Here is a 144,179-nt window from a genome sequence, read left to right as displayed (position 1 = left end):
GGACAAAGCAGTCCACTTGATTGACACCACATCCACAAACATTCACTCCCTCCACCACCAACGCACAGTAGCAGCAGTGTGTACCACCTACAAGATGCACTGCAGGAATTCACCAAGGAGACTTAGACAGCACCTTCCAAACCCATGACCACTACCACCTAGAAGGACAAGGGCAGCAGACACATGGGGACACCACCACCTGGAAGTTCCCCTCCAAGTCACTCACCATCCTGACTTAGAAATATATCACCGTTCCTTCACTGTCGCTGGGTCAAAATCCTGGAACTCCCTCCCTAACAGCACTGTGGGTGTACCTATACCACACGGACTAAAGCGGTTCAAGAAAGTAGCTCACCACCACCTTCTCAAGGGCAACTAGGGATGGACAATAAATGCTGGCCCAACCAATGATGCCCACATCTCGTGAATGAATTAAAAAAAAATCGGAGGCTGGGTCATTGAATTTATTCAAGGCTGAGTTAGACAACTGATCAACAAGTGGCTGAAGGATTATGGACGGTGTGAAGGGGGCAGCATGAAAGTGAACTTGTGGCCACAATCAGATCAACAATGTTCTTATTAAATAGTGGAGCAGGCTTAAGGGGGCAAACGGCCTACTCCTGCTCCTACTTGTTATGTTCTTATGTGTTTAATCTTGCATTGGTCCCCACCAATATATTTCATCACACTCATCATCAAAGAACTCAGAAGGTTATTTATCACCCAGTATACCCAAGAATGGACAAGATGGGAAAGCAACTATTTGTGTGATGTAAGTAAAGGACAGAAACTCATCAAAATAATGTTTTCTCAGATACTAATGTGCATTCCGCTGTACAAATATAAAGCATTGCTGTTCCTTTTTCTGCTACTCATGTGTGATGCCAACCCCAGTGGTTTCAGAAGAGGTAGAGGCAGGCTATTCAGATCCCTGCTCTAATTGCTGAGATGGTCTTGCTATCCTCTGGGATATATGATGTCCTCTGGATTTTGGAGTCTGTGAGGATCCAGCCAAAGGGGCAGACCTATCATTGGGAGAGGAGGCAGCATGTGGGGTACTGGCTGAGAGGTGGAAATGCTTTGAGTGAAGTCACCTTTTCCATGTCCCCATCATCCGTCTCACGGCCCAGCCACATTTCACTGCTGCCATTCTGCTGGCGAGCACTTTGGTGTAGATCAGTATGGCACTGTAGGGCCAAAGCTATGGCATGTGTCATTTTGTGTCACTGTTTAACGTGGCTGACATGTTGACATCTAGAATTTGCACAATCATTGTTCACATGGCAAGGAAAAATTTGATTGGAGCTTATGATGGTCCATGAAGATGGCCACTCTGTCCATGGAAAAATACATCATCTCAGTAGCCTCGTGCTTCCCTCCTGCTTCAGGCCAACTCCTTCATCATGGTCAGTGTGCTCAGAAGCTCTGTTAGTACATTGCATATTCTCTGCTGCAGCTCAATGATGATCTTTTTCATTGACAACCCTTGAGATATAGCATCTGTGTCTAGCTGAACAGAGTTTGGAGAGAGAGGGCTTATTGGATTATTTTCAGATAATAATCCAATTCCCTCTGAACTAATGGTAGTTTCATGATCATTATGAATGATACTAGCATTTTATTCCAGATTTATTACTTTAATTGAACTTAAATCCCCATGTGGGGTTTGAACTCATGTTTGCAGAGCATTCGTCTGATGCAGTCTCTCCACTGCTGTCCCTGTTTCCACCATCTGCCCATGGTCATGAAGTGAGTGTCACCAGGTGAAAGCCTAACCATCTGTTTACCCAGTCCCACTGAAGTGTAAGTATCTGATCTGGCTTATTGCAAACATGAGTCCTATCACAGTTCCTCTCATTGTCCACCGACTGCTACTTCACCTGTGAAAAGCCTGTGGGAAATAAATGAATTAGTCTTGGCAAGTTATCATGATGAAGATGATCATATTTCACTCACTGTTGAAACAAAGTCAACTTGACTAAGTGCTATATGACATTTGGGTGGATTTTATTTTATTGATGTTTCCCCCATCTTCGACAGCCAGGGCACCATAATGCTACTGATCTCCAGTTCCTTCTCTTCTGCAGTTATCAGCTGTATAATCTTTGGAGGACTACCTCTAGTCCCCTGTCTCTCCCTGGTGCCTGTGCTCTCTTCACCTACAAGGAAGGAAGAGAAACGAGTGCCTGTAATGGCCTGTATTCATCTGAACGATGGAGTACATTTGTTGAGGATGACTATGAAGAAAAGGCATGAATTGCATAAGGATGAGGGGAAGTGGATGTGGTGGCTAGATAGTCGGAGATGTGAGGAAGTGCTTTGAAAGAGGAGGAGTGGTGGGAGGAATGTTGTGATGGAATAGGTTTAAGAAGGCAGAGTGCACTTACTAGAAACCAGGCAAAGGAAAGAACAGAAGGGATGGTCTGTGATAGGGTGGAGGACTGGAGTGATTGACAAAAGGGATGATGGTGCAAGGCAAAAGGATGGTGGCAATGGGACAAGTGAAGCAACAAAAGCTGGGTCCAAAGGAGGTGCCAATGGCAACAGCAGTACTGCCAGCATCTGTCACCTGATAAAATTGGTTATGATCTGAAGTTGTTGAACTTGATCAGTGATTGCACTGGAGGGGGTGCAGAGGAGATTCACCAGGATGTTGGGATGAAACATTTAAGTTATGAAGAGAGGTTGGATAGACTTGGGTATTTTTCGTTGGAGCAGAGAAGACTGAGGGGTGACCTGATCGAGGTGTACAAGATTATGAGGGGCATGGACAGGGTGGATAGGGAGCAGCTGTTCCCCTTAGTTGAAGGGTCAGTCACGAGGGGACATAAGTTCAAGGTGAGGGGCAGGAGGTTTAGGGGGGATGTGAGGAAAAACTTTTTTACCCAGAGGGTGGTGACGGTCTGGAATGCGCTGCCTGGGAGGGAGGTGGAGACGGGTTGCCTCACATCCTTTAAAAAGTACCTGGATGAGCACTTGGCACATCATAACATTCAAGGCTATGGGCCAAGTGCTGGTAAATGGGATTAGGTAGGTAGGTCAGGTGTTTCTCATGTGTCGGTGCAGACTCGATGGGCCGAAGGGCCTCTTCTGCACTGTGTGATTCTGTGGTTCTGTGTGATTCTGTGATTCAATATTGAAGCAGTAGGGCAGCAAAGTGTCCAATCAAAAGGTGAAGTGGATTCCTTGAGCTTGCATTGAGCTTCATTGAAACAGTGGAGGAGACCAGGACAGAGAGGTCAGAGTGAGAGTGGGCCAAAGTATTAAAATGACAAACAGGGAGAAGTTTGGTGTCTCGCTTGCGGTGTTTCACAAAGCAGCCATACAATCTGTACTTTGTCTCCCCAGGGTAGAGGAGACCACATCATTAGCAGTGAATATAATACTAAATCAAATGCTGTTTCATCTGGAAGGAGTGCTCAGGGTTTTCAATGGGGAGAAGGGCAAGATGAAAGGGCAGGTTTTGCACAGTCTGTGCTGCAGGGGGAAGATGCTGTGGGAAGGAGATGCCGAACGTCTGTCCACCATCTACAAGGCACAATTCGGGAGCGTGATGGAATACTCTCCACTTGCCTGGATGAGTGCAGCTCCCACAACACTCAAGAAGCTTGACATCATCCAGGACAAAGCAGCCCACTTGACTGGCACCCCATCCACAAACATTCACTCCCTCCACCACCGACACACAGTAGCAGCAGTGTGTACCATCTACAAGATGCACTGCAGGAACTCACCAAGGCTCCTTAGACAGCACCTTCCAAACCCACGACCACTACCATCTAGAAGGACAAGGGCAGCAGACACATGGGAACACCACCACCTGGAAGTTCCCCTCCAAGTCACTCACCATCCTGACTTGGAAATGTATCACCATTCCTTCACTGTCAATGGGTCAAAATCCTGGAACTCCCTCCCTAACAGCACTGTGGGTGTACCTACACCACATGGACTGCAGCGGTTCAAGAAGGCAACTCACCACCACCCTCTCAAGGGGCAATTAGGAATGGGCAATAAATACTGGCCTAGCCAGCGACACCCACATCCCATGAATGAATTAAAAAAACTCACCAGTTGCACATACTGGATTGGTAAATCGTTAGGTCTGATTTATTTGAAGACTCCAACTGGTATATATACACGTGACAGGATGGCTAACTAGGCAGATCTATTCTAGGGATTCAGCAACCATTACACACAGTCACAGTAACAGCTGCAACTCCTACACTATTTAGAACAAAGAACAAAGAAAAGTACAGCACAGGAACAGGCCCTTCGGCCCTCCAAGTCTGCGCCGATCATATTGCCCGTCAACTAAAACATTTTGCACTTCCGGGGTCCAGATCCCTCTATTCCCATCCTATTCATGTATTTGTCAAGCTGCCTCTTAAACACCACTATCGTACCTGCTTCCACCACCTCCTCTGGCAGTGAATTCCAGACACTCACTACCCTCTGCATTCTGAGTGTCTCCTGGTTCTAGACTCCCCCAGCCAGGGGAAACATCCTTCCTGCATTTACCCTGTGCAGCCCTTTAAGAATTTTGTAAATTTTAATGAGATCATCTGTCATTCTTTGAAACTCTAGAGAATATAGGCCCAGTCTCCTCAATCTCTTCTCATAGGACAGTTCCACCGTCCCAGGAATTAGTCTGGTGAGCCTCCGCTGCACTCTCTCTATGGCATGTCTATCCTTCCTTGCATAAGGAGACCAAAACTGTACACAATACTCCAGGTGTGGCCTCACCAAGACTCAATACAATTGCAGCAAAACAGCTTTGCTCCTGTACTCAAATCCTCTTGCGATGAAGACCAACATACAATTTGCCTTCCTCATTGCTTACTGTACCTGCATGTTAGCTTTTAGTGACTCATGAACAAGGATACCCAGGTCCCTTTGGAGATCAACACATCCCAATCTCTCACCATTTAAGAAATACTCTGCACCTCTGTTCCTCCTACCAAAGTGGATAACCTCTCACTTATCCGCATTATGTGCCATCTGCCATGTCCTTGCCCACTCACTCAGCCTGGCCAAATCCCCTTGAAGCCTCCTTGCATCCTCCTCACAACTCACATTCCCACCTAGTTTTGTGTCATCTGCCAACTTGGAAATATTACATTTGGTCCCCACGTCCAAATCATTGATATATATTGTGAACAGCTGGGGCCCAAGCACTAAACCTTGCGGTACCGCATTAGTCACAGACTGCCAACTTGAGAATGACCCATTTATTCTTACTCTCTGTTTTCTGCCTATTAACCAATCCTCAATCCTTGCCAGTTTATTTCCCCCTATTCCATGTGCTCCAATTTTGTTTACTGACCTCTTCTGTGGGACCTTATCAAAAGCTTTCTGAAAATCCAAATACAGCACATCCACTGGTTCCCCCTTATCTATTCTGCTAGTTACATCCTCAAAAAACTCCAGTAGGTTTGTCAAACATGATTTCCCTTTCATAAATCCATGTTGACTTTGTCTAATCAGATAATTATTTTCTAAGCGTCCTGTTATCTCATTCTTTATAATATTTGAAAAAATATTTTAGTATTTTCCCTACTACTGGTGTCAAGCTAACAGGTTTGTAGTTCCCCATTTTCTCTCCCCCTTCTTTCTCAAATAGTGAGGAGACTTTTGCTACCTTCCAATCTGCAGGAACCATTCTAGAATCTACAGAATTTTGGAAGATAATCACCAATGCATCCACTATCTCTACAGCCACCTCTTTCAACACTCTGGGATGTAGATCGTCAGGTCCAGAGGATTTAGCAACTTTCAGTCCCATTAATTTCTCCAGTGGTACTTTTTTACTAATACTAATTTCTTTCAGTTCCTCATTCCTGCTAATCTCTTGGTACTGGGAGGTTTTTGTATCTTCCTCCATGAAGACAAACACAAAGTAATCATTTAGCTTCTCTGCCATTTCCCTATTCCCTATTATAAATTCTCCTGTCTCTGCCAGTAATGGACCCACATTTGACTTTGCTGATCTTTTCCTTTTGTTATGATGTGGCAGATGATATGTACCAGGTGGATCAAATCCGCGAGGGGAACTTGATCATGCTATCATAACAGTTTTGCAATTTGTTTTTATTTTGAGATGCATGCACTGAATTCAGAAGTAATAAGTCCACCAAGACTTTTAGAGATTTTTAAAAACTAAATTGAAATATTTATTAACAAAAGAAAAGATTACAAGCACATACATAGGACTACCAATGGCTACTATAATAACTCCTAAAATTCTTAATTAAACTGACTTCCAGTTACACCCCTTTAAGGCAACGGTCCAAAAATATATTTTTAGATTTTAAACAGATCCAGAAAATTAACACAATATCCTGGACAATGGAATTCCAAATGACTCTTCTCCAGTTCCAGTTTCTGCAGACATCGTGCGATATTTCAGGCAGCAGACGTGTGCAGGAGTCAGAGCTGTGCCTGCCATTAACTAAAAGGCCAGTTAAGGCCATTAAAAAGGCAATTGTTGTCGATTTTACATTGCCCGTGAGATTTCGCGCTTGTAGCATGGGTCAAACAGGCAGGCGGACGCCTGACAATTTGCAAAACCTCATCCACAGGCAGGATAAAAAGGGTCAGCAGCATTGCCAGTGTGAGTAGTGAGGAGTTTGGTAGATAATTTGCTGCTGGTGACTTATTGGTACATGGCAGCTTCATCTCTGTTCGGGGCTTCATTGTTTGCATTTCCAGGCTTCATTTCAGGACTCCTTGGTGTCTCCATGGACCCCAGAGGATTCAGACCGTGTGGACCCTTCCAGGTATCAGACAGCCTTCTGTTACCCTGGGAATGGGGATTGTGGCCTCCGCTGGAGGCACCTCCTCTGAGGAGGAAGAGAGGGCCAGAAGGGGGAGGAGACCAGGTGTCCCAAAGCAGCTTCCTGGGGAGGGACCTGTGGGAGGAGCCGCGCAGGCACAAAGGGGGCAGGGCCAACAGGAAGTGCAAGGCAGAACGGGCTGCAGAAGATGCCACTATCCTACTACTGGTGTTCACAGGCAGCGATGCAGCTACCTCAATATGTCTGATGTGCAATGCTGAAGGAGGCTTCACATCTCCAGGGAGACAGTGACATCCATCTGTCAGGTGATCGGCCCTGAGATCAGGTCCGACTGTGTGGGTGGACACCCCATGCCAGTGACTCTGAAGGCCACAGAGACCCTCAACTTCTATGCCTCCAGTTCTTTCCAGGGCTCAGTGGGGGATCTGTGTGGAGTCTCCCAATCAGCTGTCCACAGTTGTGTCAAGCTGGTGACAGACGCTCTGTTCAGGCAGGTTCTGACCTTTATTCTTTACCATACAGACCAGGCCAGCCAGGCTGAGTGAGCCAGAGGCTTTGCAGCGATTGCTGGGTTTCCCTCCATATCCAGGGTGCTATAGACTGTACACGAGGCCATCAAGGCACCAGCGGGTGAGCCCGGTGCCTTCGTCAACAGGAAGGGCTTCCACTCCATAAACGTACAGATAGTGTGTGACCACAGGATGCAGATTCTGCAAGTCTGTGCAAGGTACCCAGGCAGCTCCCATGACGCCTACATCCTGAAACACTCCCAGGTGCCGGGGCTCTTCAGTGCTCCAGCCCGGCTGGATGGATGGCTGCTGGGTGACAAGGGCTATCCATTGAAGAGGTGGCTCATGATGCCTCTCCACCATCCAAGAACAGAGGCAGAGCAGCGTTATAACAGGAGTCATGGCTCCACAAGGGCTGTGCTAGAGAGGACTATTTGTCTTCTGAAGATGCGCTTCCGATGCCTGGGCTGTTCAGGGGGAGCACTACAAAACCCCCCAGAGCGGGTATCACTGATAGTGGTTGCATGCTGCGCTCTCCACAATCTGGCACTGGCAAGGGGGGACCCACTGGAGGAAGAGGATCTTGAGGCAGCTCCACAGGCCCCAGAGGATGAACCCAGTAGTGAGTCAGAAGAGGAGCCTGGTGAGGAGAACGCTGAGGGTGTGGAGGGAGACCTCTGTAATCTTCAGGGAGGCAGGGACACCAGGGATGCCTTGATCCAACACTCCTTCAGCTAGGCTGCCAAATAAGTGCTACGACCCCATGTCAGGGCTACCACCTCCATCCCAGATGTCTGAAATGGCCCTGTCATGTGAACCCAAAGAACACTCAGTGTCTGTGCAATTAAGTTTTGAGACACTCACGTCCAGCATTACACACTGGCGTACCCTGCACCAGAAATAAAAGGTGAAGCATACTCAGGCCATCACAACAAAAGAAAATTTATCTCATTTTGACAGTTCAAACAAATTAACAGAACCTTCTCTGGTCTTCAACCCCAGACCAGTTAAATTATACAAAACATTACAGAACAGAAGATCACCCCTGACCAGTCCCTCTTGTGCTCATTGTGCCTTAAACTTATGTTTCCCAGTGCTGGGTCCTGGTGCCCCCGCACCCCACCACCCCCACCCCTCGCTGGCATTGGAAACAGCTGCTGACTGTGTCCTGTTGGCCTTGATGACCTTGGTGGTTGTCCTCTGGCCCGTGGAGCCTGTGCTGGCCCACCTGGGAGGGAGCAGCCAGTGCCACGGCTGGTAGCTCCCCAGTCATCGCAGCCTCATCAGATGCCATGGTCACTGGCAGAGGAGCTGCTGCCCTCGTCCAGAGTGCCCTGAGAGGGGCCCACAGACAGGACAGGCAGCTCATGCGCCAACGTGAGGTCGCTGTGGACCTCCCTACTCACCATTGATGGACGGGCACCTAGCTGGGATACTGGGTGCCTCATCCATCTCCCACACTAACACTGACCAGCTGAGGTCAGTGCCTGTGTGAGGGCTGCAGGTCCGAGCACAACCCCAGGAACCCCTGATTCTGGTCCTGAAGCTGTCTCTCCATGAGAGTCGCCACTCTCTCAATGGAGGAGGCAGTGCGCTCGGCCATGAGGGTTATCGCTGTGCTCACACTCCACATGGACTCCTCCACAACAGAGACCATGGCACACAGACCCTCAGGGGTCTCCGCCAGATCCTCCTGCACATCCCACTGGACACCCAGCATCTGCTGCCTAATGGACGACCCCAGAGGCTCATCAGCTTTCGACTCAGCATCGTCCTGGTCTCCAGCAGTCCTCTGACTTCCGGTGCCCTGGGCGCACTCTGCCTCCACCTGCACCTCAAGTGAGGGTGAAGTGCCCTCACCGTTGTGCATGACATTCTAGCCAATGATCTAACACCCAGAGAGGTGCTGGTATCTGTGCTGGTCCTGGTTCAGAGAGCGGAGGTGACGCAGGTGCATCTGGAGACTGGCAGTCCTCTGGCATCAGGGGTGGGTCTTCGGGGTCCTGCTATTGGATGCGTGGTGGAAAATCTTAAGGGAGAACAGCGACATGTCATTAGTTAAAGTCATCACATTGTCACAGTGCATACCCAGCACCCTGGTGAGACCATGGAGATCTGCATCATGGTGTCATCGTCTTTCAATGATCAATGGGGACTCCAGGTTTGAGGCTCCCACCAATGATGAGACTACACAAGAATGTTTGCTGCATCTGAAACTCTCACCTCTGTGAGCTGCACCCTTACCTTTGTTAGACACCCCAGCGTCTACACAGCCGATTGACTGAGGTGCTGTCCATCTCCAGGGCATCCTGCTCGTACCTTGTGAGGATGAGGAGGTTTTGAGGGCCTCCACCTTTCCACGACCTTTCTATATTGTTGTGGGCAGTCTTCTCCTGAAAGGACAGAGGAGCGTTGATGAGTCCACTCTCTACCTGCAGCACCACTGCAGCCTGGCCGACCCCACCTGAGGAACACCTCGCAGGGCACATCCAAGTCATGGCCCTCGAGCCGCAAGACACTCGGTCCAAGCAGCCAGGGCTCCCTCCCTTGGCCAGCGCCGGTGTAAGTGACAGTTGGCAAGTAGACTCTAACATCCCTGAGCTCCATGGGGGGGTGGTGGGGGGTGAGGGGAAACAGCCAGCCCTTAACACTTCAACACACTGATCCATGTCAATAGGGTACTCACCCTTCCCGAGCACAGCAGGTCATTAAACCTCTTGTGGCACTGGGCCCAGATGTGCTGCACAACATCATGGCTGCTGACCAGCGCTGACACCTCCTCCCATGCTCTTTTTGTAATGTGCGGTGTCCTCCTCCTTCCAAGCCTGGAGACAAGGATGTCCCTCGTGGCAGCCACCTCCTCCAGGAGGACCGCGAGGGACTCATCCGAAAACTGGGGGGACGCCTGGTGTCTGCAGCCTCACTGGAAGCCATCATTTCCTGTTGACAACACCAAAGAGGTCTTCTTCGCTGGCAGCCTTCCAGGGGCTGCCTGGGCCGCTTTTAAACCAACTGGTGGGTCACCATTGGACCCGGTGACTGACAGGCTCCCCGCCCCCGCTCGGCCTTTCCCGACCAGTGAGGAGCCACGTTTCACGCCAGGCGAGCTCGCCGAACTCAGAATTCTGCCCATAGCCTCATTCTGCTTTATCACAGAATCACAGAATTTTAATGGCACAGAAGCGGGCCATTCGGCCCCTCATATCTGCATCGGCTCTCCAAATCAGCATTATGACCTCGTGCCATTGCCCTGCCTTTACCCTGTACCCCTGCACATTGTTTCTATTCAAATAATCATTTAATGCCCTCTTGAATGCCTCGATTGATCCTGCCTCCACCAAACTTCTAGGCAGTGAATTCCAAACCCTAACTGCTCGCTGTGTGAGAAAGTTTTTTCTTTATATATGTTTCTCTCTTTTTCACATATAAATTCCATATGTCTTTGAAACTTTACTTTTCTCATAATATAAAACTTTCATGTTTCCAATATTCTCATTGACCTCTGAAATTCGCACCTCCTTTCATCTATCTAAAAATGAAAATTCCCTTCATGCCTTACATGCTAAGGTAGCATCCATGTTTACTCATTAGCACACCAAGAACCTAGCTTCTTTTAATGAGTCAAAGCCTGCAGTCTACCTGACTTCAAATGTAACTAAATCACACACAGACAGATCTAACTATACTTACCCCCATAAACCTACTTTACAATAAACCAGAAAAACAATTTGAAAATTATTGTACTCTCATGACACATTTTACTTACCTATAGAAACTTTTATGCCCTGTTTTTATGTTTCTCGCTAGTTTACTCTCATATTCTATTTTCTCTTTCTTTATCAGTTTCTTGGTCCTCTCTGAATTCTAAAATGCTCCCAAACCTTAGGCTTACTACTTTTTGGGCAACTTTATAAGCCTCTTCCTTTGATCTAATACAATCTTTAACTTCTCCTGTTAGCCACAGTTGGATTACTTTTCCTGTTGGGTTTTTGTGCCTTAAAGGAATATTTATTTGTTGTAAACCATGTATTCATTCTTTAAATACTAGCTGTTGCCTGTCTAGCGTCATACCTTTTTATGTAGTTCCCCAATCCATCACAGCTAACTTGCCCCTCATACCTTCGTAGTTTCCTTTGTTTAGATTCAAGACTCTAGTTTCAGATTGAATTACGTCATTTCAGACTTAATGGAAAATTCTATCATATTATGGTCACTCTTCCCTAAAGGTTCTTTACAACAAAATTATTAATTAGCTCTTTCTCATTGCATAATACTAGATCTAAAATAGCTCATGCCCTAGTTGGCTCCTCAACACACTGTTCTAGAAAACCATGTTGTATACGTTCCAGCAAATCGTCCTCCACAGCATTAATGCTTATCAAATTTGCCCAGTCTATATGTAGATCGAAGTCATCCATAATTATTGTATTACCTCTGCTACATGCACCTCTAATTCCTTGATTTATACCATGCCCTGCATTCCCACTACTATTTGGTGACCTATAAACAACTCCAATGTTTGCTGCCCCTTGCTGTTTTGTAGCTCCACCCAAACTGATTCTACATTGTGTTCTTCCAATCTAACATCCTACCTCACTAAGATACTGATCTCATTCTTTATTGGCAGCGCTACCCCACCTCCTTTTCCTTTTTGCCTCTCCTTCCTAAATGTCGAATATCCTTGAATATTCAGTTCCAAGTTTCGTTCAGCCTTGGTCACCCTGCAGCCATGATGGCAATTAGATCATGTTCATTTACTTCTATTTGTGTTGCCAATCACCTACTTAGTTGCAAATGCTGTGTGACAGAGTACCTTTAATTCTGCCTTTTGAACATTATTCTGTATTTTGACTCTATTTGATGATCACATTTGTTTCTGCTGCCTTCCACTTTTGTTTACTTTTGTTTACTTCCCATTACCAGCTTTGTTTCTCTCCTATCTGAATTCCCTCTCAGCTTCCCACCCCCTGCCCACCAGCACTAGCAAATCTCTATGTGAGGATATTGGTTCTGGTCCTACTAAAGTGTACAAGTCCCACCTGCCCCAGAACCGGTCTCAATGCCCCAGAAATCTAAAGCCCCCCTCCTACTCCATTTCACCAGCAACATTTCCATTTGCTCAATCCTCTTATTTCTCTATGCACTAGCACATGGAACTGGAAGTAATCCTGAGATTACCGCCTTAGAGGCCCTGCTTTTCAATCTCTTTCCTAACTCCCTAAAATCTGCTTACAGGACCTCCTGCCTCTTTCTATCTATATTATTGGTCCCAATGTGGCCCATGACTCTGGTTGTCCATCCCAAAAGAATGTCATGCAGCTGCTCTGTGACATCCTTGACCCTGGCACCAGAAGGGCAACATACCATCCTGGAGTCATGCCTACAGCTGCAGAAACACCTGTCTGTTCCCTTAACTAACAAATCACCTATCGCTATTGGTCTTCCACTCCTCTTCTTCCCCTCCTGTGCAGCTGAGTCACCCATGGTGCCACAAACATGGCCCTGTCTACAGTCCGCTGAGGAACTATCACCCTCACCAGTATCGAAAATGGAAAAGCGGTCAGTGAGTGAAATAGACTCAGGGGACTCCTGGTACTCCTAGACTGTCTGGTGGTACCCATTCTCTCTCTGCCTGCATGCTCCTAAGCTGCAGTGTGACCACCTCTTTAAACATGCAGTGCACGTAGCTCTCAGCTTCACGGATGCACCACAGTGACTCCAGCCACCGCTCAAGTTCTGGAACCCAGAGCTCATGTTTCTGCAGCTGATAACACTTCCTGCACATTTGTTAGTCTAGGCTAAGTGAAGTGTCCACGACTCCCCAGGTGCCGAAGGATGCATATTCCATGCAGCTGAGCTGCCTTGCTATACCTTAAGCTTACTTTTGGATTATTTACGATAAACATATGAACATATGAACATATGAAATAGGAGCAGGAGTAGACCATTTGGCCTCTCGAGCCTGCTCCACTATTCAATAAGGTCATGGCTGATCTGTTTGTGTTTTGAATTTCACATTCCCATCTACCCCTAATTCCCTTGCCTAACAAAAATCTATCGACTTCCACCTTAAAAATATTCTGTAACCCCAACTCTACCATCTGCTGAGGCAGAGAGTTCCAAAGTTGCACAACTCTCTGAGAGAAAAAAATTCTCCTCATCTCTGTCCTAAAAGGGCGACCCCTAATTTTAAAACAGTGCCCCCTAGTTCTGGACTCTCCCACAAGGGGAAACATCCTTTCCATGTCCACCTTGTCAATACTGTTCAGGATCTTATATACGTAAATTAAGTCGCTCCTCACTCTTCTAAACTCCAGTGGAAACAAAATCAGTCTGATGTGATGGAATATCCCCACTTGCCTGGATGAGTGCAGCTCCCACAACACTCAAGAAGCTCGACACCATCCAGGACAAAGCAGCCCCGCTTGATTGGCACCACATCCACTTGCATTCACTCCCTCCGCCACCAACACACAGTAGCAGCAGTGTGTGTACCATCTACAAGATGCACTGCAGGAATTCACCAAGGCTCCTTTGACAGCACCTTCCAAACCCACAACCACTACCATCTAGAAGGACAAGGACAGCAGACACATGGGAACACCACCACCAAGCTTTATTAGAAGCTAAGTTTCTCCTGCGCATCAGACATACAAATATACGAACATAAGAATATCTGAAATAGGAGCAGGAGTAGGCCATTCGGCCCCTCGAGCCTGCTCCGCCATTCAATAAGACCATGGCTGATCTGCTTGTGTTTGGAGTTCCACATTCCCATCTAACCCCGATAACCTTGGCCTGAATTTTTCATTTGTTGGGCGCGTGGGATCGGAGGCCCGGAAGCATATGGGAAATCGGCCTCTGGCCACAATCGGCCTCTTACCGCGACCGTGAAACACATGCTGAGAAATGCTCAGCACTGCTGGGGTGAGGGCAGGAAGAGGGTGACCTAACTGAGAGTGAGGGTGAGTGCTTCTAGAGAGCTCCCTGAAGGTAGACAGCTGGCCCAGGGAGCTGGAGACCTCCACAGATTAAAGAACACGTCAAAAATACTGCAAAATGTGTCCATGCAGCTCAATCAAACACCTGAAAGCATATCACATTAAAAAAAGTCCCCAGATGTCCCTTTTTATTTTATTTCCCCACGGAGATTTCATCCCGCCATGGATTGAGGTTTGAGCAAAAATGTAAAGGCTGCCTGGGAGAACGGCCCATCTGCCAACCGTAAATGTGGACGGTCCATGTAAAATCACTGTTAATTACATCGTTAATGGGCTTAATTGCTGGCGGGCAGGTTTCCAGCTTCTCTGTGCGCCTGCTGAGTGCAATATTATGTGAGTGCATGATGACATCGGGGCGCGCAGGGCAGCTGGAAACGTGGCCGCCAACAATTAAGCTGGCAAATATGGGACCTTCCTCCATACGAATGTACATACGAACAAGGAGCAGGAGTAGGCTATTCAGCCCATCGAGCCTGCTCCGCCATTTAATAAGACCATGGCTGATCAGATAGTAACCTGAAACCTGCATCCCACCTACCCCAATTACCTATCACCCCCTTGCTTACCAAGAATATACCCACCTCTGCCTTAAAAATATTCAAAGAATCTGTTTCCACTGCCTTTTCAGGAAGAGACTTCCAAAGACTCACAACCCTCTTGAGTGAAAACATTTTGCCTCGTCTCTGTTTTAAATGGGTGACCCCTTATTTTTAAACAGTGACACCTAATTCTAGATTCTCCCACAAGAGGAAACATCCTCCCCATATCCACTCTGTCAAGACCCCTCAGGATCTTATATGTTTCAATCAAGTCGCCTCTTACTCTTCTAAACTCCAGTGGATACAAGCCTAGTCTATCCAACCTTTCTTCATAACACAATCCACCCATTCCAGGTACTGGTCTGGTAAACCTTCTCTGAACTGCTTCCAACATCCTTCCTTAAATAATGTGACCAATACTGTACACAGTACTCCAGATGTGGTCTCACCAGTGCTCTGTACACCTGAAGCATAAGCTCCCTACTGTGTCAATGAAGGTGAACAGGGCAAAAGAGACAAGCGGAAATCATGTCAGAGATTAGAGCAGTACTTCTTCAAGGTAGGCATTCCTGGAAGAGAAGTGGCAGTCAATTAAACACTAAGATAACAGCAAAATACTGCGGATGCTCCATTCTCTCTCCCCTTGTCCAGTCTGTTCCCACCTACATCCGTGATTCCTCTGACGGCCTACATCATATCAACAATTTCCAGTTCCCTGGCCCCAACCACCTCCTCTTCACCATGGACGTCCAATCCCTCTACACCTCCATCCCCCATTGGGATGGTCTGAGGGCTCTCCACTTCTTCCTCGAACAGAGGTCCGAACAATCCCCATCCACCACTACTCTCCTCCGTCTGGCTGAAGTTGTTCTCTCACTGAATAATTTCTCCTTAAACTCGTCTCACTTCCTCCAAATAAAAGGTGTGGCTATGGGTACCCGCATGGGCCCCAGCTATGCCTTTCTCTTTATGGGGTATGTGGAACAGTCCTTGTTCCAGTGCTACTCAGGCCCCCTCCCACAACTCTTTCTCCGGTACATTGATGATTACTTCGGTGCTGCTTCATGCTCTCGCCCGGACCTGGAAAAATGTATTAATTTTGCTTCCAGTTTCCACCCCTCCATCATTTTCACATGGTCCATCTCTGACACTTCCCTTATCTTTCTTGACCTCTGTCTCAATTTCTCATGATAGACTGTCCACCAATATCCATTACAAGCCTACCGACTCCCACAGCTACTCGACTACAGCTCCTCACACCCCGCTTCCTGTAAGGACTCCATCCCATTCTCTCAGTTCCTTTGCCTCCGTTGCATCTGTTCTGATGATGCTACCTTCAAAAACAGTTCCTCTGACATGTCCTCCTTCTTCCTTAACCGAGGTTTTCCACCCACTGTGGTTGACAGGGCCCTCAACCGTGTCCGGCCCATCTCCCGCGCATCCGCCCTCACACCTTCCTCTCCCTCTCAGAACCATGATAGGGTCCCCCTTGTCCTCACTTATCACCCCACCAGCCTCCGCATTCAAAGGATCATCCTTCGCCATTTCCACCAACTCCAGCATGATGCCATCACCAAACACATCTTCCCTTCACCCCCTCCCGACGGCATTCCATAGGGATCATTCCCTCCAGGACACCCTGGTCCACTCCTCCATCACCCCCTACACCTCAACCCCCTCCCATGGCACCTTCCCATGCAACCGCAGAAGGTGCAACACCTGCCCCTTTTCTTCCCCTCTCCTCACCGCCCAAGGGCCCAAATACTCCTTTCAAGTGAAGCAGCATTTCACTTGCACTTCCCTCAATTTAGTCTACTGCATTCGCTACTCCTAATGCGGTGTCCTCTACAATGGAGAGACCAAACGCAGACTGGGTGACAGCTTTGAGGAACACCTGTCCGCAAGCATGACCCAGACCTCCCTGTTGCTTGCCATTTCAACACTCCACCCTGCTCTCATGCCCACATGTCCATCCTTGACCTGCTGCAAAGTTCCAGTGAAGCTCAATGCAAACTGGAGGAACAGCACCTCATCTTCCGACTAGGCACTTTACAGCCTTCCGGACTGAATATTGAGTTCAACAATTTTAGATCATGAACTCTCTCCTCCATCCCCACCCCCTTTTCCGATCCCCCTATATATATTTTTCTTTTCCCACCTATTTCTCTTATTTTTAAATGTATTTCCATCCATTGTTTTATCTCTACCTTTTAGCCTATTTCGATCCCTTCCCCCTACCCCACCCCCACTAGGGCTATCTGTATCTTGCTCGTCCTGCTTTCTACCCTTAATGTCACCATTAGCATATTCCTTAGATAATATCACCACCTTCAACACCCCTTTGTCCTTTTGTCTATGACATCTTTGGCAATCTCTTCTTTGCCTCCACCTATCACTGGCCCTCTATCCAGCTCTACCTGTCCCACCCCCCTCAACCAGCTTATTATTCACCTCATTTCTATTTTTCTTTAGTTCTGATGAAGAATCATTCGGACTTGAAACGTTAACTGTCTTCCTCTCCGCAGATGCTGTCAGACCTGCTGAGTTTTTCCAGCTATTTTTGTTTTTGTTACTGAGAGAGTTGATGCACTGGTTTTAAATTTCCAAAATTCACTAGATTTGAGGAAGATTTCATTAGATTGGAAGATAACTAATGTAACTCCTTCATTCAGAAAGGGAGGGAGACAGAAAGCAGCAAACTACAGGCCAGTTGGCTTAACATTTGTCATAGGGAAAATGTTAGAAACTATTAATAAAGATGTTGTAACAGGGCACTTAGAAACATTCAAGGCAATCAGGCAAAGTCAACATGGTTTTGTGAAAGAGAAATCATGTTTAACCAATTTATTGGACTTCTTTGAGGAAGTAACAAGTGCTGTGGATAAAGGGGAACCAGTGGATGTACTGCAGATTTTCAGAAGGCATTTGATAAGGTGCCTCATCAAAGGTTATTGCAGAAAATAAAAGCTCATGGTGTAGGGGGTAACATATTGGCGTGGATAGAAGATTGGCTAGTTAACAGGAAACAGAGTTGGCATAAATGGCTAATTTCCTTGTTGGCAGGATGTGATGAGTGGTGTGCCACAGGGATCAGTGCTGGGACCTCAACTGTTTACAATTTATATAAATAACTTGGATGAAGGGACAGAGGGATAGTTGCTAAATTTGCTGATGACACAAAGGTAGATAGGAAAGTAGGTTGTGAAGAGGACATGAGGAGGCTACAGAAGGATATAGATAGGTTAGGTGAGTGGGCAAAGATCTGACAAATGGATATCATGTAGGAAAATGTGAAAATTGGCAGGATGAATAAAAAAGAGGCATATTATTTAAATGGTGAGAGATTGCAGAGCTCTGAGATGCAGAGGGATCTGGGGGTCCTAGTGCATGAATCACAAAAGGTTAGTCTGCAGGTGCAGCAGGTCATTAGGAAAGTGAATAGAATGTTATTGTTTATTGCAAGGAGAGTTGAATACAAAAGTAGAGAGGTTATGCTTCAGTTGTACAGAGCATTGGTGAGACCACAACTGGAATACTGTGTACAGTACAGTTCAGAGAGTGTTTACTAGACTAGTATCTGGAATGGGTATCTCCTCTTATGAGGAAAGGCTAGACAGACAAGGCTTGTATACACTAGAATTTAGAAGAGTAAGAGGTGACTTGATTGAAACATATAAGATCCTGAGGGTAAAAGCAAAGCTCTGCAGATGCTGGAAGTTTAAAACAAAAACAGAAAATGCTGGAAAAACTCAGCAGGTCTAACAGCATCTGTGGAGAGAAAGACAGAGTTAACGTTTCGAGTCCGTATGACTCTTCTTCGGAGCTTCTTCTTTCCTTCAGCTCTGAAGAAGGGCTATAAGGACTCGAAATGTTAACTGTCTTTCTCTCTACAGATGCTGTTAGACCTGCTGAGTTTTTCCAGCAATTCCTGTTTTTGTTTAAGATCCTGAAGGGTCTTGACAGGGTAGATGCGGAGAGGATGTTCCCTCTTGTTGGAGAATCCAGAACTAGGGGTCACTGTTTAAAAATAAGGGGTCGCCCATTTAAAACAGAGATGAGGAAAAAGTCGTTCTCTCAGAGGGTTGTGAGGCTTTAGAATTCTCTTCCTCAAAACATGGTTGAAGCAGGGTCCTTGAATATTTTTAAGACAGAGTGTAGTAGCTGAAGGTATAGTCTTTCTTACTGTTTATCACAGGTCACATGATTGTTCTGACCAATGAGCCCTAAGTGTGGATGATCCAGGGGGTGGGGCTTTCTAGTTGAGGACCTGGTTCAAGCATGTAGCTTCTGAAAAGCTCTCTGTAATTAAATTATCTGTTTCAAGTAGTACCCTGTCCACTCCGTCAAGTCAGTACGTTTTGTGACGAGGGTAAAATCGCTCTGACACTGCACCTCACCTTGTGAATGTCAGTACATCAGATCTTAAGAAAAAAGAAAAGTATACTCACCAGTCATGCCACTCTTTGGCAGAATCAATCCTTATGAAGTGACTATTGAAGACTGGAGCCAGTATGTACAGCACCTTGGTTTGTATTTTGTGGTGAATGAAATTACCATGGAGGAGAAGCAGAAAGCAATCATTTTGAGTGTATGTGCGAGCAAGATGTACAATCTCATCTACAGTCTGACAGCCCCGAACATGCCCAATTCTAACTCTTTTAATGAATTAGTAGACCTTGTGAAAACACATTTTCAGCCAAGCCATCTGTTATAATGCAGAGGTTTAAGTTTAACTCCAGAATAAGGGCCCCTTGGAGAGTCCACTGCAACCTATATAGTGAAGTTGAAGCAGTTGACTGAACACTGCGACTTCGGACACACACTCAATGACACGCTGAAAGACTGATTAGTGTGTGGCCTTCACAATGATGTCATTCAGCGCTGTTTACATGCAGAATTCAACATTGATTTGAAGCACACCATGGAACTAGTGCTAGCCATGGAAGGTGCTGCGAAAGATGAAGTGCAGATCCTAGGATATTAAGGGAAGTAGTTAGAGAGGTAGTGGATGCTCTAGTAGATTCTGGAAAAGTCCCAGAGGATTGGAAAACTGCCAATGTAAAACCCTTATTCAAAAAGGGAGGGAGACAAGAAAACAGGTAACTGTAGGCCAGTTAGCTTAACATCCGTCATTGGGAAAATATTAGAATTTATTATTCAGGATGTAATAGCAGAACATTTAGAAATACAAAGGGCAGAATTTTCCCACTGTTGTGTGGGGAGCAGGCCCCGCACATCCACGCATAAAATGAAGCGTGGTGACATTGGGCGAGCGTCCTGATATCACCATGCGCTATCGCGATGTTTCGCTGGGCGAGTGCGCGATGATGTAATTAATTAACAGGCCACTTAAGGCCCTTGAGTGTTCAATAAATGCCAATTTTTCAGTGCCTGTGCAATCTTCAGGTCAGCGCACGGGCACAACGGGCAGGCGGGTAGATCACATTTGTATTAACCTCATCCATGGGCGGGATAGGAGGGTTCACTGGGGTGGTGAATGTGCACAGTCAAGTATTTATTGGTGAAAGTTTTTCAAACTTGCCTGTGTGATCTGCAGTATTTCAAAACACATCCCAGCTGCTTTTTCTGGACTCTTAACCTTCAGGTCAGCACTCTGCAGCGAGGAATCTTTTCTGGGCCTGCAGGTTACAGGAAGCCTTCCCTTAGCCTGGGAATGGGAGCTGAACTGTCCACTGGAGGCAGCTCCTCTGAGGAGGAAGGGAGGGCCAGAAGGGGGAGGAGTCCAGGAGTGCACATTCAGCCTCCAGGGGAGCCACCCTTGGGAGGACAGGAGCTGGCACAAGGGGCGCATGGCCAAGAGGAAGACCAAGGCAGAAGGGGCTGCAGAAGGTGCCACTATTCTGCTGCCAGGTTTACAGGCGGCGAAGCAGCTACCTCAATATGACTGAGGTCCAGTGCCGAAGGAGGGTCCGTCTCTCAAGGGAGACAGTCAACTATATCTGTCAGATGATAGGGCCTGAGATCTCCGCTAACTGTGTGGGTGGACACCCCATGCCAGCGGCTCTGAAGGTCACAGCTACCCTCAACTTCTATATCTCCAGCTCTTTCCAGGGCTTGGTGGGTGATCTTTGTGGAGTCTCCCAGTCTGTTGTCCATACTTGTGTCAAGCAGGTTACAGATGCTCTGTTCAGACAGGCATTGACCTTCATCCACTTCCATTCGGGCCAGGCAAGCCAGACACAGCGAGCCAGATGCTTCGTGGACATTGCTGGCTTCCCCTGTGTCCAGGGTGCTATAGACTGTACACATGTGGGCATCGAGGCACCAGCGGGTGAGCCCGGTGCCTTTGTCAACAGGAAGGGCTTCCACTCCATAAACGTGCAGATAGTGTGTGACGACAGGATGCAGATTCTGCAAGTCTGTGCAAGGTACCCAGGCAGCTCCCATGACGCCTACATCCTGAGACACTCCCAGGTGCCGGGGCTCTTCAGTGCTCCAGCCCGGCTGGATGGATGGCTGCTGGGTGACAAGGGCTATCCATTGAAGAGGTGGCTCATGATGCCTCTCCGCCATCCAAGAACAGAAGCTGAGCAGCGGTACAATAGGAGCCACGGCTCCACAAGGGCTGTGGTGGAGAGAGCCATCGGTCTTCTTAAGAGGAATTTCCGATGACTGGACTGTTCAGGGGGAGCACTGCAATACCCCCCCAGATCGTGTGTCGCTGATAGTGGTTACATGCTGCACTCTCAACAATCTTGCGCTGGAAAGGGGGACGCAGTGGACGATAAAGACTTCAATGCAGTGGCTGCGGCTGCACACAATGAGTCCAGCTGTGAGTCCGAGGATGAGCACGCACAGGGAAATGTTGGGGGGTGGGGGGTAGACGCTGACCCAGGCAGAGTCCAGGGAAGCAGAGACACCTGGGAGGCTTTAATCCAACAAACCTTCAGCTAGAACACCACAGATGGACCTCCAGGACAAGCCTGGACTGTCGGTTCGATACTCGACACCTAAGTGCAAAATCTGCCAGGTTAGCAACAGTCACTAAGGGCCTTGTTAATAAAGCTGAATGTCCAACAAAGCACTCATTACAGTTTTCTGAAATATACACATGCAGAAGAAACGAGGCATTCTCAGCCATGGTCACACATCTGGCATTTAATGTGTGAAGCAGAAGTTATCACAAATAGAAAAGAATAGTGTAAACAATCCAAAAGAAATCATAAGGGCCAACACAAAAGCACCAGTGAAAAACCCGTGGTGTGCCTTATGTTTTCGATTCTGGGTGTTATCTCTTGATGCTGCCCCATTGCTCGGAGTGGTATCTGAGACAGCTGCTGACTCTGCTGTCCTGTTGGCCTCGATGACATTGGCGATCGTCCTCTGGCCTGTGGAGCCTGTGCTGGCCCCGCCTGGGAGGGAGCTGCCAGTTCCACAGCTGGCATCTCTCCAGTCATCGCAGCCTCACCAGATGGTACGGTCACTAGGAGAGGGGAGGAGGAGCTGCAGCCCTCATCCGGAGCGCCCTGAGAGGAGCCCACAGAGACGCCAGGCAGCTGCTCACCAACATGAGGTCACTTCGGACCTCCCTGCTCACCGTGGATGGATGGGCACCGAGCTGGGAAACTTGGTGCCCACACTATCCTCCACACTGGCACTGACCAGCTGAGATCAATGCCGATGTGAGGGCTTGCTGGTCAGACCTCATCCCCAGGAAGCGCTGGTGGGTCTCCTGTAGTAGGCTCTCCATGAGAGTCACCACTTTCTCCATGGAGGACACTTGGCGCTCAGACATGAGGCTCATTGCTTCAGCGAGCGTCTGCGTGGACTCCTCCACCACAGACACCATGCCAAGCATAGCCTCATGTATCTCCCCCAGATGCTCCCACACAGCCGGCTGCATTTCCTGCCCCAGCTGCATTGCGGACGTCTCCAGAGGGACATCATCAGGCACCGAATGAGCATGTGCCTGGTCCCCTGCTGTCCTCCGACTGCTGGCGCCAAGGGCACTCTGTTTCTGTCAGCTCCTCCAGTGAGTGTGAAGTGCCCTCACCACTGTGCCCCGGGACGCTAGCCAATGTTCGAATTCCCACTGAGGTGCTAGTATCTGCACTGGTGCCTGCCTGGCAGAGATGGTGTGACGCTGGTGAGACTTCAGGCCCCTCAGGTGTGAGAGGGGACATCTGCTGCTCCTCCTCCTGGCCCTGCTCCAATGATCCTGAAAGAAAGAACAAGGACAGTGGATTACCTAGCGTGGAGAAAATGACAAAGTTCATCCCTGTCTCCCGGATCATTATGTGCTCATCCTTCCAGAACCAATGGTCAAGCCATGTTGCAACAATAACTAATTTAACATTCAGCAGTGCTCTGGCTGTTGAGAGGACAATGCTGACCTCACTGTTGGCCTTAAATACCTGGCCGTGGCACCCCAATCTCACTGGCGCCAGTGGACCTGGGCGCATGGCGTCTCTCCAGATCCAGGGCCTCCTGCTCGAAGCGGCTAAGAATGGCGATCTGCGCCTGGCCACCGGCAGTCCTCACCCGCTCTGCCATGTTATGAGCATTCTTCTCCTGAAAAAGAGAGAAGAGCATTAATTAGTGTAAATTGCACATGGACTCTGTTCGCACATGGCCCACCCCAACCAGAGTGGGACATATCAGGGCTCCAGAGCCTCCTCACCCCGCTGCTGCCGAACACTAACTCACAGAGGCTAGGCCTGTTCCCCACCCCCCCCCACCCTTGGACACATTGCTGCCTACATCACATTAGGAACCACACGGTATATCCTTCCATAGCAAGCACGTGGAGCGCAGAGGGCAGCAGATGGTTTGTTGCCATGCCACCTTGAATCTCCCCTTCCACCTTCTCATCATCCTGACTAGGACATGTCCTGGAGTTCTGAGTCTGTGCCTAGGTGCAGCTCTTGCAAGTTGCTGCCAAACCAGTCATGTGGGACTCTCAGGGGAAAACTCATCTCCTCATCACCCTCTCAGGCTGACCTCAGCATGGACAATATCTGCTGGCCCACCCAGCAAAGGACAAATGCCATCAATGATTCAATGCAGTCATGACACTGAGACTTGGGCGGGGGGCGGGCCGCAGAGGGTAAGGCCACCTGCTGGGTTAAATGCCCAATGCCAACATGGCACTCACCCTACCAAAGCACAACAAATCCTTGAAGCTCTTGTGACACTGGACTCAGATGTGTCACACCACATCGTGGGAACTCACCATCTCTGCCACCTCCTCCCAGGCACGTTTCATCATGTGGGGGGGACTCCTTCTCCCATCCTGGGGGACCAACACCTCCCACTGTGCTGCCACCTCCTCGAGGAGGGCAGCAAGGCAGTCATCCGACAAACAAGGGACACACTGGCCTACCCTCCAGCCTGGCCTGCTCATCCAAACCCCTCTGCTGCGGCCTGGAACTGGCCAATGTGAGCAACCTACAAAAGTCTGCCAGGCCTTCTTTTAAACAGACTGCCGGGTCGCCATTGCACCCAACGGTCTGTGTGTGCCCCCCGCTGCCCGCACACTCCCACTATCCATGGGAGTCGGAAAATGTGCTGGGCCTGCCCACGTAAAATGGTGGTACGGACCTGATCATGGGCGGCAATCGGGCCTGCGCCCGCCCGCGCTCGCTCCCACAACCCCCGCACCCCTGCCAAACTGAAAATTCCCATAATATAATCAAACAGAGTCAGCATGGCTTCATGGAGGGGAAATAATGCTGGACAAATTTATTAGAATTCTCTGAGGAGGTAACGAGCAGGATAGATAAAGGGGAACCAGTTGGTGTAATATATTTGGATTTCCAAAGGTATTCGATAAGGTGCTACACATAAGGCTACTTAATAAGATAAGAGCCCATGGTGTTGGGGGTAGTATATTAGCATGGGTAGAGGACTGGCCAACTAATAGAAGACAGAGAGTTGGGATAAGGGGGGAATTTTCAGGGTGGCAACCTGTAACTAGTGGAGTGCCACAGGGATCAGTGCTGGAGCCTCAATTATTTACAAAATACATTAATGACTTGGATGAGGGAAGTGAATGTACTATCGCCAAGTTTGCGGATGACACAAAAAGTGGTGAGGGTGACACAAGGAGTCTGCAGAGGGATATAGACAGGTTAAGTGAGTGGGCAAAAACTTGGCAGATGGAATATAATGTGGGAAAATGTGAGGTTATGCACTTTAGCAGGAAGACTAGAGGAGCTGAATATTACTTAAATGGAGAAAGACTGCAGAAAGCTGCAGCACAGAGGGATTTGGGAGTCCTCTTGCATGAATCACAAAAAGCTAACATACAAGTTCAACAGGTAATTGGGAAGGCAAATGGAATGTTGGCCTGTATTTCAAAGGGAATGGAGTATAAAAATAGGGAAGTCTTGCTAAAACTGTACAAGGCACTAGTTATTCCATACCTAGAATACTGTGAACAGTTTTGGTCCCCTTACTGGCACTGGAGGCAGTCCAGACAAGGTTCACTAGGTTGATCCTGGGTATGGAGGGATTTTCTTATGAGGAGAGGTTGAGTAGGTTGTACCTGTACTCATTGGAGTTTAGCAGAGTGAGAGGTTACCTTATTAAAACACATAAGATTCTTAGGGGGCTTGACAGGGTAGATGCTGAAAGGTTGTTTCCCCTTGAGAGGGAGTCTAGGACCAGAGGGTTTAATCTCAGAGTAAGGGAGCGCTTATTTAAAACAGAGGTGAGGAGGAATTTCTACTCTCAGAGGGTAGTGAATCTGTGGAATTCTTTACCGCAGAGGGTTGTAGAGGCTGGGTCGTTAAGTATATTCAAGGCTGAGGTAGACAGATTTTTAATCAGTGAGGGAATCAAGGGTTATGGGGAAAAGGCAGGAAAGTGGAGTTGAGGATTATCAGGTCAGCCACGATCTCATTGAATAGTGGAGCAGACTCGATGGACCGAATGGCCTAATTCTGCTCCTACGTCCTATGGTCTTATGATCTTATGAGACTTGCAGGCTTTACAGAACATACAACATGACGCTGTTCTTTAGGTGGGGTGGGAACCAGAGAGACAGCAGCAAATCGAGAGACAGACTCTGCTGCTAGAAAAATGAAAAGGGCGAGTGGAAGCATTTTAGCAGTGACTCCAAGGTTAATCTGTTATAGATGTTGGGGTAACCACGTACCGGACACCTGCAGATTCAAGGAGGCAGAATGCCATTACTGGCATAAGAAAGGTCACGTAATAAAGCAATGCCGGGCAAAATCGAAACAGCCCATAAGGCAGCAGACCAATACGATTGAAGTGAATAATATAACACAGCCTTAAGCTGCCGATACCGATATCTATTCCCTGTACAATGTCACAGCAGTAAAAACCGAACCTGTTACCATCACAGTCCAAGTGAATGAGAAGCCACTAATGAAGGAAGTAGATAAGGGAGCCTCAACCACAGTGGTGGGAAAGCACACATATAAATACCTAAATAAAGGTATCCAGTCTCTGAATCTGGAGCGAACAAGGGCTTAACTGAAGACATACACTGGAGAGTTCTTACAGGTAATAGGCATTGCCATAGTGCCTGTGTCCTATAGGCAACAGACAGCCAAGCTTCCAGTGATCATAGTGACAGGTGAAGGACCTAGTCTTCTGGGCTGAGACTGGTTACAAAAAATCAAACTCAGCTGGTCAGAAATATTTCACTGGAGAACCAGAGGAGTTCCTGAGCTGCTAAGGAAATACGACAGTGTATTTTGTGATGAGTTAGGAAAATTAAAAGGCTTACAAGCAAAAATATATGTAGATTCTCAAGTGACACCCCATTTCTTTAAGGCCAGACCTGTGTCCTAAAGGAGAAGGTGGATGTGGAACTGTGCCAGTTAGAAAAGCTGGGCATCAACCAACCTGTCCAATCTCGGAATGGACAGTACCCATCGTCCCAATGATGAAGCCTGACCAGACTGTACACATTTGTGGGGACTATAAATTGACAAGGCAGCTAAACTAGATAAATATCCTATCTCAAGGATAGATGACTTGTATGTGAAGCTAGCTGGAGGCAAACTCTATACCAAACTGGACATGAGCCATGCATACCAACAGTTAGAGCTGGATAGCGCGTCTAGAGGGTATGTAACCATCAACACACACAAGGGCCTATATCTATATATTTGCTTCCCCTTTGGAGTATCGTCTGAATGTGCAATCTTCCAAAGGATAATGGAGAGTCTTTTGCAAGGACTTCCCCAAGCAGGAGGAAACCTAGATGATGTTCTGATCACAGGGTCAACTGGAGCCGAACATTTGGACAACCTGGAAGAGGTGTTAAGAAGATTCTCGGAAGCTGGTGTATGATTAAAGAAAGAGAAATGTACATTCCAAGTGCCAGAAGTTACTTACCTGTGTCACTGAGTGGATACCATGGGTTTGCATCCGGTAGAAGAGAAAATTAGGGCAATCAAAGTCCAGTGTAGCCGAACTTGAGTCTTTTCTGGGCATGGTCAATTATTGTAGCTACTTCTTGCCAAACTTGCTAACAGCGCTAGCACCATTACACTTGTTGCTAAAAAGAATCATCATTGGTCATGGAATTCACAAGATGTAGCCTTTGTGAAAGTTAAGAAGCCAATACATTCACCATGATGAATTACTATTACAATCTGTCAAAGGCATTGGTACTAACATGTGATTTTTTTTTTCATTGGATGTTGACATCACTGGCCAGCATTTATTGCCCATCCCAAATTGCTCAGAAGGCATTTAAGAGTCAACCACATTGATGTGGCACTGGAGTTACATGTAGGCCAGACCAGGTTAGGATGGCAAATTTCCTTCCCTAAAGGATGTTAGTGAACCAGATGGGTTTTTACAACAATCAACAATGGTTTCATGGTCATCATTGGACTCTTAATTCCAGATTGTTATTGAATTCAAATTCCACCATCTGCCATGGTGGGATTGGAATGGTGCTCAGCACATTACCCTGGGTCTCTGGATTACTAGTCTAGCAACAATACCATCACACCAGCATCTCCTTATGGTGTGGGAGCTGTGTAACCACATAGAATGGAAAAAGGATCAGAAAGACCAATTGGCTATTACTCTAGAACCCTCTCTGCAGATGAGAAGGATTACTCCCAACTCGAAAAGGAAAGCCTATTGATGATATTTGGAGTGAAGAAATTCAACAGTAATTGCATGGACGACATTTCACCATTGTGTTGGACTATAAACCAGTAATGTGTTTATTCAGTCAGGATAAAGACATTCCACCAATAGCATCAACAAGAATACAACATTGGGCTTTGATATTACCTGCGTATGAGTATACCTTTATGCACCACCCTGCCTTACACATTGCAAATGTAGACGCACTCTGTCGTCTCTCGTTACCAGATAGCATTGCACATGCTTCAGTGCCACAAGCAGTTATGCTTGTACTGAATTTCTTGGATTCTTCACCCATGTGTGCAAAGCAAATTAGGAATTGGACAAACAGAGATCAAATTTTGTCATAAGTCCGAGAACTTGTAATGCAAGGGTGGTCAAATTCACCAGTGTCTGAAGAGATGAGACCGTTCCATGCCTGAAAAACAGAGTTAAGTTGTCAAGATGGAATCTTGTTGTGGGGATCAAGAGTCTTCGTCCCTTCACAAGGAAAAGAACCACTCTTGACAGAATTTCACAGTGCGCATCCAGGCATGTCAAAGATGAAAATGCATGCGCGAAGCTATGTCTGGTGGCCAGGCATTGACAGTGACATTGAAAGCATGGTCAAGCACTGTCTCCAGTGTCAGCAACAACAGAAGTCGCCTGTTTCAGCTCCACTGCATCCATGGGAGTGGTCTGGTTGACCCTGGGGTAGACTACATATAGATTATGTAGGACCATTCTTAGGTACCATGTTTTTATTAATCATAGATGCGCATTCTAAATGGATGGGTGTGTATGAAGTCAGATCACTGACCTTGAGCACAACTATTGAAAAGCTGCGTCAATGTTTTAGTATACATGGCCTACTGGAAGTCATTGTTTCTGATGGTACAGGCCTTACCATCACAGAGTTTCAGAGAGTTAAAAACATCACCATATCATCCCTCATCCAATGGTTTAGCTGAGAGAGCTGTGCAAACTTTCAAATCAGGAATGAAGAGGTTATCCGAAGGTACTCTGGAAACTCGACTTTCCCACTTTCTTCTCAATTATCATATGATGCTTCATTCAACACTGTCTGAATTATTGATGAAACACTGCCTATGTACAAGGTTAAGTCTGGTGTTTCCAAACTGAGAGGGGAAGGTAGAGAAGAATCAGAGTAATCAAAACTTGAATCACAATATTCATAGCAAAGCTCGAAGATTTACTGTAGGTGATACAGTTTTCATGCGGAATTTTGGAAGAGGATCTTATTGTATTTTCCTGGTATAATTGTATCAGAAACTGGTCCCTTGTCCTTCTGGGTGGAAGTGGAAAACCGAATTGTTTAAAAACATGTGGATCATCTTCGGAATAGAGAGACATTCCTACAACCAGCTATTCCACCCGTGATTAACGTCGAACTATCAATCCCTGAGATGACAGATTGACCTAGAATAGACATACCCAATGTCCCTGTAGAGTTGCCTAACCCTGAGCTGCCACCTTCTAATGATGTATCTGATGCTGCAGTTCCTGATCATGTTGATCCTGTGGAAGAACCTCAAGTGGTAGAGCTGTGCTGCTCTAACCGAATAAGGAAACCACTTCAGAGACTTAATCTTTAATCACCTGACTTGTATATATGTAAATGTTGTGGGCTATTCAAATGTTCTCTGTAAATAGGAAGTGGAAAAAAACTAAAGGGGGAGGAAATGTAGTAATTGAAGGTATAGTCTTGCCTACCGCCAATCGGGGTCACGTGATTGTTCTTGGAGACTCCGACCAATGACCCCTAAGCGTGGGTAATCCAGGGAGCGTGGCTTCCTAGTCGAGGACCTGGTTCAAGAATGTAGCTTCTAAAAAGCTCTCTGTAATAAAGTTATCTGTTTCAAGCAGAAACCTGCCTGGTATGTCAAGTCATTACGCTGAGGTAGATAGATTCTTGATAAGCAAAGGTGTGAAAGGGGTACATAGCAATATGAAGTTAAAATTAGGTCGGCCGTGATCTTATTGAATGGTGGAGCAGGCTTGAGGGGCTGAGTGGCCTACTCCTGCTCCTCATTTGTACGCGTGTATTACTCTCTGGGACACAACAGTATCGGGAACAGCAAGTCTGATGTCAATTTTATAGACAGACATCAAACCAAACTGTGAAACAGATGGACCTGAGAGTGTTTAGTTACTAGTTGTTTACTGCAAAACAATTTGGAATTCAATAATGAAATACTTCGCAAAGAGAGACACCAACAAGCACACCATTGAAATCTAGGAGGAAGTATTAAAGTAGCTGTGCCATCGTGGGAGAACATCAAAGTAACTAATCTAAGAATGTATCCCTCAATGATCCGGGACATCCCCCTAAAGGGAAGCAGTGGACACCAGAAGCAGCATAGATAAGGATAGCAAATTGGGAAAATCATAATAGAAATACAAGATTGGAACAAATCCAGAGTGAGAAAAGGTCATTCAGCCCATCTCTCCTGCTGCATCCAGAGTCCATGTGTTTGGTTTCTATCATGGACCCCTTCCCACACCACCTGTTGATTCCTTATTTTAAAGATATTAACTTCTTTTGACTCCAATCAGCAGCCACTTAAGGGCCTCTTCCCCCTGCAGCTGGTATTTTACTAGTGGCAGTGTGGTCCCACGCATGGACACCAGATATACTCTGGCGGTCGGCCTGCGAGCTAGGGGGAGCCCTTCCTTATTGGGTAGGCTGTGCCTCATGGAGAGCCAACCCAGCGAAAAGAGCTGCCCCTCCTTCATTGCACCCCACCCCCACCAAGCCTCCTGATCACTGCCCCGCCCCCAAACCCCCTCGCCGGGTCCTGACTGGCCCTGGCGAGCCTGCCCCACTTACCTGCTTCTCCAGATTCCATCTCTGCTCCTGGTTGGGGACTGGCTGCAATTCCAGCAGTGGCAGCTGCTCCCAGTGCTGCTAAGGGACTGAGGAGCCGCCAGCCTCTGACTGGCCAGCAGCCCTTGGAGGTGAGACATCTCCAACTAATTGCCTGATGACCATAAAATCCAGTCGTGGCTTCCAGGACCGGCAGAAGCTGGATCACCCTCAACTTTCTAGCTAGTGGGCAGGGCCATCACCCTCTGCATTAAGTCTCGGCCCTCTGGTCATGGACTCCCAGGAAGATCATTTTCCATTGATTGCTGCCTTCTGTTCCTAAGCCAGTTTTCAATTTGTCTACACAATTTCTTAAGCTTCTTTGCTAGGCTCACATGTGGTACTTTATTAGATGCCATTTGAAAATCTACATAAACACACCTACTGGATTACTTGCCCCTACTCCCACTGGCCTCTTCCTTGGAAAATTCTAGTAGGTTTGTGAGACATGGCCCTTCAATGCTAAAACTATACTGGCTATTCCCTTGAGGTTATTGTTCTTCATTCCCTTTCTCCTTCTCCCTCTCTTTGAGCCTCATTCTCACACCACTAATCTGCACATTTAACAGCAAATGCTTTGGTCCACTCAACAGGAGCTATTGGCCGCCATGGAGATATCATGAGTAGAATTTTTATGGCACTTGATTATTATACTTTGCCTCTGGTTGTATTTCCATGAAAATCTCTTTGCGTTCCGTTGTGTGATTATTTTTTAAGTGGAATGTGACTTCAAAGAAATGAACAAAAGAGAAATCATTTTCTGTCTAATCTGTTCAAGTAACTTGTTTTTGATTTTTAAAAAATTGCCCCAATAGGCTCGGGCATCATTTGAGATAGTACTGAGCTATGATAAAAAGTGCTGTGACAGTCTTCAGTGCACCTTTACCACACGTCCCCACCTCCCAGCCTCCCCACACCCAGTTGGTTATCATTGATCATTATCCTGGTGAGAACAGGAAATTTTGACAGTGATGCTCCATATGGTAAAATAACCTGATGGTACTTACTTGCAGGGCTCAGAGGACCAACCTCCCACCCCACCACTTCCCCCACTGATATTAGAACAGGCCATAGTTTAAAAGTCACAGTGTTTTGAGAACTGAGCACATGAACAGGGTGAATTCCAGAGCATTGACAGTTGACACAACACAGAGCCATTGTTAGCTTGGGCCTCCTGAGTTTTATCAGCTGCAAATTAAGAGTATTGGGTGACTGCCGCCGTGTTGGGTGCTTTCACTGCTAAGTCATCAAATGTATGAGGTCAGGGCAACACAATGTGCGTCTGCGTGTGCCTGGCTGAACCACACAGAGAACATTCCCACATCACCTCAGCCTTGATTGACAGCCACTTTTTATGGGATGGAAGGCCTTCAGTGCCAAGCAGCTGCGGTGGAATGTGATGCCGGGATGTGCCACACAATCCCACAGCACTAAATCAACAGCAAAGTGTTAACTCCTCTCAACATCTGAGAGTGAGATGACAGAGAACAGCTGTGCCAACATACAAACCACCAGAGTGGAATCTGCCACAGCTTGGAGCAGCTGAGGTTCAGTCAAGTGAAATTTATCAAAAAGGGCCTGTCAGATTTCAGAATGACTTGTTGGGACAGGAGATCCAGCTGAAGTTAAGACACTGTCACCACGGCTCCTGTCTGTCTTTGGAGAGGGGAAGAGGAAGAAACAGGCAGAGGGGGAGAAATGAAGGAGAGACACTGATAGAGAAGCAGCAGGAAAACAAGGGCAAGTGATAAAGACACAGAGATAGAGAGAGCGTGAGGGCCGCAGATTGGGTGGAGACAGAAAGGTTGACACAGTGAAAGAGAGTTAGGCAGGAAGGAAAGCTGGCTGAAGGACAAAGAGAGAAAGTTAAAAAGAGAGAAAAATTCCAAGAGACAGAAACAGAGGAGTCATAGGCCTGGGGATCCTGGTGGCCCTTGAATGCAGTCTCCTGCTCAGGTGCACAGATATAGCCTGTAGCTGGAGCCCAGTTCAGCTCAGGGTATGACTCCAATCTTTGTAAGAAGAGACCAGAAAATAAATAGATTTCAACACTGAATATGGTGCCATAAAAGTTACAATTATCCTTCATAGTGCTCCCGAACTTGAGGGGAAAAATTACTTGTGCCCAACCCATAACACAATGAAGTAAAAACAGGAAGTGCTGGAAAAACTCAGCAGGTCTGGCAGCATCTGTGCAGAGAGAAACAAAGTTAACTTTTTGAGTCCATATGACTCTTCATCAGAGTCAGAGTCTGAATATTGAGATTTATGTTGTCCAAAGCTTGATTAGATTTCGGTCTGTAACTTAGTCACAGCTAATGTTAGCTCTGTGATGCGCTCGTACGCGATGTATAGTAACCCGGAAGGTACTGCATAAGCGACTTACAAGTTGTCATGTTTAACGTAACGCATGTGTGCATCTGGGCAAAACAATTTAAAAGTACTATGTATAGAAATGAACAGGTTGAATACGACAACAAAAAATATGCAGGGAACAATTCTCATGGACATCTGACATGGAAACAACTCAAACGTCTCGATATGATTCCTGCCTGGAACTCACTCTCAGGTATCTGCTATTCCAAATACAAACAACCCTGAACCCCCCAATTAGATTCCAGTCTGTAACTCACACCCGGCTGTTCCATAACTGTTATCATATATATAAACCATCCCGAACTTCTTGTATAGACTCCAACCTGTAACCCGATCCCAGCTATCAGTTATGCTATATATAAACCTTTGATTAGATTCCAGTTTGTAACTCACTCCCGGGTATCTGTAATTCTATATATAAACCACCCCGAACCCCTCGATTAGATTTCGGTCTGTAACTCACTCCCGGGTATCTGTTATTCTATATATAAATCTCCCAGAGTGCCTCAATTAGATTCCAGTCTGTAACTCACTCCTGGGTATCTGTTATTCTATATATAAACCACCCAAACCCCTCAATTAGATTCCAGTCTGTAACTCACTTCGGGGTATCTGTTATTCTATATACAAACCCCCCGAACCCATCGATTAGATTCCAGTCTATAACACTCCCGGGTATTCGTTATGCTGTATATAAATTATCCGAGCCCCTAGTTTAGATTTCATTCTGTAACTCACTCCCGGGTATTTGTTATTCTATGTTTAAAACCATCCAAATCCCTCGATTAGATTCCAGTCTGTAACTCACTCATGGGTTTCCGTATTCTATCTATAAAACACCCGAGCCACTTGATTATATTGCAGCCTGTAACTCTCTCCCGGTATCTGGAATTCTACTTATCAACCAGCCCAAAACCCTTGACTACATTCCAGTTTGTTACTCACTCTTGTGTAACTGTTATGCTATATATAAACCCCCCGAACCCCTCGATCAGATTCCAATCTGCAACTCACTCCCGGGTATCTGTTATTCTATATATAATCCACCCCGAACCCCTCGATTAGATTCAAGTCTGTAACTCACTACTGGGTATCTGTTATTCTATATATAAACCACCTGAAACCCTCGAGTAGATTCCAGTCTGTAACTCACTCCTGGGTATCTGTTACTCTGTATATAAAACCCCCGATTCCCTCGATTAGATTCCAGTCTGTAACTCACTCCCGGGTATCTGTTATTCTATATATAAACCACACCGATTCCCTCGATTAGATTCCAGTCTGTAACTCACTCCTGGGTATTTGTTATTCTATATATAAACCATCCCGAACCCCTCGAATAGATTCCAGTCTGTAACTCACTCCTGGGTATCTGTTATTCTATATATAAAAACCGAACCACTCGATTAGATTCCAGTCTGACACTCACTCCCGGGTATTTGTTATTCTATGGTTAAAACCATCCAAATCCCTCGATTAGATTTCAGTCTGTAACTCACTCATGGGTTTCGGTATTCTATCTATAAAACACCCGAGTCACTTGATTATATTGCAGCCTGTAACTCTCTCCCAGGTATCTGGAATTCTATTTATCAACCAGCCCAAAACCCTTGACTAGATTCCAGTTTGTTACTCACTCTTGTGTAACTGTTATGCTATATGTAAACCCCCCGAACTCCTCGATAGGATTCCAATCTGCAACTCACTCCCGGGTATCTGTTATTCTATATATAATCCACCCCGAACCCCTCGATTAGATTCAAGTCTGTAACTCACTACTGGGTATCTGTTATTCTATATATAAACCACCTGAAACCCTCGAGTAGATTCCAGTCTGTAACTCACTCCTGGGTATCTGTTACTCTGTATATAAAACCCCCGATTCCCTCGATTAGATTCCAGTCTGTAACTCACTCCCGGGTATCTGTTATTCTATATATAAACCACACCGATTCCCTCGATTAGATTCCAGTCTGTAACTCACTCCTGGGTATTTGTTATTCTATATATAAACCATCCCGAACCCCTCGAATAGATTCCAGTCTGTAACTCACTCCTGGGTATCTGTTATTCTATATATAAAAACCGAACCACTCGATTAGATTCCAGTCTGACACTCACTCCCGGGTATTTGTTATTCTATGGTTAAAACCATCCAAATCCCTCGATTAGATTTCAGTCTGTAACTCACTCATGGGTTTCGGTATTCTATCTATAAAACACCCGAGTCACTTGATTATATTGCAGCCTGTAACTCTCTCCCAGGTATCTGGAATTCTATTTATCAACCAGCCCAAAACCCTTGACTAGATTCCAGTTTGTTACTCACTCTTGTGTAACTGTTATGCTATATGTAAACCCCCCGAACTCCTCGATAGGATTCCAATCTGCAACTCACTCCCGGGTATCTGTTATTCTATATATAATCCACCCCGAACCCCTCGATTAGATTCCAGTCTGTAACTCACTCGTGGGTATTTGTTATTCTATATATAAACCACCTGAACGCCTCGAGTAGATTCCAGTCTGTAACTCACTCCTGGGTATCTGTTACTCTGTATATAAACCCCCCCGATTCCCTCGATTAGATTCCAGTCTGTAACTCACTCCCGGGTATTTGTTATTCTATATATAAACCACCCCGAACCCCTCGAATAGATTCCAGTCTGTAACTCACTCCCGGGTATCAGTTATTCTATATGTAAACCACCCTGAAACCCTCGATTAGATTCCAGTCTGTAACTCACTCTCGGGTATCTGTTATTCGAATTTGAAATACCCCAAACCACTCGATTAGATTCCAGTTTGTAACTCACTCCTGGGTATCTGTTATTCTATATGTAAACCATCCTGAACCCCTCGATTAGATTCCAGTCTGTAACTCACTCCCGGGTATCAGTTATTCTATATATAAACCCCCACCGAACCCCTCGATTAGATTCCAGTCTGTCACTCACTGCGGGGTATCTGTTATTCTATATATAAACCCCCCCGAACCCCTCGATTATATTCCAGTCTGTAACTCACTCCCGGGTATCTGTTATTCGAAATTGAAACACCGCAAACCACTCGATTAGATTCCAGTTTGTAACTCACTCCTGGGTATCTGTTATTCTATATGTAAACCCCCCTGAACCCCTCAATTAGATTCCAGTCTGTAACTCACTCCCGGGTATCAGTTATTCTATATATAAACCCCCCCGAAACCCTCAATTAGATTCCAGTCTGTAACTCACTTCCTGGTATCTGTTATTCTATATATAACCCACCCCGAACCCCTCGATTATTTTCCAGTCTGTAACTCACTCCCAGGTATCTATTATTCCATATATAAACCCCCTGAACCCCTCGATTAGATTCCAGTCTGTACCTCACTACCGGGTAACTGTTATTCTATACATAAACCATCCCGAACCCCTCGATTAGATTCCAGTCTCCAAATCACTCCCGGTATCTGTAATTTTAGATATAAACCACCCCGATCCCCTCGATTAGACTCCAATCTGTAACTCACTCCCGGGTGTCTGTTATTTTATATGTAAACGACACTGAATCGCTCGATTAGATTCCAGTCTGTAACTCACTCCCGGGTATCTGTTATTCGACATTGAAACACCCCAAACCACTCGATTAGATTCCAGTTTGTAACTCACTCCTGGGTATCTGTTATTCTATATGTAACCCACCCTGAACCCCTCGATCAGATTCCAGTCTGTAACTCACTCCCGGGTGTCTGTTATTCTATACATAATCCATCCCGAACCGCTCGATTAGATTCCAGTCTGCAAATCACTCCCGGTATCTGTAATTTTAGATATAAACCACCCCGAACCCCTCGGTTAGATTCCAGTCTGTAACTCACTCCCGGGTATCTGTTATTCGACATTGAAACACCCCAAACCACTCGATTAGATTCCAGTTTGTAACTCACTCCTGGGTATCTGTTATTCTATATGTAAACCACCCTGAACCCCTCGATTAGATTCCAGTCTGTAACTCACTCCCGGGTATCAGTTATTTTATATATAAATCACCCCGAACCGCTCGATTAGATTCCAGTCTGTAATTCACTCCCGGGTATCTGTTATTCTATATATAAACCACCCGAATCCCTCAATTAGATTCTAGTCTGTAACTCACTCCCGGGTATCTGTTATTCTACATATAAATGATGCCGAATCCCTCGATTAGATTCCAGTCTGTAACTCACTCCCGGGTATCTGTTATTCTATATATAAACCCCCCCGAACCCCTCGATTATATTCCAGTCTGTAACTCACTCCCGGGTATCTGTTATTCGAAATTGAAACACCCCAAACCACTCGATTAGATTCCAGTTTGTAACTCACTCCTGGGTATCTGTTATTCTATATGTAAACCCCACTGAACCGCTCAATTAGATTCCAGTCTGTAACTCACTCCCGGGTATCAGTTATTCTATATATAAACCCCCCCGAAACCCTCGATTAGATTACAGTCTGTAACTCACTTCCTGGTATCTGTTATTCTATATATAACCCACCCCGAACCCCTCGATTAGATTCCAGTCTGTAACTCACTCCCAGTTATCTATTATTCCATATCTAAACCCCCTGAACCCCTCGATTAGATTCCAGTCTGTAACTCACTCCCAGGTATCTGTTATTCTATATGTAAACCCCCCGAATCCCTCGATTAGATTCCAGTCTGTACCTCACTACCGGGTAACTGTTATTCTATACATAAACCATCCCGAACCCCTCGATTAGATTCCAGTCTCCAAATCACTCCCGGTATCTGTAATTTTAGATATAAACCACCCCGATCCCCTCGATTAGACTCCAATCTGTAACTCACTCCCGGGTGTCTGTTATTTTATATGTAAACGACACTGAATCGCTCGATTAGATTCCAGTCTGTAACTCACTCCCGGGTATCTGTTATTCGACATTGAAACACCCCAAACCACTCGATTAGATTCCAGTTTGTAACTCACTCCTGGGTATCTGTTATTCTATATGTAACCCACCCTGAACCCCTCGATCAGATTCCAGTCTGTAACTCACTCCCGGGTGTCTGTTATTCTATACATAATCCATCCCGAACCCCTCGATTAGATTCCAGTCTGCAAATCACTCCCGGTATCTGTAATTTTAGATATAAACCACCCCGAACCCCTCGGTTAGATTCCAGTCTGTAACTCACTCCCGGGTATCTGTTATTCGACATTGAAACACCCCAAACCACTCGATTAGATTCCAGTTTGTAACTCACTCCTGGGTATCTGTTATTCTATATGTAAACCACCCTGAACCCCTCGATTAGATTCCAGTCTGTAACTCACTCCCGGGTATCAGTTATTTTATATATAAATCACCCCGAACCGCTCGATTAGATTCCAGTCTGTAATTCACTCCCGGGTATCTGTTATTCTATATATAAACCACCCGAATCCCTCAATTAGATTCTAGTCTGTAACTCACTCCCGGGTATCTGTTATTCTACATATAAATGATGCCGAATCCCTCGATTAGATTCCAGTCTGTAACTCACTCCCGGGTATCTGTTATTCTATATATAAACCCCCCCGAACCCCTCGATTATATTCCAGTCTGTAACTCACTCCCGGGTATCTGTTATTCGAAATTGAAACACCCCAAACCACTCGATTAGATTCCAGTTTGTAACTCACTCCTGGGTATCTGTTATTCTATATGTAAACCCCACTGAACCGCTCAATTAGATTCCAGTCTGTAACTCACTCCCGGGTATCAGTTATTCTATATATAAACCCCCCCGAAACCCTCGATTAGATTACAGTCTGTAACTCACTTCCTGGTATCTGTTATTCTATATATAACCCACCCCGAACCCCTCGATTAGATTCCAGTCTGTAACTCACTCCCAGTTATCTATTATTCCATATCTAAACCCCCTGAACCCCTCGATTAGATTCCAGTCTGTAACTCACTCCCAGGTATCTGTTATTCTATATGTAAACCCCCCGAATCCCTCGATTAGATTCCAGTCTGTACCTCACTACCGGGTAACTGTTATTCTATACATAAACCATCCCGAACCCCTCGATTAGATTCCAGTCTCCAAATCACTCCCGGTATCTGTAATTTTAGATATAAACCACCCCGATCCCCTCGATTAGACTCCAATCTGTAACTCACTCCCGGGTGTCTGTTATTTTATATGTAAACGACACTGAATCGCTCGATTAGATTCCAGTCTGTAACTCACTCCCGGGTATCTGTTATTCGACATTGAAACACCCCAAACCACTCGATTAGATTCCAGTTTGTAACTCACTCCTGGGTATCTGTTATTCTATATGTAACCCACCCTGAACCCCTCGATCAGATTCCAGTCTGTAACTCACTCCCGGGTGTCTGTTATTCTATACATAATCCATCCCGAACCCCTCGATTAGATTCCAGTCTGCAAATCACTCCCGGTATCTGTAATTTTAGATATAAACCACCCCGAACCCCTCGGTTAGATTCCAGTCTGTAACTCACTCCCGGGTATCTGTTATTCGACATTGAAACACCCCAAACCACTCGATTAGATTCCAGTTTGTAACTCACTCCTGGGTATCTGTTATTCTATATGTAAACCACCCTGAACCCCTCGATTAGATTCCAGTCTGTAACTCACTCCCGGGTATCAGTTATTTTATATATAAACCACCCCGAACCGCTCGATTAGATTCCAGTCTGTAATTCACTCCCGGGTATCTGTTATTCTATATATAAACCACCCGAATCCCTCAATTAGATTCTAGTCTGTAACTCACTCCCGGGTATCTGTTATTCTACATATAAATGATGCCGAATCCCTCGATTAGATTCCAGTCTGTAACTCACTCCCGGGTATCTGTTATTCTATATATAAACCACCCGAATCCCTCAATTAGATTCTAGTCTGTAACTCACTCCCGGGTATCTGTTAATCTATTTATAAACTCCCTGAACCCCTCGATTAGATTCCAGGCTGTAACTCACTCCCGGGTATCTGTTATTCTACATATAAACCACCCTGAACCCCGCGATTAGATTCCAGTCTGTAACTTACTCCCGGGTATCTGTTATTCTATATATAAACCACCCTGAACGCCCCCGATTAGATTCGAGTCTGTAACTCACTCTCAGGTAGCTGTTATTCTATATACAAACCACCCTGAACCCCTCGATTAGATTCCAGTCTGTAACTCATTCCCGGGTATCTGTTATATATAAACTCCCCGAACCCCTCGATTAGTTTCCAGTCTGTAACTCACTCCTGGGTATCTGTTATTCTATATGTAAACGACCCTGAACCCCTTGATTAGATTCCAGGCTGTAACTCACTCCCAGGTATCTGTTATTCTATATATAAACCACCCTGAACCCCACGATTAGATTCGAGTCTGTAACTCACTCTCGGATATCTGTTATTCTATATATAAACCCCCTGAACTCCTTGATTAGATTCCAGTCTGTAACTCACTCTCTTGTATCTGTTATTCTATATATAAACCAGCCCGAACCTTCGATTAGATTCCAGTTTGTAACTCATTCCCGGGTATCTGTTATTTTATATATAAACCACCTTGAATTCCTCGATTAGATTCCAGTCTGTAACTCACTCCCGGCTATCTGTTATTCGACATTGAAACATCCCAAACCATTCGATTAGATTCCAGTTTGTAACTCACTCCTGGGTATCTGTTATTCTATATGTAAACCACCCTGAAAGCCTCGATTAGATTCAGGTCTGTAACTCACTCCCGGGTATCTGTTATTCTATATATAAACCATCCCGATCCCCTCGTTAGATTCCAGTCTGCAAATCACACCCGGTATCTGTTATTTTAGATATAAACCACCCCGAACCCCTCGATTAGACTCCAGTCTGTAACTCACTTCCGGGTGTCTGTTATTTTATATATAAACCACCCTGAATCGCTCGATTAGATTCCAGTCTGTAACTCATTCCCGGATATCTGTTATTCGACATTGAAACACCCCAAACCATTCGATTAGATTCCAGTTTGTAACTCACTCCCGGATATCTGTTATTCTATATGTAAACCACCCTGAACCCCTCGATTAGATTCCAGTCTGTAACTGACTCCCGGGTATCGGTTATTCTATATATAAACCTCCCCGAACTCCTCGATTAGATTCCAGTCTGTAACTCACACCCGGGTACCTGTTATTCTATATATAAACCACTCTGAGCTCCTCGATCAGATTCTAGTCTGTAACTCACTCTCGGGTATCTGTTATTCTACATATAAATGATGCCGAATCCCTCGATTATATTCCAGTCTGTAACTCACTCCCGGGTATCTGTTATTCTAGATATAAACCACCCGAATCCCTCAATTAGATTCCAGTCTGTAACTCACTCCCGGGTATCTGTTATTCTATATATAAACCTCCTGAACCCCTCGATTAGATTCCAGGCTGTAACTCACTCCCGGGTATCTGTTATTCTATATATAAACCACCCTGAACCCCACGATTAGATTCCAGTCTGTAACTCACTCCCAGGTATCTGTTATTCTATATATAAACCACCCTGAACACCCCCAATTAGATTCGTGTCTGTAACGCACTCCCAGGTAGCTGTTATTCTATATATAAACCACCCTGAACCCCTCGATTAGATTCCAGTCTGTAACTCATTCCCGGGTATCTGTTATTCTGTATATAAACCCCCCGAACCCCTCGATTAGTTTCCAGTCTGTAACTCACTCCTGGGTATCTGTTATTCTATATGTAAACCATCCTGAACCCCTTGATTAGATTCCAGGCTGTAACTCACGCCAGGGTATCTGTTATTCTATATATAAACCACCCTGAACCCCACGATTAGATTCGAGTCTGTAACTCACGTCCGGATATCTGTTATTCTATATATAAACCACAACGAACCCCTCGATTAGATTCCAGTCTGTAACTTACTCCCAGGTAGCTCTTATTCTATATATAAACCCCCCTGAACCCCTCGATTAGACTCCAGTCTGTAACTCATTCCCGGGTATCTGTTATTCTGTATATAAACCCCCCGAACCCCTCGATTAGATTCCAGTCAGTAACTCACTCCCGGATATCTGTTAATCTATGTATAAACCACCCTGAACCCCACGATTAGATTCGAGTCTGTAACTCACTCCCGGGTATCTGTTATTCTATATATAAACCCCCTGAACTCCTTGATTAGATTCCAGTCTGTAACTCACTCTCGGGTATCTGTTGTTCTATATATAAACCACACCGAAACCCTCGATTAGATTCCAGTCTGTAATTTACTCCCAGGAAGCTCTTATTCTATATATAAACCACCCTGAACCCCTCGATTAGATTCCAGTCTGTAACTCATTCCCGGGTATCTGTTATTCTGTATATAAATCCCCCGAATCCCTCAATTAGATTCCAGTCTGTCACTCACTCCCGAGTATCTGTTAATCTGTAAATAAACCACCCCGAACCCCTCGATTAGATTCCAGACTGTAACTCACTCCCGGGTGTCTGTTATTCTATGTATAAACAACCCTGAAATCCTCGATTAAATTCTAGCCTGTAACTCACTCCCAGGTATCTGTTATTCTATATATAAACCACCCGAACCCCTCGATTAGTTTCTAGTCTGTAACTCACTCCCGGGAATCTGTTATTCTATATATAAACCCCCCGAACCCCTCGATTAGATTCCAGTCTGTAACTCACTCTCGTATATCTGCTATTCTATATATAAACCAGCCCAACCCCTCGATTAGATTCCAGTTTGCAACTCACTCTTCGGTATCTGGTATTCTGTCTATAGAACACCGGAGCCACTTGATTATATTCCCGCCTGTAGCTCTCGCCCGGATATCTGGAAATTCTATTTATCAACCCACCCGATCCCCTCGATTAGATTCCAGTCTGTAACTCACTCCCGTGTATCTGTTACTCTACATATAAAGCACCCAAACATCTCGATTAGAATCCAGGATGCAACTCACTCTTGGGTATCTGTTATTTTACATATATACACCCCAAAACCCTCGATTCGATTCTAGTCTCTAACTGACTCCCGGGTGTCTGTTATACTGTATATAAACCGCCCAAACACATCGATTAGATTCCAGTTTAACTCACTCCCGGGAATCTGTTATTCTATATATAAACCACACCGAACCCCTCGATTAGATTCCAGTTTGTAACTCACTCCCTTGTATCTGTCATTCTATATATAAACCACCCCGAACCCCTCGATTAGATTCCAGTCTGTAACTCACTCCCGGATATCTGTTATTCTATATATAAACCACCCCGAACCCCTCGATTAGATTCCAGTCTGTAACTCACTCCCAGGTATCTGTTATTCTATATATAAAGCACTGGAACCACTTGGTTAGATTCCAGTCTGTAACTCACGCCAGGGTATCTGGTATTCTGTATATAAACCACCCTGAACCCTTCGATTAGATTCCAGTCTGTAACTCACTCCCGGGTTTCTGTTATTCTATATATAAACCACCCCGAGCCCCTCGATTAGATACCAGTCTGTAACTCACTCCCGGTATCTGTAATAGTAGATATAAAACACCCCGAAACACTCGATTAGACTCCATTCTGTAGCTCACACTCGGGTATCTGTTATTCTATATATGGACCACCCCGAACCCCTCGATTAGACTCCAGTCTGTAACTCACTCTCGTGTTTCTGTTATTCTATATATAAACCAGCCCGACCCCTCGATTAGATTCCAGTTTTTAACTTAGTCCCGGGTATTTGGTATTCTATCTATAAAGCACCCGAACCACTTGGTTAGATTCCAGTCTGTAACACACGCCAGGGTATCTGGTATTCGGTATATAAACCACCCCGAACCCCTCGATTAGACTCCAGTCTGTAACTCACTCTCATGTATCTGTTATTCTATATATAAACCAGCCCGGCCCCTCGATTAGATTCCAGTTTGTAACTTAGTCCTGGGTATCTGGTATTCTATCTATAGAACACCCCGAACCACTTGATTACGTTCCAGCCTCTCTCTCCCACGAATCTGGAATTTCTATTGATCAACCAGCCCGATCCCCTCGATTAGATTCCAGTCTGTAACTCACTCCCGGGTATCTGTTATTCTATATATAAACCACCCCGAACCCCTCGATTAGATTTCAGTCTGTAACTCACTCCTGGGTATCTGTTATTGTATATATAAACCCCCCGAACCCCTCGATTAGATTCCAGTCTGTAACTCACTCCCGGGTATCTGGTCCTCTGTATATAAACAACCCCGAACGCCTCGATTAGATTCCAATCTGTAACTCATTCCCGGGTATCTGTTATTCTATATATAAACCATCCCGAACCCCTCGATTAGATTCCAGTCTGCAAATCACTCCCGGTATCTGTAATTTTAGATATAAACCACCCAGAACCCCTTGATTAGACTCCAGTCTGTAACTCACTCCCGGGTGTCTGTTATTTTATATATAAACCACCCTGAATCGCTCGATTAGATTCCAGTCTGTAACTCACTCCCGGGTATCTGTTATTCGACATTGAAACCCCCCAAACCACTCAATTAGATCCCAGTTTGTAACTCGCTCCTGGGTATCTGTTACTCTATATGTAAACCACCCCGAACTGCTCGACTGGATTCCAGTCTGTAACTCACTCCCGGGTATCTGTTATTCTATATATAAACCACCCCGATCCCCTCGTTTCGATTCTAGTCTGTCACTCACTCCCGAGTATCTGTTAATCTGTATATAAACCACCCCGAACCCCTCGATTAGATTCCAGTCTGTAACTCACTCTCGCATATTTGCTATTCTATATATAAACCAGCCTAACCCCGCGGTTAAATTCCAGTTTGTAACTCACTCCTAGGTATCTGGTATTCTGTCTATAGAACACCGGAGCCACTTGATTATATTCCGCCTGTAGCTCTCTCCCGGATATCTGGAATCTCTATTTATCAACCAGCACGATCCCCTCGATTAGATTCCAGTCTGTAACTCACTCCCGGTATCTGTAATTTTAGATATAAACCACCCCGAATCCCTCGATTAGATTCTAGTCTGTGACTCACTCCCGGGTATCTGCTATTCTATATATAAACTACCCCGAACCCCTCGATTAGATTCCTGTCTGTAACTCACTCCCGGGTATCTGTTATTTGACATTGAAACCCCCCAAACCACTTGATTAGATTCCAGTTTGTGACTCACACTCCTGGGTATCTGTTATTCTATCTATAGAACAAGCAAGCCACTTGATTATATTCTAGCCTGAAGCTCTCTCCCGGGTATCTGGAATTCTATTCATCAACCAACCTGATCCCCTCGATTAGATTCCAGTCTGTAACTCACTCCTGGGTATCTGTTATTCTATATATAAACCTCCCCTTCGAACCCCTCGATTAGATTCCAGTCTGTAATTCACTCCCGGGTATCTGTTATTCTATATATAAACCACTCTGAACCCCTCGATTAGATTCCAGTCTATAAGTCACTCCCGGGTATCTGTTATTCGACATTGAAACACCCCAAACCACTCGATTAGATTCCAGACTGTAACTCACTCCCGGGTTTCTGTTATTCTATATATAAACTACCCCGAACCCCTCGATTAGATTCCAGTCTGTAACTTACTCCGGGGTATCTGTTATTCTATATATAAACCACCCCGAACCCCTCGATTAGATTCCAGTCTGTAACTCACTCCCGGGTATCTGTTATTCTATATATAAACCACCCCGAACCCCTTGATTAGATTCCAGTCTGTAACTCACTCCCTGGTATCTGTTATTCTATATATAAACCGGCTGGAACTGCTCGATTAGATTCTTGTCTGTAACACCCCCGCGTATCCGTTATTCTGTATATAAATTTCCCGAACCCCTCGATTAGATTCCAGTCTGTAACTCACTCCTGGGTATCTGCTATTCTATATATAATCCCCGGAACCCCTTAATTAGATTCCAGTCTGTAACTCACTCCTGGGTATCTGCTATTCTATATATAATCCCCGGAACCCCTTAATTAGATAACAGCATGCAACTCATGCCTGGGTATCTTTCCTTCTATATATAAAACATTTGAACTCCTCGATCAATTTCCAGTCTATAACTCACTCCCGGGTATATGTTATTCTACATATAAAACGCACTGAACCCCGCGTTTAGTTTCCAGTCTGTAACTCTTTCCCAGGCATCAGTTAATCTACATAAAACCCCGCCAAACCCTTTGGTTAGATTCCAGTCTGTAACTCACTCCCGGGTATCTGTTACTCTACATATAAAGCACCCAAACACCTCGATTAGAATCCAGGATGCAACTCACTCCTGGGTATCTGTTATTTTACATATATACACCCCAAAACCCTCGATTAGATTCCGGTCTCTAACTGACTCCCGGGTATCTGTTACTCTGTATATAAACCGCCCAAACACATTGATTAGATTCCAGTCTAACTCACTCCCGGGTATCTGTTATTCTATATATAAACCTCCCCGAACCCCTTGATTAGATTCCAGTCTGTAACTCACTCCCGGGTATCTGTTATTCTTTCTATAATACACTTGAACCAGTCGGTTAGATTCCAGTCTGTAACTCACTCCAGGGTATCTGGTATTCTGTATATAAAGAACCCTGAACCCTTTGATTAGATTCCAGTCTGTAACTCACTCCCGGGTAACTGTTAATCTATATATAACCTACCCCGAACCCCTCGATTAGATACCAGTCTGTAACTCACTCCCGGTATCTGTAATAGTAGATATAAACCACCCCGAACCCCTCGATTAGACTCCAGTCTGTAACTCACTCCCGTGTATCTGTTATTCTATATATAAAACCCCCTGAACCCCTCGATTAGACTCCAGTCTGTAACTCACTCCCACGTATCTGTTATTCTATATATAAACCCCCCTGAACCCCTTGATTAGATTCCAGTCTGTAACTCACTCCCGGGTATCTGTTATTCTATATATAAACCACCCTGAACCCTTCGATTAGATTCCAGTCTGTAACTCACTCCCGGGTATCTGTTATTCTATATATAAACCACCCCGAACCCCTCAATTAGAATCCAATCTGTAACTCACTCCTGGATATCTGTTATTCTATATATAAACCACACAAACCCCTCAATTAGGTTCCAGTCTGTAACTCACTCCTGGGTATCTGTTATTCTATACATAAACCCCCGCGAGCCCCTCGATTAGATTCCAGCCTGTAACTCACTCCCGGGTATCTGTTATTCTATAAATAAACCACACAAACCCCTCGATTAGACTCCAGTCTGTAACTCACTCCCGCGTATCTGTTATTCTATATATAAACCCCCCGAACCCCTCGATTAGATTCCAGTCTGTAACTCACTCCCGGGTATCTGTTATTCTATATATAAACCACGCCGAACTCCTCGATTAGATTCCAGTCGGTAACTCACTCCTGGATATCTGTTATTCTATATATAAACCACACAAACCCTTCAATTAGATTCCAGTCTGTAACTCACTCCCGGGTATCTGTTATTCTAGATATAAACCCCCGCGAGCCCCTCGATTAGATTCCAGTCTGTAACTCACTCCCGGGTATGTGTTATTCTGTATATAAACCACCCCAAACCCCTCGATTAGATTCCAGTCTGTAACTCACTCCCGGTTATCTGTTATTCTATATATAAACCACACCAAACCACTCGATTAGATTCCAGTCTGTAACTCACTCCCAGGTATCTGTTATTCTATATATAAACCACACCGAACCCCTCGATTAGATTTCAGTCTGTAACTCACTCCCCGTTATCTGTTATTCTATGTATAAAACTCCGAGCCCCTTGATTAGATTCTAGTCTGTCACTCACTCCCGGATATCTGTTATTCTATATATAAACCACCCCGAACCCCTCGATTAGATTCCAGTCTAAGTCACTCTCTGATGTTTCTTTTTCTACATACAAATGAACCGGAAACAATCGATTAGATTCCAGTCTGTAACTCACTCCTGGGTATCTGCTATTCTATATATAATCCCCGGAACCCCTCGATTAGATTCCAGTCTGTAACTCACTCCTGGGTATCTGCTATTCGAAATATAATCCCCGGAACCCCTTGATTAGATTCCTGTCTGTAACTCACTCCTGGGTATCTGCTATTCTATATATAATCCCCGGAACCCCTTAATTAGATTACAGCATGCAACTCACGCCCGGGCATCTTTCCTTCTATATATAAAACACTTGGACTCCTCGATCAATTTCCAGTCTATAACTCACTCCTGGGTATATGTTATTCTTCATGTTAAACGCACTGACCCCCGCGTTTAGTTTTCAGTCTGTAACTCTTTCCCAGGCATCAGTTTATCTACATAAAACCCCACCAAACCCTTTGGTTAGATTCCAGTCTGTAACTCACTTCCGGGTATCTGTTACTCTACATATAAAGCACCCAAACACCTCGATTAGAATCCAGGATGCAACTCACTCCTGGGTATCTGTTTTTCTACATATATACACCCAAAAACCCTCCATTAGATTCCAGTCTCTAACTGACTCCCGGGTATCTGTTATTCTGTATATAAACCGCCCAAACACATCAATTAGATTCCAGTCTGTAACTCACTCCCGGGTATCTGTTATTCTATATGTAAACCACCCTGAACCCCTCGATTAGATTCCAGTCTGTAACTCACTCCTGGGTATCGGTTATTCTATATATAAACCACCCCGAGCCCCTCGGTTAGATTCCAGTCTATAACTCACTCCCGGCTATCTATTATTCTATATATAAACCACCCCGAACCCCTCAATTAGATTCCAGTCTGTAACTCACTCCGGGGTATCCGTTATTCTATATATAAACCACCCGAACCTCTCGATTAGTTTCCAGTCTGGAACTCACTCCTGGGTATCTGCTATTCAATATGTAAACCATTCCGAACCCCTCGATTTGATTCCAGTTTGTAACTCACTCCGGGGTATCCGTTATTCTATATATAAACCACCCCGGACCCCTCAATTTGATTCCAGTCTGTAACTCACTCCCGGATATCTGTTATTCTATATATAAAACACTTGAACCCCTCGATTTGATTCCAGTCTGTAACTCACTCCGGGGTATCCTTTATTCTATATATAAACCACCCCGAACCCCTCGATTAGATTCCAGTCCGACACTCACTCCCGGGTATCTGTTATTGTATATATAAACCACCCGAGCCCCTCGATCAGATTCCAGTCTGTACCTCACTCCCGGGTATCTGTTATTCTATATATAAACCACCCCAAACCCCTTGATTAGATTCCAGTCTGTAACTCACTCCCGGGTATCTGTTATTCTATGTGTAAACCCCCCGAACCCCTCGATTAAATTCCAGTCTGTCACTCACTCCCAGGTATCTGTTATTCTATATATAAACCCCCCGAACCCCTCGATTAGATTCCAGTCTGTAACTCACTCCCAGGTATCTGTTATTCTATATATAAACCCCCCGAACCCCTCGATTAGATTCCAGTCTGTAACTCACTCCCGGGTATCAGTTATTCTCAATATAAACCACCCTGAACCCCTCGATTAGATTCTAGTCTGTAACTCACTCCCGGGTATCTGTTATTCTATATATAAACCACCCTGAACCCCTCAATTAGATCCCAGTCTGTAACTCACTCCTGGGTATCTGTTATTGTATATATAAACCATCCGACCCCCTCGATTAGATTCCAGTCTGTAACTCACTCCTGGGTATCTGTTATTCTGTATATAAAACACTTGAGCCCCTCGATTACATTCCAGCCATATTTAAAGGGCACCTGGACAGCCTGCACTATTCCTTCCACCTTTGCCCCCGGCCACCCCCCCACCCTTTCCCCTTTCCTTGGTCATCCTTTATGTAACTTGCACTGTCATCAGCCGGTCTCAAGCATAGGATGGCACTTACAGACGCTTCCCAAAAAGGACAGTGCAGCAACAACTCACTGTTAATGTTGGAAGAAGTCTACCTCACCAGGTGCACGCCACTTATATACAGTCGTTTTAATTTCTCACTGTTGGAGAGCTTCATTTGAAGGGGAGGCTTAATTCGGGTGAGATGGCCTTTAAATGAGTATGTGTGACATGCTAATGAATGTAAAAGAGCTTCCCGACATTGTTCACCGGGAAGCTCGATCCGCCTTTAACCCACCGTGACAATCCTGAGAACAGAATGTTCATCCCGACGTCGGGAAACTGATTGTTGGCCTGACGCCAAATTAAGCTCCCCTCACCCACCAAGCTCTCCGCTGCCGGTGGCCGGACCTGAAGATTCCACCCCTGATATCTGTTTTTCTATACATAAACCACCAGAAACCCATCAATTAGATTCCAGCCCGTTAGTCCTTGCCAGATATTTAATGTTCAGTATAGAATCCACCCAAACCTTTCATTTAGATTGTCTCACTGCTGTAGGTGGGATCTTGCTTTGTGTAGCCTGGTTGCAACAGTTCCTAAATTACAACATGGACTACACTTTAAAAAATACTTCACTGGCTGCAAAGCATTTAGGGATGCCCTGAGTTCATGAAAGGTGCTGTAGAAATGCAAATCCTTTCCTTTCTTTAAAAAAAATGGAGCCATTTATCAGAATTCTAACAGAGCAGCGGTTGTCTACCAGAAGTGAGGCATGCTAAGCAGTGCAATGGTGTCAGTCAAGAAACCACCACATTCCTGACATTGCATCTCATCCGCTCCTTGGTACTGCAGGGGCCATGGAAAGGTAATAGGAAGCTTAAAAAAATAAATAGAAAAAGAAAATGTAAAGGAAAAGGAGGGGAATGAGGGGGACAAACACCAACCACAGCAGCTGCAGTGTGGGTCAAATGAGGAAGGAACAAGAGGCCCAGAGTAATCATACACAGCCTTGACTCCAGTATACAGTGCTGAACTGTAACTTCTATCTTTAACTATTTCCAATTTTTGATTTTATTCTTGTTATTTACTTCCAAGCAGTCAAAAAGAAAGGGAGCAAGAGAGGAAGGGAGAGGAGGATCAGAAATATGGGAAGGTTAGGTAAAGCTGAGAGGATATGGAAAGCAAGAGATTTGTGAGAAGCGGGTAGACAGAAAGGACAGGGGCAAGAGAACTGAAGGGAGGTGAGAGAAGAACTAGAAAATGGGATGGGAGAGCAACTGGGGATTCTAGGCACACATTGTGGTAGACAGAGGAAGGGGAAGAGGATTGAATGTGAGAGAAGAGAGGGAATGATGAGGTGAGGATGGAAGATAAGATATCTGAGAGGGAACAGTCAGCCAGACTGGCACTGTCGTGCAACATTGGATGTTTCCCTCACTGAACATTTAAGCCGATATCTTATGGAATCCTAGAATAGTTGCACTGAACATTCTGTAAGTTCCTCGCTCTGGGGCCAACAGTAAGTTAGGGATTACCCTTAGGCTGAGGTTAACTTGACAAAATCCTTCTATCGCTCTGTTTCCCTGAAGAAATACACAGCAGATGTGGTTTGCTGGCAAAGTGATAACATCTGGAGCATGAAGTGAATGGATAGAGAACATATAGCACAAACACTGCACTCACTCCCTGCAGGGCTTCCAGATCAATGAGCTACTTGAGCAGCAATGGGGAGCACAAAGAAAACCAAAGAGAAAAAAAATGGAAACAGAAACACACAGAGTCAAGAGAGAAAATAAGAGTGAGAGTTCTAGAGAAAGAAGAGAGCTAAAAAGAGATGAAATATGGAGAGAGGGAGATTCAGACTGGCAGAGCCAGAGAGACGCAGAAAGAGAGAGTGATGCAGGAAGAGAGACAGAGAAAAAAGATGGGGACAGAGACACATACAGACACAACAAGTTAGAGAGTGATAGGAGATATAAAGAGAACAAAGACAGAAACAAAGAAATGCAAACAGACATCTAGAGTCAGAGAGAAACAGCATACCAGAAGAGACAGAAAGAAGACAAACAGACAGAGAAAGACACAAGGAGGAGAAAAAGAGAAACAGACAGAAAAGAAAGACAAACAGAGAGAGAGAAATATATGAGAGACAGAGAGAGATGGATGGAGAGTGATAAGACTGAAAATGCTGAATTTTAACTTGCCTGGGCAGACAGGTTTCTGTGTTGGCAGCAGGTTAAAAATCCAGAATTGCTGGGGTGTCAGGAAGCTGGTAGGAACCCATTGACCTCTGCATTTAACTCAAGCACATCCGTTAGCACGCAGAAAACTCCCACAGGTGAGCCGCACATTTCCATATGTTGAAGGAAATTACGTGGAGTTTAAGCCTACATTCTGTCTTTCACTCTGAAGCATGGGTTTCCCAAGCTTTCTGGAGCTTGTCAGGTTAAACAAGGTGAGAGGACAAGAGCAATTGACAGGGCTGAACATTTGACAAGCAAAAATCTTTTAAATGTTGAGATATGACAGCTATTTCCTTGCCTAAGTCAAAGACTTTTGTTCACAAGACCTGTTCTGAGAGTGTGCTTTCACTGCTTTGGGGGATATTTCCAATACTTTGAAGGTAATTTCTGCTTCTTTGGATTGTTTTTGTCTTTGCTCTGCACTTCCCTGCTGTCAGCCTTCACTGCAGCATAGGAGCCACCTATGAAGCTCTTCCTTGCGCCTCTGATGAGCAAGAAGAGGAACAGCACAAATAACATTAGTATGAGCAAGAGCAGCACCAGTCACACTCGTCTGCTTAACCACCAGCCACTCTGCAGGACAGGTGGGTAGAACACAGAGCTCCAGCTGGCAGGAAACAATGCCTTCAATGCAAGGCATAAAGTCAAAAGATTGACTTTTTGGAAATGACTGAGCACCAGTGCTTCAGGAGGTTCAGGCATTCCCATCAAGTGGTTGCTGACATTTTCAGTCTCCTGGAAAACAGATCTTTGACAGGTCGTTGACAAGGCCCTCAACCGTGTCCGGCCCATCTCCCACGCATCCACCCTCACGCCTTCTCCTCCCTCCCAGAAACATGATAGGGTCCCCCTTGTCCTCACTTATCACCCCATCAGCCTCCACATTCAAAGGATCATCCTCTGCCATTTCCGCCAACTCCAGCATGATGCCACCACCAAACACATCTTCCCCTCAACCCCACTGTCGGCATTCCATAGGGATTGTTCCCTCTGGGACACCCTGGTCCACTCCTCCATCACCCCCTACTCCTCAACCCCCACCTATGGCACCACCCCATGCCCACGCAAAAGATGCAACACCTGCCCCTTTACTTCCTCTCTCCTCACCGTCCAAGGGCCCAAACACTCCTTTCAAGTGAAGCAGCATTTCACTTGCATTTCCCCCAACTTAGTCTACTGCATTCGTTGCTCCCAATGCGGTCTCCTCTACATTGGAGAGACCAAACGTAAACTGGGCGACCGCTTTGCAGAACACCTGCGGTCTGTCCGCAAGAATGACCCAAACCTCCCTGTCGCTTGCCATTTTAACACTCCACCCTGCTCTCTTGCCCACATGTCTGTCCTTGGCTTGCTGCATTGTTCCAGTGAAGCCCAACGCAACCTGGAGGAGCAGCACCTCATCTTCCAACTAGGCACTTTACAGCCTTCCGGACTGAACATTGAATTCAACAACTTTAGGTCTTGAGCTCCCTCCCCCATCCCCACCCCCTTTCTGTTTCTTCCCACTTGCTTTTGTTTTTTCCAACAATTTATATAGATTTTTCTTTTCCCACCTATTTCCATTATTTTTAAATATTTTTAAATCTTTTATGCTCTCCCCACCCCCACTAGAACTATACCTTGAGTGCCCTACCATCCATTCTTAATTAGCACATTCGTTTAAATAATATCACCAACTTTAACACCTATGTGTTCTTTTGTTCTGTTGTCTGTGACATCTTTTGATGATCTGCTCCTATCACTGCTTGTTTGTCCCTACAACCACACCAACCCCCTCCACTTCTCTCCCCCGACCCAAACCTCCCCCCCACCAACACACACCTTAAACCAGCTTATATTTCACCCCTTTCTTGGATTCACTCAGTTCTGTCGAAGGGTCATGAGGACTCGAAACGTCAACTATTTTGTTCTCCGCCGATGCTGCCAGACCTGCTGAGTTTTTCCAGGTAATCCTGTTTTTGTTTTGGATTTCCAGCATCCGCAGTTTTTTTGTTTTTATTTTAGATTTTTTTTTAAAGTTCATTCACAGGATGTGGGTATCACTGGCTGGGCCAGCATTTATTGCCCATCCCTAATTGCCCTTGAGAAGGTAGTGGTGAGCTGCCTTCTTGAACTGCTGCAACCTATGTGGTGTAGGTACACCCAGAGTGTTATTAGGAAAGGAGTTCCAGGATTTTGACCCAGTGAGAGTGAAGGAACGGTGATATATTTCCAAGTCAGGATGGTGAGCGACTTGTAGGGGAACATAGTGGTGTCCCCATGTGTCTGCTGCCCTTGTGCGTCTAGATGGTAGTGGTCGTGGGTTTGGAAGGTGCTGTCTAAGAAGCTTTGGTGAGTTCCTGCAGTGCATCTTGTAGATGGTACACACTGCTGCTACTGTGTGTCAGTGGTGGAGGGAGTGAATGTTTGTGGATGGGGTGCCAATGAAACAGGCTGCTTTGCTCTGGATGGTGTCAAGCTTCTTGAGCGTTGTGAGCTGCATTCATCCAGGCAAGTGGAGAGTATTCCATCACACTCCTGACTTGGGCCTTGTAGATGGTGGACAGACTTTGGAGAGTCAGGAAGTGAGTTACTCATCGCAGGATTCCGACCCTCTGACCTGCTCTTGTAGCCACAGTATTTATATGGATAGTCCAGTTCAGTTTCTGGTCAATGGTAACCCCCCAGGATGTTGATAGTGGGGAATTCAGTGATGGTAATGCTGTTGAATGTCAAGGAGCGATAGTTAGATTCTCTCTTGTTGGAGATGGTCATTGCCTGGCACTTATGTGGTGCAAATGTTACTTGCCACTTGTCAGCCTGGATATTGTCCAGGTCTTGCTACATTTGGACATGGACTGCTTCAGTATCTGAGGAGTTGCGAATGGTGCTGAACATTGTGCAATTATCAGTGAACATCCCCACTCCTGACCTTATGATGGAAGGAAGGTCATTGATGAAGCAGCTGAAGATGGTTGGGTCTAGGACACTACCCTGAGGAACTCCTGCAGTGATGTCCTGGAACTGAGATGACTGACCTCCAACAACCACAACCATCTTCCTTTGTGCTAGGTATGATTCCAACCAGTGGAGAACTTTCCCCCCCGATTCTCATTGACTCCAATTTTTCTAGGGCTCCTTGATGCCACACTCGGTCAAATGCTGCCTTGATGTCAAGGGCAGTCACTCTCACCTCACCTCAGGAGTTCAGCTCTTTTGTCCATGTTTGATCCAAGTCTGTAATGAGGCCAGGAGCTGAGTGGCCCTGGCAGAACCCAAACTGGGCATCAGTGAGCAGGTTATTGCTAATCAAGTGCATCTTGATAGAACTATTGATGACACCTTCCATCATTTTACTGATGATCGGTAGTAGACTGATGGGGCGGTAATTGGCCGGGTTTGATATGTCCTGCTTTTTGTGTACAGGACATACCTGGGCAATTTTCCACATTGCTGGGTAGATGCCAGTGTTGTAGCTGTACTGGAACAGCTTGGCTAGGGGCGCGGCAAGTTCTGGAGAACAAGTCTTCAGTACTATTGCCAGAATGTTGTCAGGGCCCATAGCCTTTGTAGTATCCAGTGCCTTCAGCTGTTTCTTGATATCATGTGGAGTGAATCGAATTGGCTGAAGACTGGCATCTGTGATGCTGGGGACCTCCGGAGGAGGCCAAGATGAATTATCCACTTGGCACTTCTGGCTGAAGATTGTTGCAAATCCTTTAGCCTTATCTTTTGCACTGATGTGCTGGGCTCTTCCATCATTGAGGATGGGGATATTTGTGGAGCCTCCTCCTCCAGTGAGTTGTTTAATTGTCCACCACCATTCACGACTGGATGTGGCAGGACTGCAGAGCTTAGATCTGATCCGTTGGTTGTGGAATCGCTTAGCTCTGTCTATCACTTGCTGCTGATGCTGCTTGGTATGCAGGTAGTCCTGTGTTATAGCTTCAGCTGGCTGACGCCTCATTTTTAGGTATGCCTGGTGCTGCTCCTGACATGCCCTCCTGCACTCTTCATTGAACCAGGGTTGATCCTCTTTCTTGATGGTAATGGTAGAGTGGGGGATATGCTGGGCCATGAGGTTACAGATTGTGTTTGAGGTAAAATGTCACTGACAAATGAGCTGCTGAAACTAAAATTCAAATAAAAAACAGAAAATGCTGCAATAATTCAGCAGATCAGGCAGCATTGATGGAGAGAGAAACAGAGGTAATGTTTCAGGCCGATGACCTTTCATCCGAATTGGAACTCTCTGTTTCTCTTTTTGCAGATGCTGTCTGACCTAAAGAGCAGTTCCAGCATTTTCTTTTGTGGTTCAGGTTTCCAGAATCCATAATATTTTTGCTTTTGTATTGAAGCTCCTGAGACTTCCAGTTTCTTGAAGTGCTTCCAGTCTCTCCTGCTGCAAATGGGTCTGACTGCTAAAATTAAGTCCAAATTGAAGAGACAAAGGGTGGGGTTTTCCAGCCCCACCTGCTGCCAGGATCATCTGATCCCACTGAAAGCCAATGGGCTTTTGGCTGGGTCGCCGAATCTCCTGGAGTGGATCCCGCCATGACAGGGCTGGAAAATCCCGGCCACGGAGTGGAAAGATGGAGGTGATAGGGAAAAGAAAAAGCCAAAGTGAGAGTGAGGGGAATGAAAGACAGGGAGAAATATATGTGTAGGGTGCTGTTAAAAATTGGCAAGAAAAGGGTTATCTAATCAACACCATTGCCCTCCCCATCATTTCTGTCAAACCTTCAAAGAATTTCAGTACATTTGTCAGTCCGAACCGATGTTGGTTTGGAGTTATTGCTCTCAGCATTTTAAATATACCTGAATAGCTTTCCTTATAATCAAATCCTGTTCTCTTTCCTGATGTGGGCATCAAACCTACAATCCTTGGGATTGTACTTCTAACACTTATTTGAAAAATTAGAACAACATGAGCTGTGTCCCAACTGCCTAGAACTACCCCTGCTTTTAATGAGCTGAAGAAATGTTCAGCTCTACAGACCCCGGCTTCCAGCCTCACTTCCTTGCCTTTTCTTGGATGGGTTTCTCTTGCCTCTGTACCTCATGAATAGTCAGTGAAAATTTCATTCCTGTTTATTTCTCCCTGAGCCCAGCTGCACCATTTATTGCTCCAAATATCAGAAGGGGATGGAAGAACTGGAGCTGGACTATTTGTGACATTTGTGTCCTCTTTAAAAGCAAAGGAAAGGACTTGCATTTATATAGCGCCTTTCACAACCTTTGAATGTACCAAACTGTGTTACAGCCAGTTAAGTGCTTTTGAAATACAGTCACTGTTGTAACATAGTAAATGTGACAGGCTTCCTCAGAAAATGACCTCTGAGGGCCGACTTCAGATGAGCCTTGAGCTTCTGGCACATCTTTGGAGCATGCAGCCTACTTCAGGTCCAAAAATGGGCCGACACCAATTTACGCTCCCCAGTGTCAAATTATGGGCTGTGCTGTGCTCTGGGCCTACATTCAAGCATTAAGACATAGCTAAGAATGCCAATCGTGTTTCTCATTCTGGTTTTCTATTACTGCCAACAGTAAACGCCTGATTTTCACTTGCTGCATTCATCGGATGGCTCTTAAAGGCTGAACTGGGGGGCTCATAATGTCAGAAAATGTGAATGTGGTATTACTGTTTTGTGGCACCCCTGACATTTTCTGCTGTTGAATGATCTCCAACGCACCATTTATCACTGTGAAAGGGCTTACTTTCCCTGACAGCCGTGAATAAAGTAAGCAGGGGAAACCGGGCCAAACCATATGTAGTTAAAAAGAACAGCTATAGCGAACACAGAAATATTTGGAATTTTTTGAGATCCTTCTACGAGACTTAAAAAAAGGGCAAATATGGGTTCTGTAAGTTGCAGTTTTCCTGAAAAGATTAAAATTGGTCAATCGGTTTGGTGCGCTATTTCAAGTTTATTACTTTCAAAAGCACCATCAGAATGGCAATGCCAACTCTGAACGTCGAGAGTAGATGTAAGGATCAAATAGGCTGAAGAAGATCATTCACAACGCTTTGATGAATGTGATTCATATGCCATTTGCATTCCTTTTAACACTTCATTCCTCAATGAAGTTTCAAAATGCCTCATCTTAAATTCGAAGACACTATCACAGAATATCGTTCATGGCAAAGAAAAAAGGGTGAAAAAGGTTGAATATCCTTCATAAGTCTCAGTACTTACCCTGGGTGGGAGAGAATAAATATGGATGGGGGAGTCTGATGGCGGGTATCCACATAGTCCCGCTGACATAGATATTATATCTTCCATTGTGTAGGAGTGATCCCAATGTAGGATATCTCTCACTGTGCCCAGTATATATCCTGCTGTTGGATATGTCTCACTGTGGCCAGTGTATATCCTGGTGTTGGATAAGTCTCACTGTGCCCAGTATATATCTTGGTGTTGGATATGTCTCACTGTGCGCAGTATATATCCTGCTGTTGGATATGTCTCACTGTGCCCAGTATATATCCTGCTGTTGGATATGTCTCACTGTGCCCAGTATGTATGTTGGTGTTGGATATGTCTCACTGTGCCCAGTATATATGCTGGTGTTGGATATGTCTCACTGTGGCCAGTATATATCCTGGCATTTGTTTTCTATAACCTAGTATATTGCTATCTCTCACTGTAACCAATAAATGTGTTTCATAGATCTCAGGATGCTTGCCATACAATCTGGCAATCAACACTTCTGTCTGCGCTCAGTATATATCCTGGTGTTGGATATTTCCCACTGTGCTCAGTATATATCCTGGTGTTGGAAATTTCCCACTGTGCTCAGTATATATGCTGGTGTTGGAAATTTCCCACTGTGCTCAGTATATATGCTGGTGTTGGATATGTCTCACTGTGGCCAGTATATATCCTGGTGTTGGATATCTCTCACTGTGCCCAGTATATATCCTGGCATTTGTTTTCTATACCCTAGTATATTGCTATCTCTCACTGTAACCCATAAATGTGTTTCATAGATCTCAGGATGCTTGCTATACAATCTGGCAATCAACACCTCTGTCTGCGCTCAGTATATATCCTGGTGTTGGATATTTCCCACTGTGCTCAGTGTATATCCTGGTGTTGGAAATTTCCCACTGTGCTCAGTATATATGTTGGTGTTGGAAATTTCCCACTGTGCTCAGTATATATGCTGGTGTTGGATATGTCTCACTGTGGCCAGTATATATCCTGGTGTTGGATATCTCTCACTGTGCCCAGTATATATCCTGACATTTGTTTTCTATACCCTAGTATATTGCTATCACTCACTGTAACCCATAAATGTGTTTCATAGCTCTCAGGATGCTTGCCATACAATCTGGCAATCAACACCTCTGTCTGCGCTCAGTATATATCCTGGTGTTGGATATTTCCCACTGTGCCCAGTATATATCCTGGTGCTGGATATTTCCCACTGTGCTCAGTATATATCCTGGTGTTGGAAATTTCCCACTGTGCTCAGTATATATCCTGGTGTTGGAAATTTCCCACTGTGCTCAGTATATATGCTGGTGTTGGAAATTTCCCACTGTGCTCAGTATATATGCTGGTGTTGGATATGTCTCACTGTGGCCAGTATATATCCTGGTGTTGGATATCTCTCACTGTGCCCAGTATATATCATGGCATTTGTTTTCTATACCCTAGTATATTGCTATCTCTCACTGTAACCCATAAATGTGTTTCATAGATCTCAGGATGCTTGCCATACAATCTGGCAATCAACACCTCTGTCTGCGCTCAGTATATATCCTGGTGTTGGATATTTCCCACTGTGCTCAGTGTATATCCTGGTGTTGGAAATTTCCCACTGTGCTCAGTATATATGCTGGTGTTGGATATGTCTCACTGTGGCCAGTATATATCCTGGTGTTGGATATTTCCCACTGTGCCCAGTATATATCCTGGTGTTGGAAATTTCCCACTGTGCTCAGTGCGTAGAAACACATACTGGGAAACTTCTTAGTCAAAAAAAAAGTTATTTACACGAGAGCTTCTGTGGCTGCTTGTATCCAGCCTGACCCTCATACTGCGATATTTTTCTATAAAACCACTCCCTAAAATTTATTCCCCTGCACTAACCACAAATTGGTTCATCCAATCACATGACACATAACCAGTTGAACTGGTCATAAAAGTGATTGTCATCAGACAGGATATACCCTGGTGTTGAATATCACTCACTGTGCTCATACGTATCCTAGTGTTGGATAATATCTCTCACTGTGCTCAGTATATATACTAGTGTTGGATATCTCTCACTGTGCTCAGTATACATCCTGGTGTTGGATAATATCTCTCACTGTGCTCAGTATACATCCTGGTGTTGGATAATATCTCTCACTGTGCTCATAAGTATCCTAGTGTTGGATAATATCTCTCACTGTGCTCAGTATATATCCTGGTGTTGGATAATATCTCTCACTGTGCTCAGTATATATCCTGGCGTTGGGTATCTCTCACTGTGCCCAGTATATATCCTGATGTTGGATAATACCTCTCATTGTGCCCAGTATATATCCTGGTGCTGGATAATATCTCTCACTGTGCCAAGAATATATCCTGGTGTTGGACATCTCTCACTGTGCTCAATATATATCCTGGTATTGGATATCTCTCACTGTGCTCATAAGTATCCTAGTGTTAGATATTATCTCTCACTGTGGCCAGTGTATATCCTGGTGTTGGATATCTCTCACTTAGCTAAGTATATATCCTGGTGTTGGATAATATCTCTCACTGTACCCAGTATATATCCTGGTGTTGGACATCTCTCACTGTGCCCAGTATATAACTTGGTGTTGGATATCTCTCACTGTGCTCAGTATATATCCTGGTGTTGGATAACTCTCACTGTGCCCAGAATATATCCGGGTGTTGGATAATATCTCGTACTGTGCTGAGTATATATCCTGGTGTTGGATAATTTCTCTCACTGTGCCCAGTATATATACTGGTGTTGGATATCTCTCACTGTGCTCAGTGTATAACCTGTTGTTGGATAATATCTCACACTCTGCTCATAAGCATCCTAGTGTTGGATAATATCTCTCACTGTGCTCAGTAAATATCATGGTGTTGGATATCTCTCACTGTGCCCAGAATATATGGCCTGGTGTTGGATATCTCTCACTGTGCTCAGTATATATCCTGTTGTTGGATAATATCTCTCACTATGCTCATAGGTATCCTAGTGTTGGATAATATCTCTCACTGTGCCCAGTATATATCCTGGTGTTCATATGTCTCACTGTGCTCATAAGTATCCTAGTGTTGGATAATATCTCTCACTGTGCCCAGTATATATCCTGATGTTGGATCATACCTCTCACTGTGCTCAGTAGATATCCTGATGTTGGATGATATTTCTTATTGTGCTCAGAATATATCCTGGTGTTGGCTATCTCTCACTCTGTCCAGTATATATACTGGTGTTGGATAATATCTCGAAATGTGCTCAGTATATATCCTGGTGTTGGATAATATCTCCCACTGTGCTCACTATATATCCTGTTGTGGGATAATATCTCTCACTGTTCTCAGTGTACATCCGGGGTTTGTATATCTCTCACTGTGGGCAGTATATATCCTGGTGTTGAATATCTCTCACTGTGCTCAGTATGTATCCTGATGTTGGATATCTCTCACTGTGCTCAGTATATATCCTGGTGTTGGATATCTCTCACTGTGCTCATTATATATCCTGGTGTTGGATATCTCTCACTGAGCCCAGTATATATCCCGGTGTTGGGTAATATCACACACAGTGCCCAGTATATATACTGGTGTTGGATAATATATCTAACTGTGCTCAGTATATGTCCTGTTGTTGGATATTTCTCATTGTGCCCATTATATATCCTGGTGTTGGGTATCTCTCACTGAGCCCAGTATATATCCTGGTGTTGGAGATCTCTCAGTGTGCTCAGTTTATACCCTGGTGTTCGATATGTCTCACTGTTCTCAGTATATATCTGCTGTTGGGTATCTCTCACTGTGTCCAGTATATATCTTGGTGTTGGATATCTCTCACTGTGCTCACAAATATCCTGGTATTGGATAATATCTCTCAATGTGCTCAGTATATGGCCTGGTGTTGGATATCTCTCACTGTGCTCACTATATATCATGGTGTTTGATAATATCTCTCAAAGTGCCCAGTATATATCCTGGTATTGGATAATATCTCTCACAGTGTTCAGTATATATCTGGGGGTTGTATATCTCTCACTGTGCCCAGTATATATCCTGGTGTTTGATATCTCTCACTGTGGTCATAAGTATCCTAGTGTTGGATAATATCTCTCACTGTGCTCAGTATACATACTGGTGTTGGATAATGGCTCTTGCCGTGCTCAGTATATATCCTGGTGTTATGTATCTCCCATTGTGCCAGTATATATCCTGTTGTTGGATATCTCTCACTGTGCCGAGAATATATCCGGGTGTTGTATAATATCTCGTAATGTGCTCAGTATATATCCTGGTGTTGGATAATATCTCTCACTGTGCCCAGTATATATATACTGGTGTTGGATATCTCTCACTGTGCTCAGTATATCTCCTGTTGTTGGATAATATCTCTCACTCTGCTCCTAAGCATCCTAGTGTTGGATAATATCTCTCACTGTGCTCAGTATATATCCTGGTGTTGGATATCTCTCACTGTGCTCAGTATATATCCTGGTGATGGATATCTCTCACTGTGCCCAGTATAAATCCTGGGTGTTGGATATGTCTCACTGTGCTCATAAGTATCCTCGTGTTGGATAATATCTCTCGCTGTGCCCAGTATATATCCTGATGTTGGATCATACCTATCACTGTGCTCAGTAGATATCCTGATGTTGGATGATATCTCTTACTGTGCTCAGAATATATCCTGGTGTTGGCTATGTCTCACTCTGTCCAGTATATATACTGGTGTTGGATAATATCTCTCACTGTGCTCAGTATATATCCTGTTGTTAGATAATATCTCTCATTGTTCTCAGTATATATCGGGGGTTGAATATCTCTCAATTTGGCCTGTATATATCCTGGTGTTGGATGTCTCTCACTGTGCTCAGTATATATCCTGATGTTGGATATCTCTCACTGTGCTCATTATATATCCTGGTGCTGTGTATTTCTCACTGTGCATAGCATATATCCCGGTGATGGATAATATCTCTCACTCTGCTCAGTATATACCCTGGTGTTGGATATCTCTCACTGTGCTCAGTATATATCCTGGCATTGGATAATATTTCTCACTGTGCTCAGTATATATCTGCTTTTGGGTATCACTCACTGTGTCCAGTATATATCCTGGTGTTGGATAGCTCTCACTTTGCTCACAAATATCCTGGTGTTGGATAATCTCTCTCACTTTGCTCAGTATATGTCCTGGTGTTGGATATATCTCACTGTGCTCTGTATATATCATAGTGTAGGATAATATCTCTCATTGTGCCCAGTATATATCTTGGTGTTGGATAATATCTCTCACTGTGCTCAGTATATATCTGGGGGTTGGATATCTCTCACTGTGCCCAGTATATATCCTGGTGTTGGATATCTCTCACTGCGCTCAGAATATATCCTAGTGTTGGATAATATCTCTCACTGTGCTCAGTATATTTCCTGGTGTTGGATAATATCTCTCAATGTGCTCATTATATTTCCTGGTGTTGGAAATCTCTCACTATGCTCATAAATATCCTGGTGTTGGATAATATCTCTCAGTGTGCCCAGTATATGTCCCTGGTGTTGGATATCTCTCACTGTGCCCAGTAAATACCTTGGTGTTGGATATCTCCCACTGTGCTCCGTATATACCTTGGTGTTGGATAATATAACTCATTGTGCTCAGTATATATCCTGGTGTTGGATATCTCTCAATTTGCTCATAAATATCCTGGTGTTGGATAATATCTCTCACTGTGCCCAATATATGTCCATGGTGTTGGATATCTCTCACTGTGCTCAGTATATACCTTGGTGATGGATAACTCTTACTGCGCTCAGTATATATCCTGCTGTTGGATATCTCTCACTTTTCTCATAAATATACTGGTGTTGGATAACATAATTCACTGTGTTCAGTATATATCATGGTTTTGGATATCTCTCACTGTGCTCATAAGTATCCTGGTCTTGGATAATATCTCTCACTATGCCGAGTATATATGCTGGTGTTGGTTATCTCTCACTGTGCTCAGTATATAACCTGTTGTTGGATAATATCTCGCACTCTGCTCATAAGCATCCTAGTGTTGGATAATATCTCTCACTGTGCTCAGTAAATATCATGGTGTTGGTTATCTCTCACTGTGCCCAGAATATATGGCCTGGTGTTGGATATCTCTCACTGTGCTCAGTATATATCCTGTTGTTGGATAATATCTCTCACTGTGATCATAAGTATCCTAGTATTGGATAATATCTCTCACTGTGCCCAGTATATATCCTGATGTTGGATCATACCTCACACTGTGCTCAGTAGATATCCTGATGTTGGATGATATTTCTTACTGTGCTCAGAATATATCTTGGTGTTGGCTATCTCTCACTCTGTCCAGTATATATATTGGTGTTGGATAATATCTCTAAATGTGCTCAGTATATATCCTGTTGTTGGATAATATCTCTCACTATGCTCATAAGTATCCTAGTGTTCGATAATCTCTCTCCCTGTGCTCAGTATATATCCTGGTGATGGATATCTCTTACTGTGCTCTGTATATATCCTGGTCTTGGATAATATTTCTCATTGTGCTCAGTATATATCCTGGTGTTGGATATCTCTCACTTTTCTCATAAATATAGAGGTGTTGGATAACATAATTCACTGTGTTCAGTATATGTCCTGGTGTTGGATATCTTTCACTGTGCTCAGTATATATCCTGATGTTAGATATCTCTCACTGTTCTCAGAAATATCCTGGTGTTGGATATCACTCACTGTGCTCATTATATATCCTGGTGTTGGGTATTTCTAACTGTGCCCAGTATACATCCTGGTGTTGGATAATATCTCTCACTGTGCCCAGCATATATACTGGTGTTGGATATCTCTCAATGTGCCCAGAATATATGTCCTGGTGTTGGATATCTCTCACTGTGCTCATAAATGTCCTGGTGTTGGATAATAACTTTCACTGTGCTCAGTATATATCCTGGTGTTGGATATCTCTCACTGTTCCCATTGTATATCCTGTTGTTGGATATATCTGACTGTGCTCAGCATATATCCTGGTGTTGGATAGCTCTCACTGTGCCCAGTCTATATCCTGGTGTTGGATATCTCTCACTGTGCTCATAAGTATCCTCATGTTGGATAATACCTCTCACTGTGCTCAGTATATATCCTGATGTTGGATTATACCTCTCAGTGTGCTCAGTAGATATCCTGATGTTGGATGATATCTCTTACTGTGCTCAGAATATATCCTGGTGTTGGCTATCTCTCACTCTGTCCATTACATATACTGGTGTTGGATAATATCTCTCAGTGTGCTCAGTATATATCCTGGTGTTGGTTAATATCTCCCACTGTGCTCACTGTATATCCTGTTGTTGGATAATATCTCTCATTGTTCTCAGTATATATCGGGGGTTGGATATCTCTCACTGCGGCCAGTATATATCCTGGTGTTGGATGTCTCTCACTGTGCTCAGTATATATCCTGGTGATCGATATGTCTCACGGTGCTCATTATATATCCTGGTGTTGGGTATTTCTCACTGTGCCCAGTATATATCCCGGTGTTGGATAATATCTCTCACTGTGCCCAGTATATATCTCAGTGTTGGATAATATCTCTCACTCTGCTCAGTATATACCCTGGTGTTGGATATGTCTCACTGTGCTCAGTATATATCCTGGCATTGGATAATATCTCTCACTGTGATCAGTATATATCTGCTGTTGGGTATCACTTACTGTGTGCAGTATATATCCTGGTGTTGGATGGCTGTCACTTTGCTCACAAATATCCTGGTGTTGGATAATCTCTCTCACTTTGCACAGTATATGTCCTGGTGTTGGATATATCTCACTGTGCTCAGTATATATCCTGGTGTTGGATATCTCTCACTGTGCTCATTATATATCCTGGTGCTGTGTATTTCTCACTGTGCATAGCATATATCCCGGTGATGGATAATATCTCTCACTCTGCTCAGTATATACCCTGGTGTTGGATATCTCTCACTGTGCTCAGTATATATCCTGGCATTGGATAATATTTCTCACTGTGCTCAGTGTATATCTGCTTTTGGGTATCATTCACTGTGTCCAGTATATATCCTGGTGTTGGATAGCTCTCACGTTGCTCAGAAATATCCTGGTATTGGATAATATCTCTCAATGTGCTCAGTATATGGCCTGGTGTTGGATATCTCTCACTGTGCTCACTATATATCATGGTGTTTGATAATATCTCTCAAAGTGCCCAGTATATATCCTGGTATTGGATAATATCTCTCACAGTGTTCAGTATATATCTGGGGGTTGTATATCTCTCACTGTGCCCAGTATATATCCTGGTGTTTGATATCTCTCACTGTGGTCATAAGTATCCTAGTGTTGGATAATATCTCTCACTGTGCTCAGTATACATACTGGTGTTGGATAATGGCTCTTGCCGTGCTCAGTATATATCCTGGTGTTATGTATCTCCCATTGTGCCAGTATATATCCTGTTGTTGGATATCTCTCACTGTGCCGAGAATATATCCGGGTGTTGTATAATATCTCGTAATGTGCTCAGTATATATCCTGGTGTTGGATAATATCTCTCACTGTGCCCAGTATATATATACTGGTGTTGGATATCTCTCACTGTGCTCAGTATATCTCCTGTTGTTGGATAATATCTCTCACTCTGCTCCTAAGCATCCTAGTGTTGGATAATATCTCTCACTGTGCTCAGTATATATCCTGGTGTTGGATATCTCTCACTGTGCTCATTATATATCCTGGTGCTGTGTATTTCTCACTGTGCATAGCATATATCCCGGTGATGGATAATATCTCTCACTCTGCTCAGTATATACCCTGGTGTTGGATATCTCTCACTGTGCTCAGTATATATCCTGGCATTGGATAATATTTCTCACTGTGCTCAGTGTATATCTGCTTTTGGATATCATTCACTGTGTCCAGTATATATCCTGGTGTTGGATAGCTCTCACATTGCTCAGAAATATCCTGGTATTGGATAATATCTCTCAATGTGCTCAGTATATGGCCTGGTGTTGGATATCTCTCACTGTGCTCACTATATATCATGGTGTTTGATAATATCTCTCAAAGTGACCAGTATATATCCTGGTATTGGATAATATCTCTCACAGTGTTCAGTATATATCTGGGGGTTGTATATCTCTCACTGTGCCCAGTATATATCCTGGTGTTTGATATCTCTCACTGTGGTCATAAGTATCCTAGTGTTGGATAATATCTCTCACTGTGCTCAGTATACATACTGGTGTTGGATAATGGCTCTTGCCGTGCTCAGTATATATCCTGGTGTTATGTATCTCCCATTGTGCCAGTATATATCCTGTTGTTGGATATCTCTCACTGTGCCGAGAATATATCCGGGTGTTGTATAATATCTCGTAATGTGCTCAGTATATATCCTGGTGTTGGATAATATCTCTCACTGTGCCCAGTATATATATACTGGTGTTGGATATCTCTCACTGTGCTCAGTATATCTCCTGTTGTTGGATAATATCTCTCACTCTGCTCCTAAGCATCCTAGTGTTGGATAATATCTCTCACTGTGCTCAGTATATATCCTGGTGTTGGATATCTCTCACTGTGCTCAGTATATATCCTGGTGATGGATATCTCTCACTGTGCCCAGTATAAATCCTGGGTGTTGGATATGTCTCACTGTGCTCATAAGTATCCTCGTGTTGGATAATATCTCTCGCTGTGCCCAGTATATATCCTGATGTTGGATCATACCTATCACTGTGCTCAGTAGATATCCTGATGTTGGATGATATCTCTTACTGTGCTCAGAATATATCCTGGTGTTGGCTATGTCTCACTCTGTCCAGTATATATACTGGTGTTGGATAATATCTCTCACTGTGCTCAGTATATATCCTGTTGTTAGATAATATCTCTCATTGTTCTCAGTATATATCGGGGGTTGGATATCTCTCAATTTGGCCTGTATATATCCTGGTGTTGGATGTCTCTCACTGTGCTCAGTATATATCCTGATGTTGGATATCTCTCACTGTGCTCAGTATATATCCTGATGTTGGATATCTCTCACTGTGCTCATTATATATCCTGGTGCTGTGTATTTCTCACTGTGCATAGCATATATCCCGGTGATGGATAATATCTCTCACTCTGCTCAGTATATACCCTGGTGTTGGATATCTCTCACTGTGCTCAGTATATATCCTGGCATTGGATAATATTTCTCACTGTGCTCAGTATATATCTGCTTTTGGGTATCACTCACTGTGTCCAGTATATATCCTGGTGTTGGATAGCTCTCACTTTGCTCACAAATATCCTGGTGTTGGATAATCTCTCTCACTTTGCTCAGTATATGTCCTGGTGTTGGATATATCTCACTGTGCTCTGTATATATCATAGTGTAGGATAATATCTCTCATTGTGCCCAGTATATATCTTGGTGTTGGATAATATCTCTCACTGTGCTCAGTATATATCTGGGGGTTGGATATCTCTCACTGTGCCCAGTATATATCCTGGTGTTGGATATCTCTCACTGCGCTCAGAATATATCCTAGTGTTGGATAATATCTCTCACTGTGCTCAGTATATTTCCTGGTGTTGGATAATATCTCTCAATGTGCTCATTATATTTCCTGGTGTTGGAAATCTCTCACTATGCTCATAAATATCCTGGTGTTGGATAATATCTCTCAGTGTGCCCAGTATATGTCCCTGGTGTTGGATATCTCTCACTGTGCCCAGTAAATACCTTGGTGTTGGATATCTCCCACTGTGCTCCGTATATACCTTGGTGTTGGATAATATAACTCATTGTGCTCAGTATATATCCTGGTGTTGGATATCTCTCAATTTGCTCATAAATATCCTGGTGTTGGATAATATCTCTCACTGTGCCCAATATATGTCCATGGTGTTGGATATCTCTCACTGTGCTCAGTATATACCTTGGTGATGGATAACTCTTACTGCGCTCAGTATATATCCTGCTGTTGGATATCTCTCACTTTTCTCATAAATATACTGGTGTTGGATAACATAATTCACTGTGTTCAGTATATATCATGGTTTTGGATATCTCTCACTGTGCTCATAAGTATCCTGGTCTTGGATAATATCTCTCACTATGCCGAGTATATATGCTGGTGTTGGTTATCTCTCACTGTGCTCAGTATATAACCTGTTGTTGGATAATATCTCGCACTCTGCTCATAAGCATCCTAGTGTTGGATAATATCTCTCACTGTGCTCAGTAAATATCATGGTGTTGGATATCTCTCACTGTGCCCAGAATATATGGCCTGGTGTTGGATATCTCTCACTGTGCTCAGTATATATCCTGTTGTTGGATAATGTCTCTCACTGTGATCATAAGTATCCTAGTATTGGATAATATCTCTCACTGTGCCCAGTATATATCCTGATGTTGGATCATACCTCACACTGTGCTCAGTAGATATCCTGATGTTGGATGATATTTCTTACTGTGCTCAGAATATATCTTGGTGTTGGCTATCTCTCACTCTGTCCAGTATATATATTGGTGTTGGATAATATCTCTAACTGTGCTCAGTATATATCCTGTTGATGGATAATATCTCTCACTCTGCTCATAAGCATCCTAGTGTTGGATAATATCTCTCACTGAGCTCAGTATATATCCTGGTGTTGGTTATCTCTCACTGTGCTCAGTATATAACCTGTTGTTGGATAATATCTCGCACTCTGCTCATAAGCATCCTAGTGTTGGATAATATCTCTCACTGTGCTCAGTAAATATTATGGTGTTGGATATCTCTCACTGTGCCCAGAATATATGGCCTGGTGTTGGATATCTCTCACTGTGCTCAGTATATATCCTGTTGTTGGATAATATCTCTCACTATGCTCATAAGTATCCTAGTGTTGGATAATATCTCTCACTGTGCTCAGTATATATCCTGGTGATGGATATCTCTCACTGTGCCCAGTATAAATCCTGGTGTTGGATATGTCTCACTGTGCTCATAAATATCCTGGTGTTGGATAATATCTCTCACTGTGCCCAATATATGTCCCTAGTTTTGGATATCTCACAATGTGCTCAGTATATATCCTGTTGTTGGATATCTCTCACTTTTCTCATAAATATACTGGTGTTGGATAACATGATTCACTGTGTTCAGTATATATCCTGGTTTTGCATATCTCTCACTGTGCTCAAGAGTATCCTGGTCTTGGATAATATCTCTCACTGTGCCGAGTATATATGCTGGTGTTGGTTATCTCTCACTGTGCTCAGTATATAACCTGTTGTTGGATAATATCTCACACTCTGCTCATAAGCATCCTAGTGTTGGATAATATCTCTCACTGTGCTCAGTAAATATCATGGTGTTGGATATCTCTCACTGTGCCCAGAATATATGGCCTGGTGTTGGATATCTGTCACTGTGCTCAGTATATATCCTGTTGTTGGATAATATCTCTCACTATGCTCATAGGTATCCTAGTGTTGGATAATATCTCTCACTGTGCCCAGTATATATCCTGGTGTTCATATGTCTCACTGTGCTCATAAGTATCCTAGTGTTGGATAATATCTCTCACTGTGCCCAGTATATATCCTGATGTTGGATCATACCTCTCACTGTGCTCAGTAGATATCCTGATGTTGGATGATATTTCTTACTGTGCTCAGAATATATCTTGGTGTTGGCTATCTCTCACTCTGTCCAGTATATATATTGGTGTTGGATAATATCTCTAACTGTGCTCAGTATATATCCTGTTGATGGATAATATCTCTCACTCTGCTCATAAGCATCCTAGTGTTGGATAATATCTCTCACTGAGCTCAGTATATATCCTGGTGTTGGATATCTCTCCCTGTGCTCAGTATATATCCTGTTGTTGGATAATATCTCTCACTATGCTCATAAGTATCCTAGTGTTCGATAATCTCTCTCACTGTGCTCAGTATATATCCTGGTGATGGATATCTCTTACTGTGCTCTGTATATATCCTGGTCTTGGATAATATTTCTCATTGTGCTCAGTATATATCCTGGTGTTGGATATCTCTCACTTTTCTCATAAATATAGAGGTGTTGGATAACATAATTCACTGTGTTCAGTATATGTCCTGGTGTTGGATATCTTTCACTGTGCTCAGTATATATCCTGATGTTAGATATCTCTCACTGTTCTCAGAAATATCCTGGTGTTGGATATCACTCACTGTGCTCATTTAATATCCTGGTGTTGGGTATTTCTAACTGTGCCCAGTATACATCCTGGTGTTGGATAATATCTCTCACTGTGCCCAGCATATATACTGGTGTTGGATATCTCTCAATGTGCCCAGAATATATGTCCTGGTGTTGGATATCTCTCACTGTGCTCATAAATGTCCTGGTGTTGGATAATAACTTTCACTGTGCTCAGTATATATCCTGGTGTTGGATATCTCTCACTGTTCCCATTGTATATCCTGTTGTTGGATATATCTCACTTTTCTCATAAATATACTGGTGTTGGATAACATGATTCACTGTGTTCAGTATATATCCTGGTTTTGCATATCTCTCACTGTGCTCAAGAGTATCCTGGTCTTGGATAATATCTCTCACTGTGCCGAGTATATATGCTGGTGTTGGTTATCTCTCACTGTGCTCAGTATATAACCTGTTGTTGGATAATATCTCGCACTCTGCTCATAAGCATCCTAGTGTTGGATAATATCTCTCACTGTGCTCAGTAAATATTATGGTGTTGGATATCTCTCACTGTGCCCAGAATATATGGCCTGGTGTTGGATATCTCTCACTGTGCTCAGTATATATCCTGTTGTTGGATAATATCTCTCACTATGCTCATAAGTATCCTAGTGTTGGATAATATCTCTCACTGTGCTCAGTATATATCCTGGTGATGGATATCTCTCACTGTGCCCAGTATAAATCCTGGTGTTGGATATGTCTCACTGTGCTCATAAATATCCTGGTGTTGGATAATATCTCTCACTGTGCCCAATATATGTCCCTAGTTTTGGATATCTCACAATGTGCTCAGTATATATCCTGTTGTTGGATATCTCTCACTTTTCTCATAAATATACTGGTGTTGGATAACATGATTCACTGTGTTCAGTATATATCCTGGTTTTGCATATCTCTCACTGTGCTCAAGAGTATCCTGGTCTTGGATAATATCTCTCACTGTGCCGAGTATATATGCTGGTGTTGGTTATCTCTCACTGTGCTCAGTATATAACCTGTTGTTGGATAATATCTCACACTCTGCTCATAAGCATCCTAGTGTTGGATAATATCTCTCACTGTGCTCAGTAAATATCATGGTGTTGGATATCTCTCACTGTGCCCAGAATATATGGCCTGGTGTTGGATATCTGTCACTGTGCTCAGTATATATCCTGTTGTTGGATAATATCTCTCACTATGCTCATAGGTATCCTAGTGTTGGATAATATCTCTCACTGTGCCCAGTATATATCCTGGTGTTCATATGTCTCACTGTGCTCATAAGTATCCTAGTGTTGGATAATATCTCTCACTGTGCTCAGTATATATCCTGGTGATGGATATCTCTCACTGTGCCCAGTATAAATCCTGGTGTTGGATATGTCTCACTGTGCTCATAAATATCCTGGTGTTGGATAATATCTCTCACTGTGCCCAATATATGTCCCTAGTTTTGGATATCTCACAATGTGCTCAGTATATATCCTGTTGTTGGATATCTCTCACTTTTCTCATAAATATACTGGTGTTGGATAACATGATTCACTGTGTTCAGTATATATCCTGGTTTTGCATATCTCTCACTGTGCTCAAGAGTATCCTGGTCTTGGATAATATCTCTCACTGTGCCGAGTATATATGCTGGTGTTGGTTATCTCTCACTGTGCTCAGTATATAACCTGTTGTTGGATAATATCTCACACTCTGCTCATAAGCATCCTAGTGTTGGATAATATCTCTCACTGTGCTCAGTAAATATCATGGTGTTGGATATCTCTCACTGTGCCCAGAATATATGGCCTGGTGTTGGATATCTGTCACTGTGCTCAGTATATATCCTGTTGTTGGATAATATCTCTCACTATGCTCATAGGTATCCTAGTGTTGGATAATATCTCTCACTGTGCCCAGTATATATCCTGGTGTTCATATGTCTCACTGTGCTCATAAGTATCCTAGTGTTGGATAATATCTCTCACTGTGCCCAGTATATATCCTGATGTTGGATCATACCTCTCACTGTGCTCAGTAGATATCCTGATGTTGGATGATATTTCTTACTGTGCTCAGAATATATCTTGGTGTTGGCTATCTCTCACTCTGTCCAGTATATATATTGGTGTTGGATAATATCTCTAACTGTGCTCAGTATATATCCTGTTGATGGATAATATCTCTCACTCTGCTCATAAGCATCCTAGTGTTGGATAATATCTCTCACTGAGCTCAGTATATATCCTGGTGTTGGATATCTCTCCCTGTGCTCAGTATATATCCTGTTGTTGGATAATATCTCTCACTATGCTCATAAGTATCCTAGTGTTCGATAATCTCTCTCACTGTGCTCAGTATATATCCTGGTGATGGATATCTCTTACTGTGCTCTGTATATATCCTGGTCTTGGATAATATTTCTCATTGTGCTCAGTATATATCCTGGTGTTGGATATCTCTCACTTTTCTCATAAATATAGAGGTGTTGGATAACATAATTCACTGTGTTCAGTATATGTCCTGGTGTTGGATATCTTTCACTGTGCTCAGTATATATCCTGATGTTAGATATCTCTCACTGTTCTCAGAAATATCCTGGTGTTGGATATCACTCACTGTGCTCATTTAATATCCTGGTGTTGGGTATTTCTAACTGTGCCCAGTATACATCCTGGTGTTGGATAATATCTCTCACTGTGCCCAGCATATATACTGGTGTTGGATATCTCTCAATGTGCCCAGAATATATGTCCTGGTGTTGGATATCTCTCACTGTGCTCATAAATGTCCTGGTGTTGGATAATAACTTTCACTGTGCTCAGTATATATCCTGGTGTTGGATATCTATCACTGTTCCCATTGTATATCCTGTTGTTGGATATATCTGACTGTGCTCAGCATATATCCTGGTGTTGGATAGCTCTCACTGTGCCCAGTCTATATCCTGGTGTTGGATATCTCTCACTGTGCTCATAAGTATCCTCATGTTGGATAATACCTCTCACTGTGCTCAGTATATATCCTGATGTTGGATTATACCTCTCAGTGTGCTCAGTAGATATCCTGATGTTGGATGATATCTCTTACTGTGCTCAGAATATATCCTGGTGTTGGCTATCTCTCACTCTGTCCATTACATATACTGGTGTTGGATAATATCTCTCAGTGTGCTCAGTATATATCCTGGTGTTGGTTAATATCTCCCACTGTGCTCACTGTATATCCTGTTGTTGGATAATATCTCTCATTGTTCTCAGTATATATCGGGGGTTGGATATCTCTCACTGCGGCCAGTATATATCCTGGTGTTGGATGTCTCTCACTGTGCTCAGTATATATCCTGGTGATCGATATGTCTCACGGTGCTCATTATATATCCTGGTGTTGGGTATTTCTCACTGTGCCCAGTATATATCCCGGTGTTGGATAATATCTCTCACTGTGCCCAGTATATATCTCAGTGTTGGATAATATCTCTCACTCTGCTCAGTATATACCCTGGTGTTGGATATGTCTCACTGTGCTCAGTATATATCCTGGCATTGGATAATATCTCTCACTGTGATCAGTATATATCTGCTGTTGGGTATCACTTACTGTGTGCAGTATATATCCTGGTGTTGGATGGCTGTCACTTTGCTCACAAATATCCTGGTGTTGGATAATCTCTCTCACTTTGCACAGTATATGTCCTGGTGTTGGATATATCTCACTGTGCTCAGTATATATCCTGGTGTTGGATATCTCTCACTGTGCTCATTATATATCCTGGTGCTGTGTATTTCTCACTGTGCATAGCATATATCCCGGTGATGGATAATAACTCTCACTCTGCTCAGTATATACCCTGGTGTTGGATATCTCTCACTGTGCTCAGTATATATCCTGGCATTGGATAATATTTCTCACTGTGCTCAGTATATATCTGCTTTTGGGTATCATTCACTGTGTCCAGTATATATCCTGGTGTTGGATAGCTCTCACGTTGCTCAGAAATATCCTGGTGTTGGATAATCTCTCTCACTTTGCTCAGTATATGTCCTGGTGTTGGATATATCTCACTGTGCTCTGTATATATCCTAGTGTAGGATAATATCTCTCATTGTGCCCAGTATATATCTTGGTGTTGGATAATATCTCTCACAGTGCTCAGTATATATCTGGGGGTTGGATATCTCTCACTGTGCCCAGTATATATCCTAGTGTTGGATATCTCTTACTGCGCTCAGAATATATCCTAGTGTTGGATAATATCTCTCACTGCGCTCAGTATATTTCCTGGTGTTGGATAATATCTCTCAATGTGCTCATTATATTTCCTGGTGTTGGAAATCTCTCACTTTGCTCATAAATATCCTGGTGTTGGATAATATCTCTCAGTGTGCCCAGTAAATTTCCCTGGTGTTGGATATCGCTCACTGTGCCCAGTAAATGCCTTGGTGTTGGATATCTCCCACTGTGCTCCGTAGATACCTTGCTGTTGGATAATATAACTCATTGTGCTCAGTATATATCCTGGTGTTGGATATCTCTCAATTTGCTCATAAATATCCTGGAGTTGGATAATATCTCTCACTGTGCCCAATATATGTCCATGGTGTTGGATATCTCTCACTGTGCTCAGTATATACCTTGGTGATGGATATCTCTTACTGTGCTCAGTATATATCCTGCTGTTGGATATCTCTCACTTTTCTCATAAATATACTGTTGTTGGATAACATGATTTGCTGTGTTCAGTATATATCCTGGTTTTGGATATCTCTCACTGTGCTCATAAGTATCCTGGTCTTGGATAATATCTCTCACTGTGCCGAGTATATATGCTGGTGTTGGTTATCTCTCACTGTGCTCAGTATATAACCTGTTGTTGGATAATATCTCACACTCTGCTCATAAGCATCCTAGTGTTGGATAATATCTCTCACTGTGCTCAGTAAATATCATGGTGTTGGATATCTCTCACTGTGCCCAGAATATATGGCCTGGTGTTGGATATCTCTCACTGTGCTCAGTATATATCCTGTTGTTGGATAATATCTCTCACTATGCTCATAGGTATCCTAGTGTTGGATAATATCTCTCACTGTGCCCAGTATATATCCTGGTGTTCATATGTCTCACTGTGCTCATAAGTATCCTAGTGTTGGATAATATCTCTCACTGTGCCCAGTATATATCCTGATGTTGGATCATACCTCTCACTGTGCTCAGTAGATATCCTGATTTTGGATGATATTTCTTATTGTGCTCAGAATATATCTTGGTGTTGGCTATCTCTCACTCTGTCCAGTATATATACTGGTGTTGGATAATATCTCTAACTGTGCTCAGTATATATCTTGTTGATGGATAATATCTCTCACTCTGCTCATAAGCATCCTAGTGTTGGATAATATCTCTCACTGTGCCCAGTATATATACTGGTGTTGGAGATCTCTCACTGTGCTCAGTATATCTCCTGTCGTTGGATAATATCTCTCACTCTGCTCATAAGCATCCTAGTGATGGATAATATCTCTCACTGAGCTCAGTATATATCCTCGTGTTGGATATCTCTCACTGTGCTCAGTATATATCCTGTTGTTGGATAATATCTCTCACTATGCTCATAAGTATCCTAGTGTTGGATAATATCTCTCACTGTGCTCAGCATATATCCTGGTGATGGATATCTCTCACTGTGCCCAGTATAAATCCTGGTGTTGGATATGTCTCACTGTGCTCATAAATATCCTGGTGTTGGATAATATCTCTCACTGTGCCCAATATATGTCCCTGGTGTTGGATATCTCTCACTGTGCTCAGTATATATCCTGCTGTTGGATATCTCTCACTTTTCTCATAAATATACTGGTGTTGGATAACATGATTCACTGTGTTCAGTATATATCCTGGTTTTGGATATCTCTCACTGTGCTCATAAGTATCCTGGTCTTGGATAATATCTCTCACTGTTCCGAGTATATATGCTGGTGTTGGTTATCTCTCACTGTGCTCAGTATATAACCTGTTGTTGGATAATATCTCGCACTCTGCTCATAAGCATCCTAATGTTGGATAATATCTCTCACTGTGCTCAGTAAATATCATGGTGTTGGATATCTCTCACTGTGCCCAGAATATATGGCCTGGTGTTGGATATCTGTCACTGTGCTCAGTATATATCCTGTTGTTGGATAATATCTCTCACTATGCTCATAGGTATCCTAGTGTTGGATAATATCTCTCACTGTGCCCAGTATATATCCTGGTGTTCATATGTCTCACTGTGCTCATAAGTATCCTAGTGTTGGATAATATCTCTCACTGTGCCCAGTATATATCCTGATGTTGGATCATACCTCTCACTGTGCTCAGTAGATATCCTGATGTTGGATGATATTTCTTACTGTGCTCAGAATCTATCTTGGTGTTGGCTATCTCTCACTCTGTCCAGTATATATATTGGTGTTGGATAATATCTCTAACTGTGCTCAGTATATATCCTGTTGATGGATAATATCTTCACTCTGCTCATAAGCATCCTAGTGTTGGATAATATCTCTCACTGAGCTCAGTATATATCCTGGTGTTGGATATCTCTCCCTGTGCTCAGTATATATCCTGTTGTTGGATAATATCTCTCACTATGCTCATAAGTATCCTAGTGTTCGATAATCTCTCTCACTGTGCTCAGTATATATCCTGGTGATGGATATCTCTCACTGTGCCCAGTATAAATCCTGGTGTTGGATATGTCTCACTGTGCTCATAAGTATCCTCGTGTTGGATAATATCTCTCGCTGTGCCCAGTATATATTCTGAAGTTGGATCATACCTCTCACTGTGCTCAGTAGATACCCTGATGTTGGATTATATCTCTTACTGTGCTCAGAATATACCCTGGTGTTGGCTATGTCTCACTCTTTCCAGTATATATACTGGTGTTGGATAATATCTCTCACTGTGCTCAGTATATATGCTGGTGTTGGCTAATATCTCCCACTGTGCTCACTGTATATCCTACTGTTGGATAATATCTCTCATTGTTCTCAGTATATATCGGGGGTTGGATATCTCTCACTCTGGCCAGTATATATCCTGGTGTTGGATGTCTCTCACTGTGCTCAGTATATATCCTGATGTTGGATAACTCTCACTGTGCTCAGTATATATCCTGATGTTGGATATCTCTCACTGTGCTCAATATATATCCTGATGTTGGGTATTTCTCACTGTGCCCAGTATATATCTCAGTGTTGGATAATATCTCTCACTCTGCTCAGTATATACCCTGGTGTTGGATATGTCTCACTGTGCTCAGTATATATCCTGGCATTGGATAATATCTCTCACTGTGCTCAGTATATATCTGCTGTTGGGTATCACTTACTGTGTGCAGTATATATCCTGGTGTTGGATAGCTCTCACTTTGCTCACAAATATACTGGTGTTGGATAATCTCTCTCACTTTGCTCAGTATATGTCCTGGTGTTGGATATATCTCACTGTGCTCAGTATATATCATGGTGTAGTATATTATCTCTCATTGTGCCCAGTATATATATTGGTGTTGGATAATATCTCTCACTGTGCTCAGTATATATCTGGGGGTTGGATATCTCTCACTGTGCCCAGTATATACCCTGGTGTTGGATATCTCTCACTGCGCTGAGAATATATCCTACTGTTGGATCATATCTCTCACTGTGCTCAGTATATTTGCTGGTGTTGGATAATATCTCTCACTGTGCTCAGTATATTTCCTGGTGTTGGATATCTCTCACTTTGCTCATAAATATCCTGGTGTTGGATAATATCTCTCAGTGTGCCCAGTATATGTCCCTGGTGTTGGATATCTCTCACTGTGCCCAGTCAATACCTTGGTGTTGGATGTCTCCCACTGTGCTCAGTATATATCTGGGGGTTGGATAATATCACTCATTGTGCTCAGTATATATCCTGGTGTTGGATATCTCTCACTTTGCTCATAAATATCCTGGTGTTGGATAATATCTCTCAGTGTGCCCAGTATATGTCCCTGGTGTTGGATATCTCTCACTGTGCCCAGTCAATACCTTGGTGTTGGATATCTCCCACTTTGCTCAGTATATATCTGGGTTTGGATAATATCACTCATTGTGCTCAGTATATATCCTGGTGTTGGATATCTCTCACTTTGCTCATAAATATCCTGGTGTTGGATAATATCTCTCAGTGTGCTCAGTATATTTCCTGGTGTTGGATCATACCTCTCACTGTGCTCAGTATATTTCCTGGTGTTGGATATCTCTCACTTTGTTCATAAATATCCTGGTGTTGGATAGTATCTCTCACTGTGCCCAGTATATCTCACTGGTGTTGGATATCTCTCACTGTGCTCAGTATATACCTTGGTGATGGATATCTCTTACTGTGCTCTGTATATATCCTGGTCTTGGATAATATTTCTCATTGTGCTCAGTATATATCCTGGTGTTGGATATCTCTCACTTTTCTCATAAATATAGAGGTGTTGGATAACATAATTCACTGTGTTCAGTATATATCCTGGTGTTGGATATCTTTCACTGTGCTCAGTATATATCCTGATGTTAGATATCTCTCACTGTTCTCCGAAATATCCTGGTGTTGGATATCACTCACTGTGCTCATTATATATCCTGGTGTTGGGTATTTCTAACTGTGCCCAGTATACATCCTGGTGTTGGATAATATCTCTCACTGTGCCCAGCATATATACTGGTGTTGGATATCTCTCACTGTGCCCAGAATAAATGTCCTGGTGTTGGATATCTCTCACTGTGCTCATAAATGTCCTGGTGTTGGATAATAACTTTCACTGTGCTCAGTATATATCCTGTTGTTGGATAATACCTCTCACTGTGCCCAGTATATATCCTGGAGTTGTATATCTCTCACTGTGCTCAGTATATATCTTGGTATTGGATATCTCTCACTGTGCTCAGTATATATCCTGGTGTTGGATATCTCTTACAGTGCCCAGTATATATCCTGGTGTTGGATAATATCTCTCACTGTGCCCAGTATATATCCTGGTGTTGGACATCTCTCACTGTGCCCAGTATATATCCTGGTTTTGGACATCTCGCACTGTGCTCAGTATATATCCTGGTTTGGATATCTCTCACTGTGCCCAGTGTATATCCCGGTGTTGGATAAAATATCTAACTGTGCTCAGTATATGTCCTTGTGTTGGATATCCCTCATTGTGCACATTATATTTCCTGGTGTTGGGTATCTCTCACACAGCTCAGTATATATTCTGGTTTTGGAGACCTCTCAGTGCGCCCATTTTATACCCTGGTTTTGGATATGTCTCGCTGTGCTCCATATATATCTGCTGTTGTGTATCTCACACTGTGTCCAGTATAAATCCTGGTGTTGGATATCTATCACTGTTCTCACAAATATCCTGGTGTTGGATGATATTTCTCACTGTGCCCAGTATATAGCCTGGTGTTGGACATCTCTCACTGTGCCCAATATATATTCTGGTGTTAGACATCTCTCACTGTGTTCAGTATATATACTGGTTTGGATATCTCTCACTGAGCCCAGTATATATCTTGGTGTTGGATATCTCTCACTGTGCTCATTATATATCCTGGTGTTGGGTACTTCTCACTGTGCCCAGTATATATTCTGGTGTTGGATAAACCTCTCACTGTGCCCAGTATATATCCCGGCGTTGGATAATATCTCTCACTCTGCTCAGTATATACCCTGGTGTTGGATATGTCTCAAAGTGCTCAGTATATCTTCTGGCATTGGATAATATCTCTCACTGTGCTCAGTATATATCTGCTGTTGGGTATCTCTCACTGTGTCCAGTGTATATCCTGGTGTTGGATATCTCTCACTGTGCTCACAAATATACTGGTGTTGGATAATAGCTCTCACTGAGATCGGTATATATCCTGGTGTTGGAGATCTCTCAGTATGCTCAGTTTATACTCTGGTGTTGGATATGTCTCACTGTGCTCAGTATATATCCTGGCTTAGGATAATATCTCTCACTGTGCTCAGTATATATCTGCTGTTGGGTATCACTCACTGTGTCCAGTATATATCCTGGTGTTGGATAGCTCTCACTTTGCTCACAAATATCCTGGTATTGGATAATCTCTCTCACTTTGCTCAGTATATGTCTTGGTGTTGGAAATATCTCACTGTGCTCAGTATATATCCTTGTGTTGGATATCTCTCACTGTGCTCATTATATATCCTGGTGCTGTGTATTTCTCACTGCGCTCAGTATATATCTTGGGGTTGGATATCTCTCACTGTGCCCAGTATATATCCTGGTGTTGGATATCTCTTACTGCGCTCAGAATATATCCTAGTGTTGGATAATATCTCTCACTGTGCTCAGTATATTTGCTGGTGTTGGATAATATCTCTCACTGTGCTCAGTATATTTCCTGTTGTTGGATATCTCTCACTTTGCTCATAAATAACCTGGTGTTGGATAATTTCTCTCAGTGTGCCCAGTATATGTCCCTGGTTTTGGATATCTCTCACTGTGCCCAGTAAATACCTTTTTTTTGGATATCTCCCACTGTGCTCCGTATATAACCTGGTGTTGGATAATATCACTCATTGTGCTCAGTATATATCCAGGTGTTGGATATCTCTCACTTTTCTCATAAATATCCTGGTGTTGGATAATATCTCTCAGTGTGCTCAGTATATTTCCTGGTGTTGGATAATATCTCTCACTGTGCTCAGTATATTTCCTGGTGTTGGATATCTCTCACTTTGTCCATAAATATCCTGGTGTTGGATAATATCTCTCAGTGTGCCCAGTATATGTCGCTGGTGTTGGATATCTCTCACTGTGCTTAGTATATAGCTTGGTGATGGATATCTCTTACTGTGCTCTGTATATATCCTGGTGTTGGATAATATCTCATTGTGCTCAGTATATATACTGGTGTTGGATATCTCTCACATTTCTCATAAATATACTGGTGTTGGATAACATAATTCACTGTGTTCAGTATATATCCTGGTTTTGGATATCTCTCACTGTGCTCATAGGTATCCTGGTCTTGGATAATATCTCTCAATGTGCCCAGTATATATGCTGGTGTTGGATATCTCTCACTGTGCTCAGTATATAACCTGTTGTTGGATAATATCTTGCACTCTGCTCATAAGCATCCTAGTGTTGGATAATATCTCTCACTGTGCTCAGTATATGTCATGTTGTTGGATATCTCTCACTGTGCCCAAAATATATGGCCTGGTTTTGGATATCTCTCACTGTGCTCAGTATATATCCTGTTGTTGGATAATATCTCTCACTATGCTCATAAGTATCCTCGTGTTGGATAATACCTCTCACTGTGCTCAGTATATATCTTGGTATTGGATATCTCTCACTGTGCTCAGTATATATCCTGGTGTTGGATATCTCTTACAGTGCCCAGTATATATCCTGGTGTTGGATAATATTTCTCACTTTGCCCAGAATATGTCCTGGTGTTGGACTTATCGCCCTGTGCCCAGTATATATCCTGCTTTGGGTATCTCTCACTGTGCGCAGTGTATATCCTGGTGTTTGATATCTCTCACTGTGCTAAGTATATTTCCTGGAGGTGGATATCTCTCACTTTGCTCATAAATATTCTGGTGTTGGATAATATCTCTCACTGTGCCCAGTATATGTTTCCGGTTTTGGATATCTCACACTGTGCCCAGTAAATACCTTGGTGTTGGATATCTCTCATTGTGCTCAGTATATGTCCGGGTGTTGGATAATATCTCTCATTGTGCTCAGTATATATCCTGGTGTTGGATATCTCTCACTTTTCTCATAAATATCCTGGTGTTGGATAACATTATTCACTGTGCTCAGTATATATCCTGGTGTTGGATATCTCTCACTGTGGTCATGAATATCCTAGTGTTGGATATCTCTCACTGTGCTCAGTATATACCCTGATGTTAGATATCTCTCACTGTGCTCATAAATATCCTGGTGTTGGATATCACTCACTGTGCTCATTATATATCCTGGTATTGGGTATTTCTCACTGTGCCCAGTATATATCCTGGTGTTGGATAATATCTCTCACTGTGCCCAGTACATAACCCGGTGTTGGATAATATCTCTCACTCTGCTCAGTATATATCATGGTGTTGGATATCTCTCACAGTGCCCAGAATATATGTCCTGGTGTTGGATATCTCTCACTGTGACCAGTCTTTGTCCTGGTGTTGGATATCTCTCACTGTGCTCATAAATATCCTGGTGTTGGATAATAACGTTCACTGTGCTCAGTATATATCCTGGTGTTGGATATCTCTCACTGTTCCCAGTGTATATCCTGTTGTTGGATATATCTCACTGTGCTCAACATATATCCTGGTGTTGGATAGCTCTCACTGTGCCCAGTGTATATCCTGGTGTTGGATATCTATCACTGTGCTCATAAACATCCCGGTGTTGGATATCTCTCACTGTGCTCAGCATATATCCTGTTGTTGGATAATATCTCTCATGTGCCCAGTATATATCCTGGTGTTGGATATGTCTCACTGTGCTCAGTATATATCTTGGTATTGGATATCTCTCACTGTGCTCAGTATATATCCTGGTTTTGGATATCTCTCACTGTGCCCAGTATATATCCTGGTTTGGATATCTCTCACTGTGCTCAGTATATATCCTGGTGTGGGATAATATCTCTCACTGTGCCCAGTTCATATCCCGGTGTTGCATAATATCCCTCACTCTGCTCAGTATATATCCTGGTGTTGGATAACTCTAACTGTGCCCAGAATATATGTCCTGGTGTTGGATATCTCTCACTGTGACCAGTCTTTGTCCTGGTGTTGGATATCTCTCACTGTGCTCATAAATGTCCTGGTTTTGGATAATAATGTTCATTGTGCTCAGTATATATCCTGGTGTTGGATATCTCTCACTGATCCCAGTGTATATCCTGGTGTTGGATATCTATCACTGTGGTCATAAGTATCCCGGTGTTGGATATCTCTCACTGTGCTCAGTATATATCCTGTTGTTGGATAATATCTTCACTGTTTCCAGTATATATCCTGGTGTTGGATATCTCTCACTGTGCTCAGTATATATCTTGGTATTGGATATCTCTCACTGCGCTCAGTATATATCCTGGTGTTGGATATCTCTCACTGTGCCCAGTATATATCGTGGCATTGGATAATATCTCTCACTGTGCTCAGTATTTATCCTGGTGTTGGACATCTCTCACTGTGTTGAGTATATATCCCGGTGTTGGATATCTCTCACTGTGCTCAGCATATATCCTGTTGTTGGATAATATCTCTCATGTGCCCAGTATATATCCTGGTGTTGGATATGTCTCACTGTGCTCAGTATATATCTTGGTATTGAATATCTCTCACTGTGCTCAGTATATATCCTGATGTTGGATATCTCTCACTGTGCCCAGTATATATCCTGGTTTGGATATCTCTCACTGTGCCCAGTATATATCCTGGTGTGGGATAATATCGCTCACTGTGCCCAGTTCATATCCCGGTGTTGCATAATATCTCTCACTCTGCTCAGTATATATCCTGGTGTTGGATAACTCTAACTGTGCCCAGAATATATGTCCTGGTGTTGGATATCTCTCACTGTGACCAGTCTTTGTCCTGGTGTTGGAAATCTCTCACTGTGCTCATAAATGTCCTGGTTTTGGATAATAATGTTCACTGTGCTCAGTATATATCCTGGTGTTGGATATCTCTGACTGTTCCCAGTGTATATCCTGGTGTTGGATATCTATCACTGTGGTCATAAGTATCCCGGTGTTGGATATCTCTCACTGTGCTCAGTATATATCCTGTTGTTGGATAATATCTTCACTGTGCCCAGTATATATCCTGGTGTTGGAAATCTCTTACTGTGCTCAGTATATATCTTGGTGTTGGATATCTCTCACTGCGCTCAGTATATATCCTGGTGTTGGATATCTCTCACTGTGCCCAGTATATATCGTGGCATTGGATAATATCTCTCACTGTGCTCAGTATTTATCCTGGTGTTGGACATCTCTCACTGTGTTGAGTATATATCCTGGTTTGGATATCTCTCACTGTGCCCAGTATATATCCTGGTGTTGGATAATATCTCTCACTGTGTCCAGTACATATCCCAGTGTTGCTTAATATCTCTCTCTCTGCTCAGTATATATCCTGGTGTTGGATAACTCTAACTGTGCCCAGAATATATGTCCTGGTGTTGTATATCTCTCACTGTGACCAGTCTTTGTCCTGGTGTTGGATATCTCTCACTGTGCTCATAAATGTCCTGCTGTTGGATAATAACGTTCACTGTGCTCAATATATATCCTGGTGTTGGATATCTCTCACTGATCCCAGTGTATATCCTGTTGTTGGATATATCTCACTGCGCTCAGCATATATCCTGGTGTTGGATATCTCTCACTGTGCCCAGTGTATATCCTGGTTTTGGATATCTATCACTGTGCTCATAAATATCCCGGTGTTGCATATCTCTCACTGTGCTCAGTATATATCCTGTTGTTGGATAATATCTCTAACTGTGCCCAGTATGTATCCTGGTGTTGGATATCTCTCACTGTGCCCAGTATATATCCTGGCATTGGATAATATCTCTCACTGTGCCCAGTATAGATCCTGGTGTTGGACATCTCTCACCGTGCTCAGTATATGTCCTGGTTTGGATGTCTCTCACTGTGCCCAGTATATATCCTGGTGTTGCATAATATCTCTCACTGTGCCCAGTACATATCCTGGTGTTGCATAATATCTCTCACTCTGCTCAGTATATATCCTGGTGTTGGATAACTCTAACTGTGCCCAGGATATATGTCCTGGTGTTGGATATCTCTCACTGTGACCAGTCTTTGTCGTGGTGTTGGATATCTCTCACTGTGCTCATAAATGTCCTGGTGTTGGATAATATCTCACACTGTGCTCAGTATATGTCCTGGTGTTGGATATCTCTCACTGTGCCCAGTATATATCGTGGCATTGGATAATATCTCTCACTGTGCTCAGTATATATCCTAGTGTTGAATAATATCTCTCATTGTGCTCAGCATGTATCCTGGTGGTGGAGATATCTTACTGTGCTCAGTTTTTATCCTGGTATTGGATGTGTCTCACTGTGCTCAGTATATATCCTGGTGTTGGATAATATCTCTCACTGTGCCCAATATATGTCCTGGTGTTGGATATCTTTCACTGTGCCAAGTATATATCCTGGTGTTGGGTATCCCTCACTGAGCTCGGTATATACCCTGGTGGAGATCTCTCAGTGTGCTCAGTTAAACTCAGGCGTTGGATATGTCTCACTGTTTCCAGTATATATCCTGGTGTTGGAGAGCTCTCACTGTGCTCACAAATATCCTGGTGTTGGGTAATCTTTCTCACTTTGTTCAGTATATGTCCTGGTGTTGGATAATATCTCTCATTTTGCCCAGTATATATCCTGGTGTTGGATAATATCTCTCACTCGGCTCAGTATATATCTGGGGGTTGGATATCTCTCACTGTGCCCAGTATATATCCTGGTGTTTGATATCTCTCACTGTGCTCAAAAGGATCCTAGTGTTGGATAATATCTCTCACTGTGCTCAGTATATATCCTGGTGTAGGATAATAGCTCTTGCCGTACTCAGTATATATCCTGGAGTTACGTATATCTCACTGTGCCCAGTATATATCCTGGTGTTGGATATCTCTCACTGCACTCATAAATATCCTGGTGTTGGATAATATCTCACACTGTGCTCAGTATATGTCCTGTTGTTGGATATCTCTCTCTGTGCCCAGTATATATCTTGGTGTTGTATATCTCTCACTGTGCTCAGTATATATCCTAGTGTTGAATAATATCTCTCATTGTGCTCAGTATGTATCCTGGTGGTGGAGACCTCTTACTGTGCTCAGTTTTTACCCTGGTATTGGATATGTCTCACTGTGCTCAGTATATATCCTGGTGTTGGATATCTCTCACTGTGGTCATGAATATCCTAGTGTTGGATATCTCTCACTGTGCTCAGTATACACCCTGATGTTAGATATCTCTCACTGTGCTCATAAATATCCTGGTGTTGGATATCACTCACTGTGCTCATTATATATCCTGGTATTGGGTATTTCTCACTGTGCCCAGTATATATCCTGGTGTTGGATAATATCTCTCACTGTGCCCAGTACATAACCCGGTGTTGGATAATATCTCTCACTCTGCTCAGTATATATCATGGTGTTGGATATCTCTCACAGTGCCCAGAATATATGTCCTGGTGTTGGATATCTCTCACTGTGACCAGTCTTTGTCCTGGTGTTGGATATCTCTCACTGTGCTCATAAATATCCCGGTGTTGGATAATAACGTTCACTGTGCTCAGTATATATCCTGATGTTGGATATCTCTCACTGTTCCCAGTGTATATCCTGTTGTTGGATATATCTCACTGTGCTCAGCATATATCCTGGTGTTGGATAATATCTCTCACTGTGCCCAGCATATATCCTGGTCTTGGATAATATCTCTCACTGTGCCCAGTGTATATCCTGGTGTTGGATATCTATCACTGTGCTCATAAATATCCCGGTGTTGGATATCTCTCACTGTGCTCAGCATATATCCTGTTGTTGGATAATATCTCTCATGTGCCCAGTATATATCCTGGTGTTGGATATGTCTCACTGTGCTCAGTATATATCTTGGTATTGGATATCTCTCACTGTGCTCAGTATATATCCTGGTGTTGGATATCTCTCAATGTGCCCAGTATATATCCTGGTTTGGATATCTCTCACTGTGCCCAGTATATATCCTGGTGTGGGATAATATCTCTCACTGTGCCCAGTTCATATCCCGGTGTTGCATAATATCTCTCACTCTGCTCAGTATATATCCTGGTGTTGGATAACTCTAACTGTGCCCAGAATATATGTCCTGGTGTTGGATATCTCTCACTGTGATCAGTCTTTGTCCTGGTGTTGGATATCTCTCACTGTGCTCATAAATGTCCTGGTTTTGCATAATAATGTTCACTGTGCTCAGTATATATCCTGGTGTTGGATATGTCTCACTGTTCCCAGTGTATATCCTGCTGTTGGATATCTATCACTGTGGTCATAAGTATCCCGGTGTTGGATATCTCTCACTGTGCTCAGTATATATCCTGTTGTTGGATAATATCTTCACTGTGCCCAGTATATATCCTGGTGTTGGATATCTCTCACTGTGCTCAGTATATATCTTGGTATTGGATATCTCTCACTGCGCTCAGTATATATCCTGGTGTTGGATATCTCTCACTGTGCCCAGTATATATCGTGGCATTGGATAATATCTCTCACTGTGCTCAGTATTTATCCTGGTGTTGGACATCTCTCACTGTGTTGAGTATATATCCTGGTTTGGATATCTCTCACTGTGCCCAGTATATATCCTGGTGTTGGATAATATCTCTCACTGTGTCCAGTACATATCCCAGTGTTGCTTAATATCTCTCTCTCTGCTCAGTATATATCCTGGTGTTGGATAACTCTAACTGTGCCCAGAATATATGTCCTGATGTTGTATATCTCTCACTGTGACCAGTCTTTGTCCTGGTGTTGGATATCACTCACTGTGCTCATAAATGTCCTGCTGTTGGATAATAACGTTCACTGTGCTCAATATATATCCTGGTGTTGGATATCTCTCACTGATCCCAGTGTATATCCTGTTGTTGGATATATCTCACTGTGCTCAGCATATATCCTGGTGTTGGATATCTCTCACTGTGCCCAGTGTATATCCTGGTGTTGGATATCTATCACTGTGCTCATAAATATCCCCAGTGTTGGATATCGCTCACTGTGCTCAGTATATATCCTGTTGTTGGATAATATCTCTAACTGTGCCCATTATATATCCTGGTGTTTGATATCTCTCACTGTGCTCAAAAGGATCCTAGTGTTGGATAATATCTCTCACTGTGCTCAGTATATATCCTGGTGTAGGATAATAGCTCTTGCCGTACTCAGTATATATCCTGGAGTTACGTATCTCTCACTGTGCCCAGTATATATCCTGGTGTTGGATATCTCTCACTGCACTCATAAATATCCTGGTGTTGGATAATATCTCACACTGTGCTCAGTATATGTCCTGGTGTTGGATATCTCTCTCTGTGCCCAGTATATATCTTGGTGTTGTATATCTCTCACTGTGCTCAGTATATATCCTGGTGTTGGATAATATCTCTCACTGTGCCAAATATATGTCCTGGTGTTGGATATCTCTCACTGTGCCAAGTATATATCCTGGTGTTGGGTATCCCTCACTGAGCTCGGTATATACCCTGGTGGAGATCTCTCAGTGTGCTTAGTTAAACTCTGCAATTGGATATGTCTCACTGTTTCCAGTATATATCCTGGTGTTGGAGATCTCTCACTGTGCTCACAAATATCCTGGTGTTGGGTTATCTTTCTCACTTTGCTCCGTATATGTCCTGGTATGGATAATATCTCTCATTGTGCCCAGTATATATCCTGGTGTTGGATAATATCTCCCACTGTGCTCACTATACATCCTGTTGTTGGATAAAATCTCTCACTCTTCTCAGTATGTATCCGGGGGCTGGATATCTCTCACTGTGCTCAGTATATATCCTTTTGTTGGATATCTCTCACTGTGCTCATAAATATCCTGGTGTTGGCTATCTCTCACTGTGCTCAGATTATATCCTGATGTTGGATATCTCTCACTGTGCTCAGTATTTATCCTGGTTTTGGATATCTCACACTGTGCTAATTATATATCCTGGTGTTGGGTACTTCTCACTGTGCCCACTATATATCCTGGTGTTGGATAATATCTCTCACTGTGCCCAGTATATATCCCGGTGTTGGATAATATCTCTCACTCTGCTCAGTATATATCCTGGTGTTGGATGTATCTCACTGTGCCCAGCATATATGTCCTGGAATTGCATATCTCTCACTGTGCCCAGTTTCTTCCCTGGTGTTGGATATCTCTCACTGTGCTCATAAATGTCCTGGTATTGGATAATAACTTTCACTGTGCTCAGTATATATCCTGGTGTTGGATATCTGCAACTGTGCGCAATGTATATCCTGGTGTTGGATATACCTCACTGTACTCAGAATATATCCTGGTGTAGGATATCTCTCACTGTGCCCAATGTATGTCCTGGTGTTTGATATCTCTCATTGTGCTCATAAATATCCCGGTGTTGGATAATATCTCTCAATACTCAGTATATATCTTGGTGTTGGATATCTCTCACTAAGCCCAGTTTCTATCCTGGTATTGGATATCGCTCACTGTGCTCAGTATACATCGTGGTGTTGGATATTATCTCTCACTGTGCCCGGTATATATCCTGGTGTTGGATATCTCTCACTGTGCCCAGTATATATCCTGGTGTTGGATAATATCTCTCACTGTGCTCAGTTTTTGTCCTGTTGTTGGATATCTCTCACTGTGCTCAGTATATATCCTAGTGCTGGATAGTATCTCTCATTGCGCTCAGTATATATCCTGGTTTTGGAGATCTCTCAGTGTGCACAGTTTATACCCTGGTATTGGGTATGTCTCACTCTGCTCAGTATATATCCTGGTGTTGGGAAATATCTCTCACTGTGCCCAGTCTATGTGCTGGTGTTGGATATCTCTCACTGTGCCCAGTATATATCCTGGTGTTTGGTATCTTTCACTGAGCTCGGTATATACCCTGGTGTTGGAGACCTCTCAGCGTGCTCAGTTTATACTCTGGCTTGGATATGTCTCACTGTGCTCAGTATATATCCTGGTGTTGGATAATATCTCTCACTGTGCTCAGTATATATCTGCTGTTGGGCATCACTCACTGTGTCCAGTTTATATCCTGGTGTTGGATAGCTCTCACTGTGCTCACAAATATCTTGGTGTTGGATAATCTCTTTCACTTTGCTCAGTATATGTCCCATGATGGATATCTCACACTGTGCTCAGTATATATCATGGTGTTGGATAATATCTCTCATTGTGCTCATTATATGTCCTGGTGTTGGATAACTCTCACTGTGCTCAGTATATATCCGAGTGTTGGATAATATCTCTCATTGCGCTCATTATATATCCTGGTGTTGGTTTTCTCTCACTCTGCTCAATTTATACTCCGGTATAGGATATGTCTCAATGTGCTCAGTATATATCCTGTTGTTGGATAACATCTCTCACTGTGCCCAGTATTTGTCCTGGTGTTGGATATCTCTCACTGTTCCCAGTATATATCCTGGTGTTGGGTATCTCTCACTGAGCTCGGTATATACCCTCGTGTTGGAGACCACTCAGTGTGCTCATTTTATATTCTGGCATTGGATATGTCTCACTGTGCTCAGTACATATCATGGTGTTGGATAATATCTCTCACTGTGCTCAGTATATATCTTCTGTTGGGTATCACTCACTGTGTCCATTATGTATCCTGCTGTTGGATAGCTCTCATGTGCTCACAAATATCTTGGTGTTGGATAATCTCACTCACGTTGCTCAGTATATGTCCTGGTGTTGGATATCTCTCAATGTGCTCAGTATATATCATGGTGTTGGATAATATCTCTCATTGTCCCCAGTATATATACTGGTGTTGGATAATATCTCTCATGGTGCTCAGTTGATATCTGGGGGTTGGATATCTCTCACTGTGCCCAATATATATCCTTGTGTTGGATATCTCTCACTGTGCTCAAAAGTATCCTAGCGTTGGATAATATCACTCACTGTGCTCAGTATATATCCTGGTGTTGGATAATATCTCTCACTCTGCTCAGTAGATATCTGGGGTTTGGATATCTCTCATTGTGCCCAGTATATATCCTGATTTTGGATATCTCTCACTGTGCTCAGTACATGTCCTGGTGTTGGATAATACCTCCCACGGTGCTCAGTATACATCCTGTTGTTGGATAAAATCTCTCACCCTTCTCAGTATATATCCGGGGGTTGGACATCTCTCACTGTGCTCAGTATATATCCTTTTGTTGGATATCTCCCACTGTGCTAATTATATATCCTGGTGTTGGGTGTTTCTCACTGTGCCCACTATATATCCTGGTGTTGGATAATATCTCTCACTGTGCCCATTATATATCCCGGTGTTGGATAATATCTCTCACTCTGCTCAGTATATATCCTGGTGTTGGATGTATCTCACTGTGCCCAGCATATATGTCCTGGAATTGCATATCTCTCACTGTGCCCAGTATTTTTCCTGGTGTTGGAGATCTCTCACTGTGCTCATAAATGTCCTGGTGTTGGATAATAACTTTCACTGTGCTCAGTATATATCCTGGTGTTGGATATCTGCAGCTGTGCGGAATGTATATCCTGGTGTTGGATATATCTCACTGTGCTCAGCATATATCCTGGTGTAGGATATCTCTCACTGTGCCCAATGTATATCCTGGTGTTTGATATCTCTCATTGTGCTCATAAATATCCCGGTGTTGGATAATATCTCTCAATACTCAGTATATATCTTGGTGTTGGATATCTCTCATTAAGCCCATTTTCTATCCTGGTATTGGATATCGCTCACTGTGCTCAGTATACATCGTGGTGTTGGATATTATCTCTCACTGTGCCTAGTATATATCCTGGTGTTGGATAATATCTCTCACTGTGCTCAGTTTTTGTCCTGTTGTTGGATATCTCTCACTGTGCTCAGTATATATCCTAGTGCTGGATAATATCTCTCAGTGCGCTCAGTATATATCCTGGATTTGGAGATCTCTCACTGTGCACAGTTTATACCCTGGTATTGGGTATGTCTCACTCTGCTCAGTATATATCCTGGTGTTGGGAAATATTTCTCACTGTGCCCAGTAGATGTGCTGGTGTTGGATATCTCTCACTGTGCCCAGTATATATCCTGGTGTTTGGTATCTGTCACTGAGATCGGTATATACCCTGGTGTTGGAGACCTCTCAGCGTGCTCAGTTTATACTCTGGCTTGGATAAGTCTCACTGTGCTCAGTATATGTCCTGGTGTTGGATAATATCTCTCACTGTGCTCAGTATATATCTGCTGTTGGGCATCACTCACTGTGTCCAGTTTATATCCTGGTGTTGGATAGCTCTCACTGTGCTCACAAATATCTTGGTGTTGGATAATCTCTTTCACTTTGCTCAATATATGTCCTATGATGGATATCTCACACTGTGATCAGTATATATCATGGTGTTGGATAATATCTCTCATTGTGCTCAGTATATGCCCTGTTGTTGGATATCTCTCACTGTGCTCAGTATATATCTTGGTATTGGATATCTCTCACTGTGCTCAGTACATATCCTGGTGTTGGATATCTCTCACTGTGCCCAGTAGATATCCTGGCATTGGATAATATCTCTCACTGTGCTCAGTATATATCCTGGTGTTGGATAATATTTCTAACTGTGCTCAGTATATTTCCTGGTGTTGGATATCTCTCATTGTGCCCATTAAATATCCTTTTTCTGGTTAACTCTCACTGAGCTCATTATATATCCTGGTTTTGGAGATCTCTCAGTGTGCCCAGTTTATTCCCTGGTTTTGGATATTTCTCACTGTTCTCCGTATATATCTGCTGTTGTGAATCTCTCACTGTGTCCAATATATATCCTGGTGTTGGATATCTCTCACTGTGCTCACAAATATCCTGGTGTTGGACATCTATCACTGTGCTCATAAATATCCCGTTGTTGGATATCTCTCACAGTGCTCACAAATATCCTGGTTTTGGATATCTCTCACCGTGCTCACAAATATGCTGGTGTTGAATATCTCTCACTGTGCTCAGTATATATCCTGATGTTGGATATCTCTCACTGTGCTCACAAATATCCTGGTGTTGAATATCTCTCACTGTGCTCAGTTTATATCTTGGTGTTGGATATCTCTCACTGTGCTCATTATGTATCCTGGTGTTGGATAATATCTCTCACTGTGCTCAGTATTTGTCCTGGTGTTGGATATATCTCACTGTGCTCAGTATATATCATGGTGTTGGATCATATCTCTTTTTGTGCTCAGTATATATCCTAATGTTGGATAATATCTCTCACTGTGCTCAGTATATATCTGCTGTTGGTATCACTCACTGTGTCCAGTATATATCCTGGTGTTGGATATCTCTCACTTTTCTCATAAGTATCTTGTTGTTGGATAATATCACTCACTGTGCCCAATATATGTCCTTGTGTTGGCTAGCTCTCACAGTGTCCAGTATATACATTGGTGTTGGATATGTCCCACTGTGCTCAGTATATATCCTCATGTTGGATAATATCTCCCACTGTGCCCAGTATATATCCTGGTGTTGTATAATATCTCTCATTGTGCCCAGTTTATATCCTGATGTTGGATATCTCTCACTGTGCTCAGTACATGTCCTGGTGTTGGATAATATCTCCCACTGTGCTCACAATATATCCTGTTGTTGGATAAAATCTCTCACTCTTCTCAGTATATATCCGGGGGTTGGATATCTCTCACTGTTCCCAGTATATATCCTTTTGTTGGATATCTCTCACTTTGCTCATAAATATCCTGGTGTTGGATAATATCTCTCACTGTGCCCAGTCAATACCTTGGTGTTGGATATTTCACACTGTGCTCAGTTTATGTCCTGGTGTGGGATATCTCACACTGTGCTCATTATATATCCTGGTGTTGGGTATTTCTCACTGTGCCCACTATATATCCTGGTGTTGGATAATATCTCTCACGGTGTCCAGTATAGATCCCGGTGTTGGATAATATCTCTCACTCTGTTCAGTATATATCCTGGTGTTTGATATATTTCACTGTGCCCAGAATATATGTCCTGGTATTGCATATCTCTCACTGTGCCCAGTATTTGTCCTGGTGTTGGATATCTCTCACTGTGCTCATAAACGTCCTGGTGTTGGATAATAACTTTCACTGTGCTCAGTATATATCCTGGTATTGGATAATATCTCATACTGTGCTCAGTATATATCCTGGTGTTGGATAATATCTCTCACTGTGCCCAGTATATATACTGGTGTTGGATATCTCTCACTGCGCTCAGTATATATCATGTTGTTGGATAATATCTCTCACTCTGCTCATAAGCATCCTAGTGTTGGATAATATCTCTCACGGTGCTCAGTAGATATCGTGTTGTTGGATAATATCTCTCACTGTGCTCATTATATATCCTGGTGTTCGATATCTCCCACTGTGCCCTGTATATATCCTGGTGTTGGATAATATCTCATACTGTGCTCACTATATATACTGGAGATGGATATCTCTCACTGAGCTCAGTATATATCCTGGTGTTGGATATCTCTCACTGTGCCCAGTATATATCCTGGTGTTGGATATCTCTCACTGAGCTCAGTATATATCCTGGTGTTGGATAATATCTCTCACTGAGCTCTGTATATATCCTGGTGTTGGATATCTCTCACTGTGTTCAAAAGTATCCTGGTCTGGGATAATATCTCTCATTGTGCCCAGTATATATCCTGGTGTTCGATATCTCCCACTGTGCCCTGTATATATCCTGGTGTTGGATAATATCTCATACTGTGCTCACGATATATACTGGAGATGGATACCTCTCACTGTGCCCAGTATATATCCTGGTGCAGGCTATCTCTCACTGAGCTCAGTATATATCCTGGTGTTGGGTATCTCTCACTGTGCCCAGTATATATCCGGGTGTTGTATATCTCTCACTGAGCTCAATATATATCCTGGTGTTGGATAATATCTCTCACTGTGCTCTGTATATATCCTGGTGTTGGATATCTCTCACTGTGCTCAAAAGTATCCTGGTCTGGGATAATATCTCTCACTGTGCTCTGTATATATCCTGGTGTTGGATATCTCTCACTGTGCTCAAAAGTATCCTGGTCTGGGATAATATCTCTCACTGTGCCCAGTATATATCTTGGTGTTGGCGATCTCTCACTGAGCTCACTTTATATCCTGCTGTTGGATAATACCTCTCACTGTGCTCATTATATATCCTGGTGTTCGATATCTCCCACTGTGCCCTGTATATATACTGGTGTTGGATAATATCTCATACTGTGCTCACTATATATCCTGGTGTTGGATAATATCTCTCACTGTGCTCAGTACATATCTTGCTGTTGGATATCTCTCACTGTGCTCAGTATATATACTGGTATTGGATATCTCTCACTGTGCTCAGTATACATCATGGTGTTGGATAATATCTCTTATTGTGCTCACTATATATGATAATGTTGGATAATAGCTCTTACTGTGCTCAGTATATCTCCTGGCATTGGATAATATCTCTCACTGTTATCTGTATATATCTGCTGCTGGGTATCTCTCAAAGTGTCCAGTATGCATCCTGTTGTTGGATATCTCTCACTGTGCTCACAAATATCCTGGTGTTGGATAATATCTCTCACTGTGCTCATTATATATCCTGGTGTTCGATATCTCCCACTGTGCCCTGTATATATCCTGGTGTTGGATAATATCTCATACTGTGCTCACTATATATCCTGGTGTTGGATAATATCTCTCACTGTGCTCAGTACATATCCTGCTGTTGGATATCTCTCACTGTGCTTAGTATATATGCTGGTATTGGATATCTCTCACTGTGCTCAGTATATATCATGGTGTTGGATAATTTCTCTTATTGTGCTCACTATATATCATAATGTTGGATAATAGCTCTTACTGTGCTCAGTATATCTCCTGGCATTGGATAATACCTCTCACTGTGCTCTGTATATATCTGCTGCTGGGTATCTCTCACTGTGTCCAGTATGCATCCTGTTGTTGGATATCTCTCACTGTGGTCACAAATATCCTGGTGTTGGATAATATCTCTCACTGTGCTCAGTATATGTCCTGGTCTTGGATATCTCTCACTGTTCTCAGTATATATCATGGTGTTTGATAAGATCTCTCACTGTGTTCCGTATATATTTGGTGGTTAGATATCTCTCACTGTACCCAGTATATATCCTGGTGTTGGATAATATCTATCACTCTGCTCAGTATATGTCATGGTGTTGGATATCTCTCACTTTGCCCAGAATATATGTCCTGATGTTGGATATCTCTCACTGTGTTCATAAGTATCCTCATGTTGGATAATATCTCTCACTGTGCTCAGTATATATCCTGGTGTTGGGTAGTAGCTTTGGCCGTGCGCAGTATATATCCTGGTGTTACGTATCTCTGACTGTGTCCCGTATATATCCTGTTGTTTGATATTTCTCACTGCGCTCATAAATATCCTGGTGTTGGATAATATCTCACAATGCGCACAGTATATGTCCTGGTGTTGGATAATATCTCTCATTTTGCCCAGTATATATCCTGGTGTTGGATAATATCTCACACGGCTCAGTATATATCTGGGGGTTGGATATCTCTCACTGTGCCGAGTATATATCCTGGTGTTTGATATCTCTCACTGTGCTCAAAAGTATCCTAGTGTTGGATAATATCTCTCACTGTGCTCAGTATATATCCTGTGTTGGGTAATAGCTCTTGCCGTACTCAGTATATATCCTGGAGTAACGTATCTCTCACTGTGCCCAGTATATATCCTGGTGTTGGATATCTCTCACTGTGCCAAGTATATATCCTGGTGTTGGATATCTCTCACTTTTCTCATTAGTATCCTGGTTTTGGATAATATCGCTCACTGTGCCCAATATATGTCCTGGGGTTGGATATCTCTCACAGTGCCCAGTATATACCTTGGTGTTGGATATGTCTCACTGTGCTCAGTATATATCTTGGTGTTGGATAATATCTCTCATTGCGCCCAGTATATATCCTGGTGTTGGATAATATCTCTCACTCTGCTCAGTATATATCTGGGGGTTGGATATCTCTCATTGTGCCCAGTATATATCCTGATTTTGGATATCTCTCTCTGTGCTCAGTACATGTCCTGGTGTTGGCTAATATCTCCCACTGTGCTCACTATACATCCTGTTGTTGGATAAAATCTCTCACTCTTCTCAGTATATATCCGGGGGTTGGATATCTCTCACTGTGCTCAGTATATATCCTTTTGTTGGATATCTCTCACTGTGCTCATAAATATCCTGGTGTTGGATATCTCTCACTGTGCTCAGTATATATCCTGGTGTTGGATATCTCTCACTGTGCTAATTATATATCCTGGGGTTGGGTATTTCTCACTGTGCGCACTATATATCCTGGTGTTGGATAATATCTCTCACTGTGCCCAGTATATATCCCGGTGTTGGATAATATCTCACACTCTGCTCTGTATATATCCTGGTGTTGGATGTATCTCACTGTGCCCGGCATATATGTCCTGGAATTGAATATCTCTCACTGTGCCCAGTATTTTTCCTGGTGTTGGATATCTCTCACTGTGCTCATAAATGTCCTGGTGTTGGATAATAACTTTCACTGTGCTCAGTATATATCCTGGTGTTGGATATCTGCAACTGTGCGCAATGTATATCCTGGTGTTGGATATATCTCACTGTGCTCAGCATATATCCTGGTGTAGGATATCTCTCACTGTGCCCAATGTATATCCTGGTGTTTGATATCTCTCATTGTGCTCAGTATACATCATGGTGTTGGATATTATCTCTCACTGTGCCCGGTTTATATCTTGGTGTTGGATATCTCTCACTAAGCCCAGTTTCTATCCTGGTGTTGGATATCTCTCACTGTGCCAAGTATATATCCTGGTGTTGGATATCTCTCACTTTTCTCGTTAGTATCCTGGTTTTGGATAATATCGCTCACTGTGCCCAATATATGTCCTGGGGTTGGATATCTCTCACAGTGCCCAATATATGTCCTGGGGTTGGATATCTCTCACAGTGCCCAGTATATACCTTGGTGTTGGATATGTCTCACTGTGCTCAGTATATATCTTGGTGTTGGATAATATCTCTCATTGCGCCCAGTATATATCCTGGTGTTGGATAATATCTCTCACTCTGCTCAGTATATATCTGGGGGTTGGAAATCTCTCATTGTGCCCAGTATATATCCTGATTTTGGATATCTCTCACTGTGCTCAGTACATGTCCTGGTGTTGGATAATATCTCCCACTGTGCTCACTATACATCCTGTTGTTGGATAAAATCTCTCACTCTTCTCAGTATATATCTGGGGGTTGGATATCTCTCACTGTGCTCAGTATATATCCTTTTGTTGGATAACTCTCACTGTGCTCATAAATATCCTGGTGTTGGATATCTCTCACTGTGCTCAGTTTATATCCTGATGTTGGATATCTCTCACTGTGCTCAGTATATATCTTGGTGTTGGATATCTCACACTGTGCTAATTATATATCGTGGTGTTGGGTATTTCTCACTGTACCCACTATATATCCTGGTGTTTAATAATATCTCTCACTGTGCCCAGTATATATCCCGGTGTTGGATAATATCTCTCACTCTGCTCAGTATATATTCTGGTGTTGGATGTATCTCACTGTGCCCAGCATATATGTCCTGGAATTGAATATCTCTCACTGTGCCCAGTATTTTTCCTGGTGTTGGATATCTCTCACTGTGCTCATAAATGTCCTGGTGTTGGATAATAACTTTCACTGTGCTCAGTATATATCCTGGTGTTGGATATCTGCAACTGTGCGCAATGTATATCCTGGTGTTGGATATATCTCACTGTGCTCAGCATATATCCTGGTGTAGGATATCTCTCACTGTGCCCAATGTATATCCTGGTGTTTGATATCTCTCATTGTGCTAAGTATACATCATGGTGTTGGATATTATCTCTCACTGTGCCCGGTTTACATCTTGGTGTTGGATATCTCTCACTAAGCCCAGTTTCTATCCTGGTATTGGATATCTCTCACTGTGCTCTATATACATCGTGGTGTTGGATATTATCTCTCACTGTGCCCGGTATATATCCTGGTTTTGGATATCTCTCACTGTGCCCAGTATATATCCTGGTGTTGGATAATATCTCTCACTGTGCTCAGTTTTTGTCCTGTTGTTGGATATCTCTCACTGTGCTCAGTATATTTCCTAGTGTTGGTTAATATCTCTCATTGCGCTGAGTATATATCCTGGTTTTGGAGATCTCTCAGTGTGCTCAGTTTATACCCTGGTATTGGGTATGTCTCACTCTGCTCAGTATATATCCTGGTGTTGGGAAATATCTCTCACTGTGCCCAGTCTATGTGCTGGTGTTGGATATCTCTCACTGTGCCCAGTATATATCCTGGTGTTTGGTATCTGTCACTGAGATCGGTATATACCCTGGTGTTGGAGACTTCTCAGCGTGCTCAATTTATACTCTGGCTTGGATATGTCTCACTGTGCTCAGTATATATCCTGGTGTTGGATAATATCTCTCACTGTGCTCAGTATATATCTGCTGTTGGGCATCACTCACTGTGTCCAGTTTATATCCTGGTGTTGGATAGCTCTCACTGTGCTCACAAATATCTTGGTGTTGGATAATCTCTTTCACTTTGCTCAGTATATGTCCTATGATGGATATCTCACACTGTGCTCAGTATATATCATGGTGTTGGATAATATCTCTCATTGTGCTCAGTATATGCCCTGTTGTTGGATATCTCTCACTGTGCTCAGTATATATCCTAGTGTTGGATAATATCTCTCATTGCGCTCAGTATATATACTGGTGTTGGTTTTCTCTCACTCTGCTCAATTTATACTCTGGTATAGGATATGTCTCACTGTGCTCAGTATATATCCTGTTGTTGGATAATATCTCACTGTGCCCAGTATATGTCCTGGTGTTGGATATCTCTCACTGTTCCCCGTATATATCCTGGTGTTGTGTATCTCTCACTGAGCTTGGTATATAACCTGGTGTTGGAGACAACTCAGTGTGCTCATTTTATATTCTGGCATTGGATATGTCTCACTGTGCTCAGTACATATCCTGGTGTTGGATAATATCTCTCACTGTGCTCAGTATATATCTGCTGTTGGGTATCACTTACTGTGTCCATTATATATGCTGGTGTTGGATAGCTCTCACTGTGCTCACAAATATCTTGGTGTTGGATAATATCTCTCATTGTCCCCAGTATATATACTGGTGTTGGATAATATCTCTCACTGTGCTCAGTAGATATCTGGGGTTTGGATATCTCTCACAGTGCCCAGTATATATCCTGGTGTTGGATAATATCTCTCACTGTGCTCTGTATATATCCTGGTGTTGGATAATAGCTCTTCCCGTGCTCAGTATATATCCTGGTTTTACGTACCTCTCAATGTGCTCTGCATATATCATTTTGTTGGATAACACTCATTCTGCTTAGTGTTTATCCTGGTGTTGGATATCTGTCAATTTTCTCATAAATATCCTGGTGTTGGATAACATCTCTCACTGTGCCCAGTATATGTCCTGGTGTTGGATATCTCACACTGTGCCCAGTGTATACCTGGTGTTGGATATATCTCACTGTGCTCAGCATATATTGTGGTGTTGGACATCTCTCACTGTGCTCAGTATATATCCTGGTATTGGATATCTCTCACTGTATTCAGAATATATCCTTGGTGTTGGATATCTCTCTCTGTGTCCAGTATATATCCTGGTGTTGGATAATATCTCTCACTGTGCTCAGTATATATCCTGGTGTAGGATATCTCTCACTATGCCCAGTGTATTTCCTGGTGTTGGATATCTCTCAGTGTGCTCAGTATATATCCTGGTGATGGATATCACTCACTGTGCACAGTATATATATTCCGGTGTTGGATAGTATCTCTCATTGGCCTCAGAATATATCTTGGTGTTGGTGATCTCTCACTGTGCTCAGTTAATACCCTGGTATTGGATATGTCTCACTGTGCCCAGTATATGTCCTGGTGTTGGATATCTCTCAATGTTCCCCGTTTATATCCTGGGGTTGCGTATCTTTCACTTTGCTCAGTGTATGTCCTGGTGTTGGATATCTCTCACTGTGCTCTTTATATATCCTAGTGTTGGGTATTTCTCACTGTGCCCACTATATATACCGGTGTTGGATAATATCTCTCACTGTGCCCACTATATGTCCTGGTGTTGGATATCTCTCAATGTTCCCAGTATAAATCCTGGGGTTGCGTATCTCTCACTTTGCTCAGTATATATCCTTGTGTTGGATATCTCTCACTCTGCTCATTATATATCCTGGTGTTGTGTATTTCTCACTGTGCCCACTATATATCCCGGTGTTGGATAATATCTCTCACTGAGCCCAGTATATATCCCGGTGTTGTATAATATCTCTCACTCTGCTCACTATATATCCTGGTATTGTATATCTCTCTCTGTGCCCTGAATATATATCCTGGTGTTGGTTATCTCTCACTGTGCCCAGTATTTGTCCTGGTGTTGGATATCTCTCACTGTACTTATAAATATCCTGGTGTTGGATAGTAACTTTCACTGTGCTCAGTATATATCCTGGTGCTGGATATCTCTCACTGTGCTCTGAATATATATCCTGGTGTTGGATATCTCTCACTGTTCCCAGTATATATCCTGGTGTTGGATATCTCTCACTTTTCTCATAAGTATCCTGGTGTTGGATAATATTGCTCACTTTGCCCAATATATGTCCTGCTGTTGGATATCTCTCACAGTGCCCAGTATATAACTTGGTGTTGGATATGTCTCACTGTGCTCAGTATATATCCTCATGTTGGATAATATCTCCCACTGTGCCCAGTATATATCCTGGTGTTTTATAATATCTCTCATTGTGCCCAGTATATATCCTGATTTTGGATATCTCTCACTGTGCTCAGTACATGTCCTGGGGTTGGATAATATCTCCCACTGTGCTCACTATATATCCTGTTGTTGGATAAAATCTCTCACTCTTCTCAGTATATATCCGGGGGTTGGATATCTCTCACTGTGCCCAGTATATATCCTTTTGTTGGATATCTCCCACTGTGCTCATAAATATCCTGGTGTTGGATATCTCTCACTGTGCTCAGTGTATATGCTGATGTTGGATATCTCTCACTGTGCTCAGTATATATCCTGGTGTTGGATATCTCACACTGTGCTAATTATATATCCTGGTGTTGGGTATTTCTCACTGTGCCCACTATATATCCTGGTGTTGGATAATATCTCTCACTGTGCCCAGTATATATCCCGGTGTTGGATAATATCTCTCACTCTGCTCAGTGTATATCCTGGTGTTGGATGTATCTCACTGTGCCCGGCATATATGTCCTGGAATTGCATATCTCTCACTGTGCCCAGTATTTTCCTGGTGTTGGATATCTCTCATTGTGCTCATAAATGTCCTGGTATTGGATAACAACTTTCACTGTGCTCAGTATATATCCTGGTGTTGGATATCTGCAACTGTGCGCAATGTGTATCCTGGTGTTGGACATATCTCACTGTACTCAGCATATATCCTGGTGTAGGATATCTCTCACTGTGCCCAATGTATATCCTGGTGTTTGATATCTCTCATTGTGCTCAGTATACATCATGGTGTTGGATATTATCTCTCACTGTGCCCGGTTTATATCTTGGTGTTGGATATCTCACACTAAGCCCAGTTTCTATCCTGGTATTGGATATCTCTCACAGTGCCCAGTATATATCCTGGTGTTGGATAATATCTCTCACTGTGCTCTGTATATATCCTGGTGTTGGATAATAGCTCTTCCCATGCTCAGTATATATCCTGGTTTTACGTACCTCTCAATGTGCTCTGCATATATCATTTTGTTGGATAACACTCATTCTGCTCAGTGTTTATCCTGGTGTTGGATATCTGTCAATTTTCTCATAAATATCCTGGTGTTGGATAACATCTCTCACTGTGCCCAGTATATGTCCTGGTGTTGGATATCTCACACTGTGCCCAGTGTATACCTGGTGTTGGATATATCTCACTGTGCTCAGCATATATTGTGGTGTTGGACATCTCTCACTGTGCTCAGTATATATCCTGGTATTGGATATCTCTCACTGTATTCAGAATATATCCTTGGTGTTGGATATCTCTCTCTGTGTCCAGTATATATCCTGGTGTTGGATAATATCTCTCACTGAGCTCAGTATATATCCTGGTGTAGGATATCTCTCACTGTGCCCAGTGTATTTCCTGGTGTTGGATATCTCTCAGTGTGCTCAGTATATATCCTGGTGATGGATATCACTCACTGTGCACAGTATATATATTCCTGTGTTGGATAGTATCTCTCATTGCCCTCAGTATATATCTTGGTGCTGGTGATCTCTCACTGTGCTCAGTTAATACCCTGGTATTGGATATGTCTCACTGTGCCCAGTATATGTCCTGGTGTTGGCTATCTCTCACTGTTGCCCGTTTATATCCTGGGGTTGCGTATCTCTCACTTTGCTCAGTGTATGTCCTGGAGTTGGATATCTCTCACTGTGCTCATTATATATGCTGGTGTTGGATATCTCTCAATGTTCCCAGTATAAATCCTGGGGTTGCGTATCTCTCACTTTGCTCAGTATATATCCTTGTGTTGGATATCTCTCACTCTGCTCATTATATATCCTGGTGTTGGGTATTTCTCACTGTGCCCACTATATATCCCGGTGTTGGATAATATCTCTCACTGTGCCCAGTATATGTCCTGGTGTTGGATATCTCTCAATGTTCCCAGTATATATCCTGGGGTTGCGTATCTCTCACTTTGCTCAGTATATGTCCTGGTGCTGGATATCTCTCAATGTTCCCAGTATATATCCTGCTTTTGCGTATCTCTCACTGTGCTCAGTATATGTCCTGGTGTTGGATATCTTTCACTGGGCTCATTATATATCCTGGTGTTGTGTATTTCTCACTGTGCCCACTATATATCCCGGTGTTGGATAATATCTCTCACTGAGCCCAATATATATCCCGGTGTTGTATAATATCTCTCACTCTGCTCACTATATGTCCTGGTATTGTATATCTCTCTCTGTGCCCTGAATATATGTCCTGGTGTTGGTTATCTCTCACTGTGCCCAGTATTTGTCCTGGTGTTGGATATCTCTCACTGTACTTATAAATATCCTGGTGTTGGATAGTAACTTTCACTGTGCTCAGTATATATCCTGGTGCTGGATATCTCTCACTGTGCTCTGAATATATATCCTGGTGTTGGATATCTCTCACTGTTCCCAGTATATATCCGAGTGTTGGATATCTCTCACTTTTCTCATTAGTATCCTGGTGTTGGATAATATTGCTCACTTTGCCCAATATATGTCCTGCTGTTGGATATCTCTCACAGTGCCCAGTATATACCTTGGTGTTGGATATGTCTCACTGTGCTCAGTATATATCCTCATGTTGGATAATATCTCCCACTGTGCCCAGTATATATCCTGGTGTTTTATAATATCTCTCATTGTGCCCAGTATATATCCTGATTTTGGATATCTCTCACTGTGCTCAGTACATGTCCTGGTGTTGGATAATATCTCCCACTGTGCTCACTATATATCCTGTTGTTGGATAAAATCTCTCACTCTTCTCAGTATATATCCGGGGGTTGGATATCTCTCACTGTGCCCAGTATATATCCTTTTGTTGGATATCTCCCACTGTGCTCATAAATATCCTGGTGTTGGATATCTCTCACTGTGCTCAGTGTATATGCTGATGTTGGATATCTCTCACTGTGCTCAGTATATATCCTGGTGTTGGATATCTCACACTGTGCTAATTATATATCCTGGTGTTGGGTATTTCTCACTGTGCCCACTATATATCCTGGTGTTGGATAATATCTCTCACTGTGCCCAGTATATATCCCGGTGTTTAATAATATCTCTCACTCTGCTCAGTGTATATCCTGGTGTTGGATGTATCTCACTGTGCCCGGCATATATGTCCTGGAATTGCATATCTCTCACTGTGCCCAGTATTTTTCCTGGTGTTGGATATCTCTCATTGTGCTCATAAATGTCCTGGTATTGGATAATAACTTTCACTGTGCTCAGTATATATCCTGGTGTTGGATACTGCAACTGTGCGCAATGTATATCCTGGTGTTGGACATATCTCACTGTACTCAGCATATATCCTGGTGTAGGATATCTCTCACTGTGCCCAATGTATATCCGGGTGTTTGATATCTCTCATTGTGCTCCTAAATATCCCGGTGTTGAATAATATCTCTCAATACTCAGTATATATCTTGGTGTTGGATATCTCTCACTAAGCCCAGTTTCTATCCTGGTATAGGATATCGCTCATTGTGCTCAGTATACATCGTGGTGTTGGATATTATCTCTTACTGTGCCCGGTATATATCCTGGTGTTGGATATCTCGCACTGTGCCCAGTATATATCCTGGTGTTGGATAATATCTCTCACTGTGCTCAGTTTTTGTCCTGTTGTTGGATATCTCTCACTGTGACCAGTATATATCCTAGTGCTGGATAATATCTCTCATTGCGCTCAGTATATATCCTGGTTTTGGAGATCTCTCAGTGTGCTCAGTTTATACCCTGGTATTGGGTATGTCTCACTCTCCTCAGTACATATCCTGGTGTTGGGAAATATCTCTAACTTTGCCCAGTCTATGTGCTGGTGTTGGATATCTCTCACTGTGCCCAGTATATATCCTGGTGTTTGGTATCTGTCACTGATCTCGGTATATACCCTGATGTTGGAGACTTCTCAGCGTGCTCAGTTTATACTCTGGCTTGGATATGTCTCACTGTGCTCAGTATATATCCTGGTGTTGGATAATATCTCTCACTGTGCTCAGTATATATCTGCTGTTGGGCATCACTCACTGTGTCCAGTTTATATCCTGGTGTTGGATAGCTCTCACTGTGCTCACAAATATCTTGGTGTTGGATAATCTCTTTCACTTTGCTCAGTATATGTCCTATGATGGATATCTCACACTGTGCTCAGTATATATCGTGGTGTTGGATAATATCTCTCGTTGTGCTCAGTATATGCCCTGTTGTTGGATATCTCTCACTGTGCCCAGTATATATCTTGGTGTTGGCGATATCTCACTGAGCTCACTATATGTCCTGCTGTTGGATAATATCTCTCACTGTGCTCATTATATATCCTGGTGTTCGATATCTCCCACTGTGCCCTGTATATACACTGGTGTTGGATAATATCTCATACTGTGCTCACTATATATCCTGGTGTTGGATAATATCTCTCACTGTGCTCAGTACATATCTTGGTGTTGGATATCTCTCACTGTGCCCAGTATATATCTTGAATTGTATATCTCTCACTGTGCTCGGTATATATCCTAGTGTTGAATAATATCTCTCATTGTGCTCAGTATGTATCCTGGTGGTGGAGATCTCTTACTGTGCTCAGTTTTTACCCTGGTATTGGATATGTCTCACTGTGTTCAGTATATATCCTGGTGTTGGATAATATCTCTCACTGTGCCCAGTATATGTCCTGGTGTTGGATATCTCTCACTGTGGCAAGTATATATCCTGGTGTTGGGTGTCCCTCACTGAGCTCGGTATATACCCTGGTGGAGATCTCTCAGTGTGCTTAGTTAAACTCTGGCGTTGGATATGTTTCACTGTTTCCAGTATATATGCTGGTGCTGTGGAGCTCTTACTGTGCTCACAAATATCCTGGTGTTGGGTAATCTTTCTCACTTTGCTCAGTATATGTCCTGGTGTTGGATAATATCTCTCATTGTGCCCAGTATATATCCTGGTGTTGGATAATATCTCTCACTCTGCTCAGTATATATCTGGGGGTTGGATATCTCTAACTGTGCCCTGTATATATATCCTGGTGTTTGATATCTCTCACTGTGCTCAAAAGTATCCTAGTGTTGGATAATATCTCTCACTGTGCTCAGTATATATCCTGGTGTTGGATAATAGCTCTTGCCGTATTCAGTATATATCCGGGAGTTACGTATCTCTCACTGTGCCCAGTATATATCCTGGTGTTGGATATCTCTCACTGTGCCAAGTATTTATCCTGGTGTTGGATATCTCTCACTTTTCTCATTAGTATCCTGGTTTTGGATAATATCGCTCACTGTGCCCAATATATGTCCTGGGGTTGGATATCTCTCACAGTGCCCAGTATATACCTTGGTGTTGGATATGTCTCACTGTGCTCAGTATATATCTTAGTGTTGGATAATATCTCTCATTTTGCCCAGTATATATCCTGGTGTTGGATAATATCTCTCACTCTGCTCAGTATATATCTGGGGGTTGGATATCTCTCATTGTGCCCAGTATATATCCTGATTTTGGATATCTCTCTCTGTGCTCAGTACATGTCCTGGTGTTGGATAATATCTCCCACTGTGCTCACTATACATCCTGTTGTTGGATAAAATCTCTCACTCTTCTCAGTATATATCCGGGGGTTGACTATCTCTCACTGTGCTCTGTATATATCCTTTTGTTGGATTATCTCTCACTGTGCTCATAAATATCCTGGTGTTGGATATCTCTCACTGTGCTCAGTTTATATCCTGATGTTGGATATCTCTCACTGTGCTCAGTATATATCCTGGTGTTGGATATTTCACACTGTGCTAATTATATATCCTGGTGTTGGGTATTTCTCACTGTGCCCACTATATATCCTGGTGTTGGATAATATCTCTCACTGTGCCCAGTATATATCCCGATGTTGGATAATATCTCTCACTCGGCTCAGTATATATCCTGGTGTTGGATGTATCTCACTGTACCCAGCATATATGTCCTGGAATTGAATATCTTTCACTGTGCCCAGTATTTTTCCTGGTGTTGGATATCTCTCACTGTGCTCATAAATGTCCTGGTGTTGGATAATAACTTTCACTGTGCTCAGTATATATCCTGGTGTTGGATATCTGCTACTGTGCGCAATGTATATCCTGGTGTTGGATATATATCACTGTGCTCAGCCTATATCCTAGTGTAGGATATCTCTCACTGTGCCCAATGTATATCCTGATGTTTGATATCTCTCATTGAGCTCATAAATATCCCAGTGTTGGATAATATCTCTCAATGTGCTCAGTATATATCTTGGTGTTGGATATCTCTCACTAAGCCCAGTATCTATCCTGGTATTAGATATCTCTCACTGTGCTCAGTATACATCATGGTGTTGGATATTATCTCTCACTGTGCCCGGTATATATCCTGGTGTTGGATATCTCTCACTAAGCCCTGTTTCTATCCTTGTATTGGATATCTCTCACTGTGCTCAGTATATACATCATGGTGTTGGATATTATCGCTCACTGTGCCCGGTATATATCCTGGTGTTGGATATCTCTCACTGTGCCCCGTATAAATCCTGGTGTTGGATAATATCTCTCACTGTGCTCAGTTTTTGTCCTGTTGTTGGATATCTCTCACTGTGCCCAGTATATATCCTGGTGTTTGGTATCTGTCACTGTGCCCAGTATATTTCCTAGTGTTGGATAATATCTCTCATTGCGCTCAGTATATATCCTGGTTTTGGAGATCTCTCAGTGTGCTCAGTTTATACCCTGGTATTGGGTATGTCTCACTGTGCTCAGTATACATCATGGTGTTGGATATTATCTCTCACTGTGCCCGGTTTATATCCTGGTGTTGGATATCTCTCACTAAGCCCAGTTTCTATCCTGGTATTGGATATCTCTCACTGTGCTCAGTATACATCATGGTGTTGGATATTATCTCTCACTGTGCCCGGTATATATCCTGGTGTTGGATATCTCTCACTAAGCCCAGTTTCTATCCTTGTATTGGATATCTCTCACTGTGCTCAGTATACATCATGGTGTTGGATATTATCTCTCACTGTGCCCGGTATATATCCTGGTGTTGGATATCTCTCACTGTGCCCCGTATATATCCTGGTGTTGGATAATATCTCTCACTGTGCTCAGTTTTTGTCCTGTTGTTGGATATCTCTCACTGTGCTCAGTATATTTCCTAGTGTTGGTTAATATCTCTCATTGCGCTCAGTATATATCCTGGTTTTGGAGATCTCTCAGTGTGCTCAGTTTATACCCTGGTATTGGGTATGTCTCACTGTGCTCAGTATATATCCTGGTGTTGGGAAATATCTCTCACTGTGCCCAGTCTATGTGCTGGTGTTGGATATCTCTCACTGTGCCCAGTATATATCCTGGTGTTTGGTATCTGTCACTGAGATCGGTATATACCCTGGTGTTGGAGACCTCTCAGCGTGCTCAATTTATGCTCTGGCTTGGATATGTCTCACTGTGCTCAGTATATATCCTGGTGTTGGATAATAGCTCTTGCCGTATTCAGTATATATCCGGGAGTTACGTATCTCTCACTGTGCCCAGTATATATCCTGGTGTTGGATATCTCTCACTGTGCCAAGTATATATCCTGGTGTTGGATATCTCTCACTTTTCTCATTAGTATCCTGGTTTTGGATAATATCACTCACTGTGCCCAATATATGTCCTGGGGTTGGATATCTCTCACAGTGCCCAGTATATACCTTGGTGTTGGATATGTCTCACTGTACTCAGTATATATCTTGGTGTTGGATAATATCTCTCATTTTGCCCAGTATATATCCTGGTGTTGGATAATATCTCTCACTCTGCTCAGTATATATCTGGGGGTTGGATATCTCTCATTGTGCCCAGTATATATCCTGATTTTGGATATCTCTCTCTGTGCTCAGTACATGTCCTGGTGTTGGATAATATCTCCCACTGTGCTCACTATACATCCTGTTGTTGGATAAAATCTCTCACTCTTCTCAGTATATATCCGGGGTTGAATATCTCTCACTGTGCTCTGTATATATCCTTTTGTTGGATTATCTCTCACTGTGCTCATAAATATCCTGGTGTTGGATATCTCTCACTGTGCTCAGTTTATATCCTGATGTTGGATATCTCTCACTGTGCTCAGTATATATCCTGGTGTTGGATATTTCACACTGTGCTAATTATATATCCTGGTGTTGGATATTTCTCACTGTGCCCACTATATATCCTGGTGTTGGATAATATCTCTCACTGTGCCCAGTATATATCCCGGTGTTGGATAATATCTCTCACTCGGCTCAGTATATATCCTGGTGTTGGATGTATCTCACTGTACCCAGCATATATGTCCTGGAATTGAATATCTCTCACTGTGCCCAGTATTTTTCCTGGTGTTGGATATCTCTCACTGTGCTCATAAATGTCCTGGTGTTGGATAATAACTTTCACTGTGCTCAGTATATATCCTGGTGTTGGATATCTGCTACTGTGCGCAATGTATATCCTGGTGTTGGATATATATCACTGTGCTCAGCATATATCCTGGTGTAGGATATCTCTCACTGTGCCCAATGTATATCCTGATGTTTGATATCTCTCATTGTGCTCATAAATATCCCGGTGTTGGATAATATCTCTCAATGTACTCAGTATATATCTTGGTGTTGGATATCTCTCACTAAGCCCAGTATCTATCCTGGTATTGGATATCTCTCACTGTGCTCAGTATACATCATGGTGTTGGATATTATCTCTCACTGTGCCCGGTTTATATCCTGGTGTTGGATATCTCTCACTAAGCCCAGTTTCTATCCTGGTATTGGATATCTCTCACTGTGCTCAGTATACATCATGGTGTTGGATATTATCTCTCACTGTGCCCGGTATATATCCTGGTGTTGGATATCTCTCACTAAGCCCAGTTTCTATCCTTGTATTGGATATCTCTCACTGTGCTCAGTATACATCATGGTGTTGGATATTATCTCTCACTGTGCCCGGTATATATCCTGGTGTTGGATATCTCTCACTGTGCCCCGTATATATCCTGGTGTTGGATAATATCTCTCACTGTGCTCAGTTTTTGTCCTGTTGTTGGATATCTCTCACTGTGCCCAGTATATATCCTGGTATTTGGTATCTGTCACTGTGCCCAGTATATTTCCTAGTGTTGGATAATATCTCTCATTGCGCTCAGTATATATCCTGGTTTTGGAGATCTCTCAGTGTGCTCAGTTTATACCCTGGTATTGGGTATGTCTCACTGTGCTCAGTATATATCCTGGTGTTGGGAAATATCTCTCACTGTGCCCAGTCTATGTGCTGGTGTTGGATATCTCTCACTGTGCCCAGTATATATCCTGGTGTTTGGTATCTGTCACTGAGATTGGTATATACCCTGGTGTTGGAGACCTCTCAGCGTGCTCAATTTATGCTCTGGCTTGTATATGTCTCACTGTGCTCAGTATATATCCTGGTGTTGGATAATATCTCTCACTGTGCTCAGTATATATCTGCTGTTGGGCATCACTCACTGTGTCCAGTTTATATCCTGGTGTTGGATAGCTCTCACTGTGCTCACAAATATCTTGGTGTTGGATAATCTCTTTCACTTTGCTCAGTATATGTCCTATGATGGCTATCTCACACTGTGCTCAGTATATATCATGGTGTTGGATAATATCTTTCATTGTGCTCAGTATATGTCCTGGTGCTGGATATCTCTCACTGTGCTCAGTATATATCCTAGTGTTGGATAATATCTCTCATTGCGCTCAGTATATATCCTGGTGTTGGTTTTCTCTCACTCTGCTCAATTTATACTCTGGTATAGGATATGTCTCACTGTGCTCAGTATATATCCTGTTGTTGGATAACATCTCTCACTGTGCCCAGTATATGTCCTGGTTTTGGATATCACTCACTGTTCCCAGTATATATCCTGGTGTTGTGTATCTCTCACTGAGCTTGGTATATAACCTGGTGTTGGAGACAACTCAGTGTGCTCATTTTATATTCTGGCATTGGATATGTCTCACTGTGCTCAGTACATATCCTGGTGTTGGATAATATCTCTCACTGTGCTCAGTATATATCTGCTGTTGGGTATCACTCACTGTGTCCATTATATATCCTGGTGTTGGATAGCTCTCACTGTGCTCACAAATATCTTGGTGTTGGATAATCTCACTCACTTTGCTCAGTATATGTCCTGGTGTTGGATATCTCTCATTGTGCTCAGTATATATCATGGTGTTGGATAATATCTCTCATTGTCCCTAATATATATACTGGTGTTGGATAATATCTCTCACTGTGCCCAGTCTATGTGCTGGTGTTGGATATCTCTCACTGTGCCCAGTATATATCCTGGTGTTTGGTATCTGTCACTGAGATCGGTATATACCCTGGTGTTGGAGACCTCTCAGCGTGCTCAATTTAAACTCTGGCTTGTATATGTCTCACTGTGCTCAGTATATATCCTGGTGTTGGATAATATCTCTCACTGTGCTCAGTATATATCTGCTGTTGGGCATCACTCACTGTGTCCAGTTTATATCCTGGTGTTGGATAGCTCTCACTGTGCTCACAAATATCTTGGTGTTGGATAATCTCTTTCACTTTGCTCAGTATATGTCCTATGATGGCTATCTCACAATGTGCTCAGTATATATCATGGTGTTGGATAATATATCTCATTGTGCTCAGTATATGTCCTGGTGTTGGATATCTCTCACTGTGCTCAGTATATATCCTAGTGTTGGATATTATCTCTCATTGTGCTCAGTATATATCCTGGTGTTGGTTTTCTCTCACTCTGCTCAACTTATACTCTGGTATAGGATATGTCTCACTGTGCTCAGTATATATCCTGTTGTTGGATAACATCTCTCACTGTGCCCAGTATATGTCCTGGTGTTGGATATCTCTCACTGTTCCCAGTATATATCCTGGTGTTGTGTATCTCTCACTGAGCTTGGTATATATCCTGGTGTTGGAGACAACTCAGTGTGCTCATTTTATATTCTGGCATTGGATATGTCTCACTGTGCTCAGTACATATCCTGGTGTTGGATAGCTCTCACTGTGCTCACAAATATCTTGGTGTTGGATAATCTCACTCACTTTGTTCAGTATATGTCCTGGTGTTGGATATCTCTCATTGTGCTCAGTATATATCATGGTGTTGGATAATATCTCATTGTCCCCAATATATATACTGGTGTTGGATAATATCTCTCACTGTGCTCAGTAGATATCTGGGGGTTGGATATCTCTCACTGTGCCCAGTATATATCCTGGTGTTGGATATCTCTCACTGTGCTCAAAAGTATCCAAGTGTTGGATAATATTGCTCACTGTGCTCAGTATATATCCTGGTGTTGGATATTATCTCTCACTGTGCTCAGTATATATCCTGGTTTTGGATAATATCTCTCACTGTGCTCTGTATATATCCTGGTGTTGGATAATAGCTCTTCCCGTGCTCAGTATATATCCTGGTTTTACATACCTCTCACTGTGCTCTGCATATATCCTTTTGTTGGATAACTCTCATTCTGTTCAGTGTTTATCCTGGTGTTGGATATCTGTCAATTTTCTCATAAATATCCTGGTGTTGGATAACATCTCTCACTGTGCCCAGTATATGTCCTGGTGTTGGATATCTCACACTGTGCCCAGTGTATACCTGGTGTTGGATATATCTCACTGTGCTCAGCATATATCGTGGTGTTGGACATCTCTCACTGTGCTCAGTATATATCCTGGTATTGGATATCTCTCACTGTGCTCAGAATATATCCTTGGTGTTGGATATCTCTCTCTGTGTCCAGTATATATCCTGGTGTTGGATAATATCTCTCACTGTGCTCAGTATATATCCTGGTGTAGGATATCTCTCACTGTGCCCAGTGTATTTCCTGGTGTTGGATATCTCTCAGTGTGCTCAGTATATATCCTGGTGATGGATATCACTCACTGTGCACAGTATATATATTCCGGTGTTGGATAGTATCTCCCATTGCCCTCAGTATATATCTTGGTGCTGGTGATCTCTCACTGTGCTCAGTTAATACCCTGGTATTGGATATGTCTCACTGTGCCCAGTATATGTCCTGGTGTTGGATATCTCTCAATGTTCCCAGTATATATCCTGGTGTTGGATATCTCTCACTGTGCTCAGTATATATCCTGCTTTTGGATATCTCTCACTGGGCTCATTATATATCCTGGTGTTGGTTATTTCTCACTGTGCCCACTATATATCCCAGTGTTGGATAATATCTCTCACTGTGCCCAGTATATGTCCTGGTGTTGGATTTCTCTCACTGGGCTCATTATATATCCTGGTGTTGGTTATTTCTCACTGTGCCCACTATATATCCCGGTGTTGGATAATATCTCTCACTGTGCCCAGTATATGTCCTGGTGTTGGATATTTCTCAATGTTCCCAGTATATATCCTGGGGTTGCGTATCTCTCACTTTGCTCAGTATATGTCCTGGTGTTGGATATCTCTCACTGTGCTCATTATATATCCTGGTGTTGGGTATTTCTCACTGTGCCCACTCTATATCCCGAAGTTGGATAATATCTCTCACTGTGCCCAGTATATGTCCTGGTGTTGGATATCTCTCACTGTTCCCTTATCTATCCTGGTGTTGTGAATCTCTCAGTGAGCTCCGTATATAACCTTGTGTTGGAGACCACTCAGTTTGCTCATTTTATATTCTGGCATTGGATATGTCTCACTGTGTTCAGTAAATATCCTCGTGTTGGATAATATCTCTCACTGTGCTCAGTATATATCTGCTGTTGGGTATCACTCACTGTGTCCATTATATATCCTGGTGTTGGATAGCTCTCACTATGCTCACAAATATCCTGGTATTGGATATCTCTCACTGTGCTCAGAATATATCCTTGGTGTTGGATATCTCTCTCTGTGTCCAGTATATATCCTGGTGTTGGATAATATCTCTCACTGTGCTCAGTATATATCCTGGTGTAGGATATCTCTCACTGTGCCCAGTGTATTTCCTGGTGTTGGATATCTCTCAGTGTGCTCAGTATATATCCTGGTGATGGAAAGCACTCACTGTTCACAGTATATATATTCCGTTGTTGGATAATATCTCTCATTGCGCTCAGTATATATCTTGGTGTTGGTGATCTCTCACTGTGCTCAGTTTATACACTGGAATTTTACATGTCTCACTGTGCCCAGTATATGTCCTGGTGTTGGATATCTCTCAATGTTCCCAGTTTATATCCTGGTGTTGCGTATCTCTCACTTTCCTCAGTGTATGTCCTGGTGTTGGATATCTCTCACTGTGCCCACTATATATCCCGGTGTTGGATAATATCTCTCACTGTGCCCTGTGTATATCATGGTGTTGGATGATATCTCTCATTGTGCCCTGTGTATATCCCGGTGTTGGATAATATCTCTCACTCTGCTCAGTATATATCCTGGTGTTGGATATCTCTCACTGTGCCCAGAATATATGTCCTGGTGTTGGATATCTCTCACTGTTCCCAGTATTTGTCCTGATGTTGGATATCTTTCACTGTGCTCAATGTATGTCCTGGTGTTGGATAATATCTCTAACTGTGCTCAGTATATGTCCTGGTGTTGTATAATATCTCTCAACATGCCCAGTATATATCCTGGTGTTGGATATCTCTCACTGTGCTCAAAAGTATCCTAGTGTTGGATATCTCTCACTGGGCTCATTATATATCCGGGTTTTGGATATTATCTCTCACTGTGCTCATTATATATCCTGGTGTTGGATAATATCTCTCAATGTGCCCAGTATATATCCCAGTGTTGGATAATATCTCTCACTCTGCTCACTATATATCCTGGTGTTGGATATCTCTCACTTTCCCCAGAACATATGTCCTGGTGTTGGTTATCTCTCACTGTGCCCAGTATTTCTCCTGATGTTGGATATCTCTCACTGTGCTCATAAATATCCTGGTGTTGGATAATAACTTCCACTGTGCTCAGAATATAACCTGGTGTTGGGTATTTCTCACTGTGGCAAGAATATATGGCCTGGTGTTGGATATCTCTCACTGTGTCCAGTATTTGTCCTGGTGTTGGATATCTCTCACTGTGCTCATAAATATCCTGGTGTTGGCTAATAACTTACACTGTGCTCAGTTATTTATCCTGGTGTTGGAAATCTCTCACTGTGCCCAGTGTATATCCTGGTGTTGGATATATCTCACTGTGCTCAGCATATATCCTGGTGTAGGATATCTCTCCCTGTGCCCAGTGTATATCCTGGTGTTGGATATCTCTCACTGTGCTCAGCATATATCCTGGTGTAGGATATCTCTCACAGTGCCCAGTGTATATCCTGGTGTTGGATATCTCCCACTGTGCTCATAAATATCCCGGTGCTGGAAAATATCTCACTCTGTGCTCAGTATACATCATGGTGTTGGATAATATCTCTCACTGTGCCCAGTATATATCCAGGTGTTGGACCTCTCTCACTGTGCTCAGTATCTATTCTGGTATTGGATATCTCTCATGGTGCTCAGTATATATCCTTGGTGTTGGATACCTCTCACTGTGCCCAGTATATATCCTGGTGTTGGATAGCATCTCTCACTGTGCCCAGTATATATTCTGGTGTTGGACATCTCTCACTGTGCCCAGTACATATCCTGGTGTTGGATATCTCTCAGTGTGCTCAGTATATATCCTGGTGTTGCGTATCTCTCATGTTGCTCAGTATATGTCCTGGTGTTGGATATTTCTCAATGTGCCCAGTATTTGTCCTGGTGTTGGATATCTTTCACTGTGCTCATAAATATCCTTGTGTTGGATAATAACTTTCACTGTGCTCAGTATATATCCTGGTGTTGGATAATACCTCTCACTGTGCTCAGTATATATCTGCTGTTGGGTATCACTTACTGTGTCCAGTATATATCCTGATGTTTGATAGCTCTCACTCTGCTCACAAATATCTTTGTGATGGATAATCTCTCTCACTTTGCTCAGTAAATGTCCTGGTGTTGGATATCTCTCATTGTGATCAGTATATATCATGGTGTTGGATAATATCTCTCATTGTGCCCAATAAATATACTGGTTTTTGATAATATCTCTCACTGTGCTCAGTAGATATCTGGGGGTTGGATATCTCTCACTGTGCCCAGTATATATCCTGGTGTTGGATATCTCTCACTGTGCTCAAAATTATCCTAGTGTTGGATAATATCTCTCACTGTGCTCAGCATACATCCTGGTGTTAGATATTATCTCTGACGGTGCTCAGTGTATATCCTGGTGTTGGATAATATCTCTCACTGTGCCCAGTATATATCCTGGTGTTGGATATCTCTCAATGTTCCCAGTATATATCCTGGCATTGCGTATCTCTCACTTTGCTCAATGTATGTCCTGGTGTTGGATATCTCTCACTGTGCTCATTATATATCCTGGTGTTTGGTATTTCTCACTGTGCCCACTGTATATCCCGGTGTTGGATAATATCTCTCATTGTGCCCAGTATATGTCCTGGTGTTGGATATCTCTCAATGTTCCCAGTATCTATCCTGGTTTTGCGTTTATCTCACTGTGCTCATTATATGTCCTGGTGTTGGATATCTCTCACTGTGCTCATTACGTACCCTGGTGTTTGTGTATTTCTCACTGTGCCCACTATATATTCCGGTGTTGGATAATATCTCTCACTGAGCCCAGTATATATCCTGGTGTTGGATAATATCTCTCACTCTGCTCGCTATATATCCCGGTGTTGGATATCTCTCACTGTGCTCAAAAGTATCCTAGTGTTGGATATTTCTCACTGGGCTCATTATATATCCTGGTTTTGGATATTATCTCTCACTGTGCTCATTATATATCCTGGTGTTGGATAGTATCTCTCAATGTGCCCAGTATATATCCCAGTGTTGGATAATATCTCTCACTCTGCTCACTATATATCCTGGTGTTGGATATCTCTCACTGTCCCCAGAACATATGTCCTGGTGTTGGTTATCTCTCACTGTGCCCAGTATTTCTCCTGATGTTGGATATCTCTCACTGTGCTCATAAATATCCTGGTGTTGGATAATAACTTTCACTGTGCTCAGAATATATCCTGGTGTTGGGTATTTCTCACTGTGGCAAGAATATATGGCCTGGTGTTGGATATCTCTCACTGTGTCCAGTATTTGTCCTGGTGTTGGATATCTCTCACTGTGCTCATAAATATCCTGGTGTTGGCTAATAACTTACACTGTGCTCAGTTATTTATCCTGGGGTTGGAAATCTCTCACTGTGCCCAGTGTATATCCTGGTGTTGGATATATCTCACTGTGCTCAGCATATATCCTGGTGTAGGATATCTCTCCCTGTGCCCAGTGTATATCCTGGTGTTGGATATCTCTCACTGTGCTCAGCATATATCCTGGTGTAGGATATCTCTCACAGTGCCCAGTGTATATCCTGGTGTTGGATATCTCCCACTGTGCTCATAAATATCCCGGTGCTGGAATATATCTCACTCTGTGCTCAGTATACATCCTGGTGTTGGATAATATCTCTCACTGTGCCCAGTATATATCCAGGTGTTGGACCTCTCTCACTGTGCTCAGTATCTATTCTGGTATTGGATATCTCTCATGGTGCTCAGTATATATCCTTGGTGTTGGATACCTCTCACTGTGCCCAGTATATATCCTGGTGTTGGATAGCATCTCTCACTGTGCCCAGTATATATTCTGGTGTTGGACATCTCTCACTGTGCCCAGTACATATCCTGGTGTTGGATATCTCTCAGTGTGCTCAGTATATATCCTGGTGTTGCGTATCTCTCATGTTGCTCAGTATATGTCCTGGTGTTGGATATTTCTCAATGTGCCCAGTATTTGTCCTGGTGTTGGATATCTTTCACTGTGCTCATAAATATCCTTGTGTTGGATAATAACTTTCACTGTGCTCAGTATATATCCTGGTGTTGGATAACACCTCTCACTGTGCTCAGTATATATCTGCTGTTGGGTATCACTTACTGTGTCCAGTATATATCCTGATGTTTGATAGCTCTCACTCTGCTCACAAATATCTTTGTGATGGATAATCTCTCTCACTTTGCTCAGTAAATGTCCTGGTGTTGGATATCTCTCATTGTGATCAGTATATATCATGGTGTTGGATAATATCTCTCATTGTGCCCAATAAATATACTGGTGTTTGATAATATCTCTCACTGTGCTGAGTAGATATCTGGGGGTTGGATATCGCTCACTGTGCCCAGTATATGTCCTGGTGTTGGATATCTCTCACTGTGCTCAAAATTATCCTAGTGTTGGATAATATCTTTCACTGTGCTCAGCATACATCCTGGTGTTAGATATTATCTCTGACGGTGCTCAGTGTATATCCTGGTGTTGGATAATATCTCTCACTGTGCCCAGTATATATCCTGGTGTTGGATATCTCTCAATGTTCCCAGTATATATCCTGGCATTGCGTATCTCTCACTTTGCTCAATGTATGTCCTGGTGTTGGATATCTCTCACTGTGCTCATTATATATCCTGGTGTTTGGTATTTCTCACTGCGCCCACTGGAAATCCCGGTGTTGGATAATATCTCTCATTGTGCCCCGTATATGTCCTGGTGTTGGATATCTCTCAATGTTCCCAGTATCTATCCTGGTTTTGCGTATATCTCACTGTGCTCATTATATGTCCTGGTGTTGGATATCTCTCACTGAGCTCATTACATACCCTGGTGTTGTGTATTTCTCACTGTGCCCACTATATATCCCGGTGTTGGATAATATCTCTCACTGAGCCCAGTATATATCCTGGTGTTGGATAATATCTCTCACTCTGCTCACTATATATCCTGGTGTTGGATATCTCTCACTGTGCCCAGAATATATGTCCTGGTGTTGGTTATCTCTCACTGTGCCCAGTATTTGTCCTGGTGTTGGATGTCTCTCACTTTACTCATAAATATCCTGGTGTTGGATAATAACTTTCACTGTGCTCAGTATATATCCTGGTGTTGGATATCTCTCACCGTGCCCAGAATATTTCCGGTGTTGGATAATATCTCTCATTGCGCTCAGTATATATCCTGGTGTTGGTGATCTCGCACTGTGCTCAGTTTATACCCTGGTATTGGATATGTCTCACTGTGCTCAGTATATATCCAGGTGTTGGATTATATCTCTCACTGTGCCCAGTATATGTCCTGGTGTTGGATATCTCTCAATGTTCCCAGTATATATCCTGGTGTTGCTTATCTCTCACTTTGCTCAGTATATGTCCTGGTGTTGGATATCTCTCACTGTGCTCATTATATATCCTGGTGTTGGGTATTTCTCACTTTGCCCACTATATATCCCGGTGTTGGATAATATCTCTCACTGTGCCCAGTATATGTCCTGGTGTTGGATATCTCTCAATGTTCCCAGAATATATCCTAGTTTTGTGTATCTCTCACTGTGCTCAGTATATGTCCTGGTGTTGGATATCTCTCACTGTGCTCATTATATATCCTGGTGTTGTGTATTTCTCACTGTGCCCACTATATATCCCGGTGTTGGATAACATCTCTGACTGAGCCCAGTATATATCCCGGTGTTGGATAATAACTCTCACTCTGCTCACTATATATCCGGGTGTTGGATATCTCTCACTGTGCCCAGAATATATTTTTCCTGGTGTTGGTTATCTCTCACTTTGCCCAGTATTTGTCCTGGTGTTGGATATCTCTCAATGTTCCCAGTATATATCCTGGTGTTGCTTATCTCTCACTTTGCTCAGTATATGTCCTGGTGTTGGTATCTCTCACTGTGCTCATTATATATCCTGGTGTTGGGTATTTCTCACTGTGCCCACTATATATCCCGGTGTTGGATAAAATCTCTCACTGTGCCCAGTATATGTCCTGGTGTTGGATATCTTTCAATGTTCCCAGTATATATCCTAGTTTTGTGTATCTCTCACTGTGCTCAGTATATGTCCTGGTGTTGGATATCTCTCACTGTGCTCATTATATATCCTGGTGTTGTGTATTTCTCACTGTGCCCACTATATATCCCGGTGTTGGATAATATCTCTCACTGAGCCCAGTATATACCCCAGTGTTGGATAATAACTCTCACTCTGCTCACTATATATCCAGGTGTTGGATATCTCTCACTGTGCCCAGAATATATGTCCTGGTTTTGGTTATCTCTCACTGTGCCCAGTATTTGTCCTCGTGTTGGATATCTCTCACTGTAGTTATAAATATCCTGGTGTTGATTAATAACTTTCACTGTGCTCAGTATATATTCTGGTGTTGGATATCTCTCACTATGCCCAGAACATATATCCTGGTGTTGGATATGTCTCACTGTGCCCAGTATTTGTCCTGGTGTTGGATATCTCTCAATGTGCTCATAAGTATCCTGGTGTTGGATAATAACTTACACTGTGCTCAGTATATATCCTGGTGTTGCAAATCTCTCACTGTGCCCAGTGTATATCCTGGTGTTGGATATATCTCACTGTGCTCAGCATATATCCTGGTGTAAGATATCTCTCCCTGTGCCCAGTGTATATCATGGTGTTGGATATCTCTCCCTGTGCTCATAAATATCCGGGTGTTGGATAATATCTCACACTGTGCTCAGTATATATCCTGGTGTTGGATATCTCTCACTAAGCCCAGTTTCTCTCCTGGTATTGGTTATCTCTCACTGTGCTCAGTATACATCCTGGTGTTGGATAATATCTCTCACTGTGCCCAGTATATATCCTGGTGTTGGACATCTCTCACTGTGCCCAGTAAATATCCTGGTGTTGGATATCTCTCAGTGTGCTTTGTATATATCCTGGTGTTGCGTATCTCTCATGTTGCTCAGTATATTTCCTGGTGTTGGATATTTCTCAATGTGCCCAGTATTTGTCCTGGTGTTGGATATCTTTCACTGTGCTCATAAATATCCTTGTGTTGGATAATAACTTTCACTGTGCTCACTATATATCCTGGTGTTGGATAATACCTCTCACTGTGCTCAGTATATATCTGCTGTTGGGTATCACTCACTGTGTCCACTATATATCCTGATGTTTGATAGCTCTCACTGTGCTCACAAATATCTTGGTGATGGATAATCTCTCTCACTTTGCTCAGTAAATGTCCTGGTGTTGGATATCTCTCATTGTGCTCAGTATATATCATGGTGTTGGATAATATCTCTCATTGTGCCCAATAAATATACTGGTGTTTGATAATATCTCTCACTGTGCTGAGTAGATATCTGGGGGTTGGATATCTCTCACTGTGCCCAGTATATATCCTGGTTTTGGATATCTCTCACAGTGCTCAAAATAATCCTAGTGTTGGATAATATCTCTCACTGTGCTCAGTGTATATCCCGGTGTTGGATAATATCTCTCAATGTTCCCAGTATCTATCCTGGTTTTGCGTTTATCTCACTGTGCTCAGTATATGTCTTGGTGTTGGATATCTCTCACTGTGCTCATTACATGCCCTGGTGTTGTGTTTTTCTCACTGTGCCCAATATATATCCCGGTGTTGGATAATATCTCTTACTGAGCCCAGTATATATCCTGGTGTTGGATAATATCTCTCACTCTGCTCACTATATATCCTGGTGTTGGATATCTCTCACTGTGCCCAGAATATATGTCCTAGTGTTGGTTATCTCTCACTGTGCCCAGTATTTGTCCTGATGTTGGATATCTCTCACTGTACTCATAAATATCCTGGTGTTGGATAATAACTTTCATTGTGCTCAGTATATATCCTGGTGTTGGATATCTCTCACTGTGCCCAGAATATATATCCTGGTTTTGGATATCTCTCACTGTACCCAGTATTTGTCCTGGTTTTGGATATCTCTCAATGTGCTCATAAATATCCTGGTGTTGGATAATAACTTACACTGTTCTCAGTATATATCCTGGTGTTGCAAATCTCTCACTGTGCCCAGTGTATATCCTGGTGTTGGATATATCTCACTGTGCTCAGCATATATCCTGGTGCAAGATATCTCTCCCTGTGCCCAGTGTATATCGTGGTGTTGGATATCTCTCCCTGTGATCATAAATATCCGGGTGTTGGTTAATATCTCACACTGTGCTCAGTATATATCCTGGTGTTGTATATCTCTCACTAAGCCCAGTTTCTCTCCTGGTATTGGATATCTCTCACTATGCTCAGTATACATCCTGGTGTTGGATAATATCTCTCACTGTGCCCAGTATATATCCTGGTGTTGGACATCTCTCACTGTGCTCAGTATCTGTCCTGGTATTTCATATCTCTCACTGTGCTCAGCATATATCCTTGGTGTTGGATACCTCTCACTGTGGCCAGTATATATCCTGAAGTTGGATAATATCTCTCACTGTGCCCAGTATATATCCTGGTGTTGGACATCTCTCACTGTGCCCAGTACATATCCTGGTGGTGGATATCTCTCACTGTGCATAGTATATATCCTGGTGTTGGATAATATCTCTCACTGCGCTCAGGTTATATCCCAGTGTTGGATAATATCTCTCATTGTGCTCAGTATATATCCTGGTGTTGGTGATCTCTCACTGTGCTCAGTTGATACCTGGGTATTGGATATGTCTCATTGTGCTCAGTATATATCCTGGTGTTGGATAATATCTCTCACTGTGCTCATAAATATCCTGGTTTTGGATATCTCTCACTGTGCTCAGTGTATATCCTGATGTTGGATATCTCTCACTGTGCTCAGTTTATATCCTGGTGTTGGATATCTCACACTGTGCTAATTATATATCCTGGTGTTGGGTATTTCTCACTTTGCCCAGTATATATCCCAGTGTTGGATAATATCTCTCACTCTGCTCACTATATATCCTGGTGTTGGATATATCTCACTGTGCACAGCATATATGTCCTGGAACTGAATATCTCTTACAGTGCCCAGTATTTGTCCTGGTGTTGGATATCTCTCACTCTGCTCACAAATGTCCTGGTGTTGGATAGTAAGTTTCACTGTGCTCAGTATATATCCTGGTGTTGCATATCTGTCACTCTGTGCAGTGTATATCCTGGTGTTGGATATATCTCACTGTGCTCAGCATATATCCTGGTTTAGGATATCTCTCACTGTGCCCAATGTACATCCTGGTTTTTGATATTTCTCATTGTGCTCATAAATATCCCGGTGTTGGATAATATCTCTCAATGTGCTCAGTATATATCTTGGTGTTGGATATCTCTCACTAAGCCCAGTTTCTATCCTGGTATTAGATATCTCTCACTGTGCTCAGTATATATCCTGGTGTTGCAAATCTCTCACTGTGCCCAGTGTATATCCTGGTGTTGGATATATCTCACTGTGCTCAGCATATATCCTGGTGTTGGATAATATCTCACACTGTGCTCAGTATATATCCTGGTGTTGTATATCTCTCACTAAGCCCAGTTTCTCTCCTGGTATTGGATATCTCTCACTGTGCTCAGTATACATCCTGGTGTTGGATAATATCTCTCACTGTGCCCATTATATATCCTGGTGTTGGACATCTCTCACTGTGCTCAGTATCTGTCCTGGTATTGGATATCTCTCACTGTGCTCAGTATATATCCTTGGTGTTGGATATCTCTCAGTGTGCTCAGTATATATCCTGGTGATGGATATCTCTCACTGTGCTCAGTTTATATCCCGGTGTTGGATAATATCTCTCATTGCGCTCAGTATATATCCTGGTGTTGGTGATCTCTCACTGTGCTCAGTTTATACCTGGGTATTGGATATGTCTCATTGTCCTCAGTATATATCCTGGTGTTGGATAATATCTCTCACTGTGCCCAGTATATGTCCTGGTGTTGGATATCTCTCACTCTTCCCAGTATATATCCTAGATTTGCATATCTCTCACTTTGCTCAGTATATATCCTGGTGCTGGATATTTCTCACTGTGCCCAGTATTTTTCCTGGTGTTGGATATCTCTCACTCTGCTCATAAATATCATGGTGTTGGATAATAACTTTCACTGTGCTCAGTATATATCCTGGTGTTGGATATCTCTCACTGTGCCGAGTGTATATCCTAGTGTTGGATATTATCTCTCACTGTGCTCAGTATATGTCCTGGTGTTGGTTATCTCTCACTGTGCTCAATATATTTCCTGGTGTTGGATAATATCTCTCATTACGCTCAGTATATATCCTGGTGTTGGTGTTCTCTTACTGCACTCAATTTATACCCTAGTATTGGATATGTCTCACTGTGCTCAGTATATATCTTGGTGTTGGATAATATCTCTCACTGTGCCCAGTATATGTCCTGGTGTTGGATATCTCTCACTGTTCCCAGTATATATCCTGGTGTTGGGTATCTTTCACTGAGCTCTGTATATACCCTGGTTTTGGTACCTGTCAGAGTGCTAAGTTTATATTCTGGTGTTGGATATGTTTCACTGTGCCATGTATATATGCTGGTGTTGGATAATATCTGTCACTGTGTCCAGTATATATCCTGGTGTTGGATATCTCTCACTGTGCCCAGTATATATCCTGGTGTTGGATAATATCTCTCACTGTGCTCAGTATAGGTCCTGGTGTTGGATATCTCTCACTGTGCTCAGTATAAACCCTAGGGTTGGATATCTCTCTTTGTTCCCAGTATATATCCTGGTGTTGGGTATCTCTCACTGAGCTCGGTATATTCCCTGGTGTTGGAGACCTCTCAGTGTGCTCAGTTTATATTCTGGCAGTGGATATGACTCACTGTGCTCAGTATATATCCTTGTGTTTGATATCTCTCATTGTGCTCAGTAGATATCATGGTGTTGGATAATATCTCTCATTGTGCCCAGTATATATCATGGTGTTGGATAATATCTCTCACTGTGCTCAGTAGATATCTGGGGGTTGGATTTCTCTCACTGTGCCCAATATATAACCTGGTGTTGGATAGCATCTCTCACTGTGCCCCGTATATATTCTGGTGTCGGACATCTCTCACTGTGCCCAGTACATATCCTGGTGTTGGATATCTCTCAGTGTGCTCAGTATATATCCTGGTGTTGGATATCTATCACTGTGCCCGGTATATGTCCTGGTGTTGGATAATATCTCTCACTGTGCTCAGTATATATCCCGGTGTTGGATAATATCTCTCATTGAGCTCAGTATATATCCTGGTGTTGGTGATCTCTCACTGTGCTCAGTTTATACACTGGTATTGGATAGCTCTCACTGTGCTCACAAATATCTTGGTGTTGGATAATCTCTCTCACTTTGCTCAGTAAATGTCCTGGGGTTGGATATCTCTCATTGTGCTCAGTATATATCATGGTGTTGGATAATATCTCTCATTTTGCCCAGTATATATACTGGTGTTGGATAATGTCCCTCACTGTGCTCAGTAGATATCTGGGGGTTGGATATCTCTCACTGTGCCCAGGATATATCCTGGTGTTGATTATCTCTCACTGTGCTCAAAATTATCCTAGTGCTGGATAATATCTCTCACTGTGAACAGTATATATCCTGGTGTTAGATATTATCTCTCACTGTGCCCAGTATATATCCAGGTGTTGGACATCTCTCACTATGCTCAGTATCTATACTGGTATTGGATATCTCTCACGGTGCTCAGTATATATGCTGGTGTTGGATACCATCTCTCACTGTGCCCAGTATATGTCCTGGTGTTGGATAATATCTCTCCCTGTGCTCAGCAGATATCTGGGGGTTGGATTTCTCTCACTGTGCCCGTATATATCCAGGTGTTGGATATTTCTCACTGTGCTCAAAAGTATCCTAGTGTCAGATATCTCTCACTGGGTTCATTATATATCCTGGTGTTGGATATTATCTCTCACTGTTCTCAGTATATATCCTGGTGTTGGATAATATCTCTCACTGTGCCCAGTATATATCACGGTGTTGGATAATATCTCTCACTCTGCTCAATATATATCCTGGTGTTGTATATCTCTCACTGTGCCCAGAACATATGTCATGGTGTTGGTTATCTCTCACTGTGCCCAGTATTTGTCCTGATGTTGGATATCTCTCACTGTACTCATAAATATCCTGATGTTGGATAATAACTTACATGGTGCTCCGTATATATCCTGATGTTGGAAATCTCTCACTGTGCCCAGTATATATCCAGATGTTGGACATCTCTCACTGTGCTCATAAATATCCTGGTGTTGGATAATAACTTTCACTGTGCTAAGTATATATCCTGGTGTCGGGTATTTCTCACTGTGGCAAGAATATATGGCCTGGTGTTGGATATCTCTCACTGTGCCCAGTATTTGTCCTGGTGTTGGATATCTCTTACTGTGCTCATAAATATCCTGGTGTTGGATAATAACTTACACGGTGCTCAGTATCTATCCTGGTGTTGGAAATCTCTCACTGTGCCCAGTGTATATCCTGGTGTTGGATATATCTCACTGTGCTCAGCATATATCCTGGTCTAGGATATCTCTCACTGTGCCCAGTGTATATCCTGGTGTTGGATATCTCTCACTGTGCTCATAAATATCCCGGTGTTGGATAATATCTCACACTGTTCTCTGTATATATCCTGGTGTTGGATATCTCTCACTAAGCCCAGTTCTTATCCTGCTTTTGGATATCTCTCACTGTGCTCAGTATGCATCCTGGTGTTGGATAATGTCTCTCACTGTGCCCAGTGTATATCCAGTTGCTGGACATCTCTCACAGTGGTCAGTATCTATCCTGGTGTTGGATAGCATCTCTCACTGTGCCCAGTATATATTCTTGTTTTGGACATCTCTCACTGTGCGCAGTACATATCCTGGTGTTGGATATCTCTCAGTGTGCTCAGTATATATCCTGGTGTTGGATATCTATCACTGTGCCCGGTATATATCCTGGTGTTGGATAATATCTCTCACTGTGCTCAGTATAAATCCCGGTGTTGGATAATATCTCTCATTGAGCCCAGTATATATCCTGGAGTTGGTGATCTCTCACTGTGTTCAGTTTATACACCGGTATTGTATATCTCTCACTGTGCTCAGTATATATCCTGGTGTTGCGTATCTCTCACTTTGCTCAGTATATGTCCTGGTGTTGGATATTTCTCATTGTGCCCAGTCTTTGTCCTGGTGTTGGATATCTTTCACTGTGCTCATAAATATCCTGGTGTTGGATAATACCGCTCACTGTGCTCAGTATATATCTGCTGTTGGGTATCACTCACTGTGTCCAGTATATATCCTAGCGTTGGATAGCTGTCACTGTGCTCACAAATATCTTGGTATTGGATAATCTCTCTCACGTTGCTCAGTATATGTCCTGGTGCTGGATATCTCTCATTGTGCTGAGTATATATCATGGTGTAGGATAATATCTCTCATTTTGACCAGTATATATACTGGTGTTGGATAATATCTCTCACTTTGCTCAGTAGATATCTGGGGGTTGGATATCTCTCACTGTGCCCAGTATATATCCTGGTGTTGGATATCTCTCACTGTTCTCAAAATATCCGGGTGTTTGATATCTCTCACTGTGCTCAGTATATATCCTGATGTTGGATATCCCTCACTGTGATCAGTATATCTCCTGGTGTTGGATATCTCTCACTGTGCTCAAAATTATCCTAGTGTTGGATAATATCTCTCACTGTGCCCAGAACATATGTCATGGTGTTGGTTATCTCTCACTGTGCCCAGTATTTGTCCTGATGTTGGATATCTCTCACTGTACTCATAAATATCCTGATGTTGGATAATAACTTAAACGGTGCTCAGTATATATCCTGGTGTTGGAAATCTCTCACTGTGCCCAGTATATATCCAGATGTTGGACATCTCTCACTGTGCTCATAAATATCCTGGTGTTGGATAATAACTTTCACTGTGCTAAGTATATATCCTGGTGTCGGGTATTTCTCACTGTGGCAAGAATATATGGCCTGGTGTTGGATATCTCTCACTGTGCCCAGTATTTGTCCTGGTGTTGGATATCTCTTACTGTGCTCATAAATATCCTGGTGTTGGATAATAACTTACACGGTGCTCAGTATATATCCTGGTGTTGGAAATCTCACTGTGCCCAGTGTATATCCTGGTGTTGGATATATCTCACTGTGCTCAGCATATATCCTGGTCTAGGATATCTCTCACTGTGCCCAGTGTATATCCTGGTGTTGGATATCTCTCACTGTGCTCATAAATATCCCGGTGTTGGATAATATCTCACACTGTTCTCTGTATATATCCTGGTGTTGGATATCTCTCACTAAGCCCAGTTCCTATCCTGCGTTTGGATATCTCTCACTGTGCTCAGTATGCATCCTGGTGTTGGATAATGTCTCTCACTGTGCCCAGTGTATATCCAGGTGTTGGACATCTCTCACAGTGCTCAGTATCGATCCTGGTATTGGATATCTCTCAGTGTGCTCAGTATATATCCTGGTGTTGGATATCTATCACTGTGCCCGGTAGATATCCTGGTGTTGGATAATATCTCTCACTGTGCTCAGTATAAATCCCGGTGTTGGATAATATCTCTCATTGAGCCCAGTATATATCCTGGAGTTGGTGATCTCTCACTGTGCTCAGTTTATACACTGGTATTGTATATCTCTCACTGTGCTCAGTATATATCCTGGTGTTGCGTATCTCTCACTTTGCTCAGTATATGTCCTGGTGTTGGATATTTCTCATTGTGCCCAGTATTTGTCCTGGTGTTGGATATCTTTCCCTGTGCTCATAAATGTCCTGGTGTTGGATAATACCTCTCACTGTGCTCAGTATATATCTGCTGTTGGGTATCACTCACTGTGTCCAGTATATATCCTAGTGTTGGATAGCTCTCACTGTGCTCACAAATATCTTGGTGTTGGATAATCTCTCTCACGTTGCTCAGTATATGTCCTGGTGCTGGATATCTCTCATTGTGCTGAGTATATATCATGGTGTAGGATAATATCTCTAATTTTGCCCAGTATATATACTGGTGTTGGATAATATCTCTCACTTTGCTCAGAAGATATCTGGGGGTTGGATATCTCTCACTGTGCCCAGTATATATCCTGGTGTTGGATATCTCTCACTGTGCTCAAAATTATCCTAGTGTTGGATAATATCTCTCACTGTGCTCAGTATATATCCTGGTGTTAGATATTATCTCTCACTGTGCTCAGTGCATATCCTGGTGTTGGATAATATCTCTCACTGTGCCCAGTATATATCCAGGTTTTGGACATCTCACAGTGCTCAGTATATATCCTTGGTGTTGGATACCTCTCTCTGTGCCCAGTATATATCCTGGTGTTGGATAGCATCTCTCACTGTGCCCAGTATATATTCTGGTGTTGGACTTCTCTCACTGTGCCCAGTACATATCCTGGTGTTGGATATCTCTCAGTGTGCTCAGTATATGTCCTGGTGTTGGATATCTATCACTGTGCCCGGTATATATCCTGTTGTTGGATAATATCTCTCACTGTGCTCAGTATATATCCCGGTGTTGGATAATATCTCTCATTGAGCTCAGTATATATCCTGGTGTTGGTGATCTCTCACTGTGCTGAGTTTATACACTGGTATTGGATATGTCTCTCTGTGCTAAGTTTATATCCTGGTGTTGCGTATCTCTCACTTTGCTCAGTATATGTCCTGGTGTTGGATATTTCTCACTGTGCCCAGTATTTGTCCTGGTGTTGGATATCTTTCACTGTGCTCATAAATATCCTGGTGTTGGATAATAACTTTCACTGTGCTCAGTATATATCCTCGTGTTGGATAATACCTCTCACTGTGCTCAGTATATATCTGCTGTTGGGTATCACTCACTGTGTCCAGTATATATCCTGGTGTTAGATAGCTCTCACTGTGCTCACAAATATCTTGGTGTTGGATAATCTCTCTCACTTTGCTCAGTATATGTCCTGGTATTGGATATCTCTCATTGTGCTCAGTATTTCTCATCGTGTTGGATAATATGTCTCATTTTGCCAAGTATATATACTGGTGTTGGATAATATCTCTCACTGTGCTCAGTAGATATCTGGGGGTTGGATATCTCTCACTGTGCCCAGTATATATCCTGGTGTTGGATATCTCTCACTGTGCTCAAAATTACCCTAGTGTTGGATAATAACTCTCACTGTGCTCAGTATTTGTCCTGGTGTTGAATATCTCTCACTGTGCTCATAAATATCCTGGTGTTAGATAGAAACTTTCACTGTGCTCAGTATATATCCTGGTGTTGGATATCTCTCACTAAGCCGAGTTTCTCTCCTGGTATTGGATATATCTCACTGTGCTCAGTATACATCCTGATGTTGGACATCTCTCACTGTGCCATGTACCTATCCTGGTATTGGATATCTCTCACAGTGTTCAGTATATATCCTGGTGTTGGATATCTCTCACTGTGCCCAGTATATGTCCTGGTGTTGCATTTCTCTCACTTTGCTCAGTACATGTCCTGGTTTTGGATATCTCTCACTGTGCTCATTATATATAGTGGTGTTGTGTATTTCTCACTTTGCCCAGTATATATCCCGATGTTGGATAATATCTATCACTCTGCTCAGTATATATCCTGGTGTTGGATATCTCTCACTCTGCTCATAAATATCCTGGTGTTGGATAATAACTTTCACTGTGCCCAGAATATATGTCCTGGTGTTGGATATCTCTCACTGTGCCCAGTCTTTGTCCTGGTGTTGCATATTTCTCATTGTTCTCATAAATATCCTGGTGTTGGATAATAACTTTCAATGTGCTCAGTATATATCCTGGTGTTGGATATCTGTCACTGTTCCCAGTGTATATCCTGGTGCTGGATATATCTCACTGTGCTCAGCATATATCCTGGTGTAGGATATCTCTCACTGTGCCCAGTGTATATCCTGGTGTTGGATATCTCTCGCTGTGCTCATAAATATCCTGGTGTTGGATAATATCTCTCACTGTGCTCAGTATATATCCTGGTGTTGGATATCTCTCACTAAGCCTAGTTTCTATCCTGGTATTGGAAATCTCTTACTGTGCTCAGTATACATCCTGGTGTTGGATAATATCTCTCACTGTGCTCAGTATATATCCTGGTGTTCGATATCTCTCACTGTGTTCAGTATATACCCTGGTATTGGATATCTCTCACTGTGCTCGGTCTATATCCTTGGTGTTGGATAGCTCTCACTGTGCCCCGTATATATCCTGTTGTTGGACATCTCTCACTGTGCCCAGTACATATCCTGGTGTTCGATATCTCTCAGTGTGCTCAGTATATATCCTGGTGTTGGATATCTCTCATTGACCCCAGTATATATCCTGGTGTTGGATAATATCTCTTACTGTGCTCAGTGTATATCCCGCTGTTGGATAATACCTCTCATTGTGCTCAGTATATATCCTGGTGTTGGTGATCTCTTACTGTGCTCAGTTTATACCCTGGTATTGGATATGTCTCACTGTGCTCAGTTTATATCCTGGTGTTGGATAATATCTCTCACTGTGCCCATTATATGTCCTGATTTTGGATATCTCTCACTGTTCCCAGTATATATCCTCGTGTTGCGTATCTCTCACTGAGCTCGGTATATACCCTGGTGTTGGAGACCTCTCAGTGTGCTCAGTTTATAATCTGGCGTTGGATAATATCACTCACTGTGCTCAGTATGTATCTGCTGTTGGGTATCACTCACTGTGTCCAGTATATATCCAGGTGTTGGATAGCTCTCACTGTGCTCACAAATATCTTGGTGTTGAATAAGCTCTCTCACTTTTCTCAGTATATGTCCTGGTGTTGGATATCTCCCACTGTGCTCATTTTATATCCTGGTGTTGGGTATTTCTCACTGTGCCCACTATATATCCCCGTGTTGGATAATATCTCTCACTGCGCCCAGTATATATCCCGAAGTTGGATAATATCTCTCACTCTGCTCAGTATATATCCTGGTGTTGGATATCTCTTACTGTGCCCAGAATATATGTCCTGGTGTTGGATATCTCTCACTGTGCCCAGTATTTGTCCTGGTGTTGGATATCTCTCGCTGTGCTCATAAGTATCCCGGTGTTGGATAATAACTTGCACTGTGCTCAGTATATATTTTGGTGTTGGATATCTCTCACTGTGCTGAGTGTATATCCTGTTGTTGGAAATATCTCACTGTGCTCAGCATTTATCCTGGTGTTGTATATCTCTCCCTGTGCTATGTGTATATCCTGTTGTTGGATAATATCTCTCACTGTGGTCAGTATATATCTGCTTTTGTTTATCACTCACTGTGTCCAGTATATATCTTCGTGTTGGATAGCTCTCACTTTGCTTACAAATATCTTGGTGTTGGATAATCTCTCTCACTTTTCTCAGTATATGTCCTGATGTTGGATATCTCTCACTGTGCTCAGCATATATCATGGTTTTGGATAATATCTCTCATTGTGCCCAGTATATATCCTGGTGTTGGAAATCTCTCACTGTGCTCAAAAGTATCCTAGTGTTGGATAATATCTCTCACTGTGCTCAGTATATATCCTGGTGTTGGATATTATCTCTCATTGTGCTCAGTATATATCCTGGTGTTGCATAATATCTCTCACTGTGCTCAGTATATATCCTGGTGTTGGATAATAGCTCTTGCCATACTCAGTATGTATCCTGGATTTACGTACCTCTCACTGTGCTCAGCATATATCCTGGTCTTGGATAACTCTCATTCTGCTCAGTATTTATCCTGGTGTTGGATATCTCTCAATTTTCTCATAAATATCCTGGTGTTGGATAATATCTCTCACTGTGCCCAGTATATGACCTGGTATTGGATATCTCACACATTGCCCAGTACATACCTTGGTGTTGGATATGTTTCACTGTGCTCAGTATATATCGTGGTGTTGGATAATATCTCCCACTGTGCCCAGTATATATCCTGGTGTTGTATAATATATCTCATCATGCCCATTATATATCCTGGTGTTGGATATCTCTCACTGTGCCAAGTATTTGTCCTGGTGTTGGATATCTCTCTCTGTGCTCATAAGTATCCTGGTGTTGGATAATAACTTTCACTGTGCTCAGTATATATCCTGGTGTTGGATATCTCTCACTGAGATGAGTGTATATCCTGTTGTTGGATATATCTCACTGTGCTCATAAATATCCTGGTGTTGGATATCTCTCACTGTGCTCAGTGTATATCCTGGTGTTGGATATCTCTCACTGTGCCCAGTATATATCCTGGTGTTGGATAATATCTCTCACCGTGCTCATTAGATGTCCTGGTGTTGGATATCTCTCACTGTGCTCAGTATATATATAATAGTGTTGGATAATATCTCTCATTGCGCTCATTATATATCCTGGTGTTGGTGTTCTCTCACTGTGCTCATTTTATGCCGTTGTATTGGATATGTCTCATTGTGCTCTGTATATATCCTGGTGTTGGATAATATGTCTCACTCTGCCCAGGATATGTCCTGGTGTTGGATATCTCTCACTCTTCCCAGTATATATCCTGGTGTTGGATAATAACTCTTGCCGTACTCAGTATATATCCTCGTGTTACGTATCTCTCACTGTGCCCAGTATATATCCTGGTGTTGGAAATATCTCACTGCACCCAGTATATATCCTGTTGTTGGATATCTTTCACTTTTCTCATAAGTATCCTGGTGTTGGATAATATCTCCCACTGTGCCCAGTATATATCCTGGTGTTGTATAATATATCTCATCATGCCCATTATTTATCCTGGTGTTGGATATCTCTCACTGTGCCAAGTATTTGTCCTGGTGTTGGATATCTCTCTCTGTGCTCATAAGTATCCTGGTGTTGGATAATAACTTTCACTGTGCTCAGTATATATCCTGGTGTTGGATATCTCTCACTGAGATGAGTGTATATCCTGTTGTTGGATATATCTCACTGTGCTCATAAATATCCTGGTGTTGGATATCTCTCACTGTGCTCAGTGTATATCCTGGTGTTGGATATCTCTCACTGTGCCCAGTATATATCCTGGTGTTGGATAATATCTCTCACCGTGCTCATTAGATGTCCTGGTGTTGGATATCTCTCACTGTGCTCAGTATATATATAATAGTGTTGGATAATATCTCTCATTGCGCTCATTATATATCCTGGTGTTGGTGTTCTCTCACTGTGCTCATTTTATGCCGTTGTATTGGATATGTCTCATTGTGCTCAGTATATATCCTGGTGTTGGATAATATGTCTCACTCTGCCCAGGATATGTCCTGGTGTTGGATATCTCTCACTCTTCCCAGTATATATCCTGGTGTTGGATAATAACTCTTGCCGTACTCAGTATATATCCTCGTGTTACGTATCTCTCACTGTGCCCAGTATATATCCTGGTGTTGGAAATATCTCACTGCACCCAGTATATATCCTGTTGTTGGATATCTTTCACTTTTCTCATAAGTATCCTGGTGTTGGATAATATCTCCCACTGTGCCCAGTATATATCCTGGTGTTGTATAATATATCTCATCATGCCCATTATATATCCTGGTGTTGGATATCTCTCACTGTGCCAAGTATTTGTCCTGGTGTTGGATATCTCTCTCTGTGCTCATAAGTATCCTGGTGTTGGATAATAACTTTCACTGTGCTCAGTATATATCCTGGTGTTGGATATCTCTCACTGAGATGAGTGTATATCCTGTTGTTGGATATATCTCACTGTGCTCATAAATATCCTGGTGTTGGATATCTCTCACTGTGCTCAGTGTATATCCTGGTGTTGGATATCTCTCACTGTGCCCAGTATATATCCTGGTGTTGGATAATATCTCTCACCGTGCTCATTAGATGTCCTGGTGTTGGATATCTCTCACTGTGCTCAGTATATATATAATAGTGTTGGATAATATCTCTCATTGCGCTCATTATATATCCTGGTGTTGGTGTTCTCTCACTGTGCTCATTTTATGCCGTTGTATTGGATATGTCTCATTGTGCTCAGTATATATCCTGGTGTTGGATAATATGTCTCACTCTGCCCAGGATATGTCCTGGTGTTGGATAATATGTCTCACTCTGCCCAGGATATGTCCTGGTGTTGGATATCTCTCACTCTTCCCAGTATATATCCTGGTGTTGGATAATAACTCTTGCCGTACTCAGTATATATCCTCGTGTTACGTATCTCTCACTGTGCCCAGTATATATCCTGGTGTTGGAAATATCTCACTGCACCCAGTATATATCCTGTTGTTGGATATCTTTCACTTTTCTCATAAGTATCCTGGTGTTGGATAATATCTCTCACTGTGCCCAGTATATGTCCTGGTGTTGGATATCTCTCACAGTGCCCAGTTTATACCTTGGTGTTGGATATGTCTCACTGTGCTCAGTATATATCCTTGGGTTGGATAATATCTCCCACTGTTCCCAGTATATATCCTCGTGTTGTATAATATCTCTCATTGTGCCCAGTATATATCCTGATGTTGGATATCTCTCACTGTGCTCAGTATATTTCCTGGTGTTGGATATCTCTCACTGTGCTCATTATATATCCTGGTGTTGTGTATTTCTCACTGTGCCCAGTATATATCCAGTGTTGGATAATATCTCTCACTGTGCTCAGTATATATCCTGATTTTGGATATCGCTCACTGTGCTCAGTACATATCCTGGTGTTGGATATCTCTCACTGTGCTCATTATATATCCTGGTGTTGGGTATTTTTCACTGTGCCCAGTATATATCCCGCTGTTGGATAATAACTCTCACTGTGTCCAGTATATTTCCCGGTGTTGGATAATATCTCTCACTCTGCTCACTATATATCCTGGTGTTGTTATCTCGCACTGTGCCCAGAAAATTTCTCCTGGTGTTGGATATCTCTCACTGTGCTCAGTACATGTCCTGGTGTTGGATAATATCTCCCACTGTGCTCACTATATATCCTGTTGTTGGATAATAACTCTCACTCTTCTCAGTATATATCCGGGTTTTGGATATCTCTCACTGTGCTCATAACTATCCTGGTGTTGGATATCTTTCACTGTGCTCAGTATATATCCTAATGTTGGATATCTCTCACTGTGCTCAGTATATATCCTGGTGTTGGATATCTCTCACAGTGCTCATTTTATATCCTGGTGTTGGGTTTTTCTCACTGTGCCCAGTATATATCCCAGTGTTGGATAATATCTCTCACTGTGCTCAGTATATATCCTGGTGTTGGATATCTCTCACTGTGCCCAGAATATATGTCCTGGTGTTGGATATCTCTCACTGTGCCCAGTATTTGTCCTGGTGTTGGATATCTCTCACTGCGCTCATATATATCCCGGTGTTGGATAATATCTCTCACTGTGCTCAGTAGATAACCTGTTGTTGGATATCTCTCACTGTGCTCATCCTATATCCTGGGGTAGGATATCTCTCACTGTGCGCAGTTTATATCCTGGTGTTGGATAACTCTCACTGTGCTCATAAATATCCCGGTGTTGGATAATATCTCTCACTGTGCTCAGTAGATATCCTGGTGTTGGATATCGCTCACTAAGCCCAGTTTCTATCCTGGTATTGGATATCTCTCTCTTTGCTCAATATACATCCTGTTGTTAGATAATATCTCTCACTGTGCCCAGTATATATCCGGGTGTTGGATGTCTCTCACTGTGCTCTGTATCCCTCCTGTTGTTAGATAATATCTCTCACTGTGCTCAGTATATATCCTGGTGTTGGATATCTCTCACTGTGCTGAGTGTATATCCTGTTGTTGGATATATCTCACTGTGCTCAGCATATATCCTGGTGTTGGATATCTCTCACTGTGCCCAGTGTATATCCTGGTGTTGGATATCTCTCACTGTGCCCAGTATATATCCTGGTGTTGTATAATATCTCTCACTGTGCTCAGTATATATCCTAGTGTTGGATAATATCTCTCATTTTGCTCATTATATATCCTGGTGTTGGTGTTCTCTCACTGTGCTCATTTTATACCGTGGTATTGGATATGTCTCATTGTGCTCAGTATATATCCTGGTGTTGGATAATATCTCTCACTCTCCCCAGTATATGTCCTGGTGTTGGATATCTCTCACTGTTCCCAGTATATGTCCTGGTGTTGGATATCTCTCACTGTTCCCAGTATATATCCTGGTGTTGGATAATAACTCTTGCCATACTCAGTATATATCCTTGTGGTACGTATCTCTCACTGTGCCCAGTATATATCTTGGTGTTGGATATATCTCACTGTGCCCAGTATATATCCTGCTGTTGGATATCTCTCACTTTTCTCTTAAGTATCCTGGTGTTGGAAAATATCTCCCACTTTGCTCACTATATATCCTGTTGTTGGATAATATCTCTCACTCTTCTCAGTATATATCCGGGGGTTGGCTATCCCTCACTGTGCCCAGTATATATCCTCGTGTTGGATATCTCTCACTGTGCGCATAAATATCCTGGTGTTGGTTGTCTCTCACTGTGCTCAGTTTATATCCTGATGTTGGATATCTCTCACTGTGCTCAGTATATTTCCTGGTGTTGGATATCTCTCACTGTGCTCATTATATATCCTGGTGTTGTGTATTTCTCACTGTGCCCAGCATATATCCGGTGTTGGATAATATCTCTCACTGTGCTCAGTATATATCCTGATTTTGGATATCTTTCAATGTGCTCAGTAAATATCCTGGTTTTGGATAATAACTCTCACTGTGCCCGGTATATATCCCGGTGTTGGATAATATCTCTCATTCTGCTCACTATATATTCTGGTGTTGGTATCTCTCACTGTGCCCAGAGTATTTGTCCTGGTGTTGGATATCTCTCACTGTGCTCAGTACATGTCCTGGTGTTGGATAATATCTCCCACTGTGCTGGCTATATATCCTGTTGTTGGATACTATACCTCACTATTCTCAGTATATATCCGGGGGTTGGATATCCCTCACTTTTCCCAGTATATATCCTTGTCTTGGATATCTCTCACTGTGCTCATAAATATCCTGGTGTTGGCCATCTCTCACTGTGCTCATTATATATCCTGGTGTTGTGTATTTCTCACTGTGCCCAGTATATATCCGGTGTTGGATAATATCTCTCACTGTGCTCAGTATATATCCTGATTTTGTATATCTCTCAATGTGCTCAGTACATATCCTGGTGTTGGATTTCTCTCACTGTGCTCATTATATATCCTGGAGTTGGGTATTTCTCACTGTGCCCAGTATATATCCCGGTGTTGGATAATAACTCTCACTGTGCCCGGTATATATCCCGGTGTTGGATAATATCTCTCACTCTGCTCACTATATATTCTGGTGTTGGTATCTCTCACTGTGCCCAGAGTATTTGTCCTGGTGTTGGATATCTCTCACTGTGCTCAGCACATGTCCTGGTGTTGGATAATATCACCCACTGTACTCACTATATATTCTGTTGTTCGATAATAACTCTCACTCTTCTCAGTATATATCCGGGTTTTGGATATCTCTCACTGTGCCCAGTATATATCCCGGTGTTGGGTATCTCTCACTGTGCTCATAAATATCCTGGTGTTGGATATCTTTCACTGTGCTCAGTATGTATCCTGATGTTGGATATCTCTCACTGTGCCCAGAATATATGTCCTGGTGTTGGATATCTCTCACTGTGCCCAGAATATATGTCCTGGTGTTGGATATCTCTCACTGTGCTCATAAATATCCTTGTGTTGGATAATAACTTTCACTTTGCTCAGTATATATCCTGGTGTTGGATATCTCTCACTGTGCCCAGTGTATATCCTGGTGTTGGATATATCACACTGTGCTCATCATATATCCTGGGGTAGGATATCTCTCACTGTGCCCAGTGTATATCCTGGTGTTGGATATCTCTCACTGTGCTCATAAATATCCCGGTGTTGGATAATATCTCTCACTGTGCTCAGTAGATATCCTGGTGTTGGATATCGCTCACTAAACCCAGTTTCTATCCTGGTATTGGATATCTCTCACTTTGCTCAATATACATCCTGTTGTTAGATAATATCTCTCACTGTGCCCAGTATATATCCGGGTGTTGGATGTCTCTCACTGTGCTCTGTATACCTCCTGTTGTTAGATAATATCTCTCACTGTGCTCAGTATATATCCTGTTGTTGGATATATCTCACTGTGCTCAGCATATATCCTGGTGTTGGATATCTCTCACTGTGCCCAGTATATATCCTGGTGTTGTATAATATCTCTCACTGTGCTCAGTATATATCCTTGTGTTGGATAATATCTCTCATTTTGCTCATTATATATCCTGGTGTTGGTGTTCTCTCACTGTGCTCATTTTATACCGTGGTATTGGATATGTCTCATTGTGCTCAGTATATATCCTGGTGTTGGATAATAACTCTTGCCATACTCAGTATATATCCTTGTGGTACGTATCTCTCACTGTGCCCAGTATATATCATGGTGTTGGATATATCTCACTGTGCCCAGTATATATCCTGCTGTTGGATATCTCTCACTTTTCTCTTAAGTATCCTGGTGTTGGAAAATATCTCCCACTTTGCTCACTATATATCCTGTTGTTGGATAATATCTCTCACTCTTCTCAGTATATATCCGGGGGTTGGATATCCCTCACTGTGCCCGGTATATATCCTCGTGTTGGATATCTCTCACTGTGCTCATAAATATCCTGGTGTTGGATGTCTCTCACTGTGCTCAGTTTATATCCTGATGTTGGATATCTCTCACTGTGCTCAGTATATTTCCTGGTGTTGGATATCTCTCACTGTGCTCATTATATATCCTGGTGTTGTGTATTTCTCACTGTGCCCAGCATATATCCGGTGTTGGATAATATCTCTCACTGTGCTCAGTATATATCCTGATTTTGGATATCTTTCAATGTGCTCAGTAAATATCCTGGTTTTGGATAATAACTCTCACTGTGCCCGGTATATATCCCGGTGTTGGATAATATCTCTCACTCTGCTCACTATATATTCTGGTGTTGGTATCTCTCACTGTGCCCAGAGTATTTGTCCTGGTGTTGGATATCTCTCACTGTGCTCAGTACATGTCCTGGTGTTGGATAATATCTCCCACTGTGCTCACTATATATCCTGTTGTTGGATAATAACTCTCACTCTTCTCAGTATATATCCGGGTTTTGGATATCTCTCACTGTGCCCAGTATATATCTCGGTGTTGGATATCCCTCACTGTGCTCATAAATATCCTGGTGTTGGATATATCTCACTGTGTTCATCATATATCCTGGGGTAGGATATCTCTCACTGTGCCCAGTGTCTCTCCTCGTGTTGGATATCTCTTACTGTGCTCATAAATATCCCGGTGTTGGATAATATCTCTCACTGTGCTCAGTAGATATCCTGGTGTTGGATATCTCTCACTAAGCCCAGTTTCTATCCTGGTATTGGCTATCTCTCACTTTGCTCAGTATGCATCCTGTTGTTAGATAATATCTCTCACTGTGCCCAGTATATATCCTGGTGTTGGATATCTCTCACTGTGCTGAGAGTATATCCTGTTGTTGGATATATCTCACTGTGCTCAGCATATATCCTGGTGTTGGATAGCTCTCACTGTGCCCAGTGTATATCCTGGTGTTGGATATCTCTCCCTGTGCCCAGTATATATCCTGGTGTTGGATAATATCTCTCACTGTGCTCATTAGATGTCCTGGTGTTGGATATCTCTCACTGTGCTCAGTATATATCCTAGTGTTGGATAATATCTCTCTTTGCGCTCATTATATATGCTGGTGTTGGTGTTCTCTCACTGTGCTCATTTTATACCGTGGTATTGGATATGTCTCATTGTGCTCAGTATATATCCTGGTGTTGGATAATATCTCTCACTCTCCCCAGTATATGTCCTGGTGTTGGATATCTCTCACTGTTCCCATTATATATCCTGGTGTTGGATAATAACTCTTGCCATACTCAGTATATATCCTTGTGTTACGTATCTCTCACTGTGCCCAGTATATATCTTGGTGTTGGATATATCTCACTGTGCCCAGTATATATCCTGCTGTTGGATATCTCTCACTTTTCTCATAAGTATCCTGGTGTTGTATAATATCTCTCACTGTGCCCAGTATATGTCCTGGTGTTCGATAATAGCTCTTGCCGTACTCACTATATATCCTGGTTTTACGTACCTCTCACTGTGCTCAGCATATATCCTGGTGTTGGATATCTATCAATTTGCTCATAATTATCCTGGTGTTGGATAATATCTCTCACTTTTGCCTGTATATGACCTGGTGTTGCATATCTCACACAGTGCCCAGTACATATTTGGTGTTGGATATGTTTCACTGTGCTCAGTATATATCGTGGTGTTGGATAATATCTCCCACTGTGCCCAGTATATATCCTGGTGTTGTATAATATCTCTCATCATGCCCATTATATATCCTGGTGTTGTATATCTCACACTGTGCTCAGTACATGTCCTGGTGTTGGATAATATCTCCCACTTTGCTGACTATATATCCTGTTGTTGGATAATATAACTCACTCTTCTCAATATATATCCGGGGGTTGGATATCCCTCACTTTGCCCAGTATATATCCTTGTGTTGGATATCTCTCACTGTGCTCATAAATATCCTGGTGTTGGCCATCTCTCAATTTGCTCAGTTTATAACCTGCTGTTGGATATC

The sequence above is a fragment of the Carcharodon carcharias genome, chromosome X (assembly GCF_017639515.1).
Source record: "Carcharodon carcharias isolate sCarCar2 chromosome X, sCarCar2.pri, whole genome shotgun sequence".
In the NCBI taxonomy this organism is placed as follows: Eukaryota; Metazoa; Chordata; class Chondrichthyes; order Lamniformes; family Lamnidae; genus Carcharodon; species Carcharodon carcharias.
Note: the sequence above shows the minus strand (reverse complement) of the source record.